The following is a 144179-nucleotide window of genomic DNA, read 5'->3' as shown; positions in this document are numbered from 1 at the left end:
TCTATAAGACACCCCCATTACTAACCCCATAGTCAAAGTTAAAAAAAACACAAACACCCAGAATAAAGTCCTTTAATTGAAATAAAGACACAGTCCTTTATTGTTCTAAATTAAACCATACTTACCGTCACGCCCATTCCAGCTGAAGCCAACGATCTCCTGCAATAAAAGTAAAATAATAAAGCAACATCATCCTTACCTTTCCATGGTTCCCACGACAGCTTCAGCTCTGCTACATCGAGATGACAGGCTGGACCGCAGCAGAACGCTGCCATCCAGCCTGTCATCCCGCAGACACTGAGAAGCGCAGGCTTGCTTGCGCTGCTCAGCGTCTCTCTGTGACGACATCCAGATGAGCCGAGTTCATGTCCAATGAACTCGGCTCACCTCATTCACGTCACTGACAGCGTGGGAAAATTCTCACGCTGAAGCGCTGATTGCAGGAGAATTTTCCCACGCTGTCAGTGACGTGCAGGAGGTGAGCTGAGTTCATTGGACATGAGCTCACCTCATGCACATCACTGACAGCGTGGGAGAATTCTCCTGCACTCAGCACTTCAGCGTGAGAATTTTCCCACGCTGTCAGTGACGTGCATGAGGTGAGCCGAGTTCATTGGACATGACCTCGGCTCATCTGGATGCCGTCACAGCGAGACACTGAGGAGCGCAAGCATGCCTGCGCTTCTCAGTGTCTGCGGGATGACAGACTGGATGGCAGCGTTCTGCTGCGGTCCAGCCAGTCATCTCGATGTAGCAGAGCTGAAGCTGTCGTGGGAACCATGGAAAGGTAAGGATGAGGTTGGTTTATTATTTTTCTTTTATTGCAGGAGATCGTTGGCTTCAGCTGGAATGGGTGTGATGGTAAGTATGGTTTAATTTAGAACAATAAAGAATTGTGTCTTTATTTCAATTAAAGGACTTTATTCTGGGTGTTGTGTTTTTTTTAAATACTTTACTAGAAATTCATGGCGGTCATGTCTAATACTGGCGTGACCCCATGAATTTTGGGCTTGGGGCCAGCTGATAATACCAAGCTGGCCCTAACCCCTTTATTACCCAGTGAGCCACCGCACCAGGGCCCTGGATGAGTTGGGTACAGCGCCAGAAGATGGCGCTTCTATGAACGCGCCATTTTCCGGGGTGGCTGCGGACTGCAATTTGTAGCGGGGGGGGGCCCAGAAAGCTTGGGCCTCCCTGCGCTGCAGATTCCAGCCCCCAGCTGCCTAGTTGTACCTGGCTGGACACAAAAATAGGGCGAAGCCCCACGTACTTTTTTTTTAATTATTTCATGAAATTCATGAAATAATTAAGAAAAAAAGGCCTTCCCTATATTGTTGTGTCCGGCCAGGTACAAATAGGCAGCTGGTGGTTGGGGGCAGCCCGTTCCTGCCTGCTGTACCTGGCTGGACACAAATATTGTGCGAAGCCCCACTTCAATTTTTTTTAATTATTTCATGAAATTCATGAAATAATTAAGAAAAAAAGGGCTTCCCTATATTGTTGTGTCCGGCCAGGTACAAATAGGCAGCTGGTGGATGGGGGCAGGCCGTTCCTGCCTGCTGTACCTGGCTGGACACAAATATAGTGCGAAGCCCCACTTAAATTTTTTTAAATTATTTCAGGAAATTCATGAAATAATTTTAAAAAAATTGACGTGGGGCTTCGCACTATATTTGTGTCCAGCCAGGTACAGCAGGCAGGAACGGGCTGCCCCCAACCACCAGCTGCCTATTTGTACCTGGCCGGACACAACAATATAGGGAAGCCCTTTTTTCTTAATTATTTCATGAAATAATTTAAAGAAAATTGACGTGGGGCTTCGCCCTGTTTTTGTGTCCAGCCAGGTACAACTAGGCAGCTGGGGGCTGGAATCCGCAGCGCAGGGAGGCCCAAGCTTTCTGGGCCACCCCCGCTGCAAATTGCAGTCCGCAGCCACCCTGGAAAATGGCGCGTTCATAGAAGCGCCATCTTCTGGCGCTGTACCCAACTCATCCAGGGCCCTGATGCGGTGGCTCACTGGGTAATAAAGGGGTTAGGGCCAGCTTGGCATTATCAGCTGGCCCTAAGCCCGAAATTCATGGGGTCACGCCAATATTAGACATGACCACCATGAATTTCTAGTAAAGAATTTAAAAAAAACACAACACCCAGAAAAAAGTCCTTTAATTGAAATAAACACACAATTCTTTATTGTTCTAAATTAAACCATACTTACCATCACGCCCATTCTAGCTGAAGCCAACGATCTCCTGAAATAAAAGAAAAATAATAAAGCAACATCATCCTTACCTTTCCATGGTTCCCATGACAGCTTCAGCTCTGCTACATCGAGATGACAGGCTGTACCGCAGCAGAACGCTGCCATCCAGTCTGTCATCCCGCAGACACTGAGAAGCGCAGGCTTGCTTGCGCTCCACAGTGTCTCTCTGTGAGGGCATCCAGATGAGCCGAGTTAATGTCCAATGAACTCGGCTCACTTCATGCACGTCACTGACAGCGTGGGAAAATTCTCCTGCACTCAGCGCTTCAGCGTGGGAGAATTCTCGCACTGAAGCGCTGAGTGCAGGAGAATTCTCCCACGCTGTCAGTGACGTGCAGGAGGTGAGCTGAGTTCATTGGACATGAGCTCACCTTATGCACGTCACTGACAGCGTGGGAAAATTCTCCTGCACTCAGCGCTTCAGCTTGAGAATTTTCCCACGCTGTCAGTGACGTGCATGAGGTGAGCCGAGTTCATTGGACATGAACTCGGCTCATCTGGATGTCGTCACAGAGAGACGCTGAGCAGCGCAAGCAAGCCTGCACTTCTCAGTGTCTGCGGGATGAGAGGCTGGATGGCAGCGTTCTGCTGCGGTCCAGCCTGTCATCTCGATGTAGCAGAGCTGAAGCTGTCGTGGGAACCATGGAAAGGTAAGGATGAGGTTGCTTTATTATTTTTCTTTTATTGCAGGAGATCGTTGGCTTCAGCTGGAATGGGCGTGACGGTAAGTATGGTTTAATTTAGAACAATAAAGGACTGTGTCTTTATTTCAATTAAAGGACTTTATTCTGGGTGTTTGTGTTTTTTTTAACTTTGACTATGGGGTTAGTAATGGGGGTGTCTTATAGACGCCTCTCCATTACTAACCTGGGCTTGATGTCAGCTGGCATTATAAGCTGACATCAACCCCAACCCTATTACCCCCTGCCACCGCACCAGGGCAGCGTGGAAGAGCGAGGCTAAGTGCCAGAATTGGCGCATCCTATGAATGCGCCATTTCTGGGGCGGCTGACGGCTGGTGTGTCTAGCCTGGGAGGGGGCCAATATTCATGGCTCCCTTCCTGGGCTATTAATATCAGCCCCCAGCTGTCTGCCTAGCCTTTGCTAGCTATTAAATTAGGGGGGACCCCACGTCATTTTTTTGGGGGGGTCCCCCATTTTAATAGCTAGTAAAGGCTATGTATTCAGCTGGGGGCTGATATTAGTAGCCTGGGAAGCTCCGTGGGTATTACCCCCTTCCCAGGCTTCAAACATCTGCCCCAGCCGTCTGCTTAACCTCCGCTAGAGCCTAAAATTAAGGGGAACCCCACGCCAATTTTTTTAATAATAAATCCTTTATTTTAATACTAAATGACAAGTACAGTAACCAACACTATCACTGTACTTCATATATATGTGACTGACATGTTTCTATCTATCTAATCTATGTGTGAAGCTCTATTCTGTCTGTTATAAATTGTCGGGTACCGCTGCTGAATTGCCGGCCGGCTTTTTTAAAGAGACGGTGCATGAAAACACTATTATTTTTTTTGATAAATCCTTTACGCTAAATGACAAGTACAGTAAGCAACACTGTCACTGTACTTCGTATATATGTGGCTGACATGTTTATATCTATCTAATCTATGTGTGAAGCTCTATTCTTTCGGTTCTAAATTGTCGGGTACAGGTGTATGCCGCTGCTGAATTGCCGGCTTTTCATGTTTCACTGTTGGCACTGTTCCCATCGATTTGGGCAATCACTGTAATGCCACAACCACCATGGCTGTGGCATTACAGTGAGTGGCAGACAATCCATGCAGGACACGCTTTTGGTGCACGAACAGTTATCGAACATAACCTCGAACAGCCGAATTTTTTGCAAATCGTTCGGGTTCGTCGAACAACTCGAACACCGCCCAAAACAGCTCGAATTTGAGATTGGCGAACAGTTCTAGTCGAACACCGCTCATCTCTACTTAGCACGTAAATTGATAAGCTAACTTTCCCTCCTGTATCCCTGATAGATGTCCCTACCTGGCTGCGGAGGTTTGGCACCCTAGTTTGAACGCAAAATGGCGCCCTCGTTCCCCGACGACTCTCCCTAGTAATTTGTGCAAAATATCCTGTGCTAACTGGTATTCAATTAACAAAAAAGAGGCAATAATATCAAAGATAAACAGGTTAAATTAGACTATTTCTACCAGGTCGATATCAGTTAGCGATATTAGCAATACTTTTCGGTGGATAAATCCCAAATCCACATTAAGATATATACACAGGGGGAGAAAATTCATGATTACGCAATTACTGATCCAAGCAATTGAGAAGTATGCAGCCAGATATAATCAATAAGGCATCAGCCCCAAATACATAAGGATGGTTGGTTGAATTGCATCCATATGCTACCCCTGACAGACAGATAATATCAAAAACAAACATTGCAGGGCATCATAGCACATAGTACTTATTTATAGCCCCTGCCATGCGAATAGCCTCGACACGTTTCCCTTCCATAATATTGTTCCTCAGGAGGCTCAAGGATCAAGCCGTGTCAAAATGGCATCTGTAAGATGTTGTTTCCTGGTTGCAGGTCAATGTGTTACTGATAATAGCCGGTGTGAGGCAGTGAGAGGGATCATATGCGAGGGATGGTATGTGTCCCCCAGGATGCGCATAGAAGAATTTTTAACCCGCTGTAGTGCATTGCAATCACAGACACACCGCTGTGATTGCAGTGCAGAGTAAAAGTAAAGTTTGAACTTAGTCAAGGTATTTGGCTAAGTTGGATTTAAGAAAACCCTGCATGGGCTTTTATTCTTGGAGTGGACTACAGGAATGGCAGTGGGGCGGTCCACTCCCTCCAGCCTGGGTCTTACAAGTGACTCATGGCCACAAATTCCCTTTAAAAACCTGCAGTGAAGGTTTGGGTGTGTCAGTGTAGGGATTGCTAGCAGCATAGCAGGAAAGCTCTGCAAGCTTGTGTGAGGCTGAACACAGGCCAGTGAAGGCATCTGACACATGAGTGACACGGAGCGGCCATATCCCACGGCAACCGGGTTATACGAACTGTGTGGATATCCCAGCTGCAATCCGGAGGACAGCTTTTGCTTTGAAGTGTGAGTTTTGCTGAATAAAGCCATTTAAGTTGGACTTTTCTTGGGTCACTGCCTCCTTTCTGCACAGTGTGAACATCACCTCACTACACCGAACAGAGATAATTGGCAGCGTAGAAGTGAAGAAGGTGTACATACCCCACAAGTGGCCCATTGTCTTTGGTGTCTCTGTTCACCCAAATGCGCTTGTCAGAGTGAAAATAAACACTACAGGTCCACCTGTTCAGTCTCACATGTGCTCAGACCTCAAGTTCCTAAATAGCCGGGCCTCCCTCTAATTGCGTCACTAGATGACACCGGTTATGGGGGTGCACTTGCGCACTATAAGGTCCCGATCTCAGCTCCTTTTTCGTACCACCAAATGACGCTAGTTACCAGGGCGCGCTTGCGCATTGTGAGGTGTTGGTCTCAGCTCCAAGCGGCCACACCTCCTTTTTTGCGTCACCTAATGATGCGGGCCATCCGGCCACGCATGCACACTATGAAATCTCAAACTCTGATATGAGAGATCGTCGCTGGACAAAGGGTGCCCAGCTCACCTCCTGCTCGACCCAATAGTTCATAAAGATCATAGGTCAGTTTAATACCTAAGAGAAGGCTCTCTCAACCAAATCATTATCCACTCTGGTCACAGTGATCCCCTCATAAACCCTGCATATAAGTCTTTTAGAATTGTAAAGGTAAGTATATTCATAATAGAGATATGTAGTAGAAATATTTAGTAAAGGGGATACATTAAATCAGCATAAAAACTTCAATTAATCCACCCTGATGTCAGATTCAATCAAAGAGGGGCCTAAAATAAACCTCATCTACTATTTCTCAAATAGCAAAGATAAGAAAAAGAGAGAGAACGAGGATCTCACTGTACATCAAGAAAGATCTTTCCGATAGATCTTTTTCTGTATTTAATTTTCACAGAATCAGAAACAAAGCTAAAGAACACCAAATGCACACAGAACGTGCTACTATTTACAATAGATCTGAAGATCCGAATTGAGACCACTTAGATAATAAAATATAAAGCGGAGTGACCTTATTAAATTTGTGCAAAATCCATCTCATAGGACCATGCAAATAAAACTGATTTCCTCTGTAGGGCAGAAGCTTACCCAAATAAAATCAAATGAAGCAGCCATCGGTGAGTTTTTCATTAAGCCCTTTGGGGGAAACAGAATCCATCCTAAAAATCCACTGGGTCTCTTTTTGCAGGATGAGTCTTTCCCAGTCCCCCTGTCTCCCACTCTCTCTCACCACCTCCAGAAGACAAAATGATGAATCCCTTGTATTTCCTTGGTGATGTTCCCACATGTGGCAAGCTAGAGTGGCAGGGCTGGCTTCAGGTTTTCATGGGCGAAAGAGTCTCAGTGGGCCTCTTTAACACATATCACAATTCATGATGCACAGATACGGCAGAGAAATATAGGTATCGTACAATGCCAAAGATTTCACTTACTTGTTACATTACATGGGTGATATCTATTGTAAATTCTACAACATCTCAGAAACAGGCGCATCCTCGCAGCGCACAGTGCAGACCGGACAGTACAGTCCTCCATACAGTATTATGGGCCCCATATAAATGCTCCATACAGAATAATGGACCCATATAATGCTCCATACAGAATAGTGGCCCCATATAATGCTCTATACAGGATACTGACCCCCATAAAATGCTGCATATAGAATACTGGCTCCCATAAAATGCTCCATACAGGACACTGGCCCCCATATAATGCTACATACAGAATACTGGCCCCCATATAATGCTCAATACAGAACACTGGTCCCCATATAATGCTCCATAGGCCCCATATAATGCTCCATGCTCTATGGGCCACATATAATGCTCCATGCAGGCTGGGCCCCATATAATGCTGCATGCTGTATAACCCCCGTATAATGCTGCATGCTATATGGACCCCATATAATACTGCATGCTGTGTGAGCACCATATAATACTGCATGCTGTGTGGGCACCATATAATGCTGCAGGCTGTATGGCCCCTATATAATGCTGCAGGCTGTATGGCCCCCATATAATGCTGCAGGCTGTATGGACCCCCATATAATGCAGCAGGCTTGGCCCCCATATAATGATTCAGGCTAGGCCCCCATATAATGCTGCAGGCTGTATGGGCCCCCATATAATACTGCAGGGTGGGCCCCCATATAATTTGTTGGCTGTATGGGCCCCACATATTGCTCCATGCATAAAAAAGTAAAAAAATCAAATACTCACCTCCCCTCTCCTGCTCCCGCTGCTCTGCTCTGCTCCAGACTCTTCAGCGTCACCATCTTCCCGCTCTCTGTGCTGTGAGTGCTCAGCACAGGGTGCGCTGGAAAGATGTCATCGCACCCTCTGACCTGAGACGTCACAGAAGACGCGGAGGAGGCCAGAGCAGCGGGGAACTGGGAGAGCTAAGTATTGTACCGGCTGGGGTCCTGAGCAAACGGGGGGGGCCCACTCGAGGGTGCTAGCATCAGACTTCTCTGCTCATAGACCCCACAGCGAGTGGGCCCCCCTGCCTGCTCAGGGCCCCGGCACTTGCCCGAGTGCGCCGGGTGCTGATGCCGGGCCTGTAGAGGGGTGTCCCTTTGATGTCTAATGTCCTAAAAATGCTCGCTCACACGTTTTATTAGTTCCCTCCTCATCTTCCCTACAAAATTTAAGGAACAGTAATAGGTTGCCATGTACACCAACCCTGAGGTTTTGCAGTTAGCAAAATCTTGTATGAAAAATCTCTTTCCCGTAGATGCACTTGTGAATGTCTGGGCATGACCCAGTTGTAGAAAGAGCAGCCACCACTCTTAAAGGTCCCGCAGACCCTCCTGTCCACCCAGGTGCCTTTCGGCTTGCTCCTAACATAATGGCTGTGAACTAGGCGGTCTTTAAGAGGCTGCCCTTTTCTAAATGTTATACTGGGATTCCATGCAACTTGTCCTGTGTCTGGCGGGTGGCTGGGGTATTTCTGTATGAATTATATTTCCCTATTGCTCTAAGGTACTTGGATTTGGTCCCTCTGATTTAATTTTTTACATCGTTGGCAGAGTTTTGTCCTGTGTCTGGCAGGTACCAGCTATTAAGGTTGGCCGGTGTCTCCTGTGGAATTATTTGGTCCCAGAGAGGGATTAACAGGGTACACCATGTACAGCGACCCGGTGTGCCTTAAAACATTCTCTCTCTCTCTCATTATTCTGGCATTTGGCAAATATTATAAATTATGGTAATCCTAATTGACCTAAAACAGGAAAGGTTTATTCTGATATCATCTCAGATATTGAGAAAAACATGCATATGTGTCTATTTATATAGTGTATGTAAACTTCTGGTTTCAACTGTATATATGTGTATATATATATATATATATATATATATATATATATATAATGTACAGACCAAAAGTTTGGACACACCTTCTCATTTAAAGATTTTTCTGTATTTTCATGACTATCAAAATTGTACATTCACACTGAAGGCATCAAAACTATGAATTAACACATGTGGAATTATATACTTAACAAAAAAGTGTGAATCAACTGAAAATATGTCTTATATTCTAGGTTCTTCAAAGTAGCCACCTTTTCTTTGATGACTGCTTTGCACTCTTGGCATTCTCAATATGAGCCGATTTTCCATTCAATTTGTTAGCGGACACCATGTTGCATTTGGAGAGTCCCTGTGTGCCCAAACATTGGACAAATTGATTCGTAAAAATGAAAAAGTGAAAAAAAAAACACTTTTTCATTTTTACGATCAATTTGTGAAGCACCTGGGGGTTCCAAGTGCTCACTATGCATCTAGATAGGTGCCTTGGGGGTCTAGTTTCCAATATGGGGTCACTTGTGGGGGAGCTCCAATGTTTGGGCACACAGGGGATCTCTAAATGCAACATGGCGTCCGCTAATTATTCAAGCAAATTTTACAATCAAAAAGTCAAATGGCGCTCCTTCCCTTCCGAGCCCTACTGTGCGCCCAAACAGTGTTTTTTCCCCACATATGGGGTATCTGCTTGCCCAGGGGAAATTGCACAACAAATTTTGGGGTCCATTTTTTCTTGTTACCCCTGTGAAAATAAAAAAAATTGGGTCTAAAGTAACATTTTTGTGAAAAAAGTTAAATGTTCATTTTTTTCTTCCACATTCCAAAAATTCCTGTGAAGCACATGAAGGGTTAATAAAGTTCTTGAATGTGGTTTTGAGCACCTTGAGGGGTGAAGTTTTTAGAATGGTGTCACTTTTGGGTATTTTCTGTCACAAAGACCTCTCAAAGTGACTTCAAATGTGATGTGGTCAATAAAAAAATGGTTTTGTAAATTTTGTTGGAAAAATGAGAAATCGCTGGTCATCTTTTAACCCTTATAGCTCCCTAACAAAAAAAATTTTGTTTCCAAAATTGTGCTGATGTAAAGTAGACATGTGGGAAATGTTATTTATTAACTCTTTTGTGTGACATATCTCTTTGATTTAAGGGCATAAAAATTTAAATTTTGAAAATTGCAAAATTTTCTAAATTTTTGCCAAATTTCCATTTTTTTTCACAAATAAATTTTACCACAATCATGAAGTACAATATGTCACGAAAAAAACAATCTCAGAATCAGGGATATCCGTTGAAGCGTTCCAGAGTAATTACCTCATAAAGTGACAGTGGTCAGAATTGTAAAAATTGGCCTGGTCATTAACGTGCAAACCACCCTCGGGGGTTAAGGGGTTAAGGTTGACTCAACCTCTGTCCTGTGTCCTTGTGTGCACCACATTGAGCATGGAGAAAAGAAAGAAGACCTAAGAACTGTCTGAGGACCAAATTGTGAGGAAGCATGAGCAATCTCAAGGCTACAAGTCCATCTCCAAAGACCTGAATGTTTCTGTGTCTTCCGTGCGCAGTGTCATCAAGAAGTTTAAAGCCCATGGCACTGTGGCTAACCTCCCTAGATGTGGACGGAAAAGAAAAATTGACAAGAGATTTCAACGCAAGATTGTGCGGATGGTGTATAAAGAACCTCTATTAACATCCAAACAAGTTCAAGCTGCCCTGCAGTCCGAGGGTACAACAGTGTTAACTCGTACTATCCATCGGCGTCTGAATGAAAAGGGACTGTATGGTAGGATACACAGGAAGACCCCACTTCTTACCCCGAGACATAAAAAAGCCAGGCTAGAGTTTTCCAAAACTTACCTGAGAAAGCCTAAAACGTTTTGGAAGAATGTTCTCTTGTCAGATGAGACAAAAATAGAGCTTTTTTGGAAAAAGCATCAATATAGAGTGTACAGGAAAAAAAAAGAGGCATTCAAAGTAAAGAACACGGTCCCTACAGTCAAACATGGTGGAGGTTCCCTGATGTTTTGGGGTTGCTTTGCTGCCTCTGGCACTGGACTGCTTGACCGTGTGCATGGCATTATGAAGTCTGAAGACTACCAACAAATTTTGCAGTATAATGTATAGCCCAGTTTGAGAAAGCTGGGTCTCCCTCAGAGGTCATGGGTCTTCCAGCAGGACAATGACCCAAAACACACTTCCAAAAGCACTATAAAATGGTTTGAGAGAAAGCACTGGAGACTTCTAAGGTGGCCAGCAATGAGTCCAGACCTGAATCCCATAGAACACCTGTGGAGAGATCTCAAAATGGCAGTTTGGAGAAGGCACCCTTCAAATATCAGGGACCTGGAGCAGTTTGCCAAAGAAGAATGGTCTACAATTCCAGCAGAGCATTGTAAGAAACTCATTGATGGTTACCAGAAGCGGTTGTTCGCAGTTATTTTGGCTAAAGATTGTGCAACCAAGTATTAGGCTGAGGGTGCCAATACTTTTGTCTGGCCCATTTTTGGAGTTTTGTGTGAAATGATCAATGATTTGATTTTTGCTTCATTCTCTTTTGAGTTTTTTCCTTGCAAGCAAATTAAATGAAGATAATAATACCAATGAATTTGTGATTGCAATCATTTTCAGGAAGAAACTGATTATTATCTGACAGATTTGCAGGGGTGCCAATACTTTTGGCCACCACTGTATATTATTTTCTCACTTTTTTTTCTTTTTGACTATTTTCAAAAATATTTTAAAATGATCTAATAAAAGTTATATTTAACGAGTATTCTAATTGATAGGCCGTGTTTGTTAACTCGTAATTGTGTAAGCACAGGTTGTTATATTAGTTATGTGCGCCCTTAGTTGTTTAACTAATTCTTGTTCATCATTTACCTTAGAGCCAAAGAGACTGGTTATACTTGTATGCTTCTTAGGTAACTCGTACACTTTTTGAGTAGCCCAACAAGCCGAGTGCAGCCCGAGTGGTTGGAGTTTAGGTTCCTTGAATTTGGAGGTTTTCTGTAAGGGCATCCGAGGCATAAGGTTTTAGCTCTTGCTGCCGAATATGATTGAATTTGACTGGGGTTCATCACTCTTATAAGAACTGACTTGGAGAGGTTATGAGGATTCTTTTCTCAGTCCTGGTCCATTCAGAAATAATTTCCTGGGTTACGTGGTAAGGTGAGCGTGATGCCAGTGTAGTAAAAAAAAAGCCAGGAGAACAGTAAACTCCAGAATTTTCCATTTTTCTTCTGTCCAAGGCAGTGGTACTGGTTCATCACTGGCAGTTAGAGGGGCATAATAGATGTCTCAGGAGAACAGATGGAATTAACTTAAATAAGATAGAACTTGAAATCTTCTTCTCTGGTCCCCATGATGGGGCATAGCAGGTCCTTTTCTTGTTGGGTGGGGACGGAGCTTTGTGTAGCAATCCACAGATCTCCCCCATGGCGGTTGGAAGTTAAAATTGAAAAAGATATTTTTAGGAGACTGAAATGTATCAGCCCTGTAGGAGTCTGGAGTTGGACATAGCGTCCAGGCACTATGTTTTTGGGTAAATATTTAGTTATAAATAAAAGAAGGAAAGATGTTGGTTGATATAAGAACCTTTAGAATATATAAAAAAGGAAAAATTAAAAGCTGTGGATGACCCTCACCTAATGAAAGCAATAAAAGTAATTTTTTGAATAGGAGTTAATCGGTGTCTATGTGTTCCTTGCACCAGGTTCATACGGGAAGCGGGAGAGGGTAGCGTTATGGTGGGTGTTGTGGGCATGGATGCTTGCTGCAGTGTAAGGTCGTCAGTGAGCTTGTTTTGATGACAGAGTTTGTAATCTTTATATTGTTTATTCTGAATGATAATTTAAGATTTTTTATGATTTATAGCAATATTGATGTCCAACTTTTATTTGACTATAAATCAGCTTCAAATATTTCCATATGTTTGGTTCAGATCTGCAGCAATGAATTCCATGAATAATTTTAAGTTCAGTTACCTTCTAAACGCCAGAAATTCTTTAGTGACTCTGCTGACTTTATCCAGCACCTGTAATCAGTTCTTCAATCAAATTACTGTGAATACTTTATTTTCGTGATAATGGTACATCATAAAATGTTCAAGCTACAGTTTTTCCCACAAAAGCGGCTATAAAGCCACCTTCACATGTTCACATAAAAACATGTCTGTGTGGGACTTTCCGTTTTGACCATTCGTGTGCTTTTTTTTCAACATTCGTGTATGTATTTTCAATCCATGATTCATCCACGTGACACGTACTGGAATAGAATGCAGAATAGAAATTACAGATTTTTAAGTGAGGTACAAATATAATGGATAGATATACAGCTAAAAAAATTGGAACAGCACCGTATGATTTAAATCCCGGGTGCAAGACCCCCAAACAAATATCCGTTTGCAATAGTAACAACAATAAAGAAAGGCAGGCAGCACTCCAAGAGTTTTTCTGTGAAAAAGGTGGACTTTATTAACCCAGCTGTGAGCTGATATTATAATATGGTTATTGGGCACTTCCAAACCTAAAAATACCAGCCCACAGCTGCTCCAGAAGGCTTACCCTCCCTGATGAAGCTGTGTTCCACAGTGATACGCATGGGTCCCTGCACTGATCCCTGATACTATCTCATGGGTGATATGGCTTGATACATTGGATCATTTAGGCAGCCTTATACATACTATGATATGGTCTTTTTAGTGGCCTGCTTGGTATAGGTGTTGTTATGCTTACCACCTAGCTGTTGATGCTTTATGACAGATTTTGTATTATATTGATTTGTGAATGGGTTGGTTTTGCACACTACATTTTATGTGCCATCCAATTATTGATTTTGTTGTTAGAACCACTCCAACAAAAATCCCCCCTCTCTCCTTTCATTTACAGTATATATAGTTGGACGTGGGTTTATATGTTATATTTCCATATATGAATTAGGGGCACCAATTGGTAAACACAGTGTGCATTGCTATTTCGCTAAATATATTCTGCTACTTTGATCGTAGTTTTTTTTTCACCCATGTTGTATATTTATTGTGTCTTTTTGGGTATTAGTAAATATATATGTTTTTAATGTTTTTAAAGTAAGTTCTAATAAAATTTGCATTTTTATACAATTTGTGGATTGAAGGTGTGCGCATTTGTATATGTACCATCTGTTCTTTTGTGATTACTTGCAATTGGTACATTATGTCACCCTAATTTATTATATAGGTTGTGCATCCTTTTCCCTTAGTTTTCCTAGCCGATCCAGAAGTGGCGCATCACATGAGATGCTCCAAATCGAGCGCTTCGCCGTGACTCTACCCAATTGCCAATCGGGGTAATGGTTTCTGGGGTTGGTGTCCAAAAACACAGCTGGCATCAAGCCAAGGTATTAGTAATGGAGAGATGTCTATCGTACACCTCCACTCAGGGTCGGACTGGGGCACCGGGACACCGGAGAATTCTCCCGTGGGCCCAGGTCCCCGGCGGGTCCCTGAGCAGGACGCACAGGGCCTGCTGGTTAACATGGCTGCCGGTGCACCTGTACTGGGGCCCGATGGTGGAGGGGGGGGCCCTTGCAGTGTGGCTGATGAGGGCAATCTGGCCTGCTTTGTGGACCCCCAGGCTACGGGGGGCCTATGGCCAGATTGCCCTCATAGTGTGCAGCAGGTAGGGAGCAATGCGATCCCTCCCCCTCCACTGCTGACGGGAGGAAAATGGCAGCGGAGCGGAGGGATCCATCCTGTGCTTCCTGCCCGCTGCTTTCTCCCTGACACAGGCTTGTGCTGCTTGATGACCTCACCATGCAACGCGGACCTGTGTCAGGGAGAAAGACGCTGGGCAGGAAGCCAAGGACGATGCTGGGGGGAACGAGCAAAAGGGTAAGTGTTTTTTTTTATTTTTTAACTAATACAGTGGTGATGGAGGAGGAGGGGGGGAGATGAGGGAGAGCAACAGTGATGGAGGAGGTGGAGGGAGAAGAGGTAGAGCAATGGTGATGGAGGAGGTATGGGAGATATGGGAATGGTGATGGATGAGGTGGGGGGAAATATGTATGGCATGGTGATGGAGGATGTGGGGGGATATGGCATGGCAATGGTGATGGAGGAGGTGGGGGAGATATGGTGATGGAGGAGGTGGGAGGAGATATATTGATGGAGGAGGCGGGGGGAGATATGTAAAATGATGGAGAAGATGGGGGGAGATATGGCAATGATGGAGGAGGTGGTGGAGATATGGCAATGATGATGGAGGAGGTGGGGATATATGACAATGGTGATGGAGGAGGTGGGGGTAGATATGGCTTGGCAATGGTGATTGAGGAAGTAAGGGGACATATGGCATGGCAATGGTGATGGAGGAGGTGGGGGGAGATATAGCATGGCAATGGTGATGGAGGATGTGGGGGGGGATATAGCATGGCAATGGTGATGAGGAGGTGGGGAAAGCATGACAATGATGATGGAGGAGGTGGGGAAAGCATGGCAATGATGATGGAGGAGGTGGGGGGAGATATGGCAATGATAATGGAGGAGGGGTCAGGAGATATGGCAATGATGGAGGAGGTAGGGGAGATATGGCAATGATGATGGAGGAGGTGGGGGAGATATAGCATGGCAATGATAATGGAGGAGGTGGGGGAGATATGGCAATGATGGAGGAGGTGGGGGAGATATGGCAATGATGGAGGAGGTGCGGGAGATATGGCAATGAAGGAGGAGATGGGGGAGATATGGCAACGATGATGGAGGAGGTGGGGGAGATATGGCATGGCAATGATGATGGAGGAGGTGGGGGAAATATGGCAATGATGATGGAGGAGGTGGGTGGAGATATGACAATGATGGAGGAGGTGTGGGGATATGGCAATGATGGAGGAGGTGGGGGATATGGCAATTGTGGAGGAGGTGGGAGAGATATGGCAATGATGATGGAGGAGGTGGGGGAGAGATATAGCAATGATGGAGGTGTGGGAGAGATATGGCAATGATGGAGGAGGTGTGGGGGAGATATGGCAATGATGATGGAGGAGGTGGGGTAGATATGGCAATGATAGTGGAGGTGGGGGGAGATATGGCATTGATGATGGAGGAGGTGGGGAAGATATGGCAATGATGATGGGGAGATATGGCAATGACGATGGAGGATGTGGAGGAGATATGAAAATGATGGAGGAGGTGGGGGAGAACAATGATGGAGGAGGTGGGGAGAACAATAATGGAGGAGGTGGGGGAGAAGAATGATGGAGGAGGTGGGGGAGAACAATGATGGAGAAGGTGGGGGAGAACCATGATGGAGAAGGTGGGAGAACAATGATGGAGGAGGTGGGAGACAGCAATGATGGAGCAGGTGGGGAGAGCAATGATGGGGGAGAGGAATGACAGAGGTGAGGGAGAGCAATGATGGGGAATTATTTGGATGCTATATGCTGTTAATATCTGGTCTGGTCACAGTGTGGTGGTATTTCTCCCTCGTATGTGGTATTATTCGGTCACTATGGGGTGGTAATATATAGTCCAGTCATGGTGTGACAGTATTTCTCCCTTGTATGCGGTACTATTGGTATGTATAGTGAATTGTATTGTGTATGGCGGTCATTTGTTCTCTCTGATATTAATTACAAGATTCTTTATTTCAATTAGTGATTAAATACTTGGAACAAGATGCACTTACAGGGGTTCGCCGGGGAAAACAAATAATCACCTCTCCACAGGATAAGTGATAAATTATTGATTATTGGGGATCTGAATGCTGGGACCCGCACCGATTGGTAGAATGTGGAGTTTTTATCCCATTAGATTGGAGCTCATGTGCGACTTGACCACTGATCCATTCATTCACTCAGTGGCTGTTCTTGTCTTTTTCTGATAGCCCCAAATAGAATGAATGGAGCTGCGGTCAGACGTCCCACCTGCTGCTGCATTTTATAATGGGGATAACTTAGTGTCCTTCAAATGTTAGGACCCAAACGATCAATAAGATATTACCTATTTTGTGGAGCCCATGGATCGGTGATAACTTGTTTAAACCAAAGAACCCTGTTAATTCAAACTAGCGTAATTGTACATCCCAGTTATAGTGTATGCACAGTATATGTGCAGGATCCGCCTGTGATTTACAGTCGACGCTCCACTATAACAAGGATAACGGCTAACAGGTATTTTTCATATTACTGTAGGGTGGGCCCTGTGTTATGATCTGCAACAAGTACTAAGGAAAGATAAGGGAAAACTGTCCCTACAGTAAAACTAAGCTGAATCCCTATGATGTAGCGGGCTGCCTGTTCCTAGCGAACAGACCCGCCTTAGTCCTCGGCTAGTCTGAACGGAGACCTATAGCATAAAGGGAGGGGTCCCTAAAAGACCTAAGGACTGGAACAAAAAATGAGACACCTCCTAAACAGAGAAGTTGTTGCAGAACACAAAAAGACAAACAGACAAAAAGCTACAAGAGGTCCCAGATGGACCAAACAAACTGACAGAGAAAGGCACAGAAGCACCTGGCTAGAGAAACAGTCAAACAATGAAGTCCAGCACAGCCAAAAGGGAGGAGCTGGAATATAAAGGCAGACGGTCACGTGACCGCAAAACACAAGATGGAAAAAAGGAGGGTTCTAACAGTACCCCCTCTTTTATGAGGATCCTCTGGATCCTCCAGGCCCACGCCTATCCGGAAACCTCTTGTGGAAAGCTTTAACAAGACTAGGAGCAGAGACATCATCCGTCCTTACCCTGGAGTTGTCTTCAGGACCGAAACCATTCCAGGAGACAAGATACTGTAATCTCCCTCTATTCCATCTATAATTAAAGATACGAGAAATTTCATATTCGCCGTCTTCCACCACAGGAGGAACTGTGACAGTGGCATCCCTATCTGATACATCAGCCTTTTTCAACAAGGAAACATGAAACACAGGATTAATCTTCCAGGAAGTAGGGACATCCAACCTAACAGCAGACGGGTTAACAACCTGAAGCACTTTAAATGGACCCACAAACTTAGGACCCAGTTTTTTAGAGGGAATCCTCAACCGCAGGTTCTTTGAGGACAACCAAACCATGTCACCAACAGTAAACAAAACCTCCTTACGTTTCCTGTCAAAATACTTCTTGGACTTCTTGTTAGCCTCTTGAAGGTTGCAACATAAATTAGTCCAAACTCTCTCCAAATCATCTACAAATCACCGGAAAAATTTTCCTCCGGCACTGCCGACCCCAATTTGAAGAACGAACCAAAAGACGGATGTCTCCCAGTACAACAGAAAAAAGGAGAACACCCAGCAGAGGAGGATGTATGATTGTTAAGAGCAAATTCAGCGAGAGGCAGAAACTCAGACCACACCTCTTTATTGTCCGCCACAAAACAACGCAAAAACTGTTCAACATCCTGGTTCTTTCTTTCAGTCTGTCCATTAGACTCAGGATGATACCCAGACGAAAATGACAAATGGACTCCCAACCTGTCACAAAAAGCACGCCAAAAGCGAGCCACAAACTGAGGTCCTCTATCAGAAACAATATCCGTGGGAACGCCATGGAGCTTGACAATCTCCTTAACAAACGCTTTAGCGAGTGTCTTGGCGCAAGGCAACTTAATGAATGGAACCAAATGACACATCTTACTAAAACGGTCCATGACCACCTAGATGACAGTAATACCCTTGGACACAGTAAGATCAGTAATAAAATCCATTGTGAGATGCGTCCAAGGAACCTCCAGTGGGCAAAGCAGGAGTATGTGAAGCCTTTGACCTAGCACACACAGTACATTGACGCACCCACTTGATGACTTCCTTCTGCCATCCAGGCCACCAAAAACTGCGACTGATAAGTCTCTCAGTCTCTGAAATTCCTGGATGACCTGCCAACCGAGACTCATGACACTCCACAAACAAATGTCTCCTAAAGGCTCTAGGCATAAACAACCTCCCATGGGGAGTGTTAGATGGAGCATCATCTTGAGATTTCAGAATCCCATTCTCCAAAACAGAGTCCAATGCCGCCACCACAACTCCTTTCTGTAAAATGCTCTCCTCTTCCTCGGTACTGACCGTAGGAGAGAAGCTGCGAGATAAAGCATCGGCTTTAACATTCTTAGTACCAGGGATATAGGTAACAGAAAAATGAAACCGAGAAAAAAAAAGTGCCCACCTGGCTTGTCGGGCATTCAAGTGCTTGGCAGCATCCAGATAGATCAAATTTTTATGATCTGTGAAAACCTGATTATGAAATCAAGCGCCTTCCAAAAATGACGCCAATGTTCAAACGCGAGTTTAATAGCCAGCAACTCTCGATTTCCAACATCATAATTCAGTTTGGTTTCCGAAATGTTTTTCAAAAAATAGGCACAAGGATGTACTCCATCCTTGTTCTCCTGAGACAAAACTGCTCGGACCCCCACTGATGAAGCATCGACATCGACCAAAAAAGGCTTGGTCTCATCAGTCTGCATAAGGATAGGGGCAGAACTGAACCTCTCTTTGAGATACTCAAACGCTTCAATGGCCTCAGTAGTCCACTGGACCGTATTCACACCTTTCCTGGTGAGATCGGACAGAGGCTTAACAATTACAGAAAAATTCTTAATGAATTTCCTGTAGTGATTGGCAAAATCCAAAAATCTCTGTATAGACTTCAAACCAATAGGCCTAGACCACTCCTGCACAGCCTAAACCTTCACCGAGTCCATCTCAAAGCCCTCGCTGGAGACAATGTAGCCCCAAAAAATAATTTTCTGCGCAGCAAACTCACATTTCTCCAGCTTAGCAAAGAGTGAATTATCACTCAATTACTGCAAAACTTCACGTACACTCTGCCAATGGGACTCTAGATCTGGTGCATAAATCAAAATGTCATCCAAATACACAACCACATTCTTACCAATCAAAGGTCTCAGGATGTCATTAATAAGGTTCTGAAAAAATGCAGGTGCATTGGTAAGACCAAAAGGCATCACCAGATTCTCAAAATGACCTACCGGAGTGTTAAGAGCAGTCTTCCATTCATCACCCTCCTTCACTTGTAACAAATTGTATGCCCCCCAGAGATCAATTTAAGAGAACTACTTGGCCCCTACCAACTGGTTAAAGAAGTCAGGAATTAACTGCAATGGGTAGGAATTGCGTACGGTAATCTTATTAATTTCACGAAAATCCAGACATGGACGTAAACCCCCGTCCTTTTTTTTAGCAAAAAATAATCCAACTGCCACAGGCGACATAGAAGGTCCAATGTGACCAGCAGCCAGGCTAGTCTGTATGTACTCCACCAAGGCCTTTCTTTCAGGGATAGTCAGATTAAACAAGCGACTCTTGGGAAGAGTAGCTCCCGGAACAAACTCAATGGCGCAATCATAATCCCTATGAGGAGGTAAAACTTGCGACTCCTCCTCTGAAAAAACCCTCCAAAAATCTTGAATAGGTACAGGTAATTCCCCTTTTTCCACATCCGCAATGCGAACATTACAACATTTATCATAGCACTTCGGACTCCAAGACTTAATCACATTAGTAGACCAGTCCAGCAAAGGATTGTGCAGTTTTAACCAAGGCAAACCTAAAACGACCGGAGAGGGTAAATTATCTAATACAACCAAGTCCAAAATTTCTTGGTGAACTCCATTGATAGTGAGGGGGAATGCAGCAGCCTTGTGAGTAATGCATTTCAAGGGAGTGTTATCAATTGCAATCACAGAAATAGGTGATGACAAAGGTTTGGATTTCAATTTAAGGTTTTCCAAAAACCCTTTATCAATCACATTAAGTGTTGAACCACAATTCACAAATACCTAAAATTCAATCAAATTTTCATGCAAAGTAGTACTCCCAGAAAGAAATACTCCTGCAGAGAGTAAACAAGCTATACAGGCGTAACTGACCTTTTTTTTTTCTTTACTTAAACAAAGCTCACAATACTTAATCAAATGGTCAGCTTTACCACAATAAAGACACAATCCCTCGTCGAACCTCCGGTCTCTTTCCTGAGAGGGGAACGACTTCGCCCCAACCTCCATCGGTTCTCCGCCGTCAGAGCAGATTTTCTGGGGACTAGGACCTGTCATTACAGGAGTCTTTACCTCATTCTGTCTAAATCTCAGTCTCCTATCCACACAAACAGCTAATTGCATGGCATCCTGCAGAGTCTCAGGTGCGGGGAATGCAATTAGCAAATCCTTAACCCTTTCACTCAGACCAGCAAGAAATAGACATTTCAGAGCAGGATCATTCCATTTAACTTCTGAGGCCCATCTTCTGAAGTGTCTGCAATAATTTTCAACATCACCTGACGCCTGATTCAAACGTCTGAGTTCTGCCTCAGCAGATGAGATTCGATCAGGATCATCATATAATAGCCCCATAGCAGAAAAAAATTCTTCTACAGACCTTAAGCATGGATCATTAGGTTGGAGAGAAAAGGCCCACTCCTGTGGTTTTTTGCGCAAATGTGACAAAATAAAACCAATGCGCTGTGATTCATTCCCAAAGGACCTTGGTCTCAAACGAAAATTTAACAAACAAGCATTTTTAAAGGAAAAAAAATCTTGCTGTTTACCATAAAAAAACATCAGGCAGTCCTACCTTGGTTTCCACAAAATTCGCTTCAGAACAGCTACTCACGTGTTGCTGTAACTTGGCTACCTCCAGAGACAATCCCTGCAGGTGCTGAGAAAAATCCTGGACAGAAACCATACTGATACCCGAATTTCTTTCCTTTTAGTTTTTTTGTTTTTTTGGGGGGCTGGACTTACTGTTATGATCTGCAACAAGTACTAAGGAAAGATAAGGGAAAACTGTCCCTACAGTAAAACTAAGCTGAATCCCTATGATGTAGCCGGCTGCCTGTTCCTAGCAAACAGACCCGCCTTAGTCCTCGGCTAGTCTGAACAAAGACCTATAGCATTAGGGGAGGGGTCCCTAAAAGAACTATGGACAAAAAATGGGTCACCTCCTAAACAGAGAAGTTGCTGTAGAGCAAAAAAAGGTACTAGAGCTCCCAGAAGGACCAAACGAACTGACAGAGAAAGGCACAGAAGCACCTGGCTAGAGAAACAGTCAAACACTGAAGTCCAGCACAGCCAAAAGGGTGGAGCTGGAATATAAAGGCAGATGGTCACGTGACCGCAAAACACAAGATGGAAAAAACAAACAGGAGGGTTCAAACACCCTGAGGATCAATTCCTTCTGTGGGCCCCAGACAACCCAGTCAGACACTGCCCTCACTACTAAGCCAGTAATAAAAAAAAAAACCACACACACCAAAATACTTTAATGAAATAAAGACTCCCCGACACTTTCCTTCATTCACCACTTTATTCAAAAAGGACAAAAATCACACAGAGGTCCGCCGTAGTCCACCAAATCCAACATAGTCCTGCAATTCTGATGAACAGAGGCTATTGAGCCTCGCTCTGACCCTCCATAGCCTTGCCTACAGCCAGCCACTTTCGGGTCCTGCTACGCAGTGCTATGGCAGACCTGTATGGGATTTTTTTCCATTTTGAATTAAGTGGTGAATGAAGGAAAGTGTCAGGGAGTCCTTATTTCATTTAAGTATTTTTTTGTGTGTTGTTTTTTTTTTATTATTACTCGGTTAGTAATGGGGTTGTATAATAGACACCTTTCCATTACTAACTCCAGGGATTGATGCCATCTGTGTTTTTAGACAATTCACAGCTGATATCAACCCCAAAAGCCATTACCCCAATTGACACTGCACCAGGGCAGTCGGGAACAGCCAGGCAAAGAGCCAAACTTGGAGCATCTCATGTGATGCTCCTCTTGTGGGGCGGCTGTGAGCTGATACGTTTAGGCTGGGAAGGGACTTTCCCAGCCTGATAATAACAGCTCACAGCTGTCTGCTTTACCTTTGCAACCCCATGTATTTTTTTTCATTTAATTATTAATTTATGTGGCTTAATAGAAAACACTGCAAGCTATCTATCTATCTATCTATCTATCTATCTATCTATCATCATTGCACATCACTTAAAAATCTGTAATTTCTATTCTGCATTCTATTCTGGTATGTATGACAAGGATATTATCCATGAGCGATACTTGTTTTACACGGACCCATAGACTTGTATGGGTCCGTATGATCCATGCTGCTGGTTAAAAACAGACATGTCTCGGTGTGGTTCACATGGACGTATGGTAACTGTGGAAACACATACATGAACGCAGCCCCAGAGATTATGATGTGTGTACTTGTCTCTGGTGAAAACGGACGCCACACGTACTGGAAACACGGACGTGTGAAGGGGGCCTAACCCTTACACATTTTTGAAAACATAGAAGATTTGTACTGAAGGCCAAATGAGTAGCATCAGGTCTGGCTTCTAAATCCATTAATAAGAATTCATATCATGCTTTCCTTCCAATGTTTGCTCTAGATCTCACTGTCAGATAATTTGAAGAATAACTTCCAGAAGTTTTTTTTTGTTATAAAACTATGAAAACATGTATTCCCATTGAAGTATATTTGATGCCCTGGTAACCACATAAGAGAAATTTCTGTCTTTGTGCCCGGGCATCTTAGTGACATCATCGGGACTCTGCGTTGAATGCAAATCAATAGGAATTTAAGTCATTCTTGTTGTAAAATGACTGATGACCATTAATAGGTCCAAAATAAAGTTGAATTAATTTCTCAATATGTCTGTGTATGTTTTATCCTACAGTGCTCTTAATTCCATACATAGACAATAAAAAACTCAATAATAGAAAAGTCCAATGACATAGAAACGATTGGCACGGCTACTAGTCAATTTAATGGTATGTTCCTTTACAAATTCTACATCTAAAACAGCTTTGGATACTATTTTAATACACTTTGATGCAGATTTTAAAACAGTTAAATATCCATGTGAAAAAACCTCTAAGTGAACACACCCTTAGACTTTTCTGAGGTCATCTTACATGCAGTTGTAATGCCAATGTTCATCCAAGTGTATCAGTAGAAGAAACTAGTGTCACTCACCTGTGACATTTGAAATCCCTTCTTCAAAACAGGTCGGCCCTAGGATTCAGAATGGAAGGCTACAGCTGTTTTTATTATTTCCAAGCGTCATCTATTATTATACTGCAGTAATGGAACAGTATGGAGTCAGCCTCTAAGCTTCTCCTAGTGGTGACTGCAGTCAGTAAGAATTTTTTAGTCTTATCTAGGTCTTCACAGTGGATTTGGAGCTCTGTATAAGATCAATAAAGCTCCAACTTCAAAAGGAATATATTACAGAATTAATTGACCAAGAATGTTTGGACCTAAACATCACATTACAAATGAGCCATTCCCTGTAATGATTGTTGAGAGACTCTAGGTATTTTGGACAACTGTATGTTGTAGAATCATATGCCAGTTAGAAACATTTTTTCGGGAGAATTAATAAAACATTGGAAACAAATATAATTTTGATTGTGACACATTGAACCCGAGGAAACAATGTCTTTGAAGATTAAAAATGTTGTCTGGCCAAAACTGAGCTCAGTTCTCTTAGAATAGTTGGGAGAATGCCATTAACCAAAGTACCTTTATTGATACTAATTATATCCAGCTTTCTTGTTTTTTCTTCTTTTTCCAAGTATTTGCCTTAGGTAAGATTGCAGCCATGTTTACTTTTCTTTGACAAGTTATTTTTTTATATTTAGGATTATCACTTCTGTAACTCCTGGGGATATTAGTATTATGGAGATTTGTTTAAATGCAAAGGTTTGGATTATTATGATATTCTGCCTGTCCTTTTGTGCTATTACTGCCTTATTTTGCTTCTTAAGTCCATACACTACAATATCCACTGTATCTCCCTCTCTTAGAAACTGTTGTATTTAATAAATAAAAATTAAAAAACGGAAATAAGAAATTTTGTAATATATCTTATCAGAGAATCTGATTATTTCTCCCCCTAGACTGAGCTTTTACTCTCAATTCATGGGTAAAATCTGTATTCATTGAAGACAGATTTTCCCATTGCTGAGATAGGAGATCACAGTTGGTACTTTTAAAATTCTATGGAGAGGGGAGGAGGGAGGAGCTAAAGGCAGACACAGACATTGAAGCAAGTTCTCCTGAAATGACAGTTACACTGCTCTATAGACCTTTATTAGCACCAACTGTCATCTCCTATCATTAATGGGAAAATCAGTGTTCACTGAATACACATTTTACTTGTGATTGAGAATGAAGGATTCGTCCAGAAGCAGAAAGAAGCAGATTTTTCTAATAAGACATATTACAAAGTTTAATATTTATTGTACTGTTGATTTATGGTGGGGACGGGTTGGGGGGGTTAAAACAGTGATTACTCTTCACAGGGAACCTGACAACATATACACAGGCATCTAGTATCAGACACTGGCTTCATGATGTCAGCCAGGTAAGTTTGACTCTGAAAAACATAGTTTAAGAGCTGCCAGAGAAAAACACATTTTAAGAGCTGCCGCAAACCTAGCCACATGGTAGACTAATCAGACAGCTGAGTCTCTGGAGCTTCTCCATGCCTGCTACCAATGATGACAGGTTTTTCCCTATACACATATTCAGGGATAGACTCATCACTCATGGGGAGCAGGTTTGAAGAAGCTATTTAGGACCGGCCTGTCCGACTAGCCTCCCATGCGCCTCGTTCCCTGTATAAGTAAGAAAGCATATTTCTCTCTCAAAGCTCACACTACACAGCACATCATCTACTGAAGCTCACAATACACAGCAGGTCATCCACTGCAGCTCCGACTACACAGCATGTCATCTACTGCAGCTCACACTACACATCGTGCCATCTACTACAGCTCCCACTACAAAGCACATAATCTACTGCAGCTCACAATGCACAGCACGTCATCTACTACAGCTCCCACTACAAAGCACATAATCTACTGCAGCTCACAATACACAGCGCGCCATCTACTGCAGCTCCCACTACAAAGCACATCATCTACTGCAGCTCACAATGCACAGCACGTCATCTACTACAGCTCCCACTACAAAGCACATCATCTACTGCAGCTCACACTACACAGCATGTCATCTACTACAGCTCCCACTACAAAGCACATCATCTACTGCAGCTCACACTACACAGCATGTCATCTACTACAGCTCCCACTACAAAGCACATCATCTACTGCAGCTCACAATGCTCAGCAAATCATCTACTACAGCTCCCACTACACAGCACTTGATCTACTGCAGCTCACAATACACAGCGCGCCATCTACTGCAGCTCCCACTACACAGCACATCATCTACTGCAGCTCACACTACACAGCACATCATCTACTGCAGCTCACACTACACAGCGTGCCATCTACTGCAGCTCCCACTACACAGCACATCATCTACTGCAGCTCCCACTACAAAGCACATCATCTACTGCAGCTCACACTACACAGCGCGCCATCTACTGCAGCTCCCACTACACAGCACATCTACTGCAGCTCACACTACACCGCCCATCATGTACAGCAGCTTACACTACCCAGCATGTCATCTATTGCAGATCACACAAAACAGCCTGTCATCTATTGCAGGTTACACAAAACAGATGATGTGTTGCATAGCTTGACCTGCAAAAGATGACCTTCTACTTTAAGTCGCACGACACTACATCTACAGCAGATCACACTAAGAAGCACGTTACTTATTGCAGATCACACTGCACGGCACATCCTCTACACACTACATACCCTTTTCTTACAGGGTATTGATGCCCAGTCCAAAGACATTCCCCAGAGGATCATGTGAGCCACACCCTCATGGTAAAAACCATATGAATTAGCAATAAATAAAAAGGGTCATATTTCAAAAACTGTATGGCAGATTTATAAAAAAAACAAAAACAAAAACAAAAAAACAGAATACTCAAGGATGTAGCAGGAATAAAATAAGAACAAAAATTGAAAACTTTTCAAGGGATGACAGGTCCCCTTTACCTTGCCTTTAAATTTCATAATGAATGAAGAAAAAATTGAAGGGAGGGCATGTAAAAATTTGGGTAGCCTTTTGTTACGCCACAGCAACAACTCCTATTTTGTACTGGCTGCAGCCACAAGCAAACTGACAATAAGACAGGTCGTGAATGCCATTAACATGTCATTTTAATCAAAAATAATTATCGACATACAATAATGACACCATATACCATTGAAACATGACATCATAGCAATCTGAAAAGAACATACATTGCAATATAATTATTTCTCTCCTACAGAAAGCCTGAGACGACACGCAGCACATTTATGTAGATTTAAATTTATATATATATTTATATATACTTTTATTTTTCTTTAACAAAATTACATAGCCTTTGTATATATAGTTCTCTAAAACGAATCACTTTCAAGCAACCATCTGATGTGTGTCAATGACAAGTTCTGAAATTTTAATAGTTTCTGTAAAAAAATAATGAGCTTTGCGTAGATTTTTAGACAAAACAGATGCCAATATTAAGTCTATATATATATATATTTATATCATGTCATCTATGCGTTCATTGACTTCATTAAACACGATCTGCATTAAACCTACTTGCCAACACCCCTTAATATCCTGTAATAATTGAAGTTAAATAGAAATTTGAAGTAAAAATTGGCATTTCTGTATTATTTGGGAGCACTACTGAATAGTTTGGAGGGGCATAAAATGTCCGGTGATCACATTACTGTGCTCCAGTTGCGTAAACTGCAAAAATATAAAGCGAGTCCACTCTGAAGGATATATTCCTAATTCTATAATTGGTGTCTTTTTTAGCATTAGAACAAAAGGAACTCCATTTTTCAGTTTTTGCTCCGATTAATTGGACTAAAGAAACACTTCAGGCAAAGCTGTTATGCTGTGGCGTGCCAAGTGAAGAACTTTCCAAAAAAACTTTACAATTGCATTCTGCATTATTTAACCTTGCATCTAATAAAAAAATAGTAACAATTATGAAAATTCTATTGAATAACTGCTATGCAGTGGTAGAATAAAACACGCCACCTAAAGGTCACAGGAAGGGATGATGACAAAGTTAGGAAGTAACTTTTAAATTGTGTCCTGTTCTAGTGGCTAACCTTACTGGGGAGTTTATAAAAGAGTTGCTTTTGCTTTCTCCTCTGTAATTTTCCCATGAATATTTTGTTTTAAATGTTTCTGAAAATGTGAAATGAGAGCAGCACAGACATACTACATAATATCAAAAGCCAAGATAACTTGAGAAAAAAATACATCTTCTTGGAACTAGTCTTTGAAACCTGACAGCAGAATTTTTTTTTTATAACAGTCAAGCCATTAAAACAGTCTTTTCTATCATAACTTTCTCCATGCGACATACGGCATAAAATTCTACACTTGCGTTATAGAAACCCTAAACCAGTATGCCTGCCGCCTTGCTTGTCCCTGACTCGCTACACACACCATGGCTCTGACCGAATCAGAGGGAAATACCAGGCACATCATTGGCAAAATGTATAAGCCAGCCCAGTAGACATTTTTAGATTGATTTTTGAAGATCAAGACTTGAGACTACCAAACTCGGCATCTTTCTACAGGGTGCATTGTGGTGCCTTTCTTGCAGTTAAATTCTTCAGAGAAAGCTTCAAAGTTTTGTAAGGATCCCATCACCCTGTAATGATAATGAGAACATGATTTACAAACATGAATGGTTAAGAGTAATGGTCCAAAAAATGAAAAACAAACAACTGTGCTTACTAAAAGAGATGAGCAAATTTATTCACCTGGAATTGATTTCTCTTAAAAGGTTACAAAATTCCTATTTTGCATAATATGGATCTTTTGAAATTTCTTCCACGCGGCTACCATTTTGACGAGCAACAGGTTAAAAAAAAATAGTTACCTTATCTGTTCTGCCACCCTTGCCTTGCAAACTACTGTTTGGTCTTCTGTACCTCTTCCTTTTTCCTTTCCCTGTCGCATTCATCATCTTCAACCTGCTTCACTCTATGCTGGGGTTTCCGCCACTGACTAGACCTCTGAGATCACTGCACTCCGTGCCATCGTGAGACGTGTTGAATGATGTAGTCAGAGCCACTGAAGATGCACGTAGTACTATCTAATGTGCACCTTGATGGCACAACGCATACTGATGTCAGAGGCCTAGCCGGTGCCTGAAGCCCCGGCATAGAATGAAACAGGCCAAAGAGGATGCATGCAATAGAGCTAGGCAAAAAGAAGAAACGGGATGGACCAGATGGTGGGCTACAGTATTATTATTTTATGCTTACATTCTGTGTTCTGAAGAGCCCACAGAACATAATAAGGAAAATCAATGCACATCGAATAACTTTGATGCAAATGAAAATTCCCTGTTAAATTTGCATGATTTGTCAAATTTGAATCTTAACAGATTTGATCATCTCTGCTCACTACCAATCGCCCTTTATTCCACTGTAGCGCTTCTCAGGTCCCTTGCTTGTCTCATCACTTTCACTTCTGGTGGGAACGGCTCATGACCACTGCAGCCATTCAGTGACTGCAGGAGTGATTACTATCTGGATGCAGTGGTCACGAATCATCCTGCAGAATGAGGAAGCGAGGAGACCAGGGCAGTGCTGTGGAGAAGTGTGTGAGATTGGTCCTCGAGTGAAGTTTCTTTAACATCTTTTTATGATAATGAGCAAGGTTTTAAAAGGAAAAAGGTTGACAACTCCTTTAAAGCAGAACTTTATAATTCAAACATTTTAAATGACTCACGTCTAAAGATGTTGCTATGAGAAACAACAAGAAAAAATGTAATTTTAATGGAAGTAAAAGTTTATTTCTTAAGCCTATGTCATAAAGAAAAGGGAGATGTAAAAAAAGAGGATGGAGAAAAGGAAAAGAAACTGAAAAAGTTAAGGAAGAAGAATATATAGAGATGCTAAAGAAGGGCATTGAATGGGACAATAGAAGAAATTAGGGAAGTAAGAAAGGAATATTAAAGAGGGGGAAAGAAGCAAACAAATGATAGAAGAAAATGCGTAAGAAAAAAAAATGAAGGAAAAGTGAAGGATAAGGAATAGGAGCAAGAGGAAAACAACTAATTAGTGGAAAAAGATTTAAGAAAGAACAACAATCAGGGGGTAGAAGAGAAAAGAAAGAAAAGAAGAGGAATCCAAAGGAAGAGAAGGAAAAGAAGAATAAGGTGTAGAATAATGAAGATATAAAAAGATATACACAAGACAAAAGCAAACGAGGTGATAAAAGGTAAAGAGTAGACTGTATGGAGAAGACAAAAAAGAAGACTACATGCAAAAGAAAGAAGAAAAAGTAAAAGAAGGAGAAGAAAAAGAAGCAAAAGAAGAAGCAGCAGAAAGAGGAGGAGGCAAATAAACAGGAGGAATGGAAGAAAAATAGAAGATAGAAGGACAAAAAGGTAGAAGGTAAGAGAGAACTGAAAGAAGAACCACCAGAAGACGGAAATAAATAACGATATAAAAATGTGAAATAGAAGGAAACAAAGAGGAAAAAGAAACAGAGGACAGATCAAAGGATGGAGGAAATAAATAGATGACTGTGATACACATGGTCACTTACCAAAAAAAGCTTAAAATCAGTGAGATAGTAAAAAAATAACTCACCTGTAATTAAATGGACTGTGTACATCTGTCTTTATCGAGTGCCTGGCATACTCTGGTCGATAAGATCCACACCATACCTGTGTGTACAAGACATTTTACAGGGGCTAAGATCTATCCCTTTACTACAGTACATTTACTAAAGTACTACTACACTGCCTAGCAATATGGAATAAATATTAAAACCACATTATGCCAACAATACCGCAATTAATTTAAAATAAGTAGCTATGCCCCATATTATACAAACAATACTGCCTAGTAATAGGGAATAAGTAACAATAACGCATGTTATGCCATCAGTACTGCCTACTAATACGAAATAAGTAACAATAACTAATATTATGTCAACGATATTTCCAAGTAATATAGCCATGGCCAAAAGTTTTGACATCCTTGAAATTGTTCCAGAAAATTGAGTGTTTCTCCCAGAAAATTATTGCAATTACGCCTATTTTGTTATACACATGTTTATTTCCTGTCTGTTTATTGAAGCAACACAAAAAAAAACTGAAAAAAAGGCAAATTGGACATAATTTCACACAAAATCCCAAAAGTGGGCCGAACAAAATTGTTGACACCTTTACAAAATTTTAGATAAACTACTTTGTTTCAAGCATGTGATGCTTTTTCAAACTCACCTGTGGTAAGTAACAGGTGTGGGCAATATGAAAATCACACCTGAAACCAGAGAAAAAGGGGAGAAGTTGACTAAAACTTTGCATTGTGTGTCTGTGTATGCCACACTAAGCATGGAGAACAGAAAGTGGAGAATAGAACTGCCTGAGGATTTGAGAACCAAAATTGTTGAAAAATATCAACAATCTCAAGGTAACAACTCCATCTCCAGAGATGTTCCTTTGTCCACGGTGCGCAACATAATCAAGAAGTTCACATCCCATGGCAATATAGCTAATCTCCCTGGATGTGGACGACAGAGAAAAATTGATGAAAGTTTGCATCGCAGGATAGTCCGGATGGTGGATAAGTAGCCCCATTCAAGTTCCAAAGAAATTCAAGCTGTTCTGCAGGCTCAGGGTGCATAAGTGTCAGTGCAAACGATCTGTCGACATTTGAATGAAATGAAATGCTATGGCAGGAGACCCAGGAGGACTGAACTGCTGACACAGAGACATAAAAAGGCTTGACTGCAGTTTGCCAAAATGTATGTGAGTAAGCCAAAATCTTTCTTGAAAGCGTCTTCTGAGACTAAGATAAAGATTTTTGTTAAAGCACATCATTCTACTGTTTGCTGAAAATGGAATGAGGCCTAAAAAGAAAAGAACACAGTACCTACAGTCAAATGTGGTGGAGGTTCAAAGATGTTTTAGGGTTGTTTTGCTGCCTCTGGCACTTGGTGCCTCGACTGTGTGCAAGGCATCATGAAATCTGAAGATTACCAAAGGATATTGGGCTGCAATGTAGTGCCCAATGTCAGAAAGCTGGGTTTGCATCCTAGGTCAGGGGATTTACAACAGGAAATACTCCCCAAAAATACTTCAAGAAGCACCCAGAAATGGATGGAAACAAAGTGCTGGAGAGTTCTGAAGTGGCCAGCAATGAGTCCGGATTTAAATCCCATTGAACACCTGTGGAGAGGTATTAATATTGCTGTTGGGAGAAGGTACCCTTCAAATATGAGTCCCGAAGCAGTTTGCAAATGAGGAGTGGTCCAAAATTCCAGTTGAGAGGTGTAAGAAGCTTGTTGATAGTTATAGGAAGCAATTGATTGCAGTTATTTATTCCAAAGGGTGTGCAACCAAATATTAAGTTGAGAGTGCAAACAGTTTTGTCCTGTCCACTTTGGGAAATTATGTCCAATTTGCCTTTTTTCTGTTTTTTTTTGTGTTGTTTCAACACACACAATGGAAATAAACATGTGTATAACAAAAAATGTGATTTGCAATAATTTTCTGGAAGAAATACCTCATTATTTGGAACAATTTCAAGGGTGCCAACACTTTCGACCTTGACTGTATGAGTAACAAAATACTATATTATACCAGCAGTACTGCTTACTAATATGGAAGAAGTAAAAATACCCTATGTTATACCTACAGTACTACCCAGTAATATGGAATAAGTAATACAATACCTTATACTATACCAGTGGTACTGCGTTGCATTATTAGGTGTTTACAACCCATTAACCCATATTATACCACAGTACTGTGCAGTAATTTTGAAAAAAAATGATGACTAATATTAGAATAATAGTGCTGCCTAGTAGTATAGAACATATATACTGTATATATAGTAGGGATTCAGCTCGTTGGTAGTGTTCACACAGGCACACAGATTCTTGTCCACACAGAACTCCAAAACTTCCACAAAAAGTAATAACAAAACAAAGAGTCCATACAGCAGTATGAGAAACAGAGCGGTTCAGCTGCTCAATATTCAAAGCCCAATACTTGGGCTCTTGCAGAGTCTAAACAACTTACACAGGTCCTCCACCGTGCATACCCAGATCCAAATACGAGAGGTGTTCGCATCTCTACTCCCAGACAAGGAATGAACAGCTCAGCTGCCCTTTTAAACCAGCTGCACCTCTTGGATTGGAGGGTGGGAATGGCTAGTTCTGCCCATCTCAACTAATCGTTCCTAACAAACCTGGACCCATATATTTTTCCTATTAACCCCCTCAGCGCTTTCCAGGATTCTGCCAGCTGTCTACTATTTATACTTTATATATATATGACGCGCCCAGGGGATGGGGACGACTCGGCGCCCGGGCCTTGCTGTTAGTTTTGGGGGGGGGGGGATGTCGCGGTGGCCGGCTCCCGGGCCCGTACCCTGGGGTCACTCTTAAAAGCAAGGAATGGGGGAAAAGGTGTATGGGAGAGGGGAATGTTCGTGATGCCACCCGTGGTATCTGGTGAGGACCACCAGCGCTGCGACAGTCCTCTGAGGCAGGTGTTGGTGCTTAGTTGGTGCTGCTCCCCACAGATGGAGCAGGGCCTCAAGGCAGTGTAGTTAGAGAGGGGGATGCAGAGTAGAGCAGTGGTGGGTGCAGAGCCACGGAGGAAAGAACAAACAGAGGCAGTAGTTGAAGTCATCCAAGTCTTTTACTCACGGTAGTGTTTTCTCAGCTGAGAGCTCCTCTCTGCTGTCACACGGCGAGCTGCGGCCGCCAGGGTGGGGTTCAGCACGCTCCAGGTAGTTCAGGGGCACTTGACAGGACCTCCGCTCTAGTGTGTTCCTATCTAGTTGAACTTCTCCCGCCTTGTGTCCCCCACTGCGTCCCATACGGGTACTGCGATGTCCTTGATGGGTAGCGTGTAGCTCCCGGACCGACTGGGTGCCTTTCTTGGTTACTAGTGGTGAGAACGTGGCGTAAGGCCGGGTCCCTCTGGATGAACTCAGATTAGGGAATACAGGTGGAGACTGCGCTCCCTCCGCACCCCCGGAGATCCTTTCGCCTGTGGAGCCTAACTCCTCTGCTCCCCTCCTGGGCCTTCTTGGTTGGACTAAGACCGGGGACAGAGCTGATTATACTCTGCCCCAATCCCCCGTCTTGAGGCCTGAGACCGAGAACCGTGGACCCCTAAGCCGGCTGCAGCTTTGTGCTAACTTGCCATCCCAAAGACCCACGAACAAAGACCCGGTTATTAAAATGGCCTCCAGTTATATATGATTCTATTAAGTGCTAAAGTAAAGTGCTTCCTCCACCCTCACTCACTAGGTGGTTCCCCCTAACTTTGGTTCCCCCCAACTCCTCCATTCCGGCCCGGGGCAGCACTATGGTGCTTTTAGGCCCCCTTCAGAACTGGAGTGGTGTAGTGTTGAGTGTGTGGTTGGGGTCCTGTGTGGTACTCCATCCTTACCTTGGAGAGGAGATACCATACCTCGTTCAGAGGTGCAGTACCCCTGTGGTGACTAAACCCTCAGGGGCACCACATATACACAGTACAGACCAAAAGTTTGAACACACCTTCTCATTTAAAGATTTTTCTGTATTTTCATGACTTTGAAAATTGTACATTCACACTGAAGGCATCAAAACTATGAATTAACACATGTGGAATTATATACTTTACAAAAAAGTGTGAAACAACTGAAAATATGTCTTATATTCTAGGTTCTTCAAAGTAGCCACCTTTTTGTTTGATGACTGCTTTGCACACTCTTGGCATTCTCTTGATGAGCTTCAAGAGGTAGTCACCGGAAATGGTTTTCACTTCACAGGTGTGCCCTGTCAGGTTTAATAAGTAGGATTTCTTGCCTTATAAATGGGGTTGGGACCATCAGTTGTGTTGTGCAGAAGTCAGGTGGATACACAGCTGAATAGAGTGTTAGAATTTGTATTATGGCAAGAAAAAAGCAGCTAAGTAAAGAAAAATGATTGCCCATCATTACTTTAAGGAATGAAGGTCAGTTAGTCCGAAAAATTGGGAAAACTTTGAAAGTGTCCCCAAGTGCAGTTGCAAAAACCATCAAGCGTTACAAAGAAACTGGCTCACATGGGGACCGCCCCAGGAAAGGAAGACCAAGAGTCACCTCTACTTCTGAGGATAAGTTTATCCAAGTCACCAGCCTCAGAAATCGCAGGTTAACAGTAGCTCAGATTAGAGACCAGGTCAATGCCACACAGAGTTCTAGCAGCAGACACATCTCTACAACAACTGTTAAGAGGAGACTTTGTGCTGCAGGCCTTCATGGTAAAATAGCTGCTAGGAAACCACTGATAAGGACAGGCAACAAGCAGAAGAGACTTGTTTGGGCTAAAGAACACAAGGAATGGACATTAGACCAGTGGAAATCTGTGCTTTGGTCTGATGAGTCCAAATTTGAGATCTTTGGTTCCAACACCGTGTCTTTGTGCGACGCAGAAATGGTGAACAGATGGACTCTACATGCCTGATTCCCACAGTGAAGCATGGAGGAGGAGGTGTGATGGTGTGGGGGTGCTTTGCTGGTGACACTGTTGGGGATTTATTCAAAATTGAAGGCATACTGAACCAGCATGGCTATCACAGCATCTTGCAGCGGCATGCTATTCCATCCGGTTTGCATTTATTTGGACCATCATTTATTTTTCAACAGGACAATGACCCCAAACACACCTCCAGGCTATGTAAGGGCTATTTGACCAAGTAGGAGAGAGATGGGGAGCTATGCCAGATGACCTGGTCTCCACAGTCACCAGACCTGAACCCAATCGAGATGGTTTGGGGTGAGCTGGACCGCAGAGTGAAGGCAAAAGGGCCAACAAGTGCTAAGCATCTCTGGGAACTCCTTCAAGATTGGTGGAAGACCATTTCTGGTGACTACCTCTTGAAGCTCATCAAGAGAATGCCAAGAGTGTGCAAAGCAGTCATCAAAGCAAAAGGTGGCTAATTTGAAGTACTTAGAATATAAGACATATTTTCAGTTGTTTCACACTTTTTTGTTAAGTATATAATTCCACATGTGTTAATTCATCGTTTTGATGCCTTCAATGTGAATGTACAATTTTCATAGTCATGAAAATACAGAAAAATCTTTAAATGAGAAGGTGTGTCCAAACTTTTGGTCTGTACTGTATATATATATCTCAATTACCTACATTGCTCCAACAATACTGAGCATAAGATAAAATAAGTAACAATATCTGAAATTCTACCAATAGCTCTCATTCATTTACAATATGGAAAAAAGTATCTAAAACGCATATTATCCCAACACTACAGCCTAGTAATATGGAATAAGTATAACCCATATTATAGTAACACTACAGCCTAGGAATATGGAATAAGTATTACCCATATTGTAGTAACACTACAGCCTAGCAATATGGAATAACAAGCTAGTATCCATATTATAGTAACTGTACTGCCTGGTAATATGGAATAGGCATCAATACCTTGTATTATACTAATAGTACTCTCTTGTAATATGAAATAAGTACCTCTAACCAGCACTATTTTGCTAAATGATAATATCTATAACCTACTGTATATTAGACTAACAGTATTGCAAAAAGCCTATAAAGTTCACCTGTGCAAAGTTCAGGAAAAAGAGCTGCTTGTGCGTCAGGTCCAATCCGGGGAGCCTGGGCTCTTTTCCGTGTCTCTCCACCCATTTCAGATATGCCTATAAGTCAACCAAAAAAAATCTTCACCATAACCATCAAATCTCAAGACTCTAGAACCGGGGCCAATTATGGCCAAACCATCAGTAGACATTTATGCTTTTGGTGAGTAGTTGTCTTGTATTTTGATTAATATTTAGAGCAATAACTCTCGGGAGTGCAATAGACCTAAGTTGTGTTTTGTATTGGGGTCCAGGAGCTTCAAGTAATACCTCTACCCTAAATACTTAAGTCCTTAATATACAAAGGAGACAGAAGACTCTCGCAGGAGATTAACTGTTGTTAAAATTAAATTTAAAAAAATGAAAAACACCAGTATACAGAGACCCGAGCTCGACGGCTGCATGTTTAGGCTGACGCTGTAACTAACTCGTCATGAAAGATTGCAGATTTGACCACATTAAATACTGAGTCGCTTCCTAAAAACCATGAAGGACATTAATTATTGTGACATTTCAATGTCAGAACGTTGTAATCCTCCATTCATTTCCACTGACAATAACAAGTTTGAAGAAAAAAACACCTCATAATAGTTTACCTTGTAAGCCTGTCGGACTCCGCCATTATCTGCAATATTTTCTCCTAGGGTAATGATACCACTTACCTAAAAAATGAGAAATCATGAATTTATATAATTTATGTGGTCTTCTAAAGGGACTTGTCTTCTTTCTAAAATCACACGTTATATGAATGCTTTAATGAGAGGTTTCTGGTCAACGGATCAGTAAACAGACAAAGCAAAGAGAAGGAACTTGAAGTGGACCAACTGGATCTACTTAGTCACACCATAGGTTAAAGGGGTTATCTCCTTTCAGGCAATTTCTGCTACAGCTTTTTAAACCATAAACTACACTGAACTCACCTTCACTAGGTCCAATGATGAGTCTCTGCCGCTGCACCCATGTCCAGCATGCGGTGCTGAAGTTATGTCAATAGCGCAACAGCCAATCATGAGCTCGGCTGCTCTGGTTGTGTAGGTGAAGCACCCTATTCAGAGCCGCTAAGCTCACTGATTGACTACCACACTGTGGATGTGGCGTCAGCGCTGCAGCCAATCCAAGGCACCAGAAGCAGCGGTTGAGACTCGCCGTTGGACCCGGGGAAGGCGATTACAGCTCAGTTTGTCATGTTTTAACAAACTACAGCCGTGGCAGAAATTGTCTGAAATAAGACGTCTTAAAAAAATTGGACTAATCATACAGTAGGTTTAATACACCATGGTTTTACTGGAGTTCTTACTAGCTCTGTGTGATTATCTCCTCAAATAACATTTTAATTGACAAATATTATTTTTATTCCAGTAATAGTAGTCTAGGTTTACCACTCCCTTTCACTACCCAACTATTGGTTTTGTGAAACTTTTGGTCTGGATTAATTTCATAAATGACTAAGGAATAAATCACACTAATATAGTATTTTTTTAAAGAAATGTGATTAAAATTTGTATTTTATTTACATTTTAACCCATTTAAACTTTGTCTCTTTTCCCTTTCCTCCTTCCTTCCTTTTTCTCTTTTATTAGATGTATTATGGTCTAGTGTTGTACACTATATGTGAATGATATCATTGAAACTTCCAGTAAACATTATCTGATGGTTCCTGGGTAGAAAGAAGTGGAGGAAAAAGGGAAAGAGAGCGCTACCTGAGCGTAGGAAGTAGAGACTTGAAACTAAAAAAAAATATAAAATCTTTTATGCTCACCTGAGCAAGTTGTTCTGATAGGCACAACTCTATTTGAGGAATTTGTCCGTTATTTGGGTTCTCAGACCACGGTTTGCAGCTCTTCCATAGACGGTGGAGGTATATTTGTTCTACCTGACAGACAGCCACCACGTGAACAAATTGAGACAAATGGATTCTGGAGGCGCTCCCGTGGAAGAAAGAGTAACCAAAAAAAATTGTTGAATCTTACAATTGTGGTGCAATCACATGGAGGATATTCCACCAGGGATTAATATTTGTAGGTTTATGAAAAAATCATAAAACCATGAATACACATAAGAGACATGGATGTACAAATGGGGAAGGGAGAAGGAAGTCTTTAAAAAGGATCTCACAACGCGTTTCTGTTCATAGAGCCTTCATCAGGTGTGTATGAGACCTTAGGTTTGACTGAACTCTTATACCCAGCATCTTTACTTGTGGGTGGGGTCACCCTCAGAGGTAACATCCAACTCCAATCTACTCTTCTTCTCTGTTGTGGAGTTTGGAGTCTAATTGATGAATATAGGTGGACTCTTGTATACATATATTTCTTACCAATAGTGTCATTGCTCAAATTTTAAAAATCATCACCCAAATGTGAGCTGCAAGCCTATGTTAACCAAATAACTATTTTGTCAAATTCTATAATTATCTACCGTGTGGAGTTCCTACAAGAAATCTAAAAATTGATTTAGGGAGGCATTGGACTGATATGATGGGTAGCAAAAAAAATAAATAAATAAAAATAAAATAAAATAAAAATAACAAAACAAAACAAAAAAAAAAACAAAAACAAAAAAAAAATAAGATAAAAAAAATAATAATAATAATTAAAAAAATAAATTAATAAAAAGTAATAAAAATGGAAATAATAAAAATAAATAAATAAATAAAAACATAAATAATAATAATTTAAAAAAATAATAAAAATAAAAAAACAAAAACCAAAAAAAATTTGAAAGAAAAATAAAAACCAATGACGCGTATATTGATGTTACTTGCCACTACAACGTTAATGTTAATCCTCAGATGGAGTGATTTGCACATATAAACAGGTTATATGAGAAGGAGGTCAAATGAGACCAACTGGTCAAAGACATATGATGTATTGGAGAGATATCAGGGATTGCCAGATAGATGCCACAGGTCCTTAGTTTTGATACAGGACTTTACTGTAAGTGTCATGATGTTAATTGCCATGGAAAAAGTGGTGTTATTCAGCTAACTACATATCTCTTATAATGTCTCAACTGTGTCATTTAATCCATCTGGATACAGACTACCAAGTCTGTAGATCCAGTAGGATTCTTACGCATTGAGGACCGATTTTCTGTTCTTGGTGAGTGGTGGAATTTGCTCTATGGGTGTAACTGTTATGGAGTCAAAGTTCTTGTTGTGCACAAGAGTGATATGTTTGGAAAGGCTCTGTTTGAGAAACCCATTTTTAACGTTATGCCTGTGGCCATTCATACGGCTTCGTAGTGTTTGGGTGGTCCGTCCTACATAATGTAACCCACAACTACATGTTACCACATAGATGACAAATTCCGAGCTGCATGTGAGCTCTTGGGTGGGTTTTAAGGTCATCTTGGGATTCTTAGTGTGGATACTCTTCCTCATATCCCAATTGATAATCTTACAACAGTGACATCTTGTATTTCCACATTTAGATATTCCCATTTTCTCTTTTTTTCTGATGTTTAGCATTCCTGTCGTTTACCTCCTTATCTCTTAAAAGACTCGGTGTTATGTTATTTTTTAGAGTCTTACCTCTTCTGAAAACTATGCTGGGTCTAGAGGGTACCATCCCTTTCAGAATTGGATCTTTTTTGATAAGATACCAGTACTTCTTTAGTATTCTACGGATGTTTGAATTACCACTGTTAAATGCAGTGATAAAACTGTACCTCCACTTTGATATATCCTTTACCGAATCTTTTTGTGAATTTTCTAAGCAAATATTTTGTGTAAGTGTCAGGTTTTTTCGGTAGGAGGACTGGATCAATTCTTTTGGATAACCTTTATCTTCGAATCTGGATATTTTGATTTTAGATTGTTCAATATAATCTATTGTGGAAGTGCAGTTGCGCCTGATCCGGCGAAATTGACTGGATGGAATGTTATGTTTCCATCTGGGGTAATGAGCGCCGGAGAAATCTAAATAACCATTGGTGTCAACTGGTTTAAAATGGGTTTTGCTCTGAATGGTTTGATCTTTAGTAAATAATTCCAAGTCCAGAAAATAATTCTTTCTCTGGACATATTGCTTGTGAATGAGATTCCCCAGTTGTTCTGATTTAGTTCGTTGATGAAGGAAGACGCTTCCTCTTCTGTACCATTCCATATGAGGAATAAATCGTCGATGTATCGATGATAATAACATATATGTTCGGTATATTTTGGAGATGTAATAGGCGATAGGGACTCGAATCGCCCGATAAAAAGATTTGCAAAACTGGGTGCGACCCGAGTCCCCATCGCGGTCCCGAACTGCTGGAGGTACATCTTATCTTGAAAGGAGAAAAGGTTATGCTCCAAAATGAATCTTAGACCTTTCAACAGGAATGTTTTTTGTTCCGGTGGTATATTTTTTGCCCCCTGATAGAAAGTGGTCTACTGCATCAAGACCTAAACTGTGTTCTATGTTGGAATATAGAGCACATACATCTAGGGTGAGAAACATATAGTTTTCTCCCCATTGTAGATCCTTTGTCTCCAGAATGAGTTGGGATGAGTCTCTTAAAAAGGATGGTAAGTTAAGGACATAAGTCTGAAGAAAAAGATCAATAAAATGGGATAGAGAGCTAGTGAGAGAGCCTATCCCTGATATGATGGGTCTTCCGGGGGGATTCTTTGTGTCTTTGAGTATTTTTGGTAGGTGGTAAAAGAAAGCTTGATTTGGGCTATTATTTGTTAGATAACGCTTTTCTCTTTTATTCAATATCTTAGCTTGAAAGGCTTCTTGTATCAGCTTATTATATTCTTTTTCAAAGACATCAGTGGGGTCAGATGTAATTGGTTTGTAATATTTGGTGTCAGACAGTATGTTATAGGCTTCCTTTATGAAGGCTCTATGAGCAGAAACGCGTTGTGTGATCCTTTTTAAAGACTTCCTTCTCCCTTTCCCTTTTGTACATCCATGTCCCTTATGTGTATTCATGGTTTTATGATTTTTTTAATAAACCTACAAATATTAATCCCTGGATAAAAAAATATGGTGGAATATCCTCCATGTGATTGCACCACAATTGGAAGATTCAACAATTTTTTTTGGTTACTAAACCTTCCATGGGAGCGCCTCCAGAATCCATTTGTCTCAATTAGTAAACATTATCTGTTAATCTTTTTAATTCCATGTAGATTACCATAAATATAAAAGCATCTGAGACCACCCTCTTCATATTCTCTACTTATAGCACATGCTCCAGTGGGATAAACCTGTCAATAAAGACAATACAGAAGTGCCCAACTACCTTGCACTATTGATTTAGTTTTATATTACATAGTTACATAGATTGAAAAAATACTAAGGTCCATCAAGTTCCACCTTTCTCCACCAGTTATACATTCTGTATCACTAGATTATTTATATAGGTGTAGCACGTAATTCGTGGACCCACTATGCCACAAAGCAGATTTGCCCTGGAGGGGCGTAACTATGCAGCTACCTTGATGTTCGCAGGAGCCTGTAGTGGTGAGGTCAGGCTTGCGCGGCTGATAGCTGTAAGGTGACACTTCAGGGCGGCTTTCTGCAGTAGCAGCTGACCCCAAGGGTAAATAACATTAATTCAGATTCTCAACAGGGCAGGACGGCCACTTGGGACAGGTTCAAACTGTTCAGAGAGGACAGCCACTGGGACAGGTTCAAACTGTGCAGACAGGACAGCCACTTGGGACAGGTTCAAACTGTTCAGAGAGGACTGCCACTGGGACAGGTTCAAACTGTGCAGACAGTACAGCCACTGGGACAGGTTCTAACTGTGCAGACAGGACAGCCACTTGGGACAGGTTCAAACTGTGCAGACAGGACAGCTACTGGGACAGGTACAAACTGTTCAGAGAGGACTGCCACTGGGACAGGTTCAAACTGTGCAGACAGGACAGCCACTTGGGACAGGTTCAAACTGTGCAGACAGGACAGCTGCTGGGACAGGTTCTGCTGTGCAGACAGGATGGCCACTGGGACAGGATCTGCTGTGCAGACAGGACAGCCACTGGGACAGATTCAGACTGCAGACACGATGGCCACTGGGACAGGTTCAGACTGTGCAGACAGGACGGCCACTGGGACATATTCAGACTGTGCAGACAAGATGGCCACTGGGACAGGTTAAGGGTTCAGGCCTGGGTATTGAGCCTTCAGGCCCCAGAGTAGCAGACAGGTACTGCATAGTCATTTTCAGGATATGGACACCGCCGAAGCGGTGACAGGAACACGGACAAACTATACTGGACTAAAGGGACACAGGATACAGGAATAGTTTTAACAGAATAAGGACGAAGGACCTGGCAACATGCAGTTACACACACCAAACCACCTTCCATAACTATAGGGGTTGCTCAGGCACCTCCCAATTGGGGATGGTGGCTTTTATACAAGATGCCTCTTAGCTAATGGCTGGGAGACACCTTGCAGGTAATCACATTAACTAAATGCCTCCCAGCTGATAGCTGGGGACATTTACGATGTGCGCACGCTGCCTCTTTAAGAGCAGGGGAGCGCATACTAGGTGTGCCTCTGAGACACAGTGCGGCACACACAGAAGCAGGAGCATGCTAGAGTCCATGCTGAGGACCTGGCAGTGATTGAGTCAGCGTCCCTGCATGGAAGGGGAAGGGACACCATGCAGGGAATCTGGCAGTAGCCCTACAACCACAATATTATTTGTACTGAGGGAATCATCCAGCCCTTTTTTAAAAGCTGTTATAGTGTCTGCCATTACTACCTCTTGTGGTCGGCATTCCACATTCTGACTGCTCTAACTGTAAAGAACCCTTTCCTATTTAGCTGCCGGAATTGCCTTTCTTCCACCCTTAATGAGTGCCCCCTGGTCCTTTGTAAGGTTTTTGGAAGGAATAAGTCATGTGCCAGTCCTCTCTATTGACCACAAATGTATTTATACATATAAATGAAATCTCCCCTGAGACGTCTTTTTTCTAAGCAAAACAAGCCCAACTTTTCCAACCTCTCATCATATGAGAGGCCTTCCGTCCCTTGTAATAATCCAGTTGCCCGTCTTTGAACTGACTTTAACTTCTGAATATCCTTTTTAAAATGTGAGGACCAAAACTGGATCCCATATTCTAGATGTGGCCTCACCAGTGATTTATAAAGGGGTAACAATACACTTGGATCGCTGGATTTTCTCTCTCTGTTTATACATCTTAAAATCTTGTTTGCTTTTGCAGCTGCAGCCTGACATTGAGTACTGCTGCCCAGCTTACTTGTAATCAGAATACCCAAGTCCTTGCCCTGTTCTATAGTCCTGAGTATATTTACCTTTAACATATATGCAGCAATAGGATTACTCCGGCCGAGGTACATTACTCTACACTTATCAACATTAAACCTCGTCTGTCAAGTGTTTGCCCATGCAGACATCTTATTCAGTCAGTCTGGTCATCTCATCCATTTCACTGGTGTTTTCAGTCAACTGGGAGATATATCTCTGATGGCATATTTAGAAAAAGAGAAAAACATACTCACATTTTGCCCCCCAGCTAATTCCCAGGTGTAATTGCCATATTGGTAGACCATGCATCGGGACCGCTCTTTGAAATGCATTGCAGAGAAGTTACTCCACCAATCAAACATATTTCCGTCCTTGTCAAAATTCCTTCCTGTTAAATAACAACCATCATTGAGCATAATCCATATACATGATGCTGAGCTTCACTGACTATAACTGTTAGAGCTCATTCAGAGGTCAGAGTTTTTTATCGTATGAAAAAAAACGGTGCAAGTTTCATCAATGATTTTGATCTGTGTTTGATCAGTATTTGGTTAAAGTGTCAGTTTTTGCCATCAGAGTTTCATCAGCTTTTGAAAGTTGTATATAGGCTGTGGATGGGCGTCAGATTCGTGTAGACCAGGCTGGCAAGTCGTCTGGTGAAAGACGTGGGGTTTACAGAGGAGGCTCTTCAGGTGGCAGAGGATTCTTCCATGGTGGTAGAGGACGTGGTGGTGGAGACCGAGGTTATGGAAACAGCAGACACCCGATCAGGTCAAAAAAGTATAGATGCACAAATTCGATAAAAAGATTTTGAAACTTTTATTGATTTATTTTAAAAGAAATTTAAAAAACACACATAAAGGAGAAGTGAACCAATGAAGGTGCCTGCAGTGCTAATAACAAGGGTAATCAATCATTTATTCTGTTTAACAAGACTAACAAAAGGAGATCATATCAATGAACCCAGTGATAAATATATGAAGAATTAAATAAATAAATAAATAAATAAATAAAGGATCAGTATCCAAAATTCATTCATCTAGTAAGCATTAGTGGATTACAAGTACCCACCTTAAAGTATCCAGCATAAAAAATGTAGTCAAAATGCCGTAAAGGTATATATCTATAAATATGTCAATAGGTCATATAGAAAGAAGCCATAAAGCCCACAAATGGTAGAGAAGTGACAATGTAGGGCAAAGTCAATCATGGCCCACAAAATATAGATGGTATCACCAAGCATGGAAATAAACAGATGTTATCATCAGGCATAGAGATAAACAGAATGTAAATAGAGACAATACAACCTTTCAACTGCAGTTAAGGACTGCCCCAATGCGCATTTCGCAATCAGCTTCTTCAGGGACAGTAGTGTTTCTTTTAAAATAATTCAATAAAAGTTTCAAAATCTTTTTATCGAATTTGTGCATCTATACTTTTTTGACCTGATCGGGTGTTTGTTGAATAGAAGTATTGTCCCAAATAGGCTTTTCACTTTTTGGATTAATATGGAAACAGCAGGTTTGACAACAGGAGTGGAGGATATGGTGGTGGATCTTGTGACTACTATGGAAGTGGCAGAAGCCAAGGCAGTTACGGGGATAGGTCCGGAGGCTCATACAGAGACAGCTATGACAGTTATGAATAACGGCTAATTTCTGAATCTAGACCTGTTTGTCCAACGTGACTAACAGAAACTCCTTTGTATCTACCCCTTAGAGCTGGCCTCAAGGATGTGGAAGACTTGTTTTTGTTTTTCTTATTTTTGCAATAAAGTTTCTATAAAAGGAAAAAAAAAACATACAGAACTACTATTTACTTATTCCATAAATGTACCACTGGAACCTCAATGACGTAGTAGTAAAGCATCAGTTACTTCTCATCATTACCATTATCATCAAAGCCGTGAGTGATTTCGTGACCAATGACCATACCGATTCCACCAAAGTTCAATCCTTGCGGCTGTTGTTTGCTGAAAAATGGAGGCTGAAGGATCCCAGCAGGAAATACTGTAAAGCACAGAATAAAATAGTTATTAGCTGTAATTGATCTAATGATATAGACAAGAGATGAATTGGGTGAGTAACATTGGGTTTGGCATACCTGACACTATGGTAACCCAACCAAAACTATAGTTCATCACCAATTTGAACCCTTTTTCTGAGTAACTCACCAATCTGATTGCAATTAGGGGAATAGAAGGCATCAGCCACTGCTGCACCAATTATCCAACTATAAAAGAGTAACACAGGGACAGTTATTACAACAGTAATCTGGAGGTAATCTCTACATTCAGGTGGAAAATTGTGTAAAGTAAATATCATATATTGGGTCAATCAGATGCAAATTTTGTCACAGCTCCCCCAACCTAACATGTGTCATTCATAATACTTGTGTTTAATGTGTGTAAAAGATGGGTTATTGTGACCATAAACATATATATGCCCTGAAAAGTTAATGGTTGGCATGTCTGTAGATACGCCCTTGGTGGTAGTTGGCCTTGATGTTTTTGTGCTCTTGGTCGTAGTTCACCTTGATGTTTATACACCATTGGAGGTAATTGGCCTTGATATTCATACACCCTTGGTGGTAGCAGTTGACCTTGATGTTTTTATGCCCTTGGTGGTAGTTTGCCTTAGATATTTTTATACCCTTGGCGGTAGTTGGCCTTGATGTTTTTATGCCCTTGGTGGTAGTTGGCCTTAGATATTTTATACCCTTGGTTGCAGTTGGCCTTGATGGTGATACACCCTTGGTGGTAGTTGGCCTTGATGTTTATACGCTCTTAGCTATAGTTGATCTTGATGATTTTGATTATATTTTTCAATGAGTTTTGGTAGAACATTTTTTTCTATTGGTCACTTTTGTGTTTGCCCATGTAGAAAGTAGACATCCATTGACTGATAGAGAAATATTAAAGGGTTTTTCTAATTTTCAATATGCTGTTAGGACATTTCCTGTTATTTGAGGGGAGTCCCTTGCTTGATTCTCATCTATTTGCCAAAGAAAACAGCACCTACAAAACATCTCTAGAAGACGCAATACAATCTGTTTAATACAAATGCAGTCCATTGATGTCAATAGGTGAAAATCTTTAAATGTTCCTTGTGATGACTCTGCAGTAGTGAGGAGCGAGCATGCTCATTTAACGCTTTCGCCGAGCACTCTTGGGTGCTTTCGTGTATCTTTGGCATGCTCGTTTATTAAGTTGCCTGCATGATTTGTGACTGATAATCAGCCTCAACAAGTGAGGATTCCCTAACAAACAGGCAATCTCTGCATGTGGTGAAGCTGACTAACAGCCATAAATCATGCAGACGCCCGGGACTTGAACTTAATATACGAGCTTGCAGAAGATACTAGGTAAGCACCCGAGCGAGCTCGGCGAAAGGGTTAAACGAGCACGCTCACTCATCACTACCCTGCAGTTAAAGTTAAAGGGGTTGTCCGCTACTGAATGAAAACATTTGTCCCAAAATGTGGTGAAACTTTGATGTCAGTATCACATGCGCATTTCAGACTTGTTATACTATGTTCATCTGCTCTTTTAGCTTTTGTTTATTAAGTATATTTATAGTCTATTGATGCCTGAGGTAGAAAAATCTGAAATTGGACATACTGGTAATTCGGTTTCTAGGAATCTTCCACGACAGCACCTTTGGAGGTTCACTCTCTGCCCTAATAGGGACAGAGAACTTATAGAGATGAAATAGTCCCTCCCATTTTCCTATCAACAGTATTTTTCTGATGCCAAAGCAACAACTAACATATGCACAAAGAAACTATTTGATGTTCCCAGAAATCTTTTGTGAAAGCACAAATTCAGGACATTTAAGATTTGCCTCAAGGACCCCAGGAATACTGCCAAAGTGCCAACGTTAAGAATTGGTTTTGCTAAGCCCCATCACTTTTAGTTTTCGATTTGATATTGCCACCAATAGAGCGGAACCCCAAATGATCAGTAACAGGAGTGAAGCTGAACAATTTCTTGAAAGAAAATGCTAATGTCAGAAGTTGGATTCAAACCCACTCCTTCAGAAGAGACAGTGACCTGATCGCAGCGCCTTAGACAGCTCGATCATCCAGACTTCTCCTGGCTTTTGTAATTTAACTCTTTCTAAGCTAAGCAGTAGAAAGATGAGCATTACTTGTGATGAAAGGAAATATACCATAATTTCATTTATTTTAATATTTATTTGTAACCTATTAGTTACAGCCAATTTTGAGCTTCATGACCACGCACATTTTTTAAATCTGACATGTATCACTTTATGTGGCAATAGCACTGGAATCCTTAACATATCCCCGTGATTCTGATAGTGTTATTTTGTAACACATTGTACTTTATATTAATGGTAAATTTAGGTCAATATATATTTAGTTTTTCTTGTGAAAATATCTAAAGTTGCACAATTTCATTGAAATGCGGTGATGCCCCATATGTCTTCAGAAACTACTGTTTGGTCAACAGCAGGGCTTTGAAAGTAAGAGCGCTATTTGGGTTTTGGTAATGCAGATTTTGCAAGAATATTTTGAGGGTGACATTTGCGGAGTTCCAAAAGTACCAAAACAGCAGAAACCGCTCCAAAGTGATCCCATTTTATAAATTACTCCTCACAATGAATTCATCAACACCGGCAATTACTATTTTTGTCCAACAGGTGTTTTCACTCTGCAACATCCAGAATTGCAAATAAGCCAGTTTAGTGCCCAGCTTCCGCGTATGGAGACAAGCACCCCATACATTTTAAGTGGGCTCTTCTCGCTAGAGAAATGCCAAATCTGTGGATTCTTTGTCTTACCATTAACGTGGAAACCCCTTTTTTTAGAATGAAAGATTATGGTCCTGAGTTGGGGCTTGTGTTTTTTTGCCTTCCTGGCTTTTTCCCCAAACAGCTTTGTTCCTGGCATATTTTTGAAGCATATTTGTCTCAGTAATGCCACAGCGATTCATAGTCAAACATAAATGGCTGAAATCATTCAGCTAGTGTCTGATACATGCTGCCCGTATTAGCTATCAGGTTTCCTTTAAATCCTCATACAGCTAAGTCAAACTAAAATAAAACAAAGTGATGACGTCCAGAATGAAGGAAAAATTACAAAAAAATATTATTTTCCTCAAAAGTTAAAAGTGTTCAGTTCTCAAGTTTCTATCATTTTATTTCCTGTAGATAGTTATAATGATTATGACTTTTACATTCTCTGTAAACAGTCAGTCACTATGCTTTGTTTATTTTCTGCTTAAAATTTAATGGGTGAAGAAAAAAGCTTTTTCCAAAATCCAGAGCTGAACCAGGGACCTTCAGATCTTCAGTCTAGCTCTCTCCCAACTGAGCTACTTCAGCCAGACACGTTTGGATTCAAGAATGTTCAACACACTGTAGATATCACAACTGGATGTATTTATTTTTACTTTGACTTGTTTTTGCAAGATTATCTATATTTTAAAGTCCCACTATTTTGCGTACATATTTAAGAACTTACATTAATTCTTTGTGAATGAATAGAAAAAAACAGCAATTCTGCATTTTTTTTACATTTTCAAATTTACTCAATTCGCCAGGGTAATTCTGACTGTGTCTCTGTAGGACAGGTGATGATTGAGCATAAAACACAATTTGTAAGCATAATGTTGCATCAAGCTTTATTTTCTCTTAGGTGCAAACAATTGGAGTGAAGAAAGGAGATGCAAATTTAGAGAAAATATTCTACTGATTGTTAATGTTGAAAGTGAAAACATTTGTCCCAAAATGTGGTGAAACTTTGATGTCAGTATCACATGCGCATTTCAGACTTGTTAAACTATGTTCATCTGCTCTTTTAGCTTTTGTTTATTAAGTATATTTATAGACTATTGATGCCTGAGGTAGAAAAATCTGAAATTAGACTTACTGGTAATTCAGTTTCTTGAAATCTTCCAGGACAGCACCTTAGGAGGTTCACTCTCTGCCCTAATAGGGACAGAGAACACATAGAGATGAAATAGTCCCTACCATTTTCCTATCCACAGTATTTTTCCGATGCCAAAGCAACAACTAACATATGCACAAAGAAACTATTTGATGTTCCCATAAGTCTTTTGTGAAAGCACAAATTCAGGACATTTGCCTCAAGGTTCCCCAGGAATACTGCCAGAGTGCCAACGTTGAGAATTGGTTTCGCTAAGCCCCATCACTTTTAGTTTTCGATTTGAGATTGCCACCAATAGAGCGGACCCCCAACTAATCAGTAACAGGAGTGAAGCTGTACAATTTCTTGAAAGAAAATGTTAATGTCAGAAGTGGGACTCGAACCCATGCCTCCAGGAGAAACTGCAACCTGAACACCGGTAGACCGCTCGGCCATCCTGACTTCTTCTGGCTTTTTTAATTTAACTCTTTCTAAGCTAAGCAGTAGAAAGATGAGCATTACTTGTGATGAAAGGAAATATACCATGATTTCTTTTATTTCAATATCGATTTGTAACCTATTAGTTACAGCCAATTTTGAGCTTCATGACCAAGCACCGTTTTTTAAATCTGACATGTATCACTTCATGTGGCAATAACACTGGAATGCTTAACACATTGTACTTTATATTAATGGTAAATTTAGGTCAATATATATTTAGTTTTTCTTGTGAAAATATCTAAAGTTGCACAATTTCATTGAAATGCGGTGATGCCCCATATGTCTTCAGAAACTACTGTTTGGTCACACAGCAGGGCTTTGAAAGTAAGAGCGCTATTTGGGTCTTGGGAATGCAGATTTTGTAAGAATATTTTGAGGGTGACATTTGCGGAGTTCCAAAAGTACCAAAACAGCAGAAACCCCTCCAAAGTGATCCCATTTTATAAATTACTCCTCACAATGAATTCAGCAACACCGGCAATTACTATTTTTGTCCAACAGGTGTTTTCACTCTGCAACATCTAGAATTGCAAATAAGCCAGTTTAGTGCCCAGCTTGCGCTTATGGAGACAAGCACCCCATACATTTTAAGTAGGCTCTCCTCGCTAGAGAAATGCCAAATCTGTGGATTCTTTGTCTTACCATTACCGTGGAAACTCCTATTTTTAGAATGAAAGATGACGGTCCTGAGTTGGGGCTTGTGTATTTTGCCTTCCTGGCTTTTTCCCCAAACAACTTTTTTCCTGGCATATTTTTAAAGCATATTTGTCTCAGTAATGCCACAGCGATTCATAGTCAAACATAAATGGCTGAAATCATTCAGCTAGTGTCTGATACATGCTGCCCGTATTAGCTATCAGGTTTCCTTTAAATCCTCATACAGCTAAATCAAACTAAAATAAAACAAAGTGATGACGTCCAGAATGAAGGAAAAATTACAAAAAATATTATTTTCCTCAAAAGTTAAAAGTGTTCAGTTCTCAAGTTTCTATCATTTTATTTCCTGTAGATAGTTATAATGATTAGGACTTTTACATTCTCTGTAAACAGTCAGTCCATATGCTTTGTTTATTTTCTGCTTAAAATTTAATGGGTGAAGAAAAAAACTTTTGCCAAAACCCAGGATTGACCCTAGGACCTTTAGATCTTCAGGCTAACGCTCTCCCAACTGACCTATTTCAGCAGGACACATTTAGATTCAGGAATGTTAAACACACTGTAGATGTCACAACTGGATGTATTTATTTTTACTTTGACTTGTTTTTGCAAGATTATCTATATTTGAAAGTCCCGCTATTTTGCGTACATATTTAAGAACTTACATTAATTCTTTGTGAATGAATAGAAAAAACAGCAATTCTGCATTTTTTTTATATTTTCAAATTTACTCAATTCGCCAGGGTAATTCTGAATGTGTCTTTGTAGGACAGGTGATGATTGAGCATAAAACACAATTTGTAAGCATAATGTTGCATCAAGCTTTATTTTTTCTTAGGTGCAAACAATTGGAGTGAAGAAAGGAGATGCAAATTTAGAGAAAATATTCTACTGATTGTTAATGTTGAAAGTGAAAACATTTGTCCCAAAATGTGGAGAAACTTTGATGTCAGTATCACATGCACATTTCAGACTTCTTAAACTATGTTCATCTGCTTTTTAGCTTTTGTTTATTAAGTATATTTATATTCTATTGATGCCTGAGGTAGAAAAATCTGAAATTAGACTTACTGGTAATTCGGTTTCTAGGAATCCTCCACGACAGCACATTAGGAGGTTCACTCTCTGCCCTAATAGGGACAGAGAACACATAGAGATGAAATTGTCCCTCTCATTTTCCTATCCACAGTATTTTTCCAATGCCAAAACAACAACTAATATATGCACAAAAACTATTTGATGTTCCCAGAAGTCTTTTGTGAAAGCACAAATTCAGGACATTAAAGATTTGCCTCAAGGACCCCCAGGAATACTGCCAAAGTGCCAACGTTGAGAATTGGTTTTGCTTAGTCCGATTGCTTTTAGTTTTCGATTTGAGATTGCCACCAATGGAGCGGAACCCCAATTGATCAGTAACAGGAGTGAAGCTGTACAATTTCTTGAAAGAAAATGATAATGTCAGAAGTGAGATTCGAACCCACGCCTCCAGCAGAGACTGCGACCTGAACGCAGCGCCTTAGACCGCTCGGCCATCCTGACTTCTTCTGGCTTTTGTAATTTAACTCTTTCTGAGCTAAGCAGTAGAAAGATGAGCATTACTTGTGATGAAAGGAAATATACCATGATTTCTTTTATTCCAATATTGATTTGTATCCTATAAGTTACAGCCAATTTTGAGCTTCATGACCAAGCACCGTTTTTTAAATCTGACATGTATCACTTTATGTGGCAATAACACTGGAATGCTTAACATATCCCAGTGATTCTGATAGTGTTATTTTGTAACACATTGTACTTTATATTAATGGTAAATTTAGGTCAATATATATTTAGTTTTTCTTGTGAAAATATCTAAAGTTGCACAATTTCATTGAAAAGCGGTGATGCCCCATAGGTCTTCAGAAACTACTGTTTGGTCACACAGCAGGGCTTTGAAAGTAAGAGCACTATTTGGGTTTTGGGAATGCAGATTTTGCAAGAATATTTTGAGGCTGACATTTGCGGAGTTCAAAAAGTACCAAAACAGCAGAAACCTCTCCAAAGTGATCCCATTTTATAAATTACTCCTCACAATGAATTCATCAACACCGACAATTACTATTTTTGTCCAACAGGTGTTTTCACTCTGCAACATCCAGAATTGCAAATAAGCCAGTTTAGTGCCCAGCTTGCGCTTATGGAGACAAGCACCCCATACATTTTAAGTGGGTTCTCCTTGCTAGAGAAATGCCAAATCTGTGGATTCCTTGTCTTACCATTAACGTGGAAACCCCTATTTTTAGAATGAAAGATGACGGTCTTGAGTTGGGGCTTGTGTTTTTTGACTTCCTAGCTTTTTCCCCAAACAGCTTTGTTCCTGGCATATTTTTGAAGCATATTTGTCTCAGTAATGCCACAGCGATTCATAGTCAAACATAAATGGCTGAAGTCATTAAGCTAGTGTCTGATACATGCTGCCCGTATTAGCTATCAGGTTTCCTTTAAATCCTCATACAGCTAAGTCAAACTAAAATAAAACAAAGTGATGATGTCCAGAATGAAGGAAAAATTACAAAAAATATTATTTTCCTCAAAAGTTAAAAGTGTTCAGTTCTCAAGTTTCTATCATTTTATTTCCTGTAGATAGTTATAATGATTAGGACTTTTACATTCTCTGTAAACAGTCAGTCCATATGCTTTGTTTATTTTCTGCTTATAATTTAATGGGTGAAGAAAAAAACTTTTGCCGAAACCCAGGACCTTTAGATCTTCAGTCTAACGCTCTCCCAACTGAGCTATTTCGGCAGGACATGTTTAGATTCAGGAATGTTCAACACACTGTAAATGTCACAACTGGATGCATTTTTTTTTACTTTGACTTGTTTTTGCAAGATTATCTATATTTGAAAGTACCGCTATTTTGCGCACATATTTAAGAACTTACATTTATTCTTTGTGAATGAATAGAAAAAACAGCAATTCTGCATTTTTTTGACATTTTCAAATTTACTCAATTCGCCAGGGTAATTCTGACTGTGTCTTTGTAGGACAGGTGATGATTAGAGATGAGCGGTGTTCGACTAGAACTGTTCGCCAATCTCAAATTCGAGCTGTTTTGGGCGGTGTTCGAGTTGTTCGACGAACCCGAACGATTTGCAAAAAATTCGGCTGTTCGAGGTTATGTTCGATAACTGTTCGTGCACCAAAAGCTTGTCCTGCATGTCTGGCGCTATTTAGAGCACCAATCATGCAGGGATTGTCTGCCACTCACTGTAATGCCACAGCCATGGTGGTTGTGGCATTACAGTGATTGCCCAAATCGATGGGAACAGTGCCAACAGTGAAACATGAAAAACCGGCAATTCAGCAGCGGCATACACCGGTACCCGACAATTTAGAACAGACAGAATAGAGCTTCACACATAGATTAGATAGATATAAACATGTCAGCCACATATATACGAAGTACAGTGAAAGTGCTGCTTACTGTTCTTGTCATTTAGCGTAAAGGATTTATCCAAAAAAATAATAGTGTTTTCATGCACCGTCTCTTTAAAAAAGCCGGCCGACAATTCAGCAGGGTACCCGACAATTTATAACAGACAGAATAGAGCATCACACATAGATTAGATAGATAGAAACATGTCAGTCACATATATATGAAGTACAGTGACAGTGTTGATTACTGTACTTGTCATTTAGTGTAAAGGATTTATTAAAAAAAATAATAGTGTTTTCATGCACCGTCTCTTTAAGAAAGCCGGCCGGCAATTCAGCATCTGTACCCGACAATTTATAACAGACAGAATAGAGCTTCACACATAGATTAGATAGATAGAAACATGTCAGTCACGTATATATGATGTACAGTGATAGTGTTGGTTACTGTACTTGTCATTTAGTATTAAAATAAAGGATTTATTATTAAAAAAATTGGCGTGGGGTTCCCCTTAATTTTAGTCTCTAGCGGAGGTTAAGCAGACAGCTGGGGCAGATGTTTGAAGCCTGGTAAGGGGGTAATACCCACGGAGCTACCCAGGCTACTAATATCAGCCCAAAGCTGAATACATAGCCTTTACTAGCTATTAAAATGGGGGACCCCCCCAAAAAAAATGACGTGGGGTCCCCCCTAATTTAATAGCTAGCAAAGGCTAGGCAGACAGCTGGGGGCTGATATTAATAGCCCAGGAAGGGAGCCATGAATATTGGCCCCCTCCCAGGCTAGAAACACCGGCCGTCAGCCGCCCCAGAAATGGCGCATTCATAGGATGCGCCAATTCTGGCACTTAGCCTCGCTCTTCCACGCTGCCCTGGTGCGGTGGCAGGGGGTAATAGAGTTGGGGTTGATGTCAGCTTATAATGCCAGCTGACATCAAGCCCAGGTTAGTAATGGAGAGGCGTCTATAAGACACCCCCATTACTAACCCCATAGTCAAAGTTAAAAAAAACACAAACACCCAGAATAAAGTCCTTTAATTGAAATAAAGACACAATCCTTTATTGTTCTAAATTAAACCATACTTACCGTCACGCCCATTCCAGCTGAAGCCAACGATCTCCTGCAATAAAAGAAAAATAATAAAGCAACCTCATCCTTACCTTTCCATGGTTCCCACGACAGCTTCAGCTCTGCTACATCGAGATGACAGGCTGGACCGCAGCTGCCATCCAGCCTGTCATCCCGCAGACACTGAGAAGCGCAGGCTTGCTTGCGCTGCTCAGCGTCTCTCTGTGACGGCATCCAGATGAGCCGAGTTCATGTCCAATGAACTCGGCTCACCTAATGCACGTCACTGAGAGCGTGGGAAAATTCTCACGCTGAAGCGGTGAGTGCAGGAGAATTCTCCCACGCTGTCAGTGACGTGCATAAGGTGAGCTCATGTCCAATGAACTCAGCTCACCTCCTGCACGTCACTGACAGCGTGGGAGAATTCTCCTGCACTCAGCGCTTCAGCGTGAGAATTCTCCCACGCTGAAGCGCTGAGTGCAGGAGAATTTTCCCACGCTGTCAGTGACGTGCATAAGGTGAGCTCATGTCCAATGAACGCAGCTCACCTCCTGCACGTCACTGACAGCGTGGGAGAATTCTCCTGCACTCAGCGCTTCAGTGTGAGAATTCTCCCACGCTGAAGCGCTGAGTGCAGGAGAATTTTCCCACGCTGTCAGTGACGTGCATGAGGTGAGCCGAGTTCATTGGACATTAACTCGGCTCATCTGGATGCCCTCACAGAGAGACACTGTGGAGCGCAAGCAAGCCTGCGCTTCTCAGTGTCTGCGGGATGACAGGCTGGATGGCAGCGTTCTGCTGCGGTCCAGCCTGTCATCTCGATGTAGCAGAGCTGAAGCTGTCATGGGAACCAAGGAAAGGTAAGGATGATGTTGCTTTATTATTTTTCTTTTATTTCAGGAGATCGTTGGCTTCAGCTGGAATGGGCGTGATGGTAAGTATGGTTCAATTTAGAACAATAAAGAATTGTGTGTTTATTTCAATTAAAGGACTTTTTTCTGGGTGTTGTGTTTTTTTTAAATACTTTACTAGAAATTCATGGTGGTCATGTCTAATATTGGCGTGACCCCATGAATTTCGGGCTTAGGGCCAGATGATAATGCCAAGCTGGCCCTAACCCCTTTATTACCCAGTGAGCCACCGCATCAGGGCCCTGGATGAGTTGGGTACAGCGCCAGAAGATGGCGCTTCTATGAACGCGCCATTTTCCGGGGTGGCTGCGGACTGCAATTTGCAGCGGGGGTGGCCCAGAAAGCTTGGGCCTCCCTGCGCTGCGGATTCCAGCCCCCAGCTGCCTAGTTGTACCTGGCTGGACACAAAAACAGGGCGAAGCCCCACGTCAATTTTCTTTAAATTATTTCATGAAATAATTAAGAAAAAAAGGGCTTCCCTATATTGTTGTGTCCGTCCAGGTACAAATAGGCAGCTGGTGGTTAGGGGCAGCCCGTTCCTGCCTGCTGCACCTGACTGGACACAAATATAGTGCGAAGCCCCACGTCAATTTTTTTTTAATTATTTCATGAATTTCCTGAAATTATTTAAAAAATATGAAGTGGGGCATCGCACTATATTTGTGTCCAGCCAGGTACAGCAGGCAGGAACGGGCTGCCCCCAACCACCAGCTGCCTATTTGTACCTGGCCGGACACAACAATATAGGGAAGGCCTTTTTTTCTTAATTATTTCATGAATTTCATGAAATAATTAAAAAAAATTGAAGTGGGGCTTCGCACTATATTTGTGTCCAGCCAGGTACAGCAGGCAGGAACGGGCTGCCCCCAACCACCAGCTGCCTATTTGTACCTGGCCGGACACAACAATATAGGAAAGGCCTTTTTTTCTTAATTATTTCATGAATTTCATGAAATAATTAAAAAAAATTGAAGTGGGGCTTCGCACTATATTTGTGTCCAGCCAGGTACAGCAGGCAGGAACGGGCTGCCCCCAACCACCAGCTGACTATTTGTACCTGGCCGGACACAACAATATAGGGAAGGCCTTTTTTTCTTAATTATTTCATGAATTTCATGAAATAATTAAAAAAAAAATACGTGGGGCTTCGCCCTATTTTTGTGTCCAGCCAGGTACAACTAGGCAGCTGGGGGCTGGAATCTGCAGCGCAGGGAAACCCAAGCTTTCTGGGCCCCCCCCCCGCAGCAAATTGCAGTCCGCAGCCACCCCGGAAAATGGCGCGTTCATAGAAGCGCCATCTTCTGGCGCTGTACCCAACTCATCCAGGGCCCTGGTGCGGTGGCTCACTGGGTAATAAAGGGGTTAGGGCCAGCTTGGTATTATCAGCTGGCCCCAAGCCCAAAATTCATGGGGTCACGCCAGTATTAGACATGACCGCCATGAATTTCTAGTAAAGTATTTAAAAAAAACACAACACCCAGAATAAAGTCCTTTAATTGAAATAAACACACAATTCTTTATTGTTCTAAATTAAACCATACTTACCATCACGCCCATTCCAGATGAAGCCAACGATCTCCTGTAATAAAAATAAAATAATAAACCAACATCATCCGTACGTTTCCATGGTTCCCAGGACAGTTCCAGCTCTGCTACATCGAGATGACTGGCTGGACCGCAGCAGAACGCTGCCATCCAGCCTGTCATCCCGCGGACACTGAGAAGCGCAGGCATGCTTGCGCTCCTCACTGTCTCGCTGTGACGGCATCCAGATGAGCCGAGGTCATGTCCAATGAACTCGGCTCACCTCATGCACGTCACTGACAGCGTGGGAAAATTCTCACGCTGAAGTGCTGAGTGCAGGAGAATTCTCCCACGCTGTCAGTGACGTGCATGAGGTGAGCTCATGTCCAATGAACTCAGCTCACCTCACGCACCTCACTGACAGCGTGGGAAAATTCTCCTGCACTCAGCGCTTCAGCGTGAGAATTTTCCCACGCTGTCAGTGACGTGCATGAGGTGAGCCGAGATCATTGGACATGACCTCGGCTCATCTGGATGCCGTCACAGCGAGACAGTGAGGAGCGCAAGCATGCCTGCGCTTCTCAGTGTCTGCGGGATGACAGGCTGGATGGCAGCGTTCTGCTGCGGTCCAGCCAGTCATCTCGATGTAGCAGAGCTGGAGCTGTCCTGGGAACCATGGAAAGGTAAGGATGATGTTTGTTTATTATTTTATTTTTATTACAGGAGATCGTTGGCTTCAGCTGGAATGGGCGTGACGGTTAGTATGGTTTAATTTAGAACAATAAAGAATTGTGTGTTTATTTCAATTAAAGGACTTTATTCTGGGTGTTTGTGTTTTTTTTAACTTTGACTATGGGGTTAGTAATGGGGGTGTCTTATAGACGCCTCTCCATTACTAACCTGGGCTTGATGTCAGCTGGCATTATAAGCTGACATCAACCCCAGCCCTATTACCCCACTGCCACCGCTACAGGGCAGTGGGAAGAGCGAGGCTAAGTGCCAGAATTGGCGCATCCTATGGATGCGCCATTTCTGGGGCGGCTGACGGCTGGTGTTTCTAGCCTGGGAGGGGGCCAATATTCATGGCACCCTTCCTGGGCTATTAATATCAGCCCCCAGCTGTCTGCCTAGCCTTTGCTAGCTATTAAAATAGGGGGGACCCCACGTCATTTTTTTTGGGGGGTCCCCCATTTTAATAGCTAGTAAAGGCTAAGCATTCAGCTGGGGGCTGATATTAGTAGCCTGGGAAGCTCCGTGGGTATTACCCCCTTCCGAGGCTTCAAACATCTGCCCCAGCCGTCTGCTTAACCTCCGCTAGAGCCTAAAATTATGGGGGATCCCGTGCCAATTTTTATTTTAATAAATCCTTTATTTTAACACTAAATGACAAGTACAGTAACCAACACTATCACTGTACTTATTATAAATGTGACTGACATGTTTCTATCTATCTAATCTATGTGTGATGCTCTATCTTTCTGTTCTAAATTGTCGGGTACCGCTGCTGAATTGCCGGCCGGCTTTTTTAAAGAGACAGTGCATGAAAACACTATTATTTTTTTAAATAAATCCTTTACACTAAATGACAAGTACAGTAAGCAACACTGTCACTGTACTTATTATATATGTGACTGACATGTTTCTATCTATCTAATCTATGTGTGAAGCTCTATTCTTTCTGTTCAAAATTGTCGGGTACAGATGCTGAATTGCCGGCCGCCTTTTTTAAAGAGACGGTGCATGAAAACACTAATATTTTTTTTAATAAATCCTTTACACTAAATGACAAGTGCAGTAACCAACACTGTCACTGTGCTTCTTATATGTGTGACTGACATGTTTCTATCTATCTAATCTATGTGTGATGCTCTATTCCTTCTTGTCTAAATTGTCGGGTACCGGTGTATGCCGCTGCTGAATTTGCCGGCCGGCTTTTTTAAAGAGAGTGTCTTCTGAGCAGTTTGTCTGCTTTTGGACACCTTTGCAGGTGTTTTCTATGTGTTTCTATGTGTTTTTGTTTGCCTGCCATTGGTTTTAACGGTGTTCGACGGTGTTCTAAGGTGTTCGACGAACAGTTCGACGAACAGTTCCTCGAACATCCCGGTGTTCGACGAACCGAACCGAACCCGAACACTACGGGGGTGGCTCAACACTAGTGATGATTGAGCATAAAACACAAATTGTAAGCATAATGTTGCATCAAGCTTTATTTTTTCTTAGGTGCAAACAATTGGAGTGAAGAAAGGAGATGCAAATTTAGCGGAAATATTCTACTGATTGTTAATGTTGAAAGTGAAAACATTTGTCCCAAAATGTGGTGAAACTTTGATGTCAGTATTACATCCGCATTTCAGACTTGTTAAACTATGTTCATCTGCTCTTTTAGCTTTTGTTTATTAAGTATATTTATAGTCTATTGATGCGTGAGGTAGAAAAATCTGAAATCAGACTTACTGGTAATTCGGTTTCTAGGAATCTTCGATGACAGCACCTTAGGAGGTTCACTCTCTTGCCTAATAAAGACCGAGAACGCATAGAGATGAAATAGTCCCTCCCATTTTCCTATCCACAGTATTTTTCCAATGTCAAAGCAACAACTAACATATGCACAAAGAAACTATTTGATGTTCCCAGAAGTCTTTTGTGAAAGCACAAATTCAGGACAATTAAGATTTGCCTCAAGGACCCACAGGAATACTGCCAAAGTGCCGACATTGTGAATTGGATTTGCTAAGCCCCCCATCACTTTTAGTTTTTGATTTGAGATTGCCACCAATAGAGCAGAACCCCAACTGATCAGTAACAGGAGTGAAGTTGTACAATTTCTTGAAAGAAAATACTAATGTCAGAAGTGGGATTCGAACCTACGTCTTCAGGAGAAACTGTGAACTGAACGCAGCGCCTTAGTCTGCTCAGCCATCCTGACTTCTTCTGGCTTTTGTAATTTAACTCTTTCTAAGCTAAGCAGTAGAAAGATGAGCATTACTTGTGATGAAAGGAAATATACCATGATTTATTTTATTTTAATATTGATTTGTAACCTATTAGTTACAGACAATTTTGAGCTTCATGACCAAGCACCGTTTTTTAAATCTGACGTGTATCACTTTATGTGGCAATAACACTGGAATGCTTAACATATCCCCGTGATTCTGAAAGTGTTATTTTGTAACACATTGTACTTTATATTAATGGTAAATTTAGGTCAATATATATTTAGTTTTTCTTGTGAAAATATCTAAAGTTGCACAATTTCATTGAAATGCGGTGATGCCCCATATGTCTTCAGAAACTACTGTTTGGTCACACAGCATAGCTTTGAAAGTAAGAGCGCTATTTGGGTTTTGGGAATGCAGATTTTGCAAGAATATTTTGAGGGTGACATTTGCGGAGTTCCAAAAGTACCAAAACAGCAGAAACCCCTCCAAAGTGATCCCATTTTATAAATTACTCCTCACAATGAATTCATCAATAGTGTTGAGCCACCCCCATAGTGTTCGGGTTCGGGTTCGGTTCGGTTCGTCGAACACCGGGATGTTCGAGGAACTGTTCGTCGAACTGTTCGTCGAACACCTTAGAACACCGTTAAAACCAATAGCAGGCAAACAAAAACACATAGAAACACATAGAAAACACCTTCAAAGGTGTCCAAAAGCTGACAAACTGCTCAGAAGACGCTTTCTTTAAAAAAGCCGGCCGGCAATTCAGCAGCGGCATATTTAGACAAGAAGGAATAGAGCCTCACACATAGATTAGATAGATAGAAACATGTCAGTCACATATATATGAAGTACAGTGACAGTGTTGCTTACTGTACTTGTCATTTAGTGTAAAGGATTTATTAAAAAATATAATAGTGTTTTCATGCACTGTCTCTTTAAAAAAGCCGGCCGGCAATTCAGCATCTGTACCCGACAATTTATAACAGACAGAATAGAGCTTCACACATAGATTAGATAGATAGAAACATGTCAGTCACATATATATGAAGTACAGTGACAATGTTGCTTACTGTACTTGTCATTTAGTGTAAAGGATTTATTAAAAAATATAATAGTGTTTTCATGCACTGTCTCTTTAAAAAAGCCGGCCGGCAATTCAGCATCTGTACCCGACAATTTATAACAGACAGAATAGAGCTTCACACATAGATTAGATAGATAGAAACATGTCAGTCACATATATATGAAGTACAGTGACATTGTTGATTACTGTACTTGTCATTTAGTATTAAAATAAAGGATTTATTATTAAAAAAAATTGGCGTGGGGTTCCCCTTAATTTTAGTCTCTAGCGGAGGTTAAGCAGACAGCTGGGGCAGATGTTTGAAGCCTGGGAAGGGGGTAATACCCACGGAGCTTCCCAGGCTACTAATATGAGCCCCCAGCTGAATACATAGCCTTTACTAGCTATTAAAATGGGGGACCCCCCAAAAAAAATGACGTGGGGTCCCCCCTAATTTAATAGCTAGCAAAGGCTAGGCAGACAGCTGGGGGCTGATATTAATAGCCCAGGAAGGGTGCCATGAATATTGGCCCCCTCCCAGGCTAGAAACACCAGCCGTCAGCCGCCCCAGAAATGGCGCATTCATAGGATGCGTCAATTCTGGCACTTAGCTTCGCTCTTCCACGCTGCCCTGTAGCGGTGGCAGGGGGTAATAGGGCTGCGGTTGATGTCAGCTTATAATGCCAGCTGACATCAAGCCAAGGTTAGTAATGGAGAGGCGTCTATAAGACACCCCCATTACTAACCCCATAGTCAAAGTTAAAAGAAAACACAAACACCCAGAATAAAGTCCTTTAATTGAAATAAAGACACAATCCTTTATTGTTCTAAATTAAACCATACTTACCGTCACGCCCATTCCAGCTGAAGCCAACGATCTCCTGCAATAAAAGAAAAATAATAAAGCAACCTCATCCTTACCTTTCCATGGTTCCCACGACAGCTTCAGCTCTGCTACATCGAGATGACAGGCTGGACTGCAGCAGAACGCTGCCATCCAGCCTGTCATCCCGCAGACACTGAGAAGCGCAGGCATGCTTGCGCTCTGCAGTGTCTGGCTGTGACGGCATAAAGATGAGACGAGTTCATGTCCAATGAACTCGGCGCACCTCATGCACGTCACTGACAGCGTGGGAAAATTCTCATGCTGAAGTGCTGAGTGCAGGAGAATTCTCCCACGCTGTCAGTGACGTGCATAAGGTGAGCTCATGTCCAATGAACTCAGCTCACCTCCTGCACGTCACTGACAGCGTGGGAGAATTCTCCTGCACTCAGCGCTTCAGCGTGAGAATTCTCCCACGCTGAAGTGCTGAGTGCAGGAGAATTTTCCCACGCTGTCAGTGACGTGCATAAGGTGAGCTCATGTCCAATGAACTCAGCTCACCTCCTGCACGTCACTGACAGCGTGGGAGAATTCTCCTGCACTCAGCGCTTCAGTGTGAGAATTCTCCTACGCTGAAGCGCTGAGTGCAGGAGAATTTTCCCACGCTGTCAGTGACGTGCATGAGGTGAGCCGAGTTCATTGGACATTAACTCGGCTCATCTGTATGCCCTCACAGAAAGACACTGTGGAGCGCAAGCAAGCCTGCGCTTCTCAGTGTCTGCGGGATGACAGGCTGGATGGCAGCTTTCTGCTGCGGTCCAGCCTGTCATCTCGATGTAGCAGAGCTGAAGCTGTCATGGGAACCATGGAAAGGTAAGGATGATGTTGCTTTATTATTTTTCTTTTATTTCAGGAGATCGTTGGCTTCAGCTGGAATGGGTGTGATGGTAAGTATGGTTTAATTTAGAACAATAAAGAATTGTGTGTTTATTTCAATTAAAGGACTTTTTTTTGGGTGTTGTGTTTTTTTTAAATACTTTGCTAGAAATTCATGGTGGTCATGTCTAATATTGGCGTGACCCCATGAATTTTGGGCTTAGGGCCAGCAAATAATGCCAAGCTGGCCCTAACCCCTTTATTACCCAGTGAGCCACCGCATCAGGGCCCTGGATGAGTTGGGTACAGCGCCAGAAGATGGCGCTTCTATGAACGCGCCATTTTCTGGGGTGGCTGCGGACTGCAATTTGCAGCGGGGGTGGCCCAGAAAGCTTGGGCCTCCCTGCGCTGCGGATTCCAGCCCCCAGCTGCATAGTTGTACCTGGCTGGACACAAAAACAGGGCGAAGCCCCACGTCAATTTTCTTTAAATTATTTCATGAAATAATTAAGAAAAAAAGGGCTTCCCTATATTGTTGTGTCCGGCCAGGTACAAATAGGCAGCTGGTGGTTGGGGCAGCCCGTTCCTGCCTGCTGCACCTGACTGGACACAAATATAGTGCGAAGCCCCACGTCAATTTTTTTTTAATTATTTCATGAATTTCCTGAAATAATTTAAAAAAATTGAAGTGGGGCTTCGCACTATATTTGTGTCCAGCCAGGTACAGCAGGCAGGAATGGGCTGCCCCCAACCACCAGCTGCCTATTTGTACCTGGCCGGACACAACAATATAGGGAAGGCCTTTTTTTCTTAATTATTTCATGAATTTCATGAAATAATTAAAAAAAATTGAAGTGGGGCTTCGCACTATATTTGTGTCCAGCCAGGTACAGCACGCAGGAACGGGCTGCCCCCAACCACCAGCTGCCTATTTGTACCTGGCCGGACACAACAATATAGGGAAGGCCTTTTTTTCTTAATTATTTCATGAAATAATTAAAAAAAATTGAAGTGGGGCTTCGCACTATATTTGTGTCCAGCCAGGTACAGCAGGCAGCTGGGGGCTGGAATCTGCAGCTCAGGGAGGCCCAAGCTTTCTGGGCCCCCCCCGCTGCAAATTGCAGTCCGTAGCCACCCCGGAAAATGGCGCGTTCATAGAAGCGCCATCTTCTGGCGCTGTACCCAACTCATCCAGGGCCCTGGTGGGGTGGCTCACTGGGTAATAAAGGGGTTAGGGCCAGCTTGGTATTATCAGCTGGCCCCAAGCCCAAAATTCATGGGGTCACGCCAGTACTAGACATGACCACCATGAATTTCTAGTAAAGTATTTAAAAAAAACACAAACACCCAGAAAAAAGTCCTTTAATTGAAATAAAGACACAATTCTTTATTGTTCTAAATTAAACCATACTTACCATCACGCCCATTCCAGCTGAAGCCAACGATCTCCTGCAATAAAAGAAAAATAGTAAACCAACCTCATCCTTACCTTTCCATGGTTCCCACGACAGCTTCAGCTCTGCTACATCGAGATGACAGGCTGGACCGCAGCAGAACGCTGCCATCCAGCCTGTCATCACGCAGACACTGAGAAGCGCAGGCATGCTTGCGCTCCTCAGTGTCTGGCTGTGACGGCATCCAGATGAGCCGAGGTCATGTCCAATGAACTCGGCTCACCTCATGCACGTCACTGACAGCGTGGGAAAATTCTCACGCTGAAGTGCTGAGTGCAGGAGAATTCTCCCACGCTGTCAGTGACGTGCATGAGGTGAGCTCATGTCCAATGAACTCAGCTCACCTCATCCACCTCACTGACAGCGTGGGAAAATTCTCCTGCACTCAGCGCTTCAGCGTGAGAATTCTCCCACGCTGTCAGTGACGTGCATGAGGTGAGCCGAGTTCATTGGACATGACCTCGGCTCATCTGGATGCCGTCACAGAGAGACACTGAGGAGCGCAAGCATGCCTGCGCTTCTCAGTGTCTGCGGGATGACAGGCTGGATGGCAGCGTTCTGCTGCGGTCCAGCCTGTCATCTCGATGTAGCAGAGCTGAAGCTGTCGTGGGAACCATGGAAAGGTAAGGATGAGGTTGCTTTATTATTTTATTTTTATTACAGGAGATCGTTGGCTTCAGCTGGAATGGGTGTGATGGTAAGTATGGTTTAATTTAGAACAATAAAGAATGGTGTCTTTATTTCAATTAAAGGACTTTATTCTGGGTGTTTGTGTTTTTTTTAACTTTGACTATGGGGTTAGTAATGGGGGTGTCTTATAGACGCCTCTCCATTACTAACCTGGGCTTGATGTCAGCTGGCATTATAAGCTGACATCAACCGCAGCCCTATTACCCCCTGCCACCGCACCGGGGCAGCGTGGAAGAGCGAGGCTAAGTGCCAGAACTGGCGCATCCTATGGATGCGCCATTTCTGGGGCGGCTGACGGCTGGTGTTTCTAGCCTGGGAGGGGGCCAATATTCATGGCTCCCTTCCAGGGCTATTAATATCAGCCCCCAGCTGTCTGCCTAGCCTTTGCTAGCTATTAAATTAGGGGGGACCCCACGTCATTTTTTTTGGGCGGGTCCCCCATTTTAATAGCTAGTAAAGGCTATGTATTCAGCTGGGGGCTGATATTAGTAGCCTGGGAAGCTCCGTGGGTATTACCCCCTTCCCAGGCTTCAAACATCTGCCCCAGCTGTCTGCTTAACCTCCGCTAGAGCCTAAAATTAAGGGGTACCCCACGCCAATTTTTTTAATAATAAATCCTTTATTTTAATACTAAATGACAAGTACAGTAACCAACACTATCACTGTACTTCATATATATGTGACTGACATGTTTCTATCTATCTAATCTATGTGTGAAGCTCTATTCTGTCTGTTATAAATTGTCGGGTACAGATGCAGAATTGCCGGCCGGCTTTTTTAAAGAGACAGTGCATGAAAACACTATTATTTTTTTTAATAAATCCTTTACACTAAATGACAAGTACAGTAACCAACACTATCACTGTACTTCATATATATGTGACTGACATGTTTCTATCTATCTAATCTATGTGTGAAGCTCTATTCTGTCTGTTATAAATTGTCGGGTACAGATGCTGAATTGCCGGCCGGCTTTCTTAAAGAGACGGTGCATGAAAACACTATTATTTTTTTTGATAAATCCTTTACACTAAATGACAAGTACAGTAAGCAACACTGTCACTGTACTTCATATATATGTGACTGACATGTTTCTATCTATCTAATCTATGTGTGATTCTCTATTCCTTCTATTCTAAATTGTCGGGTACCGCTGCTGAATTGCCGGCCGGCTTTTTTAAAGAGACGGTGCATGAAAACACTATTATTTTTTTTGATAAATCCTTTACGCTAAATGACAAGTACAGTAAGTAACACTGTCACTGTACTTCTTATATATGTGGCTGACATGTTTATATCTATCTAATCTATGTGTGAAGCTCTATTCTTTCGGTTCTAAATTGTCGGGTACCGGTGTATGCCGCTGCTGAATTGCCGGCTTTTCATGTTTCACTGTTGGCACTGTTCCCATCGATTTGGGCAATCACTGTAATGCCACAACCACCATGGCTGCGGCATTACAGTGAGTGGCAGACAGTTCCTGCATGATTGGTGCTCTAAATAGCACCAGACATGCAGGACACGCTTTTGGTGCACGAACAGTTATCGAACATAACCTCGAACAGCCGAATTTTTTGCAAATCGTTCGGGTTCGTCGAACAACTCGAACACCGCCCAAAACAGCTCGAATTTGAGAATGGCGAACAGTTCTAGTCGAACAACGCTCATCTCTATTCATCAACACCGACAATTACTATTTTTGTCCAACAGGTGTTTTCACTCTGCAACATCCAGAATTACAATTAAGCCAGTTTAGTGCCCAGCTTGCGCTTATGGAGACAAGCACCAAATACATTTTAAGTGGGCTCTCCTTGCTAGAGAAATGCCAAATCTGTGGATTCTTTGTCTTACCATTAACGTGGAAACCCCTATTTTTAGAATGAAAGATGACGGTCTTGAGTTGGTGCTTGTGTTTTTTGACTTCCTGGCTTTTTCCCCAAACAGCTTTGTTCCTGGCATATTTTTGAAGCATATTTGTCTCAGTAATGCCACAGCGATTCATAGTCAAACATAAATGCCTGAAATCATTCAGCTAGTGTCTGATACATGCTGCCCGTATTAGCTATCAGGTTTCCTTTAAATCCTCATACAGCTAAGTCAAACTAAAATAAAACAAAGTGATGATGTCCAGAATGAAGGAAAAATTACAAAAAATATTATTTTCCTCAAAAGTTAAAAGTGTTCAGTTCTCAAGTTTCTATCATTTTATTTCCTGTAGATAGTTATAATGATTAGGACTTTTACATTCTCTGTAAACAGTCAGTCCATATGCTTTGTTTATTTTCTGCTTATAATTTAATGGGTGAAGAAAAAAACTTTTGCCGAAACCCGGGACCTTTAGATCTTCAGTCTAACGCTCTCCCAACTGAGCTATTTCGGCAGGACACATTAAGATTCAGGAATGTTCAACACACTGTAGATGTCACAACTGGATGTATTTATTTTTACTTTGACTTGTTTTTGCAAGATTATCTATATTTGAAAGTCCCGCTATTTTGCGTACATATTTAAGAACTTACATTAATTCTTTGTGAATGAATAGAAAAAAACAGCAATTCTGCATTTTTTTTAAGATTTTCAAATTTAATCAATTCGCCAGGGTAAGTCTTACTGTGTCTCTGTAGGACAGATGATGATTGAGCATAAAACACAATTTGTAAGCATAATGTTGCATCAAGCTTTATTTTTTCTTAGGTTCAAACAATTGGAGTGAAGAAAGAAGATGCAAATTTAGAGAAAATATTCTACTGATTGTTAATGTTGAAAGTGAAAACATTTGTCCCAAAATGTGGTGAAACTTTGATGTCAGTATCACATGCGCATTTCAGACTTGATAAACTATGTTCATCTGCTCTTTTAGCTTTTGTTTATTAAGTATATTTATAGTCTATTGATGCCTGAGGTAGAAACATCTGAAATTAGACTTATTGGTAATTCGGTTTCTAGGAATCTTCCACGACAGCACCTTAGGAGTAGTGTTGAGCCACCCCCGTAATGTTCGAGTTCGGTTCGGTTCGTCGAACACCCGTGTGTTCGCCGAACTGTTCATCGAACTGTTCGTCGAACACCTTCGAACACCGTTAAAACCAATGGCAGGCAAACAAAAACACATAGAAACACATAGAAAACACCTTCAAAGGTGTCCAAAAGCTGACAAACTGCGCAGAAGACACAACTAACACATGGAAAAGTGACAAGTACATATAGTCATGCGAAAAGAAAAGAGGTGGAGGAGTAAAAGGAGGGAGAGACACAGATATAGGCATGTCATGCCCTTCTAAAATCCAAAAAGTGAGAAGCCGACACGTTCAGTCCGCTCCTGCCCGTGCCACCTCCGTGTCGCCGGGTTTCTGCCAGAGCCGCGGTGAACCCTGACGGCCAGCCCCCCTCTCCCAATACTGGTGCCTGTCCGCTGGTGGGTCGAGCGAGCCCCCCTGTGGTGGAGGCAGCTCTAAGCTTTTTAATTTAAATTGTCTCTCTAATTTGAATGAATACACTTTAAATCCATTTACAAGGATCTATTGGAGGGCAAGTCTCATGCCAGCAGCCGCGTAATTCAAGCTCCATTAGCGTCCACTAAAGCTGCTGCAGTTAAAAAGCTTTTATAAGGATCGAGCTCGGCTGTCCACCGCAAGGCATCCTACTGCCAGTCCCAGCCCCTATGCCTTGGGGTGCCTCCTGATGCTCTTCACTAAGTATCCCGTGGTCCCGAAGCATTTCCTTTGAAAAAATTAAGTGTCCAAACTACAGGTGGTGTAGCTTGCTTAACAGCCGGGATAATCCGCTGACTAGCAGACACTGCTACAAGGCACAAAGTATTTCCTGGGCTAGATGCAGTTAAAAATTTGTAATTACATACTCTCGTTGGATGCTGAGAAAGCATTCCATAGAGTCTCCTGGCACACCATATATTATTCTCTTAAAAAGCTTGGGGTAGGGGTCTAGGGGTCCCTTTTATAGCCAAATCACGGCCCTGTATTGCAATACGTCACCTAGGCTGAAGATAAATGGAACTGTAGCACCCTGAGGGCTCGGTTGCTACAGAGGTATTGCACCTCTCCCAGAGGTGTGATATCTCACTCTCAGGTAAGGATGGAGTGTGGATCAGGACCCGACACCTGCATGCATTACACCACATTGCCGTGGGGCAGGGCGACCAATATGCCCCTGAGATGGGCACGACAGTCCCTGTCTCTGGCTGGAGTGGGGGGAGGGAACACTGAGGAAAGGGAACCCTGTAGTGTAGGAGCAGGGAGGAAGCAGTTCATGGGTGCATTGAGAAGGGAGTATAAAAGGTGGGCACCATCTTAGTTCAGTGCAGAGAAGTCTGAGCAGAAGTGGCAGGGAGCAGGAGCTCTGCATGAGCTCTGCTCCGGAGGCAGGCCTAGTAACAGAGGCCCAGGCATGGAAGGGGGAGAAGGAAGGAAGAGGAGCGGAGAAGGCTCCAGGAACGAGGAACGAAGGGATCCCAGGGGTGCGGACGGGCGAGTCGCCATTGCACGCCCGAATCCACCTGCGTGGAGGGGTCAGGCCAAAGGGGGAGACCGGTCCCCGAAACTAGTGGAGGCAGGAAACGACCCTCAGCTAGAAACCGGAGGCTGTGACATTTTATGTGGCGCAGCCCCTCGCTACACCCGCTAGGAAGGCACCACATAGGATCAGGGAAACTGGCGCCAAGTTTACCAAGAGGAGGCCCGAGGCAGTCGGACAGAAGGGTTGGTAAGAAAGGCAAGACAAAGGACACACAAAGGGGGTCCTGTGAAGCGCTCCAAAGTTATCTGGGAGTTGTCTGAGCCCCTCACCTGGTGAGCACAGTACGACGTGGGCAGCCGTTACCTGCAGACATGATCTGGATAATAAGAACTGTGAGTAAAAGCCCTGGACTGCATCACTGACTCTGTGTCGTTACTGCTGCTGCCCTGCACCATCACCCCCATCCTCTGCATACATTGCCCTGAGGCTATACTCCTCCCGTGGGGAGTTATGCTACGCTCTGCTGCACCCACAACACCAGCCTCAGCGGTCTGCCCTGCAGCGGCGGTTCACTCTGACCGCAATCCACGGGTGGCGTAGTCGGACATTTAAACATCAAAACAACATAAATAGTTCCGCCGCTGGTTTGACCGCCCTGAGCCACGGAACCGGTTTGCCGCCATGGAGACTACAACCACCAGCATCCACCAAAAAGGGTCCGGCTCCGGGTGTTCCAAGGCCCAGGGGGTGCATCAGAACATTTTCATCACCTTTCACAATCACCAATGGGACAAGGCAGGGATGTCCTCTGTCCCCTCTCTTATACATCCTAGTGACGGAGCACCTGCTCTCATCAATTCGCCATAACCCCAATATTAGGTGGATTGAGGTGGGAGGCACCGAGTACAAGTGCTCTCTATTTGCTGATGATGTCCTAGTATATATCACTCAATCACATATATCCATCCATGCTGTTAGGGCTGAAATAGATCACTTTGTTACATGGTCAAATTTTAAAATCAATGCAGCGAAGTCTGAGGCCCTCGATGTCTCCCTCCCCAAATCCATATAGGATTCCATCCAGTCCAACTTTCCCTTTGTCTGGCCCTCACAGGGTATCAAATACTTAGGAATTCCTATTCATAGAGACCTCTCCCATCTATGTTATCTTCATTTTGGGCCCTTTATTGAACAACTCCATACAGACCACGGATGGCAAGTTAGAACTGTAAGATTCACCACGGGAACCACTGGTGTTTTGTGGAAAAGCACATGTACACTGTGTTCCAAATTATTATGCAAAAAGTGTTTAGGAGTGATAAGGGAAGAATTTATTTGTTTGTCAGTTAAACTCATTGATGGTGATGTGTGTCAGGGCTCTTTATATCACTGTAAGCAATTGCAGACACCTGTGCTAATTAGTTTGACAGGTGTGTCCAATGAAAGGCAAGACTACTTAAGAAGGCTGTCTCACATTATTAAGCAGCCTACATTTTCTGCCAAAATGGGAAAGAAAAAGGATGTGTCGGCTGCTGAGAAGCAACAAATTGTGGAGTGTTTAGGTCAAGGCATGACTACAATCAACATTGTGCGATGATCAGGATGAAGTGTCTTGGCAATCAAGAAGTATGTAGCTGATTCACAGTACACACGTGTGCGTGCTGATAAGGGCAAATTGAGGACTCTTTCCTACAGGCAATTACGTCAGGTTAAAAGAGCAGTGGCAAAAAAGCCTTGTCATAGCAGCAGACAAGTAAGTTTTTGAAGCTTCTGGTGCCTCCAACGTCCCCCGAACAACAAGATGCAGGGTCCTTCAGAGGTTCGCAGCTGTGCATACGCCATCCTATCGACCTCCTCTATCCACTTCTAACAAGCAGAAACGGCTCCAGTGGGCCAAACATTACATGAAGACTGATTTCAAAACTGTTTTGTTCACGGATGAGTGCCGTGCAGCGCTCGATGGTCCAGATGGATGGAGTGGAGGATGGCTGGTTGATGGACACCCCACGCAAACACGGCTACAGCGCCAACAAGGAGGAGGTTGGGTAATGTTTTGGGCTAGAATCATGGGGAGAGAGATTGTCGCCCCCTTTCGGATCCCTGAAGGGGTAAAGATGAATTCCATAATGTATGTGGATTTTCTCAAACAGCACTTCCTGCCATGGTTCAAGAAGAAGAACAGTGTATTCCACAGCAAGATCATTTTTATGCATGATAATGCACCATCTCATGCTGCACATAACACATCTTCATCTCTGGCTGATATGGGCATAAAAGGGGACAAACTTATGGTGTGACCCCCATGCTCCCCTGACCTCTACCCCATTCAGAACCTCTGGAGCATCATCAAAAGGAGTGTCTATGATGGCGGGAGGCAGTTCACATCTAAGCAACAGCTCTGGGAGGGTATTCTGTCCTCATGCAAAACAATTGAAGCAGAAACCATCCAAAACCTGACAAATTCAATGGACGAGAGAGTTCAGAAGCTCCTTTCGAACAAGTGGTCCTATGTGAAAATGTAACATCACCTAGAATAAAGTTTTGAGTTGAAAACTGTTTGATTTCAGTTTCTAATAACCTGCTAATGCTTATAATTTCAAAAATGACCATTTTTTTGGTCTTTATTAAAATGAAAAGGTTGATCGAAAAGTTTGGGGGATCTAAGAGTGTGGCAACCCAGTAATCATGATTACTTCGAATTCTGACAATATGAGGGTCATGTTGCAGGTAGTGCAGCAAGAAGGCACTTATGTGTCTTGCGCATCTCGGAGCCCCAAAATTATTTTCCGGGCTAGATGTAGCTAAAAATTATTATTAATTTTAAATCTGGTGGAGTTTAGTATAGATGGCCTAATAGGATCAGTGCTGCACACTACTACAAAGCCCAAATTATTTTCCAGCCAAGATACAGATAAACATGACTAGTAATTTTAAATCTGGTGGAGCTTATTATAGATGGCCTAATAGAATCAGTGCTGCACACTGCTACAAAGCCCAAATTATTTTCCAGCCAAGATACAGATAAACATGATTAGTAATTTGAAAGCTTTAAATGGTTGGTGAGATGATTTTAACCAATCATCAAGCTTTTACTCTCCCCAGGATGACACAGGGGTAGAAAAGTCGTTTCGGATCCATGATTTGTTCATCTTTATGAACGTGAGTCTGTCTACATTATCAGTGGAGAGCCGCGTGCGCTTATCTGTCAGCACACCACCAGCAGCGCTGAACACACGTTCAGACAGTACGCTGGCTGCGGGGCATGACAAGATCTCCAAGGCGTAAGTGGCTAGCTCCGGCCATTTATCCAGATTGGAAGCCCAAAAAGAGCAAGGGTCCAGTGACACAGTCATGGCTTCAATGTTTACTTGGAGATACTCCTGTACCATCGTCTTTAGGCGTTGACTATGTGTCAGACTTCTTGTCTCCTGTGCCCTTGCAAAGGATGGGCTAAAAAAGTGGTGAAATGATTCCGCAAAATTGATGTTACCAGCAGATACTGTGGTTCTGTTACGGTTTGAGTGCTGAACACTTGACGGTCCCATGGTTGGCAAGTTGGAACTGTGAGATTTACTACGTGCACCACTGGTGTTTTGTGGAAAAGTACATGTAAGATTCTGCAACAGTCTCTGCTGATACTCCTGCATGCGTGCATCCCTTTCTATGGCAGGAATAATTTCTGCAAATTTACTTTTGTACCGGGGATCTAACAGTGTGGCAACCCAGTAGTCAGGATTATTTCTAATTCTCACAATTCGAGGGTCATGTTGCAGGTAGTGCAGCAAGAAGGCACTCATGTGTGTTGCGCATCCAGGAGCACCAAGTCCCTGTTGTGTTGGTGGCGAGGTAACAATCATGCTTCCTTCCTCTGTCCTCTCCCCCCAACCTCGCACAACAGAAATGTGATCAAGTTCTCCCTCATCTGATGAGTCTTCCATCAGTTCGTCCTCCACTTCTTCCTGGGCTCCTGCACCTTCCTCACTAGTTTGGCTGCTACCATGCGCCCTGGTAAAACCATCTCCCCCACCCTCACATGCCTGCCGCCTTGGTGCTGCCGACCGTCTGGACCTTGCAGATGTTAGCCCTTCCGCATACAACTCCTCCTCCTCTACTTCCTCCACCTCCTCTTGTGCCACCACCTGACTCCGAATTCTGTTTAACATGTGCTCCAGCATGTAAATCACCGGAATAGTCATGCTGATAATGGCATCGTCAGCACTAAACATCTTCGTCGCCATTTCAAAGCTGTGCAGAAGGGTGCATAGGTCCCTGATCTGAGACCACTCCTCCAGCGTGATTTGCCCCACCTCTGGATCTCGTTGGCCCAGGCTATACGTCAGAACGTATTGCACCAGGGCTTGTCGGTGCTGCCACAGTCGCTGCAACATGTGCAGAGTTGAATTCCACCGGGTAGGCACATCGCATTTTAGCCGGTGAAGTGGCAGGCCCAACAACTTCTGTAGAGATGTAAGTCGCTGAGCTGCGGGATGCGAACGGCGGAAGTGAGCACACAGCGACCGTGCCCTCTGCAGAAGGCCATCTAGTCTGGGATAGTGGGCTAAAAATTGCTGGACAACCAGGTTCAACACGTGAGCCATACAAGGCATGTGTGTGACATTGCCCCGGCGAAGGGCCGCACCCAGGTTTGCAGCATTGTCGCACACGGCCTTCCCTGGTTTCAGGTCCAGTGGAGACAACCATTCATGAAATTGGTTCTCCAGAGCTGACCACAACTCCTCAGCTGTGTGACTCACATTTCCCAGACATTTCAAAGTAAAAACCGCCTGATGACGTTGAGCCCTACTGCCAGCATAGTAAGGAGGTGTGCAGGATGCCTTCTGCGCAGTTAGAAAGCTTGTGGCATGACCAGACAGGCTTTGGGTGCAGGTGGAAGACCGAGAGGAGGTTGAGGAGGCAGAAGCAGTGGAGGAACTTTGACATAAAGAGGATTGACGCACAACTCGTGGGGACGGCAAGACTTGGACAGCAGCCCCTTGTCCTGCTGTCACCATAGTTACCCAGTGCCCAGTCAGCGACATGTAACGCCCCTGTCCATGCCTACTCGTCCAAGTGTCTGTGGTGAAATGCACCCTGTCACACACAGAGTTTCTCAAAGAAGCGGTGATGTTGTGTGCGACATGCTGGTGGAGCGCAGGCACACCTTTCTTTGAGAAGTAGTGCCGACTGGGCATCTGGTACTGGGGCACTGCGACGGACATAAGGTTTCGAAAATCCTCTGTGTCCACCAGGCGGAAAGGCAGCAATTCCGTAGCCAAGAGCTTGCAGATGGTGAAATTCAACCTCTTAGCTTTCTCATGGCTAGGAGGAAATGGTCTTTTACTTGTCAACATCTGAGGGACCGAGGGCTGGCTATTTTGCTTAGACGGGGTTGATAAGGGTGTCCCCATCAAACTGCCGGTCTGTGAGGAAGATGCAGGCGGACATGTTAGGTTGCCTTGATCCAAAGGTGGTGCTATCGATGTCGGACAGCGCTCAACACCAGCTGGTGTTACCACCTCCAAAGAAAATGATGACCTGCCAATCACGCTGGCTGTTGCGGGTAAAGAGGTGGCAGGTCTGCGCCCCAAAACAGGTGTGACTGCTGTCCCCCCAGTCACAGAGGATGAAGAGGCCGCGGATGCACAAGATATGGCAGACGGTGGTCGGCCCGGCCGGCTAGGCCGCATTGTAGCACACTGAGCTTCCCACTGCAACTTATGCTTCATGTCCATGTGCCGGTTCATGCATGAAGTACTCAAACTATGTATTTTTTGGCCTCTACTTAGCTTTTGCTGACAAATGTTACAGATAACACGAGTTGGGTCATCTTTATCGATCTGAAAAAATGCCCAGGCTATGCAAGGCTTAGCACCCATGCGACCTGAAGAGCCACCACGACTTGTGGTGAGAGGCAGAGTTGTGTTTGAGGATGCAGTTGTTGACGTGCTTCCAGTACTACGTCTCTGTCCAGGAAGGCGCAACCTGACCTCGTTGTCACTAGCATCTTCCTCCACCTCTTCTGCTGACCTCATTTCTTGGCTGACTGTGGGTTGACAGTAAGTGGGATCTCCAACCTCATCATCATCACCCTGTGCGTTATCACAACCGTCGTCCTCAGAGCCAACCTGTTCCTGCCCTGACAAAAAACTAAAGTTGTCGCTCCAATCAGGTATTTGAGTCTCATCATCGTCTTCCTCATTGTCTCCACCAACAGGAGTTACAGTTTGGGAATGAGGGTCTACATTATGGTCAGAACCTTCTGCATCTGGTCCTGGGTCCGACTCATAAAGATTCTGGGCATCAGTGCAGATCATTTCCTCGTCTGGATTCACAGAAGCGCTGGAGTCGACCTCTGATTCCCAGGCTATAGTATGAGTAAACAGCTCTGCAGACTCAACCATCTGTTCTACCTCATATTCAGACGGACAGCTGGAGATTTGGGAGCTGTGAGGAAGCAAGTGCGATTGGGGTGACACCTTTGAGGACTGGAGTATTTGTGATGTTGAAGTTGATGTGGAGGAGAGCCCACTTAAAGGAGCACTTGATATCCGTTGAAGCACCTGCTGTTTTTGTGCCTCATCTGGAATTTGTAGCGATTGACGTGGACGTAAGAAAGGGATCTTATCACATTGTCCGCTAAAAGAAGTAGACATTTTAGTTTGGCTGGAAGATGGTCTTTCTTCTGCAGATGTTACTGTTGCTTTAACACCTACCCCACGGACACAACCTTTTTTCCCCTTCCCAACACGCCTATTCCCCTTTCCACCAGCAGCAGGCCTTTTTCCACTCATTTTGGTGGTTAACTAATTCACAACTCTGGAGTTGTTTGCACAAAAAAACAATGGATGGGAACCGAGCAGAGCTGAGTGGCCAAATTGTGGTATTAGGCCAAAACTATTGGCTGGGTTAGATGCAGAAAAAAATTATATTCAATTTGCAACCTGATGGAGGTCAGTATAGATGGACTAATAGAACAAGTCCCACTCACAGCTAGAAGCCCAAATATTTTTTCAGAGGTAGATGCAGAAAAAAATTGTATTCAGTTTGCAACCTGATGGAGGTCAGTATAGATGGACTAATAGAACAAGTCCTACACACAGTTAGAAGCCCAAAAATTTTTTCAGAGGTAGATGCAGAAAAAAAATATTTTAATTTGCAGCCTGATGGAGGTCAGTATAGATGGACTAATAGAGAAAGTCCCACACACTGCTAGAAGGCCAAATATTTTTTCAGAGCTAGATGCAGACAAAAAATTATTTTAAATTTGCAACCTGATGGAGGTCAGTATAGATGGACTAATAGAGAAAGTCCCACACACTGCTAGAAGGCAAAATATTTTTTCAGAGCTAGATACAGATATAAATTATTTTTAATTTGCAACCTGATGGAGGTCAGTATAGATGGACTAATAGAGAAAGTCCCACACACTGCTAGAAGGCCAAATATTTTTTCAGAGCTAGATGCAGAAAAAAATTATATTCAGTTTGCAACCTGATGGAGGTCAGTATAGATGGACTAATAGAACAAGTCCCACACACTGCTAGAAGGCCAAATATTTTTTCACAGGTAGATGCAGATAAAAATTATTTTTAATTTGCAGCCTGATGGAGGTCAGTATAAATGGACTAATAGAGAAAGTCCCACACACTGCTAGAAGGCAAAATATTTTTTCAGAGCTAGATGCAGACAAAAAATTATTTTGAATTTGCAACCTGATGGAGGTCAGTATAGATGGACTAATAGACCAAGTCCCACACACCGCTAGAAGCCCAAATATTTTTTCAGAGCTAGATGCAGAAAATTTTTTTATTCAATTTGCAACCTGATGGAGGTCAGTATAGATGGACTAATAGACCAAGTCCCACACACTGCTAGAAGCCCAAATATTTTTTCAGAGCTAGATGCAGAAAAAAATTATTTTTAATTTGCAACCTGATGGAGGTCAGTATAGATGGACTAATAGACCAAGTCCCACACACCGCTAGAAGCCCAAATATTTTTTCAGAGCTAGATGCAGAAAAAAATTATATTCAATTTGCAACCTGCTGGAGGTCAGTATAGAAGGACTAATAGAACAAGTCCCACACACTGCTAGAAGCCCAAATATTTTTTCAGAGCTAAATGAAGAAAAAAATTATTTTTAATTTGCAACCTGATGGAGGTCAGTATAGATGGACTAATAGACCAAGTCCCACACACTGCTAGAAGCCCAAATATTTTTTCAGAGCTAGATGCCGAAAAAAATTATATTCAGTTTGCAACCTGATGGAGGTCAGTATAGATGGACTAATAGACCAAGTCCCACACACTGCTAGAAGCCCAAATTTTTTTTCAGAGCTAGATGCAGAAAAAAATTATTTTTAATTTGCAACCTGATGGAGGTCAGTATAGATGGACTAATAGACCAAGTCCCACACACCGCTAGAAGCCCAAATATTTTTCAGAGCTAGATGCAGAAAATTTTTTTATTCAATTTGCAACCTGATGGAGGTCAGTACAGATGGACTAATAGACCAAGTCCCACACACCGCTAGAAGCCCAAATATTTTTTCAGAGCTAGATGCAGAAAAAAATTATATTCAATTTGCAACCTGCTGGAGGTCAGTATAGAAGGACTAATAGAACAAGTCCCACACACTGCTAGAAGCCCAAATATTTTTTCAGAGCTAAATGAAGAAAAAAATTATTTTTAATTTGCAACCTGATGGAGGTCAGTATAGATGGACTAATAGACCAAGTCCCACACACTGCTAGAAGCCCAAATATTTTTTCAGAGCTAGATGCAGAAAAAAATTATATTCAGTTTGCAACCTGATGGAGGTCAGTATAGATGGACTAATAGACCAAGTCCCACACACCGCTAGAAGCCCAAATATTTTTTCAGAGCTAGATGCAGAAAATTTTTTTTTCAATTTGCAACCTGATGGAGGTCAGTATAGATGGACTAATAGACCAAGTCCCACACACTGCTAGAAGCCCAAATATTTTTTCAGAGATAGATGCAGAAAAAAATTATTTTTAATTTGCAACCTGATGGAGGTCAGTATAGATGGACTAATAGACCAAGTCCCACACACCGCTAGAAGCCCAAATATTTTTTCAGAGCTAGATGCAGAAAAAAATTATATTCAATTTGCAACCTGCTGGAGGTCAGTATAGAAGGACTAATAGAACAAGTCCCACACACTGCTAGAATCCCAAATATTTTTTCAGAGCTAAATGAAGAAAAAAATTATTTTTAATTTGCAACCTGATGGAGGTCAGTATAGATTGACTAATAGACCAAGTCCCACACACTGCTAGAAGCCCAAATATTTTTTCAGAGCTAGATGCAGAAAAAAATTATATTCAGTTTGCAACCTGATGGAGGTCAGTATAGATGGACTAATAGACCAAGTCCCACACACCGCTAGAAGCCCAAATATTTTTTCAGAGCTAGATGCAGAAATTTTTTTTATTCAATTTGCAACCTGATGGAGGTCAGTATAGATGGACTAATAGACCAAGTCCCACACACTGCTAGAAGCCCAAATATTTTTTCAGAGCTAGATGCAGAAAAAAAATATTTTTAATTTGCAACCTGATGGAGGTCAGTATAGATGGACTAATAGACCAAGTCCCACACACCGCTAGAAGCCCAAATATTTTTTCAGAGCTAGATGCAGAAATTTTTTTTATTCAATTTGCAACCTGATGGAGGTCAGTATAGATGGACTAATAGACCAAGTCCCACACACTGCTAGAAGCCCAAATATTTTTTCAGAGCTAGATGCAGAAAAAAATTATTTTTAATTTGCAACCTGATGGAGGTCAGTATAGATGGACTAATAGATCAAGTCCCACACACCGCTAGAAGCCCAAATATTTTTTCAGAGCTAGATGCAGAAAAAAATTATATTCAATTTGCAACCTGCTGGAGGTCAGTATAGAAGGACTAATAGAACAAGTCCCACACACTGCTAGAAGCCCAAATATTTTTTCAGAGATAAATGAAGAAAAAAATTATTTTTAATTTGCAACCTGATGGAGGTCAGTATAGATGGACTAATAGACCAAGTCCCACACACTGCTAGAAGCCCAAATATTTTTTCAGAGCTAGATGCAGAAAAAAATTATATTCAATTTGCAACCTAATGGAGGTCAGTATAGATGGACTAATAGAATGATGCTATGCCCAAAAGATTTTACTTCACTAGGTGCAGTAAAAAAATTGGTATTCTATACACAGGTGGTATATCTTGCAACACAGATAGGCTACTCCACTGACTAACACACTCTGCAATAGGCCAAAAAGGATTAGCTTTGCTAGATTCAGCCAAATGCTGTGAAAAAAACTTGCACAGCACTGGCACAGACCTGCCTGGCAAAAACTGATAGGAACTGATGTAACCTAGTCCTGAAAAGGACTCCAATTACAATTAGTCTTTACTCCCACAATCTATCTATTTAAGAGCACAGACCTGCTTGATAAAAGTCGTAGGAAATGCTGTAACCTAGTCCTTAAAAGGACTGCAATCACAACTATTCCCTACTCCCAAGCTATCTGTATATTTGTGCGAAAATTGGCTTGAAATTAACAAGGTATAGCGCACACAGCAACAGCGGTGCCGTCTAACACGCAGCTGCAGCAGTGAGAAAATGGTGGCGACGGGGAAAATGGCTTGGTCTTATAGGGCAAGGACATGTGACATACACTGCCAATCACACATGCCCTTGCTTGTGTGAAAAAAAGCACTTCGCTCCGTGTGTGCGCTGCTGATAGGCTGACAGATTGCACTTCCCCACTGCAAAAGCGGGAAAGAGAAAAAAAAATGGAGATCTTCATTGTTCCTGCAGAGATCCATCCCCTGCCCCTCCCCCCGCCCCGCTGTACACTCAAACTGCGTATTAACATTAATTTTCATCATTACTGAGAAAAAATCCAGTTATGATTTTGGTGCACGAACAGTTATCGAACATAACCTCGAACAGCCGAATTTTTCTCAAATTGTTCGTGTTCGCCGACCGGCTCGAACACCGCCCAAAACAGCTCGAATTTGAGATTGGCGAACAGTTCGAGTAGAACAACGCTCATCTCTAGTCGCCATTTCAAAACTGTGCAGAAGGGTGCATAGGTCCCTGATCTGAGACCACTCCTCCAGCGTGATTTGCCCCACCTCTGAATCTCGTTGGCCCAGGCTATACGTCAGAACGTATTGCACCAGGGCTTGTCGGTGCTGCCACAGTCGCTGCAACATGTGCAGAGTTGAATTCCACCGGGTAGGCACATCGCATTTTAGCCGGTGAAGTGGCAGGCCCAACGACTTCTGTAGAGATGTAAGTCGCTGAGCTGCGGGATGCGAACGGCAGAAGTGAGCACACAGCGACCGTGCCCTCTGCAGAAGGCCATCTAGTCTGGGATAGTGGGCTAAAAATTGCTGGACAACCAGGTTCAACACGTGAGCCATACAAGGCACGTGTGTGACATTGCCCCGGCGAAGGGCCGCACCCAGGTTTGCAGCATTGTCGCACACGGCCTTCCCTGGTTTCAGGTCCAGTGGAGACAACCATTCATGAAATTGGTTCTCCAGAGCTGACCACAACTCCTCAGCTGTGTGACTCACATTTCCCAGACATTTCAATGTAAAAACCGCCTGATGACGTTGAGCCCTACTGCCAGCATAGTAAGGAGGTGTGCAGGATCCCTTCTGCGCAGTTAGAAAGCTTGTGGCATGACCAGACAGGCTTTGGGTGCAGGTGGAAGACCGAGAGGAGGTTGAGGAGGCAGAAGCAGTGGAGGAACTTTGACATAAAGAGGATTGACGCACAACTCGTGGGGACGGCAAGACTTGGACAGCAGCCCCTTGTCCTGCTGTCACCATAGTTACCCAGTGCCCAGTCAGCGACATGTAACGCCCCTTTCCATGCCTACTCGTCCAAGTGTCTGTGGTGAAATGCACCCTGTCACACACAGAGTTTCTCAAAGAAGCGGTGATGTTGTGTGCGACATGCTGGTGGAGCGCAGGCACACCTTTCTTTGAGAAGTAGTGCCGACTGGGCATCTGGTACTGGGGCACTGCGACGGACATAAGGTCTCGAAAATCCTCTGTGTCCACCAGGCGGAAAGGCAGCATTTCTGTAGCCAAGAGCTTGCAGATGGTGAAATTCAACCTCTTAGCTTTCTCATGGCTAGGAGGAAATGGTCTTTTACTTGTCCACATCTGAGGGACCGAGGGCTGGCTATTGTGCTTAGACGGGGTTGATAAGGGTGTCCCCGGCAAACTGCCGGTCTGTGAGGAAGATGCAGGCGGACATGTTAGGTTGCCTTGATCCAAAGCTGGTGCTATCGATGTCGGACAGCGCTCAACACCAGCTGGTGTTACCACCTCCAAAGAAAATGATGACCTGCCAATCACGCTGGCTGTTGCGGGTAAAGAGGTGGCAGGTCTGCGCCCCAAAACAGGTGTGACTGCTGTCCCCCCAATCACAGAGGATGAAGAGGCCGCGGATGCACAAGATATGGCAGACTGTGGTTTGCCCGGCCGGATAGGCCGCATTGTAGCACACTGAGCATCCCACTGCAACTTATGCTTCATGTCCATGTGCCGGTTCATGCATGAAGTACTCAAACTATGTATTTTTTGGCCTCTACTTAGCTTTTGCTGACAAATGTTACAGATAACACGAGTTGGGTCATCTTTATCGATCTGAAAAAATGCCCAGGCTATGCAAGGCTTAGCACCCATGCGACCTGAAGAGCCACCACGACTTGTGGTGAGAGGCAGAGTTGTGTTTGAGGATGCAGTTGTTGACGTGCTTCCAGTACTACGTCTCTGTCCAGGAAGGCGCAGCCTGACCTCGTCGTCACTAGCATCTTCCTCCACCTCCTCTGCTGACCTCATCTCTTGGCTGACTGTGGGTTGACAGTAAGTGGGATCTCCGACCTCATCATCATCACCCTGTGCGTTATCACACCCGTCGTCCTCAGAGCCAACCTGTTCCTGCCCTGACAAAAAACTAAAGTTGTCGCTCCAATCAGGTATTTGAGTCTTATCATCGTCTTCCTCATTGTCTCCACCAACAGGAGTTACAGTTTGGGAATGAGGGTCTACATTATGGTCAAAACCTTCTGCGTCTGGTCCTGGATCCGACTCATAAAGATTCTGGGCATCAGTGCAGATCATTTCCTCGTCTGGATTCACAGAAGCGCTGGAGTCGACCTCTGATTCCCAGGCTATAGTATGAGTAAACAGCTCTGCAGACTCAACCATCTGTTCTACCTCATACTCAGACGGGCAGCTGGAGATTTGGGAGCTGTGAGGAAGCAAGTGCGATTTGGGTGACACCTTTGAGGACTGGAGTATTTGTGATGTTGAAGTTGATGTGGAGGAGAGCCCACTTAAAGGAGCACTTGATATCCGTTGAAGCACCTGCTGTTTTTGTGCCTCATCTGGAATTTGTAGCGATTGGCGTGGCCGTAAGAAAGGGATCTTATCACATTGTCCGCTAAAAGAAGTAGACATTTTAGTTTGGCTGGAAGATGGTCTTTCTTCTGCAGATGTTACTGTTGCTTTAACACCTACCCCACGGACACAAACTTTTTTCCCCTTCCCAACACGCCTATTCCCCTTTCCACCAGCAGCAGGCCTTTTTCCACTCATTTTGGTGGTTAACTAATTCACAACTCTGGAGTTGTTTGCACAAAAAAACAATGGATGGTAACCGAGCAGAGCTGAGTGGCCAAACTGTGGTATTAGGCCAAAACTATTGGCTGGGTTAGATGCAGAAAAAAATTATTTTGAATTTGCAACCTGATGGAGGTCAGTATAGATGGACTAATACAACAAGTCCCACACACAGCTAGAAGCCCAAATATTTTTTCAGAGGTACTGTAGATGCAGATAAAAATTAGTTTTAATTTGCAACCTGATGGAGGTCAGTATAGATGGACTAATAGAGAAAGTCCGACACACTACTAGAAGGCCAAATATTTTTTCAGAGCTAGATGCAGAAAAAAATATATTCAGTTTGCAACCGGATGGAGGTCAGTATAGATGGACTAATGCAACAAGTCCCACACACAGCTAGAATCCCAAATATTTTTTCAGAGGTACTGTAGATGCAGATAAAAATTAGTTTTAATTTGCAACCTGATGGAGGTCAGTATAGATGGACTAATAGAGAAAGTCCGACACACTACTTGAAGGCCAAATATTTTTTCAGCGCTAGATGCAGAAAAAAATTATATTCAGTTTGCAACCTGATGGAGGTCAGTATAGATGGATTAATAGAACAAGACCCACACACAGCTAGAAGCCCAATATTTTTTCAGAGGTAGATGCAGAAAAAAATATATTCAGTTTGCAACCGGATGGAGGTCAGTATAGATGGACTAATACAACAAGTCCCACACACAGCTAGAAGCCCAAATATTTTTTCAGAGGTACTGTAGATGCAGATAAAAATTAGTTTTAATTTGCAACCTGATGGAGGTCAGTATAGATGGACTAATAGAGAAAGTCCGACACACTACTAGAAGGCCAAATATTTTTTCAGAGCTAGATGCAGAAAAAAATTATATTCAGTTTGCAACCTGATGGAGGTCAGTATAGATGGATTAATAAAACAAGACCCACACACAGCTAGAAGCCCAATATTTTTTCAGAGGTAGATGCAGAAAAAAATATATTCAGTTTGCAACCGGATGGAGGTCAGTATAGATGGACTAATACAACAAGTCCCACACACAGCTAGAAGCCCAAATATTTTTTCAGAGGTACTGTAGATGCAGATAAAAATTATTTTTAATTTGCAACCTGATGGAGGTCAGTATAGATGGACTAATAGAGAAAGTCCGACACACTACTAGAAGGCCAAATATTTTTTCAGAGCTAGATGCAGAAAAAAATTATATTCAGTTTGCAACCTGATGGAGGTCAGTATAGATGGATTAATAGAACAAGACCCACACACAGCTAGAAGCCCAATATTTTTTCAGAGGTAGATGCAGAAAAAAATATATTCAGTTTTCAACCGGATGGAGGTCAGTATAGATGGACTAATACAACAAGTCCCACACACAGCTAGAAGCCCAAATATTTTTTCAGAGGTACTGTAGATGCAGATAAAAATTAGTTTTAATTTGCAACCTGATGAAGGTCAGTATAGATGGACTAATAGAGAAAGTCCGACACACTACTAGAAGGCCAAATATTTTTTCAGAGCTAGATGCAGAAAAAAATTATATTCAGTTTGCAACCTGATGGAGGTCAGTATAGATGGATTAATAGAACAAGACCCACACACAGCTAGAAGCCCAATATTTTTTCAGAGGTAGATGCAGAAAAAAATATATTCAGTTTGCAACCGGATGGAGGTCAGTGTAGATGGACTAATACAACAAGTCCCACACACAGCTAGAAGCCCAAATATTTTTTCAGAGGTACTGTAGATGCAGATAAAAATTAGTTTTAATTTGCAACCTGATGGAGGTCAGTATAGATGGACTAATAGAGAAAGTCCGACACACTACTAGAAGGCCAAATATTTTTTCAGAGCTAGATGCAAAAAAAAATTATATTCAGTTTGCAACCTGATGGAGGTCAGAATAGATGGATTAATACAACAAGTCCCACACACAGAAGCCCAATATTTTTTCAGAGGTAGATGCAGAAAAAATTATATTCAGTTTGCAACCTGATGGAGGTCAGTATAGATGGATTAATAGAACAAGACCCACACACAGCTAGAAGCCCAATATTTTTTCCGAGGTAGATGCAGAAAAAAATATATTCAGTTTGCAACCTGATGGAGGTCAGTATAGATGGATTAATAGAACAAGACCCACACACAGCTAGAAGCCCAATATTTTTTCAGAGGTAGATGCAGAAAAAAATATATTCAGTTTGCAACCGGATGGAGGTCAGTATAGATGGACTAATACAACAAGTCCCACACACAGCTAGAAGCCCAAATATTTTTTCAGAGGTACTGTAGATGCAGATAAAATTAGTTTTAATTTGCAACCTGATGGAGGTCAGAATAGATGGACTAATAGAGAAAGTCCGACACACTACTAGAAGGCCAAATATTTTTTCAGAGCTAGATGCAGAAAAAAATTATATTCAGTTTGCAACCTGATGGAGGTCAGTATAGATAGATTAATACAACAAGTCCCACACACAGCTAGAAGCCCAATATTTTTTCAGAGGTAGATGCAGAAAAAATTATATTCAGTTTGCAACCTGATGTAGGTCAGTATAGATGGATTAATAGAACAAGACCCACACACAGCTAGAAGCCCAATATTTTTTCCGAGGTAGTTGCAGAAAAAAATATATTCAGTTTGCAACCTGATGGAGGTCAGTATAGATGGATTAATAGAACAAGACCCACACACAGCTAGAAGCCCAATATTTTTTCAGAGGTAGATGCAAAAAAAAATATATTCAGTTTGCAACCTGATGGAGGTCAGTATAGATGGACTAATAGACTGATGCTATGCCCAAAAGATTTTACTTCACTAGGTGCAGTAAAAAAAATGGTATTCTATACACAGGTGGTATATCTTGCAACACAGATAGGCTACTCCACTGACTAACACACTCTGCAATAGGCCAAAAAGGATTAGCTTTGCTAGATTCAGCCAAATGCTGTGAAAAAAACTTGCACAGCACTGGCACAAACCTGCCTGGCAAAAACTGATAGGAACTGATGTAACCTAGTCCTGAAAAGGACTCCAATTACAATTAGTCTTTACTCCCACAACCTATCTATTTAAGAGCACAGACCTCCCTGATAAAAGTCGTAGGAAATGCTGTAACCTAGTCCTTAAAAGGACTGCAATCACAACTATTCCCTACTCCCAAGCTATCTGTATATTTGTGTGAAAATTGGCTTGAAATTAACAAGGTATAGCGCACACAGCAACAGCGGTGCCGTCTAACACGCAGATGCAGCAGTGAGAAAATGGTGGCGACGGGGAAAATGGCTTGGTCTTATAGGGCAAGGACATGTGACATACACTGCCAATGACACATGCCCTTGCTTGTGTGAAAAAAAGCACTTCGCTCCGTGTGTGCGCTGCTGATAGGCTGACAGATTGCACCTCCCCACTGTAAATGCGGGAAAGAGAAAAAAAAATGGAGATCTTCATTGTTCCTGCAGAGATCCATCCCCTGCCCCTCCCCCCACCCCGCTGTACACTCAAACTGTGTATTAACATTAATTTTCATCATTACTGAGAAAAAATCCAGTTATGATTTTGGTGCACGAACAGTTATCGAACATAACCTCGAACAGCCGAATTTTTCTCAAATTGTTCGTGTTCGCCGAACGGCTCGAACACCGCCCAAAACAGCTCGAATTTGAGATTGGCGAATAGTTCGAGTAGAACAACGCTCATCTCTAGTGTTCAGTTCTCAAGTTTCTATCATTTTATTTCCTGTAGATAGTTATAATGATTGTTCCCAGAAGTCTTTTGTGAAAGCACAAATTCAGAACATTTAAGATTTGCCTCAAGGACCCCAAGGAATACTGCCAAAGTGCCAGCGTTGAGAATTGGTTTTGCTAAGCCCCATCACTTTTAGTTATTGATTTGTGATTGCCACCAATAGAGCGGACCCCCAACTAATCAGTAACAGGAGTGAAGCTGTAAAATTTCTTGAAAGAAAATTCTAATGTCAGAAGAGGGATTCGAACCCACGCCTCCAGAAGAGACTGCGACCTGAACGCAGTGACTTAGACTGTTCCTGACTTCTTCTGGCTATTGTAGTTTAACTCTTTCTAAGCTAAGCAGTAGAAAGATGAGCATTACTTGTGATGAAAGGAAATATGCCATGATTTCTTTTATTTTAATATTGATTTGTAACCTATTAGTTACAGCCAATTTTGAGCTTCATGACCAAGCACCGTTTTTTAAATCTGACATGTATCAATTTATGTGGCAATAACACTGGAATGCTTAACATATCCCCGTGATTCTGATAGTGTAATTTTGTAACACATTGTACTTTATATTAATGGTAAATTTAGGTCAATATATATTTAGTTTTTCTTGTGAAAATATCTAAAGTTGCACAATTTCATTGAAATGCGGTGATGCCCCATTTGTCTTCAGAAACTACTGTTTGGTCACACAGCAGGGCTTTGAAAGTAAGAGCGCTATTTGGGTTTTGGGAATGCAGATTTTGCAAGAATATTTTGAGGGTGACATTTGCGAAGTTCCAAAAGTACCAAAACAGCAGAAACCCCTCCAAAGTGATCCCATTTTATAAATTACTCCTCACAATGAATTCATCAACACCAGCAATTACTATTATTGTCCAACATATGTTTTCACTCTGCAACATCCAGAATTGCAAATAAGCCAGTTTAGTGCCCAGCTTGCGCTTATGGAGACAAGCACCCCATACATTTTAAGTGGGCTCTCCTCGCTAGAGAAATGCCAAATCTGTGGATTCTTTGTCTTACCATTAACGTAGAAACCCCTATTTTTAGAATGAAAGATGACGGTCCTGAGTTGGGGCTTGTGTTTTTTGCCTTCCTGGCTTTTTCCCCAAACAGCTTTGTTCCTGGCATATTATTTAAGCATATTTGTCTCAGTAATGCCACAGCGATTCATAGTCAAACATAAATGGCTGAAATCATTCAGCTAGTGTCTGATACATGCTGCCCGTATTAGCTATCAGGTTTCCTTTAAATCCTCATACAGCTAAGTCAAACTAAAATAAAACAAAGTGATGACGTCCAGAATGAAGGAAAAATTACAAAAAATATTATTTTCCTCAAAAGTTAAAAGTGTTCAGTTCTCAAGTTTCTATCATTTTATTTCCTGTAGATAGTTATAATGATTGTTCCCAGAAGTCTTTTGTGAAAGCACAAATTCAGAACATTTAAGATTTGCCTCAAGGACCCCAAGGAATACTGCCAAAGTGCCAGCGTTGAGAATTGGTTTTGCTAAGCCCCATCACTTTTAGTTATCGATTTGAGATTGCCACCAATAGAGCGGACCCCCAACTAATCAGTAACAGGAGTGAAGCTGTAAAATTTCTTGAAAGAAAATTCTAATGTCAGAAGAGGGATTCGAACCCACGCCTCCAGAAGAGACTGCGACCTGAACGCAGCGCCTTAGACCGCTCGGCCATCCTGACTACTTCTGGCTTTTGTAATTTAACTCTTTCTATGCTAAGCAGTAGAAAGATGAGCACTACTTGTGATGAAAGGAAATATGCCATGATTTCTTTTATTTTAATATTGATTTGTAACCTATTAGTTACAGCCAATTTTGAGCTTCATGACCAAGCACCGTTTTTTAAATCTGACATATATCAATTTATGTGGCAATATCACTGGAATGCTTAACATATCCCCGTGATTCTGATAGTGTTATTTTGTAACACATTGTACTTTATATTAATGGTAAATTTAGGTCAATATATATTTAGTTTTTCTTGTGAAAATATCTAAAGTTGCACAATTTCATTGAAATGCGGTGATGCCCCATATGTCTTCAGAAACTACTGTTTGGTCACACAGCAGGGCTTTGAAAGTAAGAGCGCTATTTGGGTTTTGGGAATGCAGATTTTGCAAGAATATTTTGAGGGTGACATTTGCGGAGTTCCAAAAGTACCAAAACAGCAGAAACCCCTCCAAAGTGATCCCATTTTATAAATTACTCCTCACAATGAATTCATCAACACCAGCAATTACTATTATTGTCCAACATATGTTTTCACTCTGCAACATCCAGAATTGCAAATAAGCCAGTTTAGTGCCCAGCTTGCGCTTATGGAGACAAGCACCCCATACATTTTAAGTGGGCTCTCCTCGCTAGAGAAATGCCAAATCTGTGGATTCTTTGTCTTACCGTTAATGTAGAAACCCCTATTTTTAGAATGAAAGATGACGGTCCTGAGTTGGGGCTTGTGTTTTTTGCCTTCCTGGCTTTTTCCCCAAACAGCTTTGTTCCTGGCATATTATTTAAGCATATTTGTCTCAGTAATGCCACAGCGATTCATAGTCAAACATAAATGGCTGAAATCATTCAGCTAGTGTCTGATACATGCTGCCCGTATTAGCTATCAGGTTTCCTTTAAATTCTCATACAGCTAAGTCAAACTAAAATAAAACAAAGTGATGACATCCAGAATGAAGGAAAAATTACAAAAAATATTATTTTCCTCAAAAGTTAAAAGTGTTCAGTTCTCAAGTTTCTATCATTTTATTTCTTGTAGATAGTTATAATGATTAGGATTTTTACATTCTCTGTAAACAGTCAGTCCATATGCTTTGTTTATTTTCTGCTTAAAATTTAATGGGTGAAGAAAAAAACTTTTGCCGAAAACCGGGATTGAACCAGGGACCTTTAGATCTTCAATCTAACGCTCTCCCAACTAAGCTATTTCAGCAGGACACATTTAGATTCAGGAATGTAATGTATTTATTTTTACTTTGACTTGTTTTTGCAAGATTATCAATATTTGAAAGTCCCGCTGTTTTTTGTACATATTTAACAACTTACATTAATTCTTTGTGAATGAATAGAAAAAACAGCAATTCTGCATTTTTTTTACATTTTCAAATTTACTCAATTCGCCAGGGTAATTCTGACTGTGTCTCTGTAGGACAGGTGATGATTGAGCATAAAACACAGTTTGTAAGCATTATGTTGCATCAAGCTTTATTTTTTTCTTAGGTGCAAACAATTGGAGTGAAGATAGGAGATGCAAATTTAGAGAAAATATTCTACTGATTGTTAATGTTGAAAGTGAAAACATTTGTCCCAAAATGTGGTGAAACTTTGATGTCAGTATCACATGCGCATTTCAGACTTGTTAAACTATGTTCATCTGCTCTTTTAGCTTTTGTTTATTAAGTATATATATAGTCTATTGATGCCTTGAGGTAAAAAAATCTGAAATTAGACTTACTGGTAATTCAGTTTCTAGGAATCTTCCACGACAGCACCTTAGGAGGTTCACTCTCTGCCCTAATAGGGACAGAGAACACATAGAGATGAAATAGTCCCTCTCATTTTCCTATCAACAGTATTTTTCCGATGCCAAAGCAACAACTAACATATGCACAAAGAAACTATTTGATGTTCCCAGAAGTCTTTTGTGAAAGCACAAATACAGAACATTTAAGATTTGCCTCAAGGACTCCATGGAATACTGCCAAAGTGCCAACGTTGAGAATTGGTTTTGCTAAGCCCCATCACTTTTAGTTATCGATTTGAGATTGCCACCAATAGAGCGGACAGGAGTGAAGCTGTAAAATTTCTTGAAAGAAAATTCTAATGTCAGAAGAGGGATTCAAACCCACGCCTCCAGAAGAGACTGCGACCTGAAAGCAGCGCCTTAGACCGCTCGGCCATCCTGACTACTTCTGGCTTTTGTAATTTAACTCTTTCTAAGCTAAGCAGTAGAAAGATGAGCACTACTTGTGATGAAATGAAATATGCCATGATTTCTTTTATTTTAATATTGATTTGTAACCTATTAGTTACAGCCAATTTTGAGCTTCATGACCAAGCACCGTTTTTTAAATCTGACATGTATCAATTTATGTGGCAATAACACTGGAATGCTTAACATATCCCCGTGATTCTGATAGTGTTATTTTGTAACACATTGTACTTTATATTAATGGTAAATTTAGGTCAATATATATTTAGTTTTTCTTGTGAAAATATCTAAAGTTGCACAATTTCATTGAAATGCGGTGATGCCCCATATGTTTTCAGAAACTACTGTTTGGTCACACAGCAGGGCTTTGAAAGTAAGAGCGCTATTTGGGTTTTGGGAATGCAGATTTTGCAAGAATATTTTGAGGGTGACATTTGCGGAGTTCCAAAAGTACCAAAACAGCAGAAACCCCTCCAAAGTGATCCCATTTTATAAATTACTCCTCACAATGAATTCATCAACACCAGCAATTACTATTATTGTCCAACATATGTTTTCACTCTGCAACATCCAGAATTGCAAATAAGCCAGCTTAGTGCCCAGCTTGCGCTTATGGAGACAAGCAACCCATACATTTTAAGTGGGCTCTCCTCGCTAGAGAAATGCCAAATCTGTGGATTCTTTGTCTTACCATTAACGTAGAAACCCCTATTTTTAGAATGAAAGATGACGGTCCTGAGTTGGGGCTTGTGTTTTTTGCCTTCCTGGCTTTTTCCCCAAACAGCTTTGTTCCTGGCATATTATTTAAGCATATTTGTCTCAGTAATGCCACAGCGATTCATAGTCAAACATAAATGGCTGAAATCATTCAGCTAGTGTCTGATACATGCTGCCCGTATTAGCTATCAGGTTTCCTTTAAATCCTCATACAGCTAAGTCAAACTAAAATAAAACAAAATGATGATGTCCAGAATGAAGGAAAAATTACAAAAAATATTATTTTCCTCAAAAGTTAAAAGTGTTCAGTTCTCAAGTTTCTATCATTTTATTTCCTGTAGATAGTTATAATGATTAGGATTTTTACGTTCTCTGAAAACAGTCAGTCCATATGCTTTGTTTATTTTCTGCTTAAAATTTAATGGGTGAAGAAAATAACTTTTGCCAAAACACGGGACTGAACCAGGGACCTTTAGATGTTCAGTCTAACGCTCTCCCAACTGAGCTATTTTGGCAGGACACGTTTAGATTCAGGAATGTTCAACACACTGTAGATGTCACAACTGGATGTATTTATTTTTACTTTGACTTGTTTTTGCAAGAATATCTATATTTGAAAGTCCCGCTATTTTGCGTACATATTTAAGAACTTACATTAATACTTTGTGAATGAATAGAAAAAACAGCAATTCTGCATTTTTTTTACATTTTCAAATTTACTCAATTCGCCAGGGTAATTCTGACTGTGTCTCTGTAGGACAGGTGATGATTGAGCATAAAACACAATTTGTAAGCATAATGTTGCATCAAGCTTTATTTTTTTCTTAGGTGCAAACAATTGGAGTGAAGAAAGGAGATGCAAATTTAGAGAAAATATTCTACTGATTGTTAATGTTGAAAGTGAAAACATTTGTCCCAAAATGTGGTGAAACTTTGATGTCAGTATCACATGCGCATTTCAGACTTGTTAAACTATGTTCATCTGCTCTTTTAGCTTTTGTTTATTAAGTATATATATAGTCTATTGATGCCTTGAGGTAAAAAAATCTGAAATTAGACTTACTGGTAATTCGGTTTCTAGGAATCTTCCACGACAGCACCTTAGGAGGTTCACTCTCTGCCCTAATAGGGACAGAGAACACATAGAGATGAAATAGTCCCTCCCATTTTCCTATCAACAGTATTTTTCCGATGCCAAAGCAACAACTAACATATGCACAAAGAAACTATTTGATGTTCCCAGAAGTCTTTTGTGAAAGCACAAATTCCGAACATTTAAGATTTGCCTCAAGGACCCCAAGGAATACTGCCAAAGTTAAGAATTGGTTTTGCTAAGCCCCATCACTTTTAGTTATCGATTTGAGATTGCCACCAATAGAGCGGACCCCCAACTAATCAGTAACAGGAGTGAAGCTGTAAAATTTCTTGAAAGAAAATTCTAATGTCAGAAGAGGGATTCGAACCCAAGCCTCCAGAAGAGACTGCGACCTGAACGCAGCGCCTTAGACCGCTCAGCCATCCTGACTACTTCTGGCTTTTGTAATTTAACTCTTTCTAAACTAAGCAGTAGAAAGATGAGCACTACTTGTGATGAAAGGAAATATGCCATGATTTCTTTTATTTTAATATTGATTTGTAACCTATTAGTTACAGCCAATTTTGAGCTTCATGACCAAGCACCGTTTTTTAAATCTGACATGTATCAATTTATGTGGCAATAACACTGGAATGTTTAACATATCCCCGTGATTCTGATAGTGTTATTTTGTAACACATTGTACTTTATATTAATGGTAAATTTAGGTCAATATATATTTAGTTTTTCTTGTGAAAATATCTAAAGTTGCACAATTTCATTGAAATGCGGTGATGCCCCATATGTCTTCAGAAACTACTGTTTGGTCACACAGCAGGGCTTTGAAAGTAAGAGCGCTATTTGGGTTTTGGGAATGCAGATTTTGCAAGAATATTTTGAGGGTGACATTTGCGGAGTTCCAAAAGTACCAAAACAGCAGAAACCCCTCCAAAGTGATCCCATTTTATAAATTACTCCTCACAATGAATTCATCAACACCAGCAATTACTATTATTGTCCAACATATGTTTTCACTCTGCAACATCCAGAATTGCAAATAAGCCAGTTTAGTGCCCAGCTTGCGCTTATGGAGACAAGCACCCCATACATTTTAAGTGGGCTCTCCTCGCTAGAGAAATGCCAAATCTGTGGATTCTTTGTCTTACCATTAACGTAGAAACCCCTATTTTTAGAATGAAAGATGACGGTCCTGAGTTGGGGCTTGTGTTTTTTGCCTTCCTGGCTTTTTCCCCAAACAGCTTTGTTCCTGGCATATTATTTAAGCATATTTGTCTCAGTAATGCCACAGCGATTCATAGTCAAACATAAATGGCTGAAATCATTCAGCTAGTGTCTGATACATGCTGCCCGTATTAGCTATCAGGTTTCCTTTAAATCCTCATACAGCTAAGTCAAAATAAAATAAAACAAAGTGATGACGTCCAGAATGAAGGAAAAATTACAAAAAATATTATTTTCCTCAAAAGTTAAAAGTGTTCAGTTCTCAAGTTTCTATCATTTTATTTCCTGTAGATAGTTATAATGATTGTTCCCAGAAGTCTTTTGTGAAAGCACAAATTCAGAACATTTAAGATTTGCCTCAAGGACCCCAAGGAATACTGCCAAAGTGCCAGCGTTGAGAATTGGTTTTGCTAAGCCCCATCACTTTTAGTTATCGATTTGAGATTGCCACGAATAGAGCGGACCCCCAACTAATCAGTAACAGGAGTGAAGCTGTAAAATTTCTTGAAAGAAAATTCTAATGTCAGAAGAGGGATTCGAACCCACGCCTCCAGAAGAAACTGCGACCTGAACGCAGCACCTTAGACCGCTCGGCCATCCTGACTACTTCTGGCTTTTGTAATTTAACTCTTTCTAAGCTAAGCAGTAGAAAGATGAGCACTACTTGTGATGAAAGGAAATATGCCATGATTTCTTTTATTTTAATATTGATTTGTAACCTATTAGTTACAGCCAATTTTGAGCTTCATGACCAAGCACCGTTTTTTAAATCTGACATGTATCAATTTATGTGGCAATAACACTGGAATGCTTAACATATCCCCGTGATTCTGATAGTGTTATTTTGTAACACATTGTACTTTATATTAATGGTAAATTTAGGTCAATATATATTTAGTTTTTCTTGTGAAAATATCTAAAGTTGCACAATTTCATTGAAATGCGGTGATGCCCCATATGTCTTCAGAAACTACTGTTTGGTCACACAGCAGGGCTTTGAAAGTAAGAGCGCTATTTGGGTTTTGGGAATGCAGATTTTGCAAGAATATTTTGAGGGTGACATTTGCGAAGTTCCAAAAGTACCAAAACAGCAGAAACCCCTCCAAAGTGATCCCATTTTATAAATTACTCCTCACAATGAATTCATCAACACCAGCAATTACTATTATTGTCCAACATATGTTTTCACTCTGCAACATCCAGAATTGCAAATAAGCCAGTTTAGTGCCCAGCTTGCGCTTATGGAGACAAGCACCCCATACATTTTAAGTGGGCTCTCCTCGCTAGAGAAATGCCAAATCTGTGGATTCTTTGTCTTACCATTAACGTAGAAACCCCTATTTTTAGAATGAAAGATGACGGTCCTGAGTTGGGGCTTGTGTTTTTTGCCTTCCTGGCTTTTTCCCCAAACAGCTTTGTTCCTGGCATATTATTTAAGCATATTTGTCTCAGTAATGCCACAGCGATTCATAGTCAAACATAAATGGCTGAAATCATTCAGCTAGTGTCTGATACATGCTGCCCGTATTAGCTATCAGGTTTCCTTTAAATCCTCATACAGCTAAGTCAAACTAAAATAAAACAAAGTGATGACGTCCAGAATGAAGGAAAAATTACAAAAAATATTATTTTCCTCAAAAGTTAAAAGTGTTCAGTTCTCAAGTTTCTATCATTTTATTTCCTGTAGATAGTTATAATGATTGTTCCCAGAAGTCTTTTGTGAAAGCACAAATTCAGAACATTTAAGATTTGCCTCAAGGACCCCAAGGAATACTGCCAAAGTGCCAGCGTTGAGAATTGGTTTTGCTAAGCCCCATCACTTTTAGTTATCGATTTGAGATTGCCACCAATAGAGCGGACCCCCAACTAATCAGTAACAGGAGTGAAGCTGTAAAATTTCTTGAAAGAAAATTCTAATGTCAGAAGAGGGATTCGAACCCACGCCTCCAGAAGAGACTGCGACCTGAACGCAGCGCCTTAGACCGCTCGGCCATCCTGACTACTTCTGGCTTTTGTAATTTAACTCTTTCTATGCTAAGCAGTAGAAAGATGAGCACTACTTGTGATGAAAGGAAATATGCCATGATTTCTTTTATTTTAATATTGATTTGTAACCTATTAGTTACAGCCAATTTTGAGCTTCATGACCAAGCACCGTTTTTTAAATCTGACATATATCAATTTATGTGGCAATATCACTGGAATGCTTAACATATCCCCGTGATTCTGATAGTGTTATTTTGTAACACATTGTACTTTATATTAATGGTAAATTTAGGTCAATATATATTTAGTTTTTCTTGTGAAAATATCTAAAGTTGCACAATTTCATTGAAATGCGGTGATGCCCCATATGTCTTCAGAAACTACTGTTTGGTCACACAGCAGGGCTTTGAAAGTAAGAGCGCTATTTGGGTTTTGGGAATGCAGATTTTGCAAGAATATTTTGAGGGTGACATTTGCGGAGTTCCAAAAGTACCAAAACAGCAGAAACCCCTCCAAAGTGATCCCATTTTATAAATTACTCCTCACAATGAATTCATCAACACCAGCAATTACTATTATTGTCCAACATATGTTTTCACTCTGCAACATCCAGAATTGCAAATAAGCCAGTTTAGTGCCCAGCTTGCGCTTATGGAGACAAGCACCCCATACATTTTAAGTGGGCTCTCCTCGCTAGAGAAATGCCAAATCTGTGGATTCTTTGTCTTACCGTTAATGTAGAAACCCCTATTTTTAGAATGAAAGATGACGGTCCTGAGTTGGGGCTTGTGTTTTTTGCCTTCCTGGCTTTTTCCCCAAACAGCTTTGTTCCTGGCATATTATTTAAGCATATTTGTCTCAGTAATGCCACAGCGATTCATAGTCAAACATAAATGGCTGAAATCATTCAGCTAGTGTCTGATACATGCTGCCCGTATTAGCTATCAGGTTTCCTTTAAATTCTCATACAGCTAAGTCAAACTAAAATAAAACAAAGTGATGACATCCAGAATGAAGGAAAAATTACAAAAAATATTATTTTCCTCAAAAGTTAAAAGTGTTCAGTTCTCAAGTTTCTATCATTTTATTTCTTGTAGATAGTTATAATGATTAGGATTTTTACATTCTCTGTAAACAGTCAGTCCATATGCCTTGTTTATTTTCTGCTTAAAATTTAATGGGTGAAGAAAAAAACTTTTGCCGAAAACCGGGATTGAACCAGGGACCTTTAGATCTTCAATCTAACGCTCTCCCAACTAAGCTATTTCAGCAGGACACATTTAGATTCAGGAATGTAATGTATTTATTTTTACTTTGACTTGTTTTTGCAAGATTATCAATATTTGAAAGTCCCGCTGTTTTTTGTACATATTTAACAACTTACATTAATTCTTTGTGAATGAATAGAAAAAACAGCAATTCTGCATTTTTTTTACATTTTCAAATTTACTCAATTCGCCAGGGTAATTCTGACTGTGTCTCTGTAGGACAGGTGATGATTGAGCATAAAACACAGTTTGTAAGCATTATGTTGCATCAAGCTTTATTTTTTTCTTAGGTGCAAACAATTGGAGTGAAGATAGGAGATGCAAATTTAGAGAAAATATTCTACTGATTTTTAATGTTGAAAGTGAAAACATTTGTCCCAAAATGTGGTGAAACTTTGATGTCAGTATCACATGCGCATTTCAGACTTGTTAAACTATGTTCATCTGCTCTTTTAGCTTTTGTTTATTAAGTATATATATAGTCTATTGATGCCTTGAGGTAAAAAAATCTGAAATTAGACTTACTGGTAATTCAGTTTCTAGGAATCTTCCACGACAGCACCTTAGGAGGTTCACTCTCTGCCCTAATAGGGACAGAGAACACATAGAGATGAAATAGTCCCTCTCATTTTCCTATCAACAGTATTTTTCCGATGCCAAAGCAACAACTAACATATGCACAAAGAAACTATTTGATGTTCCCAGAAGTCTTTTGTGAAAGCACAAATACAGAACATTTAAGATTTGCCTCAAGGACTCCATGGAATACTGCCAAAGTGCCAACGTTGAGAATTGGTTTTGCTAAGCCCCATCACTTTTAGTTATCGATTTGAGATTGCCACCAATAGAGCGGACAGGAGTGAAGCTGTAAAATTTCTTGAAAGAAAATTCTAATGTCAGAAGAGGGATTCAAACCCACGCCTCCAGAAGAGACTGCGACCTGAAAGCAGCGCCTTAGACCGCTCGGCCATCCTGACTACTTCTGGCTTTTGTAATTTAACTCTTTCTAAGCTAAGCAGTAGAAAGATGAGCACTACTTGTGATGAAATGAAATATGCCATGATTTCTTTTATTTTAATATTGATTTGTAACCTATTAGTTACAGCCAATTTTGAGCTTCATGACCAAGCACCGTTTTTTAAATCTGACATGTATCAATTTATGTGGCAATAACACTGGAATGCTTAACATATCCCCGTGATTCTGATAGTGTTATTTTGTAACACATTGTACTTTATATTAATGGTAAATTTAGGTCAATATATATTTAGTTTTTCTTGTGAAAATATCTAAAGTTGCACAATTTCATTGAAATGCGGTGATGCCCCATATGTTTTCAGAAACTACTGTTTGGTCACACAGCAGGGCTTTGAAAGTAAGAGCGCTATTTGGGTTTTGGGAATGCAGATTTTGCAAGAATATTTTGAGGGTGACATTTGCGGAGTTCCAAAAGTACCAAAACAGCAGAAACCCCTCCAAAGTGATCCCATTTTATAAATTACTCCTCACAATGAATTCATCAACACCAGCAATTACTATTATTGTCCAACATATGTTTTCACTCTGCAACATCCAGAATTGCAAATAAGCCAGCTTAGTGCCCAGCTTGCGCTTATGGAGACAAGCAACCCATACATTTTAAGTGGGCTCTCCTCGCTAGAGAAATGCCAAATCTGTGGATTCTTTGTCTTACCATTAACGTAGAAACCCCTATTTTTAGAATGAAAGATGACGGTCCTGAGTTGGGGCTTGTGTTTTTTGCCTTCCTGGCTTTTTCCCCAAACAGCTTTGTTCCTGGCATATTATTTAAGCATATTTGTCTCAGTAATGCCACAGCGATTCATAGTCAAACATAAATGGCTGAAATCATTCAGCTAGTGTCTGATACATGCTGCCCGTATTAGCTATCAGGTTTCCTTTAAATCCTCATACAGCTAAGTCAAACTAAAATAAAACAAAATGATGATGTCCAGAATGAAGGAAAAATTACAAAAAATATTATTTTCCTCAAAAGTTAAAAGTGTTCAGTTCTCAAGTTTCTATCATTTTATTTCCTGTAGATAGTTATAATGATTAGGATTTTTACGTTCTCTGAAAACAGTCAGTCCATATGCTTTGTTTATTTTCTGCTTAAAATTTAATGGGTGAAGAAAATAACTTTTGCCAAAACACGGGACTGAACCAGGGACCTTTAGATGTTCAGTCTAACGCTCTCCCAACTGAGCTATTTTGGCAGGACACGTTTAGATTCAGGAATGTTCAACACACTGTAGATGTCACAACTGGATGTATTTATTTTTACTTTGACTTGTTTTTGCAAGATTATCTATATTTGAAAGTCCCGCTATTTTGCGTACATATTTAAGAACTTACATTAATACTTTGTGAATGAATAGAAAAAACAGCAATTCTGCATTTTTTTTACATTTTCAAATTTACTCAATTCGCCAGGGTAATTCTGACTGTGTCTCTGTAGGACAGGTGATGATTGAGCATAAAACACAATTTGTAAGCATAATGTTGCATCAAGCTTTATTTTTTTCTTAGGTGCAAACAATTGGAGTGAAGAAAGGAGATGCAAATTTAGAGAAAATATTCTACTGATTGTTAATGTTGAAAGTGAAAACATTTGTCCCAAAATGTGGTGAAACTTTGATGTCAGTATCACATGCGCATTTCAGACTTGTTAAACTATGTTCATCTGCTCTTTTAGCTTTTGTTTATTAAGTATATATATAGTCTATTGATGCCTTGAGGTAAAAAAATCTGAAATTAGACTTACTGGTAATTCGGTTTCTAGGAATCTTCCACGACAGCACCTTAGGAGGTTCACTCTCTGCCCTAATAGGGACAGAGAACACATAGAGATGAAATAGTCCCTCCCATTTTCCTATCAACAGTATTTTTCCGATGCCAAAGCAACAACTAACATATGCACAAAGAAACTATTTGATGTTCCCAGAAGTCTTTTGTGAAAGCACAAATTCCGAACATTTAAGATTTGCCTCAAGGACCCCAAGGAATACTGCCAAAGTTGAGAATTGGTTTTGCTAAGCCCCATCACTTTTAGTTATCGATTTGAGATTGCCACCAATAGAGCGGACCCCCAACTAATCAGTAACAGGAGTGAAGCTGTAAAATTTCTTGAAAGAAAATTCTAATGTCAGAAGAGGGATTTGAACCCAAGCCTCCAGAAGAGACTGCGACCTGAACGCAGCGCCTTAGACCGCTCAGCCATCCTGACTACTTCTGGCTTTTGTAATTTAACTCTTTCTAAACTAAGCAGTAGAAAGATGAGCACTACTTGTGATGAAAGGAAATATGCCATGATTTCTTTTATTTTAATATTGATTTGTAACCTATTAGTTACAGCCAATTTTGAGCTTCATGACCAAGCACCGTTTTTTAAATCTGACATGTATCAATTTATGTGGCAATAACACTGGAATGTTTAACATATCCCCGTGATTCTGATAGTGTTATTTTGTAACACATTGTACTTTATATTAATGGTAAATTTAGGTCAATATATATTTAGTTTTTCTTGTGAAAATATCTAAAGTTGCACAATTTCATTGAAATGCGGTGATGCCCCATATGTCTTCAGAAACTACTGTTTGGTCACACAGCAGGGCTTTGAAAGTAAGAGCGCTATTTGGGTTTTGGGAATGCAGATTTTGCAAGAATATTTTGAGGGTGACATTTGCGGAGTTCCAAAAGTACCAAAACAGCAGAAACCCCTCCAAAGTGATCCCATTTTATAAATTACTCCTCACAATGAATTCATCAACACCAGCAATTACTATTATTGTCCAACATATGTTTTCACTCTGCAACATCCAGAATTGCAAATAAGCCAGTTTAGTGCCCAGCTTGCGCTTATGGAGACAAGCACCCCATACATTTTAAGTGGGCTCTCCTCGCTAGAGAAATGCCAAATCTGTGGATTCTTTGTCTTACCATTAACGTAGAAACCCCTATTTTTAGAATGAAAGATGACGGTCCTGAGTTGGGGCTTGTGTTTTTTGCCTTCCTGGCTTTTTCCCCAAACAGCTTTGTTCCTGGCATATTATTTAAGCATATTTGTCTCAGTAATGCCACAGCGATTCATAGTCAAACATAAATGGCTGAAATCATTCAGCTAGTGTCTGATACATGCTGCCCGTATTAGCTATCAGGTTTCCTTTAAATCCTCATACAGCTAAGTCAAAATAAAATAAAACAAAGTGATGACGTCCAGAATGAAGGAAAAATTACAAAAAATATTATTTTCCTCAAAAGTTAAAAGTGTTCAGTTCTCAAGTTTCTATCATTTTATTTCCTGTAGATAGTTATAATGATTGTTCCCAGAAGTCTTTTGTGAAAGCACAAATTCAGAACATTTAAGATTTGCCTCAAGGACCCCAAGGAATACTGCCAAAGTGCCAGCGTTGAGAATTGGTTTTGCTAAGCCCCATCACTTTTAGTTATCGATTTGAGATTGCCACCAATAGAGCGGACCCCCAACTAATCAGTAACAGGAGTGAAGCTGTAAAATTTCTTGAAAGAAAATTCTAATGTCAGAAGAGGGATTCGAACCCACGCCTCCAGAAGAAACTGCGACCTGAACGCAGCACCTTAGACCGCTCGGCCATCCTGACTACTTCTGGCTTTTGTAATTTAACTCTTTCTAAGCTAAGCAGTAGAAAGATGAGCACTACTTGTGATGAAAGGAAATATGCCATGATTTCTTTTATTTTAATATTGATTTGTAACCTATTAGTTACAGCCAATTTTGAGCTTCATGACCAAGCACCGTTTTTTAAATCTGACATGTATCAATTTATGTGGCAATAACACTGGAATGCTTAACATATCCCCGTGATTCTGATAGTGTTATTTTGTAACACATTGTACTTTATATTAATGGTAAATTTAGGTCAATATATATTTAGTTTTTCTTGTGAAAATATCTAAAGTTGCACAATTTCATTGAAATGCGGTGATGCCCCATATGTCTTCAGAAACTACTGTTTGGTCACACAGCAGGGCTTTGAAAGTAAGAGCGCTATTTGGGTTTTGGGAATGCAGATTTTGCAAGAATATTTTGAGGGTGACATTTGCGAAGTTCCAAAAGTACCAAAACAGCAGAAACCCCTCCAAAGTGATCCCATTTTATAAATTACTCCTCACAATGAATTCATCAACACCAGCAATTACTATTATTGTCCAACATATGTTTTCACTCTGCAACATCCAGAATTGCAAATAAGCCAGTTTAGTGCCCAGCTTGCGCTTATGGAGACAAGCACCCCATACATTTTAAGTGGGCTCTCCTCGCTAGAGAAATGCCAAATCTGTGGATTCTTTGTCTTACCATTAACGTAGAAACCCCTATTTTTAGAATGAAAGATGACGGTCCTGAGTTGGGGCTTGTGTTTTTTGCCTTCCTGGCTTTTTCCCCAAACAGCTTTGTTCCTGGCATATTATTTAAGCATATTTGTCTCAGTAATGCCACAGCGATTCATAGTCAAACATAAATGGCTGAAATCATTCAGCTAGTGTCTGATACATGCTGCCCGTATTAGCTATCAGGTTTCCTTTAAATCCTCATACAGCTAAGTCAAACTAAAATAAAACAAAGTGATGACGTCCAGAATGAAGGAAAAATTACAAAAAATATTATTTTCCTCAAAAGTTAAAAGTGTTCAGTTCTCAAGTTTCTATCATTTTATTTCCTGTAGATAGTTATAATGATTGTTCCCAGAAGTCTTTTGTGAAAGCACAAATTCAGAACATTTAAGATTTGCCTCAAGGACCCCAAGGAATACTGCCAAAGTGCCAGCGTTGAGAATTGGTTTTGCTAAGCCCCATCACTTTTAGTTATCGATTTGAGATTGCCACCAATAGAGCGGACCCCCAACTAATCAGTAACAGGAGTGAAGCTGTAAAATTTCTTGAAAGAAAATTCTAATGTCAGAAGAGGGATTCGAACCCACGCCTCCAGAAGAGACTGCGACCTGAACGCAGCGCCTTAGACCGCTCGGCCATCCTGACTACTTCTGGCTTTTGTAATTTAACTCTTTCTAAGCTAAGCAGTAGAAAGATGAGCACTACTTGTGATGAAAGGAAATATGCCATGATTTCTTTTATTTTAATATTGATTTGTAACCTATTAGTTACAGCCAATTTTGAGCTTCATGACCAAGCACCGTTTTTTAAATCTGACATGTATCAATTTATGTGGCAATAACACTGGAATGCTTAACATATCCCCATGATTCTGTTAGTGTTATTTTGTAACACATTGTACTTTATATTAATGGTAAATTTAGGTCAATATATATTTAGTTTTTCTTGTGAAAATATCTAAAGTTGCACAATTTCATTGAAATGCGGTGATGCCCCATATGTCTTCAGAAACTACTGTTTGGTCACACAGCAGGGCTTTGAAAGTAAGAGCGCTATTTGGGTTTTGGGAATGCAGATTTTGCAAGAATATTTTGAGGGTGACATTTGCGGAGTTCCAAAAGTACCAAAACAGCAGAAACCCCTCCAAAGTGATCCCATTTTATAAATTACTCCTCACAATGAATTCATCAACACCAGCAATTACTATTATTGTCCAACATATGTTTTCCCTCTGCAACATCCAGAATTGCAAATAAGCCAGTTTAGTGCCCAGCTTGCGCTTATGGAGACAAGCACCCCATACATTTTAAGTGGGCTCTCCTCGTTAGAGAAATGCCAAATCTGTGGATTCTTTGTCTTACCATTAACGTAGAAACCCCTATTTTTAGAATGAAAGATGACGGTCCTGAGTTGGGGCTTGTGTTTTTTGCCTTCCTGGCTTTTTCCCCAAACAGCTTTGTTCCTGGCATATTATTTAAGCATATTTGTCTCAGTAATGCCACAGCGATTCATAGTCAATCATAAATGGCTGAAATCATTCAGCTAGTGTCTGATACATGCTGCCCGTATTAGCTATCAGGTTTCCTTTAAATCCTCATACAGCTAAGTCAAACTAAAATAAAACAAAGTGATGACGTCCAGAATGAAGGAAAAATTACAAAAAATATTATTTTCCTCAAAAGTTAAAAGTGTTCAGTTCTCAAGTTTCTATCATTTTATTTCCTGTAGATAGTTATAATGATTAGGATTTTTACATTCTCTGTAAACAGTCAGTCCATATGCTTTGTTTATTTTCTGCTTAAAATTTAATGGGTGAAGAAAAAAACTTTTGCCAAAACCCAGGATCGAACCAGGGACTTTTAGATCTTCAGTCTAACGCTCTCCCAACTGAGCTATTTCGGCAGAACACATTTAGATTCAGGAATGTTCAACACACTGTAGATGTCACAACTGGATGTATTTATTTTTACTTTGACTTGTTTTTGCAAGATCATCTATATTTGAAAGTCCCGCTATTTTGCGTACATATTTAAGAACTTACATTAATACTTTGTGAATGAATAGAAAAAACAGCAATTCTGCATTTTTTTTACATTTTCAAATTTACTCAATTCGCCAGGGTAATTCTGACTGTGTCTCTGTAGGACAGGTGATGATTGAGCATAAAACACAATTTGTAAGCATAATGTTGCATCAAGCTTTATTTTTTTCTTAGGTGCAAACAATTGGAGTGAAGAAAGGAGATGCAAATTTAGAGAAAATATTCTACTGATTGTTAATGTTGAAAGTGAAAACATTTGTCCCAAAATGTGGTGAAACTTTGATGTCAGTATCACATGCGCATTTCAGACTTGTTAAACTATGTTCATCTGCTCTTTTAGCTTTTGTTTATTAAGTATATATATAGTCTATTGATGCCTTGAGGTAAAAAAATCTGAAATTAGACTTACTGGTAATTCGGTTTCTAGGAATCTTCCACGACAGCACCTTAGGAGGTTCACTCTCTGCCCTAATAGGGACAGAGAACACATAGAGATGAAATAGTCCCTCCCATTTTCCTATCAACAGTATTTTTCCGATGCCAAAGCAACAACTAACATATGCACAAAGAAACTATTTGATGTTCCCAGAAGTCTTTTGTGAAAGCACAAATTCCGAACATTTAAGATTTGCCTCAAGGACCCCAAGGAATACTGCCAAAGTGCCAACATTGAGAATTGGTTTTGCTAAGCCCCATCACTTTTAGTTATCGATTTGAGATTGCCACCAATTGCCCCAACTAATCAGTAACAGGAGTGAAGCTGTAAAATTTCTTGAAAGAAAATTCTAATGTCAGAAGAGGGATTCGAACCCACGCCTCCAGAAGAGACTGCGACCTGAATGCAGCGCCTTAGACCGCTCGGCCATCCTGACTACTTCTGGCTTTTGCAACTTAACTCTTTCTAAGCTAAGAAGTAGAAAGATGAGCACTACTTGTGATGAAAGGAAATATGCCATGATTTCTTTTATTTTAATATTGATTTGTAACCTATTAGTTACAGCCAATTTTGAGCTTCATGACCAAGCACCGTTTTTTAAATCTGACATGTATCAATTTATGTGGCAATAACACTGGAATGCTTAACATATCCCCGTGATTCTGATAGTGTTATTTTGTAACACATTGTACTTTATATTAATGGTAAATTTAGGTCAATATATATTTAGTTTTTCTTGTGAAAATATCTAAAGTTGCACAATTTCATTGAAATGCGGTGATGCCCCATATGTCTTCAGAAACTACTGTTTGGTCACACAGCAGGGCTTTGAAAGTAAGAGCGCTATTTGGGTTTTGGGAATGCAGATTTTGCAAGAATATTTTGAGGGTGACATTTGCGGAGTTCCAAAAGTACCAAAACAGCAGAAACCCCTCCAAAGTGATCCCATTTTATAAATTACTCCTCACAATGAATTCATCAACACCAGCAATTACTATTATTGTCCAACATATGTTTTCACTCTGCAACATCCAGAATTGCAAATAAGCCAGTTTAGTGCCCAGCTTGCGCTTATGGAGACAAGCACCCCATACATTTTAAGTGGGCTCTCCTCGTTAGAGAAATGCCAAATCTGTGGATTCTTTGTCTTACCATTAACGTAGAAACCCCTATTTTTAGAATGAAAGATGACGGTCCTGAGTTGGGGCTTGTGTTTTTTGCCTTCCTGGCTTTTTCCCCAAACAGCTTTGTTCCTGGCATATTATTTAAGCATATTTGTCTCAGTAATGCCACAGCGATTCATAGTCAATCATAAATGGCTGAAATCATTCAGCTAGTGTCTGATACATGCTGCCCGTATTAGCTCTCAGGTTTCCTTTAAATCCTCATACAGCTAAGTCAAACTAAAATAAAACAAAGTGATGACGTCCAGAATGAAGGAAAAATTACAAAAAATATTATTTTCCTCAAAAGTTAAAAGTGTTCAGTTCTCAAGTTTCTATCATTTTATTTCCTGTAGATAGTTATAATGATTAGGATTTTTACATTCTCTGTAAACAGTCAGTCCATATGCTTTGTTTATTTTCTGCTTAAAATTTAATGGGTGAAGAAAAAAACTTTTGCCAAAACCCAGGATTGAACCAGGGACTTTTAGATCTTCAGTCTAACGCTCTCCCAACTGAGCTATTTCGGCAGAACACATTTAGATTCAGGAATGTTCAACACACTGTAGATGTCACAACTGGATGTATTTATTTTTACTTTGACTTGTTTTTGCAAGATCATCTATATTTGAAAGTCCCGCTATTTTGCATACATATTTAAGAACTTACATTAATACTTTGTGAATGAATAGAAAAAACAGCAATTCTGCATTTTTTTTACATTTTCAAATTTACTCAATTCGCCAGGGTAATTCTGACTGTGTCTCTGTAGGACAGGTGATGATTGAGCATAAAACACAATTTGTAAGCATAATGTTGCATCAAGCTTTATTTTTTTCTTAGGTGCAAACAATTGGAGTGAAGAAAGGAGATGCAAATTTAGAGAAAATATTCTACTGATTGTTAATGTTGAAAGTGAAAACATTTGTCCCAAAATGTAGTGAAACTTTGATGTCAGTATCACATGCGCATTTCAGACTTGTTAAACTATGTTCATCTGCTCTTTTAGCTTTTGTTTATTAAGTATATATATAGTCTATTGATGCCTTGAGGTAAAAAAATCTGAAATTAGACTTACTGGTAATTCGGTTTCTAGGAATCTTCCACGACAGCACCTTAGGAGGTTCACTCTCTGCCCTAATAGGGACAGAGAACACATAGAGATGAAATAGTCCCTCCCATTTTCCTATCAACAGTATTTTTCCGATGCCAAAGCAACAACTAACATATGCACAAAGAAACTATTTGATGTTCCCAGAAGTCTTTTGTGAAAGCACAAATTCCGAACATTTAAGATTTGCCTCAAGGACCCCAAGGAATACTGCCAAAGTGCCAACATTGAGAATTGGTTTTGCTAAGCCCCATCACTTTTAGTTATCGATTTGAGATTGCCACCAATTGCCCCAACTAATCAGTAACAGGAGTGAAGCTGTAAAATTTCTTGAAAGAAAATTCTAATGTCAGAAGAGGGATTCGAACCCACGCCTCCAGAAGAGACTGCGACCTGAACGCAGCGCCTTAGACCGCTCGGCCATCCTGACTACTTCTGGCTTTTGTAACTTAACTCTTTCTAAGCTAAGAAGTAGAAAGATGAGCACTACTTGTGATGAAACGAAATATGCCATGATTTCTTTTATTTTAATATTGATTTGTAACCTATTAGTTACAGCCAATTTTGAGCTTCATGACCAAGCACCGTTTTTTAAATCTGACATGTATCAATTTATGTGGCAATAACACTGGAATGCTTAACATATCCCCGTGATTCTGATAGTGTTATTTTGTAACACATTGTACTTTATATTAATGGTAAATTTAGGTCAATATATATTTAGTTTTTCTTGTGAAAATATCTAAAGTTGCACAATTTCATTGAAATGCGGTGATGCCCCATATGTCTTCAGAAACTACTGTTTGGTCACACAGCAGGGCTTTGAAAGTAAGAGCGCTATTTGGGTTTTGGGAATGCAGATTTTGCAAGAATATTTTGAGGGTGACATTTGCGGAGTTCCAAAAGTACCAAAACAGCAGAAACCCCTCCAAAGTGATCCCATTTTATAAATTACTCCTCACAATGAATTCATCAACACCAGCAATTACTATTATTGTCCAACATATGTTTTCACTCTGCAACATCCAGAATTGCAAATAAGCCAGTTTAGTGCCCAGCTTGCGCTTATGGAGACAAGCACCCCATACATTTTAAGTGGGCTCTCCTCGCTAGAGAAATGCCAAATCTGTGGATTCTTTGTCTTACCATTAACGTAGAAACCCCTATTTTTAGAATGAAAGATGACGGTCCTGAGTTGGGGCTTGTGTTTTTTGCCTTCCTGGCTTTTTCCCCAAACAGCTTTGTTCCTGGCATATTATTTAAGCATATTTGTCTCAGTAATGCCACAGCGATTCATAGTCAAACATAAATGGCTGAAATCATTCAGCTAGTGTCTGATACATGCTTCCCGTATTAGCTATCAGGTTTCATTTAAATCCTCATACAGCTAAGTCAAACTAAAATAAAACAAAGTGATGACGTCCAGAATGAAGGAAAAATTACAAAAAATATTATTTTCCTCAAAAGTTAAAAGTGTTCAGTTCTCAAGTTTCTATCATTTTATTTCCTGTAGATAGTTATAATGATTAGGATTTTTACATTCTCTGTAAACAGTCAGTCCATATGCTTTGTTTATTTTCTGCTTAAAATTTAATGAGTGAAGAAAAAGACTTTTGCCGAAACCCGGGATTGAACCAGGGACCTTTAGATCTTCAGTCTAACGCTCTCCCAACTCAGCTATTTCAGCAGGACACATTTAGATTCAGGAATGTAATGTATTTATTTTTACTTTGACTTGTTTTTGCAAGATTATCAATATTTGAAAGTCCCGCTATTTTGCGTACATATTTAACAACTTACATTAATTCTTTGTGAATGAATAGAAAAAACAGCAATTCTGCATTTTTTTTACATTTTCAAATTTACTCAATTCGCCAGGGTAATTCTGAATGTGTCTCTGTAGGACAGGTGATGATTGAGCATAAAACACAATTTGTAAGCATAATGTTGCATCAAGCTTTATTTTTTTCTTAGGTGCAAACAATTGGAGTGAAGATAGGAGATGCAAATTTAGAGAAAATATTCTACTGATTGTTAATGTTGAAAGTGAAAACATTTGTCCCAAAATGTGGTGAAACTTTGATGTCAGTATCACATGCGCATTTCAGACTTGTTAAACTATGTTCATCTGCTCTTTTAGCTTTTGTTTATTAAGTATATATATAGTCTATTGATGCCTTGAGGTAAAAAAATCTGAAATTAGACTTACTGGTAATTCGGTTTCTAGGAATCTTCCACGACAGCACATTAGGAGGTTCACTCTCTGCCCTAATAGGGACAGAGAACACATAGAGATGAAATAGTCCCTCCCATTTTCCTATCAACAGTATTTTTCCGATGCCAAAGCAACAACTAACATATGCACAAAAGAAACTATTTGATGTTCCCAGAAGTCTTTTGTGAAAGCACAAATTCAGAACATTTAAGATTTGCCTCAAGGACCCCATGGAATACTGCCAAAGTGCCAACGTTGAGAATTGGTTTTGCTAAGCCCCATCACTTTTAGTTATCGATTTGTGATTGCCACCAATAGAGCGGACCCCCAACTAATCAGTAACAGGAGTGAAGCTGTAAAATTTCTTGAAAGAAAATTCTAATGTCAGAAGAGGGATTCGAACCCACGCCTCCAGAAGAGACTGCGACCTGAACGCAGCGCCTTAGACCGCTCGGCCATCCTGACTACTTCTGGCTTTTGTAATTTAACTCTTTCTAAGCTAAGCAGTAGAAAGATGAGCACTACTTGTGATGAAAGGAAATATGCCATGATTTCTTTTATTTTAATATTGATTTGTAACCTATTAGTTACAGCCAATTTTGAGCTTCATGACCAAGCACCGTTTTTTAAATCTGACATGTATCAATTTATGTGGCAATAACACTGGAATGCTTAACATATCCCCGTCATTCTGATAGTGATATTTTGTAACACATTGTACTTTATATTAATGGTAAATTTAGGTCAATATATATTTAGTTTTTCTTGTGAAAATATCTAAAGTTGCACAATTTCATTGAAATGCGGTGATGCCCCATATGTCTTCAGAAACTACTGTTTGGTCACACAGCAGGGCTTTGAAAGTAAGAGCGCTATTTGGGTTTTGGGAATGCAGATTTTGCAAGAATATTTTGAGGGTGACATTTGCGGAGTTCCAAAAGTACCAAAACAGCAGAAACCCCTCCAAAGTGATCCCATTTTATAAATTACTCCTCACAATGAATTCATCAACACCAGCAATTACTATTATTGTCCAACATATGTTTTCACTCTGCAACATCCAGAATTGCAAATAAGCCAGTTTAGTGCCCAACTTGCGCTTATGGAGACAAGCACCCCATACATTTTAAGTGGGCTCTCCTCGCTAGAGAAATGCCAAATCTGTGGATTCTTTGTCTTACCATTAACGTAGAAACCCCTATTTTTAGAATGAAAGATGACAATCCAGAGTTGGGGCTTGTGTTTTTTTGCCTTCCTGGCTTTTTCCCCAAACAGCTTTGCTCCTGGCATATTATTTAAGCATATTTGTCTCAGTAATGCCACAGCGATTCATAGTCAAACATAAATGGCTGAAATCAATCAGCTAGTGTCTGATACATGCTGCCCGTATTAGCTATCACGTTTCATTTAAATCCTCATACAGCTAAGTCAAACTAAAATAAAACAAAGTGATGACGTCCAGAATGAAGGAAAAATTACAAAAAATATTATTTTCCTCAAAAGTTAAAAGTGTTCAGTAGTGTTGAGCCACCCCCGTAGTGTTCGGGTTCGGTTCGGTTCGTCGAACACCGGGATGTTCGAGGAACTGTTCGTCGAACTGTTCGTCGAACACCTTAGAACACCGTCGAACACCGTTAAAACCAATGGCAGGCAAACAAAAACACATAGAAACACATAGAAAACACCTGCAAAGGTGTCCAAAAGCTGACAAACTGCTCAGAAGACACTCTGTTTAAAAAAGCCGGCCGGCAAATTCAGCAGCGGCATACACCGGTACCCGACAATTTAGACAAGAAGGAATAGAGCATCACACATAGATTAGATAGATAGAAACATGTCAGTCACACATATAAGAAGCACAGTGACAGTGTTGGTTACTGCATTTGTCATTTAGTGTAAAGGATTTATTAAAAAAAATATTAGTGTTTTCATGCACCGTCTCTTTAAAAAAGCCGGCCGGCAATTCAGCATCTGTACCCGACAATTTAGAACAGAAAGAATAGAGCTTCACACATAGATTAGATAGAAACATGTCAGTCACATATATAATAAGTACAGTGATAGTGTTGCTTACTGTACTTGTCATTTAGTGTAAAGGATTTATTTAAAAAAATAATAGTGTTTTCATGCACTGTCTCTTTAAAAAAGCCGGCCGGCAATTCAGCAGCGGTACCCGACAATTTAGAACAGAAAGAATAGAACATCACACATAGATTAGATAGATAGAAACATGTCAGTCACATATATAATAAGTACAGTGACAGTGTTGGTTACTGTACTTGTCATTTAGTATTAAAATAAAGGATTTATTATTAAAAAAATTGGCGTGGGGTTCCCCTTAATTTTAGGCTCTAGCGGAGGTTAAGCAGACGGCTGGGGCAGATGTTTGAAGCCTGGGAAGGGGGTAATACCCACGGAGCTTCCCAGGCTACTAATATCAGCCCCCAGCTGAATACATAGCCTTTACTAGCTATTAAAATGGGGGACCCCCCAAAAAAAATGACGTGGGGTCCCCCCTAATTTAATAGCTAGCAAAGGCTAGGCAGACAGCTGGGGGCTGATATTAATAGCTCAGGAAGGGTGCCATGAATATTGGCCCCCTCCCAGGCTAGAAACACCAGCCGTCAGCCGCCCCAGAAATGGCGCATTCATAGGATGCGCCAATTCTGGCACTTAGCCTCGCTCTTCCACGCTGCCCTGGTGCGGTGGCAGGGGGTAATAGGGTTGGGGTTGATGTCAGCTTATAATGCCAGCTGACATCAAGCCCAGGTTAGTAATGGAGAGGCGTCTATAAGACACCCCCATTACTAACCCCATAGTCAAAGTTAAAAAAAACACAAACACCCAGAATAAAGTCCTTTAATTGAAATAAAGACACAATCCTTTATTGTTCTAAATTAAACCATACCTACCATCACGCCCATTCCAGCTGAAGCCAACGATCTCCTGCAATAAAAGAAAAATAATAAAGCAACCTCATCCTTACCTTTCCATGGTTCCCATGACAGCTTCAGCTCTGCTACATCGAGATGACAGGCTGGACCGCAGCAGAACGCCGCCATCCAGCCTGTCATCCCGCAGACACTGAGAAGCGCAGGCTTGCTTGCGCTGCTCAGCGTCTCTCTGTGACGACATCCAGATGAGCCGAGTTCATGTCCAATGAACTCGGCTCACCTCATGCACGTCACTGACAGCGTGGGAAAATTCTCACGCTGAAGCGCTGATTGCAGGAGAATTTTCCCACGCTGTCAGTGACGTGCATGAGGTGAGCCGAGTTCATTGGACATGACCTCGGCTCATCTGGATGCCGTCACAGCGAGACAGTGAGGAGCGCAAGCAAGCCTGCGCTTCTCAGTGTCTGCGGCATGACAGGCGGGATGGCAGCGTTCTGCTGCGGTCCAGCCTGTCATCTCGATGTAGCAGAGCTGAAGCTGTCGTGGGAACCATGGAAAGGTAAGGATGAGGTTGGTTTATTATTTTTCTTTTATTGCAGGAGATCGTTGGCTTCAGCTGGAATGGGTGTGATGGTAAGTATGGTTTAATTTAGAACAATAAAGAATTGTGTCTTTATTTCAATTAAAGGACTTTATTCTGGGTGTTGTGTTTTTTTTAAATACTTTACTAGAAATTCATGGCGGTCATGTCTAATTCTGGCGTGACCCCATGAATTTTGGGCTTGGGGCCAGCTGATAATACCAAGCTGGCCCTAACCCCTTTATTACCCAGTGAGCCACCGCACCAGGGCCCTGGATGAGTTGGGTACAGCGCCAGAAGATGGCGCTTCTATGAACGCGCCATTTTCCGGGGTGGCTGCGGACTGCAATTTGTAGCGGGGGGGGGCCCAGAAAGCTTGGGCCTCCCTGCGCTGCAGATTCCAGCCCCCAGCTGCCTAGTTGTACCTGGCTGGACACAAAAATAGGGCGAAGCCCCACGTACTTTTTTTTTAATTATTTCATGAATTTCATGAAATAATTAAGAAAAAAAGGCCTTCCCTATATTGTTGTGTCCGGCCAGGTACAAATAGGCAGCTGGTGGTTGGGGGCAGCCCGTTCCTGCCTGCTGTACCTGGCCGGACACAAATATAGTGCGAAGCCCCACTTCAATTTTTTTTAATTATTTCATGAATTTCATGAAATAATTAAGAAAAAAAGGGCTTCCCTATATTGTTGTGTCCGGCCAGGTACAAATAGGCAGCTGGTGGATGGGGGCAGCCCGTTCCTGCCTGCTGTACCTGGCTGGACACAAATATAGTGCGAAGCCCCACTTCAATTTTTTTAAATTATTTCAGGAAATTCATGAAATAATTAAAAAAAAATTGACGTGGGGCTTCGCACTATATTTGTGTCCAGCCAGGTACAGCAGGCAGGAACGGGCTGCCCCCAACCACCAGCTGCCTATTTGTACCTGGCCGGACACAACAATATAGGGAAGGCCTTTTTTTCTTAATTATTTCATGAAATTCATGAAATAATTAAAAAAAAAGTACGTGGGGCTTCGCCCTATTTTTGTGTCCAGCCAGGTACAACTAGGCAGCTGGGGGCTGGAATCTGCAGCGCAGGGAGGCCCAAGCTTTCTGGGCCCCCCCCCGCTACAAATTGCAGTCCGCAGCCACCCCGGAAAATGGCGCGTTCATAGAAGCGCCATCTTCTGGCGCTGTACCCAACTCATCCAGGGCCCTGGTGCGGTGGCTCACTGGGTAATAAAGGGGTTAGGGCCAGCTTGGCATTATCAGCTGGCCCTAAGCCCGAAATTCATGGGGTCACGCCAATATTAGACATGACCGCCATGAATTTCTAGTAAAGTATTTAAAAAAAACACAACACCCAGAAAAAAGTCCTTTAATTGAAATAAACACACAATTCTTTATTGTTCTAAATTAAACCATACTTACCATCACGCCCATTCCAGCTGAAGCCAACGATCTCCTGAAATAAAAGAAAAATAATAAAGCAACATCATCCTTACCTTTCCATGGTTCCCATGACAGCTTCAGCTCTGCTACATCGAGATGACAGGCTGGACCGCAGCAGAACGCTGCCATCCAGCCTCTCATACCGCAGACACTGAGAAGCGCAGGCTTGCTTGCGCTCCACAGTGTCTCTCTGTGAGGGCATCCAGATGAGCCGAGTTAATGTCCAATGAACTCGGCTCACCTCATGCACGTCACTGACAGCGTGGGAAAATTCTCCTGCACTCAGCGCTTCAGCGTGGGAGAATTCTCACACTGAAGCGCTGAGTGCAGGAGAATTCTCCCACGCTGTCAGTGACGTGCAGGAGGTGAGCTGAGTTCATTGGACATGAGCTCACCTTATGCACGTCACTGACAGCGTGGGAAAATTCTCCTGCACTCAGCGCTTCAGCGTGGGAGAATTCTCACGCTGAAGCGCTGAGTGCAGGAGAATTCTCCCACGCTGTCAGTGAAGTGCAGGAGGTGAGCTGAGTTCATTGGACATGAGCTCACCTTATGCACGTCACTGACAGCGTGGGAGAATTCTCCTGCACTCACCGCTTCAGCGTGAGAATTTTCCCACGCTGTCAGTGACGTGCATGAGGTGAGCCGAGTTCAGTGACGTGCATGAGGTGAGCCGAGTTCATTGGACATGAACTCGGCTCATCTGGATGTCGTCACAGAGAGACGCTGAGCAGCGCAAGCAAGCCTGCGCTTCTCAGTGTCTGCGGGATGACAGGCTGGATGGCGGCGTTCTGCTGCGGTCCAGCCTGTCATCTCGATGTAGCAGAGCTGAAGCTGTCGTGGGAACCATGGAAAGGTAAGGATGAGGTTGCTTTATTATTTTTCTTTTATTGCAGGAGATCGTTGGCTTCAGCTGGAATGGGCGTGACAGTAAGTATGGTTTAATTTAGAACAATAAAGGATTGTGTCTTTATTTCAATTAAAGGACTTTATTCTGGGTGTTTGTGTTTTTTTTAACTTTGACTATGGGGTTAGTAATGGGGGTGTCTTATAGACGCCTCTCCATTACTAACCTGGGCTTGATGTCAGCTGGCATTATAAGCTGACATCAACCCCAACCCTATTACCCCCTGCCACCGCACCAGGGCAGCGTGGAAGAGCGAGGCTAAGTGCCAGAATTGGCGCATCCTATGAATGCGCCATTTCTGGGGCGGCTGACGGCTGGTGTTTCTAGCCTGGGAGGGGGCCAATATTCATGGCTCCCTTCCTGGGCTATTAATATCAGCCCCCAGCTGTCTGCCTAGCCTTTGCTAGCTATTAAATTAGGGGGGACCCCACGTCATTTTTTTTGGGGTGTCCCCCATTTTAATAGCTAGTAAAGGCTATGTATTCAGCTGGGGGCTGATATTAGTAGCCTGGGAAGCTCCGTGGGTATTACCCCCTTCCCAGGCTTCAAACATCTGCCCCAGCCGTCTGCTTAACCTCCGCTAGAGCCTAAAATTAAGGGGAACCCCACGCCAATTTTTTTAATAATAAATCCTTTATTTTAATACTAAATGACAAGTACAGTAACCAACACTATCACTGTACTTCATATATATGTGACTGACATGTTTCTATCTATCTAATCTATGTGTGAAGCTCTATTCTGTCTGTTATAAATTGTCGGGTACCGCTGCTGAATTGCCGGCCGGCTTTTTTAAAGAGACAGTGCATGAAAACACTATTATATTTTTTAATAAATCCTTTACGCTAAATGACAAGTACAGTAAGCAACACTGTCACTGTACTTCGTATATATGTGGCTGACATGTTTCTATCTATCTAATCTATGTGTGATGCCCTATTCTTTCGGTTCTAAATTGTCGGGTACAGGTGTATGCCGCTGCTGAATTGCCGGCTTTTCATGTTTCACTGTTCCCATCGATTTGGGCAACCACTGTAATGCCACAACCACCATGGCTGTGGCATTACAGTGAGTGGCAGACAATCCCTGCATGATTGGTGCTCTAAATAGCGCCAGACATGCAGGACACGCTTTTGGTGCACGAACAGTTATCGAACATAACCTCGAACAGCCGAATTTTTTGCAAATCGTTCGGGTTCGTCGAACAACTCGAACACCGCCCAAAACAGCTCGAATTTGAGATTGGCGAACAGTTCTAGTCGAACACCGCTCATCTCTAGTGTTCAGTTCTCAAGTTTCTATCGTTTTATTTCCTGTAGATAGTTATAATGATTAGGATTTTTACATTCTCTGTAAACAGTCAGTCCATATGCTTTGTTTATTTTCTGCTTAAAATTTAATGGGTGAAGAAAAAAACTTTTGCCGAAACCGAGGATTAAACCAGGGACCTTTACATCTTCAGTCTAACGCTCTCCCAACTGAGCTATTTCAGCAGGACACGTTTACTTTCAGGAATGTTCAACACACTGTAAATGTCACAACTGGATGTATTTATTTTTACTTTGACTTGTTTTTGCAAGATTATCTATATTTGAAAGTCCCGCTATTTTGCGTACATATTTAAGAACTTACATTAATTCTTTGTGAATGAATAGAAAAAACAGCAATTCTGCATTTTTTTTACATTTTCAAATTTACTCAATTCGCCAGGGTAATTCTGACTGTGTCTCTGTAGGACAGGTGATGATTGAGCATAAAACACAATTTGTAAGCATAATGTTGCATCAAGCTTTATTTTTTTCTTAGGTGCAAACAATTGGAGTGAAGAAAGGAGATGCAAATTTAGAGAAAATATTCTACTGATTGTTAATGTTGAAAGTGAAAACATTTGTCCCAAAATGTGGTGAAACTTTGATGTCAGTATCACATGCGCATTTTCAGACTTGTTAAACTATGTTCATCTGCTCTTTTAGCTTTTGTTTATTAAGTATATTTATAGTCTATTGATGCCTGAAGTAAAAAATCTGAAATTAGACTTACTGGTAATTTGGTTTCTAGGAATCTTCCACGACAGCACCTTAGGAGGTTCACACTCTGCCCTAATCGGGACAGAGAACACATAGAGATGAAATAGTCCCTCCCATTTTCCTATCCACAGTATTTTTCTGATGCCAAAGCAACAACTAACATATGCACAAAGAAACTATTTGATGTTCCCAGAAGTCTTTTGCGAAAGCACAAATTCAGGACATTTAAGATTTGCCTCAAGGACCCCATGGAATACTGCCAAAGTGACAACGTTGAGAATTGGTTTTGCTAAGCCCCATCACTTTTAGTTTTCGATTTGAGATTGCCACCAATAGAGCGGACCCCCAACTAATCAGTAACAGGAGTGAAGCTGTAAAATTTCTTGAAAGAAAATTCTAATGTCAGAAGAGGGATTCGAACCCACCCCTCCAGAAGAGACTGCGACCTGAACGCAGCGCCTTAGACCGCTCGGCCATCCTGACTACTTCTGGCTTTTGTAATTTAACTCTTTCTAAGCTAAGCAGTAGAAAGATGAGCACTACTTGTGATGAAAGGAAATATGCCATGATTTCTTTTATTTTAATATTGATTTGTAACCTATTAGTTACAGCCAATTTTGAGCTTCATGACCAAGCACCATTTTTTAAATCTGACATGTATCAATTTATGTGGCAATAACACTGGAATGCTTAACATATCCCCGTGATTCTGATAGTGTTATTTTGTAACACCTTGTACTTTATATTAATGGTAAATTTAGGTCAATATATATTTAGTTTTTCTTGTGAAAATATATAAAGTTGCACAATTTCTTTGAAATGCGGTGATGCCCCATATGTCTTCAGAAACTACTGTTTGGTCACACAGCAGGGCTTTGAAAGTAAGAGCGCTATTTGGGTTTTGGGAATGCAGATTTTGCAAGAATATTTTGAGGGTGACATTTGCGGAGTTCCAAAAGTACCAAAACAGCAGAAACCCCTCCAAAGTGATCCCATTTTATAAATTAATCCTCACAATGAATTCATCAACACCAGCAATTACTATTATTGTCCAACATATGTTTTCACTCTGCAACATCCAGAATTGCAAATAAGCCAGTTTAGTGCCCAGCTTGCGCTTATGGAGACAAGCACCCCATACATTTTAAGTGGGCTCTCCTCGCTAGAGAAATGCCAAATCTGTGGATTCTTTGTCTTACCATTAACGTAGAAACCCCTATTTTTAGAATGAAAGATGACGGTCCTGAGTTGGGGCTTGTGTTTTTTGCCTTCCTGGCTTTTTCCCCAAACAGCTTTGTTCCTGGCATATTATTTAAGCATATTTGTCTCAGTAATGCCACAGCGATTCATAGTCAAACATAAATGGCTGAAATCATTCAGCTAGTGTCTGATACATGCTTCCCGTATTAGCTATCAGGTTTCCTTTAAATCCTCATACAGCTAAGTCAAACTAAAATAAAACAAAGTGATGACGTCCAGAATGAAGGAAAAATTACAAAAAATATTATTTTCCTCAAAAGTTAAAAGTGTTCAGTTCTCAAGTTTCTATCATTTTATTTCCTGTAGATAGTTATAATGATTAGGATTTTTACATTCTCTGTAAACAGTCAGTCCATATGCTTTGTTTATTTTCTGCTTAAAATTTAATGGGTGAAGAAAAAGACTTTTGCCGAAACCCGGGATTGAACCAAGGACCTTTAGATCTTCAGTCTAACGCTCTCCCAACTCAGCTATTTCAGCAGGACACATTTAGATTCAGGAATGTAATGTATTTATTTTTACTTTGACTTGTTTTTGCAAGATTATCAATATTTGAAAGTCCCGCTATTTTGCGTACATATTTAACAACTTACATTAATTCTTTGTGAATGAATAGAAAAAACAGCAATTCTGCATTTTTTTTACATTTTCAAATTTACTCAATTCGCCAGGGTAATTCTGAATGTGTCTCTGTAGGACAGGTGATGATTGAGCATAAAACACAATTTGTAAGCATAATGTTGCATCAAGCTTTATTTTTTTCTTAGGTGCAAACAATTGGAGTGAAGATAGGAGATGCAAATTTAGAGAAAATATTCTACTGATTGTTAATGTTGAAAGTGAAAACATTTGTCCCAAAATGTGGTGAAACTTTGATGTCAGTATCACATGCGCATTTCAGACTTGTTAAACTATGTTCATCTGCTCTTTTAGCTTTTGTTTATTAAGTATATATATAGTCTATTGATGCCTTGAGGTAAAAAAATCTGAAATTAGACTTACTGGTAATTCGGTTTCTAGGAATCTTCCACGACAGCACATTAGGAGGATCACTCTCTGCCCTAATAGGGACAGAGAACACATAGAGATGAAATAGTCCCTCCCATTTTCCTATCAACAGTATTTTTCCGATGCCAAAGCAACAACTAACATATGCACAAAAGAAACTATTTGATGTTCCCAGAAGTCTTTTGTGAAAGCACAAATTCAGAACATTTAAGATTTGCCTCAAGGACCCCATGGAATACTGCCAAAGTGCCAACGTTGAGAATTGGTTTTGCTAAGCCCCATCACTTTTAGTTATTGATTTGTGATTGCCACCAATAGAGCGGACCCCCAACTAATCAGTAACAGGAGTGAAGCTGTAAAATTTCTTGAAAGAAAATTCTAATGTCAGAAGAGGGATTCGAACCCACGCCTCCAGAAGAGACTGCGACCTGAACGCAGCGCCTTAGACCGCTCGGCCATCCTGACTACTTCTGGCTTTTGTAATTTAACTCTTTCTAAGCTAAGCAGTAGAAAGATGAGCACTACTTGTGATGAAAGGAAATATGCCATGATTTCTTTTATTTTAATATTGATTTGTAACCTATTAGTTACAGCCAATTTTGAGCTTCATGACCAAGCACCGTTTTTTAAATCTGACATGTATCAATTTATGTGGCAATAACACTGGAATGCTTAACATATCCCCGTCATTCTGATAGTGATATTTTGTAACACATTGTACTTTATATTAATGGTAAATTTAGGTCAATATATATTTAGTTTTTCTTGTGAAAATATCTAAAGTTGCACAATTTCATTGAAATGCGGTGATGCCCCATATGTCTTCAGAAACTACTGTTTGGTCACACAGCAGGGCTTTGAAAGTAAGAGCGCTATTTGGGTTTTGGGAATGCAGATTTTGCAAGAATATTTTGAGGGTGACATTTGCGGAGTTCCAAAAGTACCAAAACAGCAGAAACCCCTCCAAAGTGATCCCATTTTATAAATTACTCCTCACAATGAATTCATCAACACCAGCAATTACTATTATTGTCCAACATATGTTTTCACTCTGCAACATCCAGAATTGCAAATAAGCCAGTTTAGTGCCCAACTTGCGCTTATGGAGACAAGCACCCCATACATTTTAAGTGGGCTCTCCTCGCTAGAGAAATGCCAAATCTGTGGATTCTTTGTCTTACCATTAACGTAGAAACCCCTATTTTTAGAATGAAAGATGACAATCCAGAGTTGGGGCTTGTGTTTTTTTGCCTTCCTGGCTTTTTCCCCAAACAGCTTTGCTCCTGGCATATTATTTAAGCATATTTGTCTCAGTAATGCCACAGCGATTCATAGTCTAACATAAATGGCTGAAATCATTCAGCTAGTGTCTGATACATGCTGCCCGTATTAGCTATCAGGTTTCCTTTAAATCCTCATACAGCTAAGTCAAACTAAAATAAAACAAAGTGATGACGTCCAGAATGAAGGAAAAATTACAAAAAATATTATTTTCCTCAAAAGTTAAAAGTGTTCAGTTCTCAAGTTTCTATCGTTTTATTTCCTGTAGATAGTTATAATGATTAGGATTTTTACATTCTCTGTAAACAGTCAGTCCATATGCTTTGTTTATTTTCTGCTTAAAATTTAATGGGTGAAGAAAAAAACTTATGCTGAAACCCAGGATTGAACCAGGGTTTCAGTCTAACACTCTCCCAACTCAGCTATTTCGGCAGGACACTTTTAGTTTCAGGAATGTTCAACACACTGTAGATGTCACAACTGGATGTATTTATTTTTACTTTGACCTGTTTTTGCAAGATTATCTATATTTGAAAGTCCCGCTATTTTGCGTACATATTTAAGAACTTACATTAATTCTTTGTGAATGAATAGAAAAAAACAGCAATTCTGCATTTTTTTTACATTTTCAAATTTACTCAATTCGCCAGGGTAATTCTGACTGTGTCTCTGTAGGACAGGTGATGATTGAGCATAAAACACAATTTGTAAGCATAATGCTGCATCAAGCTTTATTTTTTTCTTAGGTGCAAACAATTGGAGTGAAGATAGGAGATGCAAATTTAGAGAAAATATTCTACTGATTGTTAATGTTGAAAGTGAAAACATTTGTCCCAAAATGTGGTGAAACTTTGATGTCAGTATCACATGCGCATTTCAGACTTGTTAAACTATGTTCATCTGCTCTTTTAGCTTTTGTTTATTAAGTATATTTTTAGTCTATTGATGCCTGAGGTAAAAAAAATCTGAAATTAGACTTACTGGTAATTTGGTTTCTAGGAATCTTCCACGACAGCACCTTAGGAGGTTCACTCTCTGCCCTAATAGGGACAGAGAACACATAGAGATTTTTCCAATGCCAAAGCAACAACTAACTATTTCTTGAAAGAAAACGCTAATGTCAGAAGTGGGATTTGAACCCAGATCTCCAGGAGAGACTGCAATCTGAACGCAGCGCCTTAGACAGCTCGGCCAGCCTGACTTCGTCTAGCTTTAGTTATGTAAAACTTTCTAAGTAGTAGAAAGATGAGCATTACTTGTGATGAAAGGAAATATACCATGATTTCTTTTATTTTAATATTGATTCGTAACCTATTAGTTACAGCCAATTTTAAGCTTCATGAACAAGCACCGTTTTTTAAATCTGACATGTATCACTTTATGTGGCAATAACACTGGAATGCTTAACATATCCCCATGATTCTGATAGTGTTATTTTGTAACACATTGTACTTTATATTAATTGTAAATTTAGGTCAATAAATATTTCGTTTTTCTTGTGAAAATATCAAAAGTTGCTCAATTTCATTGAAATGTGGTGATGCCCCATATGTCTTCAGAAACTACTGTGTGGTCACACAGCAGGGCTTTGAAAGTAAGAGCGCTATTTGGGTTTTGGGAACGCAGATTTTGCAAGAATATTTTGAGGGTGACTTTTGCAGAGTTCCAAAAGTACCAAAACAGCAGAAACCCCTTCAAAGTGATCCCATTTTATAAATTACTCCTCACAATGAATTCATCAACACTGGTAATTACTATTTTTGTCCAACAGGTGTTTTCACTCTGCAACATCCAGAATTGCAAATAAGCCAGATATTGCCCAGCTTGAGCTTATGGAGACAAGCACCCCATACATTTTAAGTGGGCTCTCCTCGCTAGAGAAATGCCAAATCTGTGGATTCTTTGTCTTACCATTAACGTGGAAACCACCTATTTTTAGAATGAAAGATGACGGTCCTGAGTTGGGGCTTGTGTTTTTTGCCTTTCTGACTTTTTCCCCAAACAACTTTGGTCATGGCATATTTTTGAAGCATATTTGTCTCAGTAATGCCACAGCGATTCATAGTCAAACATACATGGCTGAAATCATTCAGCTAGTGTCTGATACATGCTGCCCGTATTAGCTATCAGGTTTCCTTTAAATCCTCATACATATAAGTCAAACTAAAATAAAAGAAAATGATGACGTCCAGAATGAAGAAAAAATTACAAAAAATATTATTTTCCTCAAAAGTTAAAAGTGTTCAGTTCTCAAGTTTCTATCATTTTATTTCCTGTAGATAGTTATAATGATTAGGACTTTTACATTCTCTGTAAACAGTCAGTCCATATTCTTTGTTTATTTTCTGCTTAAAATTTAATGGGTGAAGAAGAAAACTTTTGCCGAAACCTGGGACCTTTAGATCTTCAGTCTAACGCTCTCCCAGCTGAGCTATTTCGGCTGGACACATTTAGCTTCACGAATGTTCAACACACTGCAAATGTCACAACTGGATGTTTTTATTTTTACTTTGACTTGTTTTTGCAAGATGATCTATATTTGAAAATCACGCTATTTTGCGTACATATTTAAGAACTTACATTAACTGTTTGTGAATGAATAGAAAAAAACAGCAATTCTGCATTTTTTTTACATATTTAAATGTACTCAATTCGCCAGGGTAATTCTGACTGTGTCTCTGTAGGAGAGGTGATGATTGAGCATAAAACACAATTTGTAAGCATAATGTTGCATCAAGATATATTTTTTCTTAGGTGCAAACAATTGGAGTGAAGAAAGGAGATGCAAATTTAGAGAAAATATTCTACTGATTGTTAATGTTGAAAGTGAAAACATTTGTCCCAAAATGTGGTGAAACTTTGATGTCAGTATCACATGCGCATTTCAGACTTGTTAAACTATGTTCATCTGCTCTTTTAGCTTTTGTTTATTAAGTATATTTATAGTCTATTTATGCCTGAGGTAGAAAAATCTAAAATTAGACTTACAGGTAATTAAGTTTCTAGGAATCTTCCACGACAGCACCTTAGGAGGTTCACTCTCTGCCGTAATAGGGACAGAGAACACATAGAGATGAAATAGTCCCTCCCATTTTAATATCCACAGTATTTTTCTTTTGTGAAAGCACATATTCAGGACATTTAACTCAAGGACCCCCAGTAATACTGCCAAAGTGCCAACGTTGAGAATTGGTTTTGCTAAGCCCCGTCACTTTTAGTTTTCGGTTTGAGATTGCCGCCAATAAAGCAGACCCCCAACTAATCAGTAACAGGAGTGAAGCTGTACAATTTCTTGAAAGAAAATACTAATGTCAGAAGTGTTATTCGAACCCACGCCTCCAGTTGAGACTGTGAGCTGAACGCAGCACTTTAGACCGCTCAGCAACCTGACTTCTTCTGGCATTTTGTGATTTAACTCTTTCTAAGCTAAGCAGTAGAAAGATGAGCATTACTTGTGATGAAAGGAAATATACCATGATTTCTTTTATTTTAATATTGATTCGTAACCTATTAGTTACAGCTAGTGTTGATCGAGCACTAAAATGTTCGGGTGCTCGAAGCTTGGGCCGAGCTCGCCGTGATACTCGGGTGCTCATCCCGAGCAACGATCCCAATGTTAGTCTAAGGGAGACCCGAGCATTTTTGGCATCACACCCCCGGCAGTCTTTTAAAAGCCTAACAAGTGCCCAAAACAATAGTGACAGTGCTCAAATGACATGGGGACAGCATGGGGATCGCCCCAGGAAGCATTTCTGATGCCCAGGTCACTGCTCTCAACAACATGGTCAGAGGTAGTAAGCCACTTTTAAGGGCTCACAATAAAACATTCAAAAACGAAACTGAAACTGCTTTCCTGTGAAATATGTTAAGGAACTTCCTTTCCAGGGTAAAAACTTGTGTATAAGGTAAAATAAATACCCCCCCCCAAAAAAATACTCCTCCACACCTTGGGCTATGTTCACAAGTATAATTTTTTATGCGTTTTTGCACTTTTGTATTGCTTTCAACCGTGACAAATGCATTCACCGGGAAATGTAATTTTAACATTTTACAACCTTATCTGGCCATGTGCTGTGTGACACATGCATACAGTGCTGAAAAGACATGGGAACAGCATGGGGAAGACCCCTGTAAGCATCTCTTACACCCAGGTCACTGCCTAAAAGTGTGCCCATCAGAAGTCATCCTTACCGCATCAGAAGATGCAGACTTGCAACTATCCCTGTGTGTCCACACTCGGTCCCCAGCCGCCCTGCAGCCGGTTGTCCACACACGATCCCCAGCCGCCTGGGGGCAGCCGGGTGTCCATAAACGGTCCCCAGCCGCCCTTATTTCTCCTTGGAACATCCCCCCACACACTTTTCTTAGCCCGGCCTGCTTTAGGGCAGCATTGGACAAGCCCACCAGAGAACCAGACTACTCCGGTGGGCCCTGGCTTCTCCATCAGGGGAGTTGAGAGTGCCAAGGTGAGGACCATGATGATGATGATACAAGTTAGCATCTGCTTTGTTTTTTTGGAATGCAAACGCATGTATGTAGTAGCGGCTAGGCCTGAGGTGGTCAGCGTTTTGGTGCATATCCTACCTCCTCTGAGGATTGCTGGATGTTTTCCTGCTACTATTCCAGTTCTATGACTCCCTTTAAAACAAAGCTTCAGGTGATAAATGATGGATGAGGTAGTGGCAAAGGAGAAAGAGGAGGAGAAACAGGGACCATTCATATCAATATCAGGCCAGTCAACCACATATGTCTTGTAGGATATGTTTCAGTAACAAAAGGAGCAGTTCGGCTACACAGTTATAGGGCATACAGTGAGTGCAATGCCTAGCAAAAATTTTGAGGCACTCCAATGCCCCTTGGAAATGACATGGAGGTCAGAGGGCCCTAACTAAACCGTTTTTTCCATTTATAGCAACTGGATGTCCTGTACACTGTTGGCCTAAGCAGTGAATGGAAGGCTTTCCAAAAATTATGAGGAACTGCAATGCCCCATGAAACAGACGTGGATTACAGCTTACTAAAAACCTTCTACCCATTATTGGGGAGTGGGTCTCCCTTAGTTTTCGCCTTTGCATTGAAAAGCAAAAACTGACTAAAATTTGGAGGAAATGCAATGCCCGTTGGAAGAGTCGTGGACGTTAGAGGTAATTAAAAACAACATTTCAATGGCCCTTGGAAGAGCTGTGGAGTTCAGAGTGGCTTAATAAGATGATTTTAATGCCCCTTTGAAGAGACGTGGAAGTCACAGTAGCTTAACAAGACGGTTTGAATGCCCCTTGGAAGAGACGTGGATGTCACAGAAGCTTAACAAGACGGTTTTAATGCCCCTCGGAAAAGTGGTGGAGGTCGCAGTAGCTTAACCAGAGGGTTTTAATGCCGCTCGGAAAAGACGTGGAGGTCCCAGTAGCTTAACAAGATGGTTTGAATGCCCCTTGGAATAGACGTGGAGGTCACAGTAGCTTAACAAGACACTTATAATGCCCCTTACAAGAGCCATACAGTACAGCATCTTAAAAATATTATTCCCATTATTGGGGAGTGGGTCTCCCACAGTATTTGCTCATGCCTTCCAAGCAAAAGCTTCCAAAAATTAGGACGGAGCAACTTGAAATGCCCCTTACAAGAGCCATGCAGTAGAGCATATTACAAACATAAGTCCCATTATTGGGGAGTGGGTCTCCCATAGTATTTGCTTATGCCTTCCAAGCAAAAGCTTCCAAAAATTAAGACGGAGCAACTTGCAATGCCCCTTACAAGAGCCATGCAGTACAGCATATTACAAACATTATTCCCATTATTGGGGAGTGTGTCTCCCATAGTTTTTGCTTATGCCTTCCAAGCAAAAGCTTCCAAAAATTAGGATGGAGCAACTTGCAATGCCCCTTACAAGAGCCATGCAGCACAGCATATTACAAACATAAGTCCCATTATTTGGGAGTGGGTCTCCCATAGTATTTGCATAGTATTTGCTTATGCCTTCCAAGCAAAAGATTCCAAAAATTAAGACGGAGCAACTTGCAATGCCCCTTACAAAAGCCATGCAGTACAGCATATTACAAACATAAGTCCCATTATTCTGGAGTGGGTCTCCCATAGTATTTGCTTATGCCTTCCAAGCAAAAGCTTCAAAAAATTAAGACGGAGCAACTTGCAATGCCCCTTACAAGAGCCATGCAGTACAGCATATTAAAAACATAAGTCCCATTATTGGGGAGTGGGTCTCCCATAGTATTTGCTTATGCCTTCCAAGCAAAAGCTTCAAAAAATTAGGAGGAAATGCAATGCCCGTTCGAAGACTCGTGGAGGTCCCAGTAGCTTAACAAGACGGTTTTAATGCCCCTTACAAAAGACGTGGAGGTCAGAGTGGTATAACAAGACGCTTTTAATGCCCCTCAGAAGAGACGTGGAGGTCAGAGTGGTATAACAAGACGCTTTTAATGCCCCTCAGAAGAGACGTGGAGGTCAGAGTGGTATAACAAGACAGTTTTAATGCTGCATACAAGAGATGTGGAGGTCAGAGTGGTATAACAAATTGCTTTTAATGCCCCTTACAAGAGACATGGAGGTCAGAGTGGTATAGCAAGACGCTTTTAATGCCCCTTACAAGAGATGTGGAGGTCAGAGTGGTATAACAAGATACTTTTAATGCCCCTTACAACAGACGTGGAGTTCAGAGTGGTATAACAAGATGCTTTTAATGCCCCTTACAAGAGACGTGGAGGTCAGAGTGGTATAACAAGATGCTTTTAATGCCCATTAAAAGAGACGTGGAGGTCAGAGTAGTATAACAAGATGCTTTTAATGCCCCTCAGAAGAGACGTGGAGGTCAGAGTGGTATAACAAGACGGTTTAAATGCCCCTCAGAAGAGATGTGGAGGTTAGAGTGGTTTAACAAGATGCTTTTAATGCCCTTTACAAGAGACGTGGAGGTCAGAGTGGTATAACAAGACGGTTTTAATGCCCCTCAGAAGAGACGTGGAGGTCAGAGGCGTATAACAAGACAGTTTTAATGCCCCTTACAAGAGCCACACAGTACAGCATCTTAAAAATATTATTCCCATTATTGGGGAGTGGGTCTCCCACAGTCTTTGCTTATGCCTTCCAAGCAAAAGCTGACAAAAATAAGGACGGAGGAACTTTCAATAATGGCAACATGGACCACGGTCACCCTGGTGGTATAGTGGTGGTGGAGGCTGACGATAAGGAGAAGAACATAAAACAGCCGAAATGAGGAAGCCTATACCCATGTGTGGGTGTGAAGCGGTGCATATGAATACACCTCCCGAAATAACAGAGTGGATTTGACTTTATGTTACTCTGTTGTCATTTGGTGGTGATGAGAAGTCTGGCCCAATCCAGCCCTTGTTCATTTTGATAAGGGTCAGCTTGTCAGCATTGTCAGTTGACAGGTGAGTGCACTTATCAGTTATAATTCCCCCAGCGGCACTAAAAACACGCTCCGATAACACGCTAGCAGCAGGGCAGGCCAGGACCTCCAAGGCGTACAGAGCGAGTTCATTCCAAGTGTCCAGCTTGGATTCCCAATAATTAAAAGGCACAGAGGAATCACGGAGGACGCTGGTACGGTCGGCAAGGTACTCCCTAACCATCTTTTGAAACTTTCCACTCTATGTGAGAGTACCCAGCGCCTCAGGGTCTGTCCGAAGGGAGGGTCTGAGAAAACTGTCCCAGAACATTGACAGTGTTCCACTGCCTCTGCTGGATTGGAGTTGCCTCTCTCTCGCTTGTACGCTTTGGTTGGTCAACGAACTGTGACCTCTGCCGCTAGCGTGTTCAGATGGGAATTTTTTTAACAGTTCTGCAGCAAGGCCCTTCTGGTACTGGCCCATTTTTGTAGACCTCTCCACCTCAGGAATAAGAGAGTGAAAGTTCTCCTTGTAGCGGGGGTCTACAAGTGTCACCAACCAGTAATAAATGTCACCCAACATTTTAACGACGCGAGGGTCACGGTTAAGGCAGCGTAACATAAAGTCAGCTATGCATGCCAAACTGGTAACGGGCAAGATTTCCGTGTCCTCACCAAGATGACGACTGACCATGCTCTCCTCCTCCTCCTCCTCCTCCCCCCTGTCCTCAGGCCACCCACGCTGAACCGACAGTAAGATACTTGTACAGGTACTACCGTCTACTGCGCATGATAACTGCTCCTGTTCTCTCTCCTCCTCTCCCTCATTGTCCCCCAATGCACATTGGGATGAGAAGAGGCTGGGCTGTGTGTAATCGCCCACTATGGCTTCTTGATCCATCTCATCATACTCTGGCTGCAATGCCTCCTCTTTAATTCTCTGCAGAGAGCGTTGCAAAAGACAGACAAGTGGGATGCTGACACTAATGATGGCGTCATCGCCACTCACCATCTTGGTGGCCTCCTCAAAGTTTGTCAGGATGGTACATATGTCAGACATCCAGGTCCACTCATGAGGTCTTATGTGTGGAGTCTGACCTGAATATCGACGGCCTTGTTGCAGCTGGTACTCCACAACTGCTCTCTTCTGCTCACAAATCCTTTGCAACATGTGGAGGGTAGAGTTCCAATGTGTGGGGACATCACACACCAGTCGGTGTGCCGGAAGCTGCAAACTCTGCTGCAACACAGCAAGGGCGGCGGAAGCTGTAGCCGATTTGCGAAAATGAGCTGACAGGCGGCGTACTTTGACGAGCAGATCTGGCAACTCAGGGTACGATTTAAGAAACCGCTGAACGAGGAGGTTAAGCACATGAGCCAGGTATGGTACGTGTGTGATCTCGCCTCGCCTCAGAGCCGCCACCTGGTTACGGCCATTGTTACACACGACCATGCCTGGATGTAGGTTCAGCGGTCTCAGCCACAGATCTGCCTGCTCTTTCACAGCTGTCCACAGCTCACAAGAAGAGATGAGCGGTGTTCGAATCGAACTGTTTGCCAATCTCAAATTCGAGTTGTTTTGGGCGGTGTTCGAGCCTTTCGACGAACCCGAACGATTTTAAAAAAATCAGGCTGTTCGAGGTTATGTTCGATAACTGTTAGTGCACCAAAATCGTAACTGGATTTTTTCACAGTAATGCTGATAATAAATGTTAATACACAGTTTGAGCGTACAGCGGTGCGGAGGGAGGGGCATGGGATGGATCTCTGCAGAAATAATGAAGATCTTCATTTTTTTTCTCTTTCCCGCATTTACAGTGGGGAGCTGCAGTCTGTCAGCCTATCAGTGCTTTTTTTCACACAAGCAAGGGCATGTGTCATTGGCTGTGTATGTCACATGTCCTTGCCCTATAAGACCCAGCCATTTTCCACATCTCCACCATTTTCTCACTGCTGCAGCTGAGTGTTAGACGGCACCGCTGCTGCTGTGGGTGCTATATTTTGTAACTGTGTGAATTGCAAGCGAATTTGCTCTTAAATAGACAGATAGTTTTAGGGAGTAGGAACTAGTTCTAATTGCAGTCCTTTGAGGGCTAGGTTCCAGCATTTCCTACGACTTTTAGCAGGCAGGTCTGTGCTCTTAAATAGACAGATAGGTTGGGAGTAGTGACTAGTTGTAATTGCAGCCCTTTTGAGGGCTAGGTTACATCAGTTCCTATCACTTTTTTGCCAGGCAGGTCTGTTTAAGTGCTGTGCAAGTGTTTTTCACAGCATTTGGCTAAATCTAGCTAAGCAAATCCTTCTGGGCCTCTTGCAGTGTGTGTTAGTCAGTGGAGTAGCCTATCTGTGTTGCAAGCTACACCACCTGTGTATGTAATACAAATTTTTTACTGCACTTAGCCAAGTAAAACCTTTTGGGCATATTAGCAGTGTGTGGTACTCATTCTATTAGGCCATCTATACTAAGCTCCAACAGCTTTGAAATTAATAATAATTTTTAGCTGCATCTTGCCTGTAAAATAATTTTGGGCATAGTAGCAGTGTGTGGTACTCATTGTATAAGGCCATCTATACTAAGCTCCACCAGCTTTCAAACCACTAATAATTTTTAGCTGCATTCAGCCCGGAAAATAATTTTGGGCTTAGTAGCAGTGTGTGGTACATATTGTATTAGGCCATCTATACCAAGCTCCACCAGCTTTGAAATTAATAATAATTTTTAGCAGCATGTAGCCCGGAAAATAATTTTGGTCATAGTAGCAGTGTGTGGTACTCATTGTTTTAGGCCATCTATACCAAGCTCCACAAGCTTTGAAATTAATAATAATTTTTAGCTGCATCTTGCCTGTAAAATAATTTTGGGCATATGAGCAGTGTGTGGTAGTCATTCTATTAGGCCATCTATACTAAGCTCCACCAGCTTTCAAATTACTAATAATTTTTAGCTGCACCTTGACTGGAAAATAATTTTGGGCATAAAAGCAGTGTGTGGTAGTCATTCTATTAGGCCATCTATACTAAGCTCCACCAGCTTTCAAATTACTAATAATTTTTAGCTGCATCTAGCCCGGAAAATAATTTTGGGCCTATTAGCAGTGTGTGGTACTCATTCTATTAGGCCATCTATACCAAGCTCCACCAGCTTTCAAATTACTAATAATTTTTAGCTGCATCTAGCCCGGAAAATAATTTTGGGCATAGTAGCAGTGTGTGGTACTCATTGTATTAGGCCATCTATACCAAGCTCCACCAGCTTTGAAATTAATAATAATTTTTAGCTGCATCTTACCTGGAAAATAATTTTGGGCATAGTAGCAGTGTGTGGTACTCATTCTATTAGGCCATCTATACTAAGCTCCACCAACTTTCAAATTACTAATAATTTTTAGCTGCACATGTTAAACAGAATTCGGAGTCAGGTGGTGGGACAAGAGGAGGTGGAGGAAGTAGAGGAGAAGGAGTTGTATGCGGAAGGGCTAACATCTGCAAGGTCCAGACGGTCGGCAGCACCAAGGCAGCAGGCATGGTATGGTGGGGGAGAGGGATTAACCACGGCGCAAGGTAGCAGCCAAACTAGTGAGGAAGGTGCAGGAACCCAGGAAGAAGTGGAGGACGAACTGGCGATGGGCATGGAAGACTCATCAGATGAGGGAGACCTTGATCACATTTCTGTTGTGCGAGGTTGGGGGGAGAGGGCAGAGTAAGGAAGCATGATTCTTACCCCGCCACCAACACAACAGGGACTTGGTGCTCCTGGATGCGCAAGACACATGAGTGCCTTCTTGCTGCACTACCTGCAACATGACCCTCGAATTGTCAGAATTCGAAATAATCCTGACTACTGGGTTGCCACACTCTTAGATCCCCGGTACAAAAGTAAATTTGCCAAAATAATTCCTGCCATAGAAAGGGATTCACGCATGCAGGAGTATCAGCAGAGACTGTTGCAGAATCTTACATGTGCTTTTCCACAAAATACCAGTGGTGCACGTAGTGAATCTCACAGTTCTCACTTGCCAACCGTGAGACTGTCGAGTCTTCAGCACTCAAACCGTAACAGAAACACAGTATCTGCTGGTAACAGCAATTTTGCGGAATCCTTTCACCACTTTTTTAGCCCATCCTTTGCAAGGCCACAGGAGACAAGAAGTCAGACACATAGTCAGCGCCTAGAGACAATGGTACAGGAGTATCTCCAAGTGAACATTGAAGCCTTGACTGTGTCACTGGACCCTTGCTCTTTTTGGGCTTCCAATCTGGATAAATGGCCGGAGCTCGCCACTCACGCCTTTGAGATCTTGTCATGACCCGCAGCCAGTGTTCTCTCTGAATGTGTGTTCAGCGCTGCTGGTGGTTTGGTAACAAATATGCGCACGTGGCTGTCCACTGACAATGTAGACAGACTCACTTTCATAAAGATGAACAAATCATGGATCCGCAAGGACTTTTCTACCCCTGTGTCATCCTGGGGAGAGTAAAAGCTTGAGGGTTTGTTAAAATCACCTCACCAACCATTTTAAGCTTTGAAATTAATAATAAGTTTTAGCTGTATCTAACCTGGAAAATAATTTTGGGCCTGTATCAGTGTGTGGTACTCATTCTGTAATGCCATTTATACTAAGCTCCACCAGCTTTCAAATTACTAATAATTTTTAGCTGCATCTTGCCTGGAAAATAATTTTGGGCATAGTAGCAGTGTGTGGTACTCATTCTATTAGGCCATCTATACTAAGCTCCACCAGCTTTCAAATTAATAATAATTTTTGTTCTCTCTGAACGTGTGTTCAGCGCTGCTGGAGGTGTGCTGACAGATAAGTGGACGCGGCTGTCCACTGACAATGTAGACAGACTCACGTTGATAAAGATGAACAAATCAAGGATCCGCAAGGACTTTTCTACCCTTGTGTCATCCTGGGGAGACTAAAAGCTTGAGGATTTGGTAAAATCACCTCACCAACCATTTTAAGCAACTCTGGGACAATTGATGCCACTTAAGTGGTGTCTGTGCCACAATTTTGGGAAAAAATGGAGACTCTTTTTGGAGTCCCCTTGCTGAGTTTTACGTGATGTTGGCATCGACAATTACAGGTGGGTTGGTCCCCCCCCCTTTTTAACCGTAAGAAACTACATACACTATGGCTTGGGGTAACACAGATGGTTGAGTCTGAAGAGCTGTTTACTCAGAGGTCTGCTCCAAAGCTTCAGTGTCTGCTAGTCAGCATAGTAACCCAGCTGCGAAGCAAGCTGCACCGCCTGTGTATCTAATAATGATTTTTAACTGCATCTAGCCTAGGCAGACTGTGGTGACCCCCAACCAAACCCAGACGCTCAGCCCCCTTCCGCCCCCCTTTCATTGACAATACAATCATGTAACTCTTACAACTGGATAGGTGAGGATCGGTCACAGCTTTATTAACTGTTTATACTCATTACATTAGAAAGACATTTTATTTCTAAAATTATTCAGCTTGTTGCAGCATGCCCTGTGTCTCCAGCCTCCACAACAGCAAGTTGGCCAACAATTGTAACTCTCCAACATGTCCTTTCTATTTCCAGGCCACGGAGGATCCTGCATACTCGTATGCAGGACTCTGACCCCCATCCATCACTCTTAACGCTTGTTCCACTCCGTCCTGGAGTCCTGACAGGAATATGTCCAGTCCAATATCCATTAAGTGAACACAGTCGGGCAGTATGAGGCCTGCTTTATCTCCTTCCAGTTGTCCGCCTCTGTCTCTTATAAATTTTGGCATCCAAATATTTATTAGCCGCCTTGTCCGTTCGATGGCCGTGATGTCTCGGGCACCTTGCCATACCGCGCTCGGCACAATCTCTGACTATTTTTGTGAAAAATTTTCTGAAGCGCTTAGTGTCTAGTTTCATTATTGCCATTAGTTATGCGCTCTTGTGATGACCTAGGTCGTTTCCCCCGGCCTGTATAACTAAGATGACCGGACCTCTTGCCTCTCTCCCTACCTTTATTACCTCCATTAGTACATGTGGCCATTGCAGGCCTCTATTACCTCTCCTGTTCAAATATGTGTTATGAAACTCAAATTTCCTCCCTCCTGGGCAGATTTTCGCCCTTTTTTCTGCACAATATATATACGAGTGGCCTATCACCCACACTGTTGGCTTAGCGTCACTTGTAAATGAAACAAACAACGTTAGGATAACAAGTCCGGTGTTATGTATCTCGCCAAACACGTGGATCGACATCTCCCTATCCTCTGAACTTCCGTTTCTGACAGTCCTGCTCTTGCTGCTTCCGTGGCCGCGCCTATGCGGAATGAGTGTGTCCCATAATCTTTGGGGTGGTTCCCTGCCGATGTTATGCATTTATTAAATATAGCTTGGAACTGTTATCTTGATAATGGCGTTCCATCAATGTGTGATAGGAAGAAATTACTTTGTGATCTGATGGTTATATATGTTTTTACTATTGTTACCAGATTCAGCGTACCATTTGTGGGTTGTAGAAGTACCCAAGTGCCCCTGCCCGCTGGAACCGTTTTCAATTGGCGTATGCGTAGACGTATTGCATTATTGGCTATGACAACATCCTGGTGTAATAAGCCTCCACTGGTGTTAATTTTGGATTGAGGGACTAATTCGCTTATGCATAGCGCCCCAAAGAAGGCGATCGCAAATACAGTAGACAGTAGTGTTGCTTTGAATTGTGAGTATCATGTTAATGGTGTTAGGGATATGATGTGAGAAATCAGTTTTAGTGACACGGGATGGGACGTCTACACTCCTGACTTGGCTGACCCTTTTTCCACCCTTTTATGGATTGTCTGATGATGAATCTCTTTGTCACATATCCCCAATTCAGTAGTTGGAAGTGAAATGCTACTCTGGTCAGCCACGGCTGCGCTGACGCCCCTGATATGCCCCTCATCATTAGCTGGTGGAGAAATTCTATGGTGACTTGTAATCTGGCTTGTTCAAATTGGTCAACCCGTCTGCCTGCTACTAATCGTGTCCACTGTTCCCATGCCTTACTGTATGCTTGCCACATTGACGGGGCAACTGACGCTCTGATTAATGGCATCAACTATTCTCCACTAGATCCCATAGGGAGGCTGGGCAACTGTTGCCCGATGGGTTGGTGTTGGGGAGGAGCTCTGTGAAAATCTGCCAATTGAATTTTGATAAAGCGTTAGCAGCAGCGTTAGACCCCTCAGCATCGTGGCTAGCGCAGACCCATACATTGTGTTTTAGGCACAGGAATGCTAGCGGGCATAGTAGGCCTAGCACTGGGAGAGACGATGATGCCATATTATTAATGCAGTGCGCTAGGCGGGTGTTTTTTGTTATGAAGAGTATATTTTTGTTAGCCAGACGCGCACCCAATATTTCTATTGCTACCACTATAGGAAACAGTTGCAAGACTGTCTGATTTTTTGTCAGCACTTGTTCTGCCCAATACGGAGGCCATAAGCTTGTGCACCATTGGTTACTTAGTATCGCTGCATATCCGCCTGATTCTGCCGCCCCGGTGAATAATCTTAGTTGAATGTTAGACTGTTGAATGATTATAAGAAGGTTTTCCACACCTCTAAGTCCGCCCGTAGTTGCCTGCTGATTCTGATTGTATGACTCGGTTTAGATGCCCCTTTTGTTGCGGGCGATAAATGAAGAGAAAAAACCCTTCCGACTGGCATCACCCGGTTCGCAAACACGAGGAGACCTAGTAATACTTGCATCTGCTGTAGTGTTACTTTCCATACTGCGCAAAAAACCTAGATCAGGTGTAATGTTTTGGTATTTTTTCCCATGGGAGGCGGAACAACCTTGCTGTGGTGTCGATTTCGATGCCTAAGAACGATTTTTTTTAGTTGTGGGGCCTATGTTTTTGGTTGGGCATAATGGGACTCCAAACCGACAGGAGATGTTTGTGAATTCGTTGAGTAAGGGGCAGCGAAAGTGGATGACCAATCGCCACATGGTAGAAAAAAAAGGAAAAAAATCAGCTCACCCACCTAGAAGATCAACAGCACGGAGCCAGGAGTGCTACAAGACGAACATGAGGAACTAGGAAGATCCAGCTGAACAAATCTTCTAAAATCCACTTTTTATTGGGTCATACAAAAAATATTTTAAAAGTCCACCTTGGAGAAGAACAGCAAACGCGTTTCGAACTAAAGGTTCTTAAGCATTGCATTGCAAAAAAACAGCAAGGAAGTGGTATTTATATGTCTTGTCCTGCTATGCACCTGTTCAAGGCTGAGTTAATCAGAAATGTAAACACACATACCATGTTAAAATCGTATAGCATAGAAACAATGCATATAAATGTAAATAATCCAAAAGAAAAAGAAAAGAAGAAAAAAGGAACATATATAATAATAATAATAATCTATAAATGATCATTCATAATGATACTTCAAATCATGTCTGATGTTTAAACCCGCTGGTACACATGTATTTAAAGTATAAATCCACCAACTTTCTCTATTAAGGAGCTTTCTCCTCTAATCATCCACCAAATCTCCACCAATCGCCACGGCCCATGGAGGGGCCACCACAGTCAGTGAATCCTTCCTTATTTAGTATAGAGTCTACCAATACTTTGGGCGTATTAGCCCAGCTGCGAAGCAAGCTGCACCGCCTGTGTATTTAATAATAATTTTTAGCTGCATCTAGCCTAGGCAGACTGTGAGGACCCCCAACCAACCCAGACGCTCTGCATCTAACCCAGCCAATCATTTGATAGTATTGCTAGTAGCAGAGTCGCATGGGCTCTAAACCTTGCATAGCCTGTGCATTTTTCAGATCGATAAGGATTACCCAACTCGTCTTATCTGTAACATTTGTCACCAAAAGCTAAATAGAGGCCAAAAAATCCATAGTTTGAGTACTTCATGCATGAACCGTCACATGGATATGAAGCATAAGTTGCAGTGCGAAGCTCACTGTGCTACAATGCGGCCTAGCGGGCTGGGACAACCACCATCTGCCCCACCTGTGTCATTCTGGGGAGACTAAAAGCTTGAGGATTTTGGAAAATGACCTCACCAACCATTTTAAGCAACTCTGGGACAATTGATGCCACTTAAGTGGTGTCTGTGCCACAATTTTGGGAAAAAATGGAAACTCTTTTTGGAGTCCCCTTGCTGTGTTTTACATGACGTTGCCATCGTCAATTCCAGGTGGGTCGGGTCTCCCCCTCCCTTTTAACCGCAAGAAACTATATACACTATGGCTTGGGGTAACACAGATGGTTGAGTCTGAAGAGCTGTTTACTCATACTATAGCCTGGGAATCAGAGGTCTGCTCCAAAGCTTCAGTGTCTGCTAGTCAGCGGAGTAGCCACCGCCTGTAGATCTAATTACAATTTTTTTTTCAAATTAAATTTTTTTTTTATTTTTGTGTTGAAAAAGTACAAGAAAATACAATATACATAGTAAAATGGGTAGTATAACTATAAATCTATGCATAACGACAGTACATTGGGGGGTACAGGGAGGGTTTTCCATCAATATCCAGATCAATCATGTATTTTTCCATATGAAAGATAGAGAGAGAGGGAGCGGACCACGACAGACCACCAATCAATAGAGTGTGATTATGATCATTGTTGTGCCGACATCATGGATAACTTTAGTTGGGGGCTAGATGGTAGGCGTCAGAGTTTTGCAAATCAATCCAATCCCTCCAAATCACACAGTATCTATCAACATCAGCCTACAGTGGGTGGGTCTCTGCTTTTCCAGTGTCGTGGAATGACATTCTTAGCCGCCTGTATTAGGTAGACTATTGATGACCTTTTATAGCTACATTTACTTATTGGTAACATTGAGAAAAGGAGGACTTCTGGCGTATTAGGGATAGTCAAACCAGTTATTTTCTCAATCATGGGAACCACCTTTGCCCAAAATGCATTTATTATATGGCATGCCCACCATATGTGTGACATTGTCCCTTCCCCCTCCCCACATCTCCAACATCTATCTGAGACCAATGGATACCATCTATGAAGGACTGCTGGTACCTGGTACCATCTAGAGATAATTTTGAAGGAGGTTTCCTGAGCTTTAGACCCTTTTGAGGTTTTATGTTTTAGGAATAAACATTTATCCCATTGTGAGTCAGAGAAGGACTTCCCCAGTTCCCTTTCCCATGCACCGCAGTCCTGGCCTATTGTCAGTTACCTGGGCAATGAGGAGATTATACAGTAGGGAGATGGAGTGTGTAGGGGGTGACAATGATAGGCTCAATTTTTCAAAGTTTGTGAGATCTCTATGAAGATGTGTGCGCTTCTTCACAGTTGAATAGAAGTGTTGCAACTGGCTATATTCAAAATTAGCCTTCGGGGAAGTGGCTCTTCCCTGTAACAAGTCATTGAGGGGGAGCAGCGAAGTATTGGAGATGACATGAGAAAATAATATCGGATGGGATTTATTGGAACCGAGAAATCTATTTGCAGAAAGTCCTGGTGGGAAATCTGGATTATCTGAAATCGGGAGCAAGGGGCCCTGGTGGTCGATTGAGGATAAGCTTTTTTCTGGGATCTCAAAGCCAAAGCAGTGGCATAAGTAATATATGACTAGTGTTGAGCCACCCCCGTAGTGTTCGGGTTCGGTTCGGTTCGTCGAACACCGGGATGTTCGAGGAACTGTTCGTCGAACTGTTCGTCGAACACCTTAGAACACCGTCGAACACCGTTAAAACCAATGGCAGGCAAACAAAAACACATAGAAACACATAGAAAACACCTTCAAAGGTGTCCAAAAGCTGACAAACTGCTCAGAAGACGCTTTCTTTAAAAAAGCCGGCCGGCAACTCAGCAGCGGCATACACAGGTACCCGACAATTTAGAGAAGAAGGAATAGAGCCTCACACATAGATTAGATATAATAGAAACATGTCAGTCACATATATATGAAGTACAGTGACAGTGTTGCTTACTGTACTTGTCATTTAGTGTAAAGGATTTATTAAAAAATATAATAGTGTTTTCATGCACTGTCTCTTTAAAAAAGCCGGCCGGCAATTCAGCATCTGTACCCGACAATTTATAACAGACAGAATAGAGCTTCACACATAGATTAGATAGATAGAAACATGTCAGTCACATATATATGAAGTACAGTGACAGTGTTGCTTACTGTACTTGTCATTTAGTGTAAAGGATTTATTAAAAAAAATAATAGTGTTTTCATGCACTGTCTCTTTAAAAAAGCCGGCCGGCAATTCAGCATCTGTACCCGACAATTTATAACAGACAGAATAGAGCTTCACACATAGATTAGATAGATAGAAACATGTCAGTCACATATATATGAAGTACAGTGATAGTGTTGGTTACTGTACTTGTCATTTAGTATTAAAATAAAGGATTTATTATTAAAAAAAATTGGCGTGGGGTTCCCCTTAATTTTAGTCTCTAGCGGAGGTTAAGCAGACAGCTGGGGCAGATGTTTGAAGCCTGGGAAGGGGGTAATACCCACGGAGCTTCCCAGGCTACTAATATCAGCCCCCAGCTGAATACATAGCCTTTACTAGCTATTAAAATGGGGGACCCTGCCAAAAAAATGACGTGGGGTCCCCCCTAATTTAATAGCTAGCAAAGGCTAGGCATACAGCTGGGGGCTGAAATTAATAGCCCAGGAAGGGAGCCATGAATATTGGCCCCCTCCCAGGCTAGAAACACCAGCCGTCAGCCGCCCCAGAAATGGCGCATTCATAGGATGCGCCAATTCTGGCACTTAGCCTCGCTCTTCCACGCTGCCCTTGTGCGGTGGCAGTGGGGTAATAGGGTTGGGGTTGATGTCAGCTTATAATGCCAGCTGACATCAAGCCCAGGTTAGTAATGGAGAGGCGTCTGTCTATAAGACACCCCCATTACTAACCCCCTAGTCAAAGTTAAAAGAAAACACAAACACCCAGAATAAAGTCCTTTAATTGAAATAAAGACACAATCCTTTATTGTTCTAAATTAAACCATACTTACCATCACACCCATTCCAGCTGAAGCCAACGATCTCCTGCAATAAAAAAAAAAAAATAAAGCAACCTCATCCTTACCTTTCCATGGTTCCCACGACAGCTTCAGCTCTGCTACATCGAGATGACAGGCTGGACCGCAGCAGAACGCTGCCATCCAGCCTGTCATCCCGCAGACACTGAGAAGCGCAGGCATGCTTGCGCTCCTCAGTGTCTGACTGTGACGGCATCCAGATGAGCCAACAATGAACTCGGCTCACCTCATGTACGTCACTGACAGCGTGGGAGAATTCTCGGGCTGAGTGCAGGAGAATTTTCCCACGCTGTCAGTGACGTGCATGAGGCTGATATTTAAATTTGGCGCACAAATCGGTGATTGGTCGCGGGTAGCATCCGCGACCAATCAGCACAGTAGTGTTTAACTTTGGCGGCAAGATCAGTGATTGGTCGCGGTCAAGACGGCGACCAATCACCGATTTGTGCGGCACATTTAAATAGCGGCTGCGACCAATTGGATGTCAGCGCCGCTCTCCGGTCCTCCCTTCACACCCTAGCCGCATGGATGTCAGCGGCGCTGCCTGGTTGGATACTTCCGCTCCGAGAACCCGGGACATGAGCGGTTACTCGCAGCAGAAGTATCTCGACCCGCGGCGCCGCTCCCCGGTCCTCCCTTCACACCCTAGCTGCTGATCTCCCCACAGTATCCGCATGGTGTTACAAAGGTCCGGACATTTGTGTTAAAAATCGCTGATTGGTCGCTGGCACTGCTCGCGACCAATCACCGATTTGGGCGCCAAATTTAAATATCGGCCGCGACCAATCACCCATCTTGGCTCCACATTTAAACACCGCTGTACTGATTGGTCGCGGACGCTATTTAAATGTGGCGCCAAAATCGGTGATTGGTCGCGCCCAGCGTCGGCGACCAATCAGCTCAGCGGTGTTTAAATGTGGAGCCAAGATCGGTGATTGGTTGCGGCCGATATTTAAATTTGGCGCCCAAATCGGTGATTGGTCGCTGGCAGCGCCAGCGACCAATAAGCGATTTTTAACACAAATGTCCGGATCTTTGTAACACCATGCGGATACTGTGGGGAAATCAGCGGCTAGGGTGTCAAGGGAGGACCAGGGAGCTGCGCTGCGGGTCGGGATACTTCTGCTGCGACCAGTCGCTCATGTCCCGGGTTCTCGCAGCGGAAGTATCCAACCAGGCAGCGGCGCTCCCCGGTCCTCACCAATACGATTAGCTGATTGGTCGCGCTCTCCGCACGCGACCAATCAGTGATCTTGGCGCTAAAGTTAAACACCGCTCTGCTGATTGGTCCCGGACGCTGCCCGCGACCAATCACCGATTTGGGCGCCACATTTAAATAGCGGCCGCGACCAATCAGCGAGCTTGGCGCCAAATTTAAACAACGCTCTGCTGATTGGTCGCGGGCCCCAGACGCGTCCAATCAGTGAGATTGGCGCCAAATTTAAACAACGCTCTGCTGATTGGTCGCGGACTCCAGCCGCGACCAATCAGCGAGATTGGCACCAAATTTAAACTCCGCTCTGCTAATTGGTCACGGATGCCGGCCGCGACTAATCAGCATTATTGGCGCCAAATTTAAACACCGCTCTGCTGATTGATCGCGGTCGCCGTCCGCGACCAATCAGCAGTATTGGCGCCAAATTTAAACCCTGCTCGGCTGATTGGTCACGGTTGCCGGCCACGACAAATCAGCAGTATTGGCGCCAAATTTAAACCCCGCTCTGCTGATTGGTCACAGTTGCCGGCCGCGACCAATTAGCGATTTTGGCGCCAAATTTAATCCCCGCTCTGCTGATTGGTTGCGACCGCCGGCCGCGACTAATCAACATTGTTGCCGCCAAATTTAAACACCGCTCTGCTGAATGGTCGCGGTCGTGACCAATCACCATTATTGGCGCCAAATTTAAACACCGCTTTGCTGATTGGTTGTGACGGCAACCAATCAGCATTATTGATGCAAAATGTAAACACCGCTTTGCTGATTGGTCGCGATCGCGACCAATCAGCATTATTGGCGCAAAATTTAAACCCCGCTCTGCTGATTAGTCGTGACCGCCGGCCGTGACCAATCAGCGATATAGTCGCCAAATTTCAACACCGCTTTGCTGATTGGTCGCGGTTGCTGGCCGCGACCAGTCAGCGATTTTGGCGCCAAATTTAAACACCGCTCTGCTGATTGCGTCGGGTCTGCCGCATACATATTCTAGAATACCCGATGCGTTAGAATCGGGCCACCATCTAGTTTCATGAAATAATTTAAAAAAAAATTGACGTGGGGCTTAGCCCTATATTTGTGTCCAGCCAGGTACAGCAGGCAGGAATGGGCTGCCCCCAACCACCAGCTGCCTATTTGTACCTGGCCGGACACAACAATATAGGGAAGCCCTTTTTTTCTTAATTATTTCATGAATTTCATGAAATAATTAAAAAGAAAAATACGTGGGGCTTCGCCCTATTTTTGTGTCCAGCCAGGTACAACTAGGCAGCTGGGGGCTGGAATCTGCAGCGCAGGGAGGCCCAAGCTTTCTGGGTCCCCCCCGCTGCAAAATGCAGTCCGCAGCCACCCCGGAAAATGGCGCATTCATAGAAGCGCCATCTTCTGGCGCTGTACCCAACTCATCCAGGGCCCTGGTGCGGTGGCTCAATGGGTAATAAAGGGGTTAGGGCCAGCTTGGCATTATCAGCTGGCCCTAAGCCCGAAATTCATGGGGTCACGCCAATATTAGACATGACCGCCATGAATTTCTAGTAAAGTATTTAAAAAAAACACAAACACCCAGAAAAAAGTCCTTTAATTGAAATAAACACACAATTCTTTATTGTTCTAAATTAAACCATACTTACCGTCACGCCCATTCCAGCTGAAGCCAATGTCTTCTGCAATAAAAGTAAAATAATTAAGCAACCTCATCCTTACCTTTCCATGGTTCCCACGACAGCTTCAGCTCTGCTACATCGAGATGACAGGCTGGACCGCAGCAGAACGCTGCCATCCAGCCTGTCATCCCGCAGACACTGAGAAGCGCAGGCATGCTTGCGCTCTGCAGTGTCTGGCTGTGACGGCATAAAGATGAGACGAGTTCATGTCCAATGAACTCGGCGCACATCATGCACGTCACTGACAGCGTGGGAGAATTCTCCTGCACTCAGCACTTCAGCGTGAGAATTCTCCCACGCTGTCAGTGAAGTGCATGAGGTGAGCTCATTCATGTCCAATGAACTCAGCTGACCTCATGTACGTCACTGACAGCGTGGGAGAATTCTCACGCTGAAGTGCTGAGTGCAGGAGAAATCTCCCACGCTGTCAGTGACGTGCATGAGGTGCGCCGAGTTCATTGGACATGAACTCGGCTCATCTGGATGCCGTCACAGCCAGACACTGCAGAGCGCAAGCATGCCTGCGCTTCTCAGTGTCTGCGGGATGACAGGCTGGATGGCAGCGTTCTGCTGCGGTCCAGCCTGTCATCTCGATGTAGCAGAGCTGAAGCTGTCGTGGGAACCATGGAAAGGTAAGGATGAGGTTGCTTTATTATTTTTCTTTTATTGCAGGAGATCGTTGGCTTCAGCTGGAATGGGCGTGACGGTAAGTATGGTTTAATTTAGAACAATAAAGGATTGTGTCTTTATTTCAATTAAAGGACTTTATTCTGGGTGTTTGTGTTTTTTTTAACTTT

The 144179-nt window shown here is 41.7% G+C and overlaps 1 protein-coding gene and 19 non-coding genes across 20 annotated transcripts; all 20 read right to left on the bottom strand.

Moving 5' to 3' along the window:
• Window positions 1–35881: 35881 nt before the first annotated feature.
• On the bottom strand, window positions 35882–45906 carry LOC141193165 (membrane metallo-endopeptidase-like 1). The gene is made up of 9 exons (XM_073662097.1): window positions 45830–45906; window positions 45612–45670; window positions 45328–45447; window positions 43693–43826; window positions 36820–36885; window positions 36652–36700; window positions 36188–36283; window positions 36024–36077; window positions 35882–35928 (listed from the first exon to the last, which is right to left on the bottom strand). The coding sequence occupies exons 1-9, from the start codon at window positions 45904–45906 to the stop codon at window positions 35882–35884; spliced, it is 702 nt and encodes a 233-aa protein (XP_073518198.1).
• A 6035-nt stretch (window positions 45907–51941) lies between these two features.
• On the bottom strand, window positions 51942–52024 carry TRNAL-CAG (transfer RNA leucine (anticodon CAG)). The gene has a single exon. It is a non-coding gene; the product is annotated as a tRNA-Leu (tRNA).
• Window positions 52025–88774: 36750 nt separating this feature from the next.
• On the bottom strand, window positions 88775–88857 carry TRNAL-CAG (transfer RNA leucine (anticodon CAG)). Its single transcript has one exon. It is a non-coding gene; the product is annotated as a tRNA-Leu (tRNA).
• Window positions 88858–90041: 1184 nt separating this feature from the next.
• On the bottom strand, window positions 90042–90114 carry TRNAF-GAA (transfer RNA phenylalanine (anticodon GAA)). The gene has a single exon. It is a non-coding gene; the product is annotated as a tRNA-Phe (tRNA).
• Window positions 90115–92272: 2158 nt separating this feature from the next.
• On the bottom strand, window positions 92273–92345 carry TRNAF-GAA (transfer RNA phenylalanine (anticodon GAA)). The gene has a single exon. It is a non-coding gene; the product is annotated as a tRNA-Phe (tRNA).
• Window positions 92346–94668: 2323 nt separating this feature from the next.
• On the bottom strand, window positions 94669–94751 carry TRNAL-CAG (transfer RNA leucine (anticodon CAG)). The gene has a single exon. It is a non-coding gene; the product is annotated as a tRNA-Leu (tRNA).
• A 1313-nt stretch (window positions 94752–96064) lies between these two features.
• Window positions 96065–96147, bottom strand: TRNAL-CAG (transfer RNA leucine (anticodon CAG)). The gene has a single exon. It is a non-coding gene; the product is annotated as a tRNA-Leu (tRNA).
• Window positions 96148–97331: 1184 nt separating this feature from the next.
• TRNAF-GAA (transfer RNA phenylalanine (anticodon GAA)) lies at window positions 97332–97404 on the bottom strand. Its single transcript has one exon. It is a non-coding gene; the product is annotated as a tRNA-Phe (tRNA).
• Window positions 97405–99562: 2158 nt separating this feature from the next.
• On the bottom strand, window positions 99563–99635 carry TRNAF-GAA (transfer RNA phenylalanine (anticodon GAA)). The gene has a single exon. It is a non-coding gene; the product is annotated as a tRNA-Phe (tRNA).
• A 2323-nt stretch (window positions 99636–101958) lies between these two features.
• Window positions 101959–102041, bottom strand: TRNAL-CAG (transfer RNA leucine (anticodon CAG)). Its single transcript has one exon. It is a non-coding gene; the product is annotated as a tRNA-Leu (tRNA).
• Window positions 102042–103354: 1313 nt separating this feature from the next.
• TRNAL-CAG (transfer RNA leucine (anticodon CAG)) lies at window positions 103355–103437 on the bottom strand. The gene has a single exon. It is a non-coding gene; the product is annotated as a tRNA-Leu (tRNA).
• Window positions 103438–104621: 1184 nt separating this feature from the next.
• On the bottom strand, window positions 104622–104694 carry TRNAF-GAA (transfer RNA phenylalanine (anticodon GAA)). Its single transcript has one exon. It is a non-coding gene; the product is annotated as a tRNA-Phe (tRNA).
• Window positions 104695–105622: 928 nt separating this feature from the next.
• On the bottom strand, window positions 105623–105705 carry TRNAL-CAG (transfer RNA leucine (anticodon CAG)). Its single transcript has one exon. It is a non-coding gene; the product is annotated as a tRNA-Leu (tRNA).
• Window positions 105706–106889: 1184 nt separating this feature from the next.
• On the bottom strand, window positions 106890–106962 carry TRNAF-GAA (transfer RNA phenylalanine (anticodon GAA)). Its single transcript has one exon. It is a non-coding gene; the product is annotated as a tRNA-Phe (tRNA).
• Window positions 106963–107890: 928 nt separating this feature from the next.
• TRNAL-CAG (transfer RNA leucine (anticodon CAG)) lies at window positions 107891–107973 on the bottom strand. Its single transcript has one exon. It is a non-coding gene; the product is annotated as a tRNA-Leu (tRNA).
• A 1184-nt stretch (window positions 107974–109157) lies between these two features.
• On the bottom strand, window positions 109158–109230 carry TRNAF-GAA (transfer RNA phenylalanine (anticodon GAA)). The gene has a single exon. It is a non-coding gene; the product is annotated as a tRNA-Phe (tRNA).
• Window positions 109231–110140: 910 nt separating this feature from the next.
• Window positions 110141–110223, bottom strand: TRNAL-CAG (transfer RNA leucine (anticodon CAG)). Its single transcript has one exon. It is a non-coding gene; the product is annotated as a tRNA-Leu (tRNA).
• A 7781-nt stretch (window positions 110224–118004) lies between these two features.
• On the bottom strand, window positions 118005–118087 carry TRNAL-CAG (transfer RNA leucine (anticodon CAG)). Its single transcript has one exon. It is a non-coding gene; the product is annotated as a tRNA-Leu (tRNA).
• Window positions 118088–119271: 1184 nt separating this feature from the next.
• Window positions 119272–119344, bottom strand: TRNAF-GAA (transfer RNA phenylalanine (anticodon GAA)). Its single transcript has one exon. It is a non-coding gene; the product is annotated as a tRNA-Phe (tRNA).
• A 910-nt stretch (window positions 119345–120254) lies between these two features.
• On the bottom strand, window positions 120255–120337 carry TRNAL-CAG (transfer RNA leucine (anticodon CAG)). Its single transcript has one exon. It is a non-coding gene; the product is annotated as a tRNA-Leu (tRNA).
• Between the last annotated feature and the right edge of the window lie 23842 nt (window positions 120338–144179).

This window comes from Phyllobates terribilis, unplaced genomic scaffold (genome assembly GCF_046119375.1).
Source record: "Phyllobates terribilis strain yellow unplaced genomic scaffold, ASM4611937v1 Scaffold_65__1_contigs__length_7625178, whole genome shotgun sequence".
Classification (NCBI taxonomy): domain Eukaryota; kingdom Metazoa; phylum Chordata; class Amphibia; order Anura; family Dendrobatidae; genus Phyllobates; species Phyllobates terribilis.
This window is presented reverse-complemented; position numbering and strand designations above follow the sequence as displayed.

Bases quoted from the DNA above. Each gene is read 5' to 3' on its own strand.
- LOC141193165 (XM_073662097.1), bottom strand. From the start codon at position 45,906: ATGCCAACCATTAACTTTTCAGGGCATATATATGTTTATGGTCACAAT. The intron at 36,701-36,819 runs GTAAACTATTAT...CATGGTTTTTAG, and splicing joins GAGTCCGACAGGCTTACAAG to GAAGCGACTCAGTATTTAAT. The intron at 35,929-36,023 runs GTACAGTTACTA...CCATATTCCTAG, and splicing joins CTATTCCATATTACCAGGCA to GCTGTAGTGTTACTATAATA.